Source organism: Emydura macquarii, unplaced genomic scaffold (assembly GCF_026122565.2).
Source record: "Emydura macquarii macquarii isolate MOO-44397 ecotype Brisbane River unplaced genomic scaffold, CSIRO-AGI_Emac_v2 contig_1451, whole genome shotgun sequence".
Classification (NCBI taxonomy): domain Eukaryota; kingdom Metazoa; phylum Chordata; order Testudines; family Chelidae; genus Emydura; species Emydura macquarii.
The window spans coordinates 19,399,388-19,513,438 of record NW_027131588.1 but is presented as its reverse complement, the minus strand read 5'-3'; the positions used below and the strand labels follow the sequence as shown (position 1 = coordinate 19,513,438).

Genomic DNA, 114,051 nt, shown 5'->3' with positions numbered 1-114,051 from the left:
TGAGACTCTTGTATTTAACTTTATGAATGTTAATGGAGTGTTGTGGGCTAGGGATTGTGTTTTACTCCATGTGGGAAGGGTTGTCACAGCTCCTCCAGAAACTGAAACCAGTGGTAGGTAATTACTGCAATCCTTGTGACTGCAAACAGCTCCAGAGAAATATCTCCCCTTGGAGTAGTTTGCATGTAGTTCAAGCCAGGTTTTCAAAGATGCAAGAGACTGAGAACAAACCTGAAGTATAAAAGCGCCAGCTTGAACTGACAGAGGGGCATTCTTTTGGATTCAACAAATAGACATGACCTTTTGTCCAAGAGAGGACGCCACCTTGGTGAAGGGTTGGAAAGGCTAGAACCTACCAGGATTGAAGGACAACTTCTGGGTACATTTAGTGGGGATTTAGACCATTGTATTGTTTTCTATATATATATGAGCCCTGCTTTGGAAGAGCTGTGCAATCACTGGTAAACCATTGCCATTGTCTCTGGAGAAAGAGTGAAATGACAGAGGGTGAATGCAAATCAGATGTCCATGGTATACTCACAGTGGGACACAGCAGAACTGTAGCCTAAATCTCTGATCAGGAGGGAGCGGGGTGAAGGTCCCTGCCCAGAGACAGGTGATGGCTGAGACCTTTGAGATGACCATGGAGGGGGTGAAAGGTGCAGTTACGCTGAAACTTACGTTGCTGCATTCCTGCTGGTTCAGCTATGAGTTCTGCTCAGGTCTCTAGAGTAGACTTTTGGTTTTAAATCCTTCATCCTATATTTTGCTGTTTGCTCTGACCTTGCCTAACTAGCAAATTGAAGCTGGTCTGTCTGTTCCCTAGCTAGCCTGAATTGGCACTGCAGGTCAAACAGTGCCCCTTGACTAATTGTCATTAGAAGAGCCACTTCAGCACAGCCTGCAACAGCAGACTGCACTAGCTGCAGAGGCTCAGTAGTGCTAGAAGTATAGAATAACAGTTGGTGGTTCATTGATTTAGGCCTCATTGACTCTAAGAGGGGTCTGCGCAGTTACAAGGATCTCTTCACGTGGATGAACTTGTAGGAGTCAAGAGTATGCACGCACGCACATATGTATATAGTTTTCAAAGCAGCCACAAAATGCAATTGTGTTCCAGTGAAGGTATGGCTTAGAGTACATGCCTTTAGTGAGCAGTATGGGGACACTCTCTCCAGACTCTTTTGGGAAAATTAACTTTTTTATGAAATCAGCATCGCACAGACAGGAGTTGATTCATCTGACTTTACAATGTAATCCAAATCTCATGATTTTAGAATGATTTTAAATCCATCCTGCTTTTCCATGGAAAATTGTGCCTATTATTATTATTGTTGTTTCTAAAAGCAAGGTAGGAATAACCATAAACTTAAAAAGGAGAATTTTCAGTCACATTTTCTCTCAGTTACAGAGGAGAGATGAAGTAGATTGGAATAACTGGATCAATAGTGCATATATAGTTAGGCTCGGCAGGATTTGATTTTTCATGTGTTATATCATTTTGATGGCTAACATTGATGTTTATTTTTAAGAACTCTTTTATTTTTATCTAAATTTTCAGTTGCAGGAATTTATGGGGTGGATGGGTCAGACAAAGGGAGGTCAGATGCTGCAATTCAAAAAGATAAAGCTTTATAACTGTTACAACACAAATTGTCAACATCACATGTCAGAATATACAAAGTAAATATCCTTAAACCAAACTGTAGTAACTTCTCAAGCAACATTTTTCTTTCTTTGCTTATCTGTAAACTTTGATTATTGATGGAAGTATTTTTTTCTTTGGTTTGTGCCTGTACAGCAACTGTTTATTTAAATTACCAATAAACAGCTAATCCTTCCAAACCCATGTATGGTACATGTTGCCTCATAAAATACACCATGGCCCTGCAGTTCAGAGGGGAAGTGCATTCCCACTGAAGTGAGTAGGCGCCGAGGATGCCTAGCACCTTTGGAAATCAGCCTTATATATCTTCTTCACAATGCGGTGTTGGCAACCGGTGCGTTTGGGTGTTGAGATTTTCCCAGGTCTCCCCTTTGCTGAAGTCAAGCCATCTACCTGGGAACCTCACCTGTCACTGGGAAATAAAAGTGTCCTTGCATGGAAAGGCTGGGAAACAGGAAGCCAGCGGGCCCTGGAGCTTCAGCCGCCAGGAAGTAACTTTTTAATCACTTAAAAAAAAAAAAAAAGTCATTTTAAAGTGCACCTGGTGACATTTGGGGGCCTGATTTTTGGAATATGGGGGGTTGGCACTATTGAGATGGGGGGGGGAGCTCAGGTAGACACACAAACAGGAGACAGACAGACAGATGCATTCCCCCTCCCATACTGACAGTCCCCTCCCCCACTGCCTGTGTGTGCACACGCTCTATGGGAGAGGCTCCCGAGGGACTGGAGGACCAGCCTCTCCGACCGGAAGGGGGCCGAGCCCTTTCCGCAGCGGACAGCCGTGCAGACGCTCTATCTCCCTGCCGGGCGGCGGAAGTGACCGCAGTGCCCCGCCAATCCTGGCCCGGGCTGGCACGCTGACCCGGCGCTCGGCGCCCGCCGCACTTTGCGGGCTCGGCGGGTTGCTGCTGCTGCTGCTGAGCGGCGCAGGCCCCGCCCCTTTCTCCTCAGCCGCCGCGGCCGGGAAGGGAGGGGGAGGGGAAGAGGGAGGATGAGGAGCGGGGGGCGGCGCTGCCGAGGGACTCGAGCCGCAGCCGCGCTCGACTGACTGACTGACCGACCGACCCGCCCGCTGCCCTGGGGCGGGGGATCGCGGCGGTTGGATGCCCGGTGCCTAGCGGGGACCCTCGGCCCGGCTCCCCCCCGGGAGAGAGAGACCCGCGCCCGCCATGGGATGCTGCAGCTCGGCCGCGCACGTGAGCAGACCCGCCGCTTCCCCCCCCTCGCCCCCCAATACAGGGCCCCCCGCTTCCCCCACACTGCGCCCCCTGGGACCCGGCGCCCCCTCCTTCCTTCCCCCCCCGGCCGCATGGGGCTCCCCCAACCCCTCCCCCCACGGGCTGCGGGGCGCCCCCCTCCCCCGCACGCGCCCCCCCCATCCCCTCCCCCGCGTATTGCCGGGCGCCCCCATTCCCTGTCGGGGACCCCGCGCGCCCCACCGCATCCTGCGCCCCCTCTCCTTTCGGGCACCCAGGCGCCCCTCCCCCCCCGCCACACGGCGCCCCCCATTTCCTCACCCCTGGGACCTAGCCCCCCCTCCCCCCAGCACCCCTTCCCGCACGGGGCCCCCCATCTCCCCGGGCGCCGTCTCCCTCCTGGCGTCCCCTCTTGCCAGCCGGCTCTCTGGCGCCCTGGCTGGGAGGAAGGCAGGGACTGGGGGGGACCCAACTTCCTGGCTGTAGGAGTGGAGCAGCTCAGAGTAACTTCTCCTCTTCCCCTTCCCAGGGCCAGGCTCTCCTCTGGGCACAGCTGCCCTGAGCCCGGCTGGCCCCGCTGGGCCTGGAGTGGCCGGCCAGCCGGTTCCCCAGCAGCGAGGGGACGGGCTCCAGTCATGTTGACTGGCCAGGTTGTCTCCCCATAGCCTGGCTCATCCCTCCAGCTCCTTCCCCCGCATTGCCCAGGTCGGCCTTTGTTGCCCTGCCCTGGCTGCCTGGTTCTTCCTCCCCAGGGGGTGGTGGTGCCAGTTTCTAGATAGGAGCCACAGTCATAGCTCCACCCAATGCTCCAGTTTGCAGCTCCGTCTCCCATTTTCACATTCCCTTTGCACAGAATGCTCAGTGTGATCACAGGCTCCCAGGGTAGGAATATAGCTAAGCCCTACCCTGCGTAAACCCTGGGGCCAAACTAGAGCCCTGCTTTTCCGTGGCCCTGCAACACTTCCCGCTTTATCATAATGTTATCTTCAACATTTAAACCAAGTCGTCATAAATGTAAATTGCTTTTGGTGATTTCATCTGTCTGAAATCGATAGTCACAACAGGGGATTGTGTTTGTCTCTGAATATCCATTTCTACTGTCCCTAATGACTCATCAGTGGTATGAACTGAATGTTTGTGTCCTGACACATTCAGACAGCTTTACTCTAAATCACTGCAAGACCTTTCCAGTTGCACTAGGCTTCCCCTTTTCCAGATTGGTTTCATAACTATTTCACAGGCTCTCTTTAGCATTTCTCTTTCAGTCTGTGTACTTGGCATCGTTATTGCCCTGCTCTGTTCAGAATCAAAAAGGTTATCTCTGTGTAACCTTGGAGACCTTTCATTAAGCAGGAGTAGAGAATAAGTAATTGTTTCATGCTTGGTACAGTTACAGGTTTGCACTACTTGGGTTTAAATTTTCCAGTTGGAGCTGTATTTGTCATTCAGGGTTCAGGAGGCTATTAATACTATTCTGTTGAATCTCAACTGGGTTTCCTTATGGTTGGCAAGGTGTGTGGTAAATGAGCTTTGTGTATCCCTTTTATATTCTTAAAATCTCAAGAACAGTTAACTCTCAAATTCCTTAACCATGGTCTTGGTGGATCTCTTCAGAAAATCCAAAAGATAAAGTCTCTGAATATTTTAGCAGCTGCTGTTTTACTTGACTTATTGGTTGTTGGGTAGGATACTGGAACTTCAGTGGAGCCTGAGCCTGTCTTCCGTCTTGTATGGTGCTTCTGTCACCCTGCATCATTACTTAGTGAGGGTCTTTGTTTCTTCTCTTGCCTTTTCTGCTGCTTCTATAAAATCACTCCTGCATTTCTGTTCCATCTCCTTGTTTGAGCAACTCCCCTTCCTACTCCATGTTGCTGTCATCTACTGCCCCTTGACTCTTACCCAGCCAGCTTTCTCTCAGATTTGACATGTGACTCCTTTTTCCTCTCTGCACACTCTCCCACCCTCATTCTTGGTGACTTCAGTTTCTGTGTTGATGTCTTATCATTGGCTTCATTAACTTCACAACTCCTGGCCTTCACTCATTTGATCTTCAGCTGTGGATCAGATCATCCATTCAGTAGAAAAGATGGTCACTTGGCACTGACTTCACCAGCTCTCTCTTCATCGCTGATCTCTCAATATCTAAGTTCCCTCTTTCTGATTGCTATCTCTTTTCTCTCTTTTATTCATCTCTTTTAATGTAGCCCAATTGCTCCCTGCTCCTCAGGCTTCTCCTGAGGCTGATGTGACCTCTGTCTCTTTCGAGATGTCCATGCTCTCCCTCCAGCCTTGATTTGTCTCTTCCACCATTGTTTTCCTCTGTCCCTGTTTCTATGCAGATACATTTCTGAAGAAAGTTCCTCGGCCACTTGGACTTAATTCATTGCAGTGTTTCTTCTTCTTCTTCAGCTCTGCCATCTTTCTGGTCAAACTACAATACATTTCTGCACCTTTTTTTAATATACAGTCTTTGACTGTCCTTAAATGCTCCTATCTACATGCCATATCCCTCTCCATACTGGAATTTTCTGACTTCAAAGACTAAATTGATAAAACCCATCATGATTTCGCTTGTCACCTTAATTTTACCTTTCTCTATTAAACACCCCTTCCTGCTTGTGTCCTGTCTGCTTTCTTCATCTCCTGCTCACCCATCTGCCTCAGTATTCCAAATCTCTTAACCTTCTTATCCCCTGCATTCTTTCCTTCAGCCCACTGCTGTCCTCTGTTTCTTTTCCCTCTCAATACAGTTATGCTCTGATTGCCTCCATCTTCAAAGCTAACCATCAACCTCTGCCTACCTCACCAGCCACCCAGGGTCCTCCCCATTTCAAACTCATTGAATGTGCAGTTTACAACTGTTGCCTTGAGTTTTTTCCTTTATCTCCATTCTCGATTCTTCCAATCTAGCTTCCATTCTCTCCACTGAAACTGCTAAAGACCTCTTCCTGGCCAAGTGTCAAAGCTTTTACTCCATCTCTACTCTCTTTGATAATATCAAAAGCAGCAGAGGTCAGTCATCCCGAACACCTTGATGTCTTATTCTCATTGGAATTCTGCATAACTGTCCTGTGACTATTCTCTTCAGCTTTCTCCTATCTCTCTGATTCTTCTTTTTCTTCTCTTCTCCACCGCTTTCTGTGGAGGTACTTCTGGGATCCTTCCTCTTCATTTTTTTTACTTTACAGCTTGTTTTATCTCCTTCCATCTAATCCCGCACTACAGCATGCATCTCTGATATGGCTCCTTTGATGTCTCACCATCCATTTAAGTTTAACATAACTAGTACCAAGCTCCTTCTTTTCTCTCTCTCCTTCTCAAATACCCCAATCTGTCACTGAGGAAAACACCACCATCCTCCCTATCACTCTAGACTTTAATTTAGGAGTAATTTTTTTACTCTTCCTTCCACACTTAAGCCATATGCAGGGTCTTGTGGCTTCTTCCACCACTATATTTCTCTGATCTGTTCTTTGATTTTTATTCCGTCAGCTAAATACCTCATTTAGGCCCTCATCATTGCCTGACTTCATTACTGCAATGTTCTCCTCTCTGGTCTTGACACCCACATCACCCCTCTTCAATTTGTACAGAACATTGTTGCTAACATAGCCTTCCTTGCCTTTTGTTTAGACCACATCATCCCTCCACTGGCTCTCCATCCACCTGAAATTTGAAATGGTCAGCGAAGTCTTTGCATAATTGCTCTGCCTTTGTTTCACTTCCCATCAGCCCATCTTCTTTGCTGCCCCATGAATGCCAACTTCATTTGACCATTTATCAGCTTCTCATACAAATGTACCTATGCTGTCTCCTCTGCTTACCTATCTTCTAAAGACCATCTTCAGTTATGATGCTTATGGGGCAGTAGCTAACTTACAACTGACAAGTATGAGATGTAAAGAGGAATAATTGGTATAGCTTTTATATTTACAGAAAACCTCTTATGTTATGCCATGGCCCATCCCACCTTGACCACTATACTAATTTTTACCATTTATTTATTTGTCTGTAGCATGTGAGCTCTTCAGGGCATGGCTTCTTTCTTGCTTGGAAAGTACCTAACATACTGTGAGTGCTATGTGAAACTTTAACAAAGCCACTGGCCAGACTTGTGATTTTGATTGTATTTATTTATTTGGTGGGCACTATGGAGTGGGGAGGCTTGTGAGAAAGAGAGGCTTGTCTGCGGGGAAAAAACACTTCATTATAGTTGTGAAAAATAGCTCTATGTTCAGACTATGTGAAACTGTAGCAGATTTGTGTAGCTTTCACTGAGGTAGTAGTTGTGCCATAACAATTTCTGCTATTCTCTCTTGGTGTGGTCTTGGGCTTTCTTGGATAAACCCCAAGTTTAAGCTTAAGGAAAACTTGGATTTTGCATTGTTTTATTATGAAGTTCTTTGCCTTAATAATGGAGAAAACCAGAATTTGCCGTTGAGCCTGCAGCATCCTTTTTTGACTCTCTGGTGTTGGAGAAACCACGTGATTTCTTTCTGCAGTTCAATAGTTTTGTTTGTTATATAGACTAAATTGTTGACATAATTCTTTCTTGTAAACTGGCTGACCAGAACTATGGGAAGTATGTTTTCCCACAATCTTGGGACAGGCTGGAAATGTACTTTTTTCCTCACATCTTTCCAGGGCATTAACTTTGACTAAGATTTGTGTGAGAAGGGCTTGGAATCTTTCAGGCAGTAGAATGCACGAGTGGGATAAACAAAGCACATCTTATTTTATACACTTTTAGTTAAATTCTTTAATCTGTAAAGCCCAAGGCCACATTACTATAAAGGCTGCATCCCCCACAACTCTCACATTCAAGATGTTTCAAAATAAAATGCTTGGAGCTAATCTGAAAGCAATTTTGTTTTGATAGTCATGTTGAGGAAAACTTCAAATTTTATCTTATCTCTGGATATATGGATGACCTGTTACTTACCAGATAGAATGCTGCATATGGAGTTACTCTATTCAACCTTGACCTTAGTTATCACTCAACAGTGAGATATTGTGCAGTTATACTTGTCTGAATTGTTAAGAATATTACAGCAAGTTTATTAGTGTTGTGTTCCATTGATCTTTCTTTTATCAATTTGCCAGTTTATAAGTAAACATAGAATTGGTTCATCTTAACATACTAACTACAGAAAACTACTTAACCTAATGCAATAATTAATATTGCGAATTTAAATGCACATGGACCAGAAAATGAAAAAGCTAAAATTCATATTATAGTGTTAACTTGTCCATGGTGTATATACTGACTGTTAAAGTATACATTTAACAGCCTAACAGGTAATTAAAAATATTACCTACTTACACTGTGTCTGAATTATTGTTAATCTTCTTTCCTTGCTTTCTGTTTAGTATATGGACCTTACAATTGATGAGCTGTGCCAGCAAATAACAGGACCCTTCCTTGGGTAGGATTCAGTGTGAAGGCATAATGGTTACACACACAGCACAATACAATACTGAACTAGTGGTGGAGTATAGTTGTAGCTGCAATGCATTGCTGAATGATGGATTTGAAGCATTTGTGTGTGTTTAGTTCTAAGATTTCAGATTTAAGTAATTTGTATATAGTTTCCTCTTTTGAGACAAAAGGGGGGAGTGATCCTTTAAGTGTGGCACTGGGGTTGTATAGCTGGCGTCTGGAACTCAGCAAATTTTATATTCAGCCGCTTAATACTTAAAACAAATAATGATCTATGGCACTGTAATTACACTTTTTGTGGGTGTGCGTTTTAACTACCCAGCGTATGTGGTCTTGAAAAATTATGCCCATTAGCCAGTGGTAAGTAAGCTTTCCCTCATGAGTGTGGGCACCTAACCCATAACATTCTGTGCAATGTAGGTTTTGAGTAAAATAAATTGTCTATAGCCTTCCAAACATAAAGCAATGCAGTTATGTGCTCCAGAGTCTGCAAACCACACAGCTACAGTGCCTTTGCTGCTGCTGCTCATTTCCTCAGCAGCAGAACAAAATTCACAACTATTTTTACTGTGATTGAGTAAGCTAGGGTAACAGTGATGGCAAAAAAAACTATGCAGTGATGAATCTTCAAATCCGAGTCTATAGATTCAGTCTCTCAGAGTTCTCTTTATGGCACTAAAAATAGCTGTGTAGATGTTTGGGCTTGAGATGGAGCTCAGACCCACCCTCACTCCCCATGCTTCACAGCCCAAGCTCCATCTCGAGCCCAAACATCCACGCGTCTATTTTTAGCACCACGATTTGAGTCGGAGTCTGTAGGGCTCGGCTCTGAGACTTGCTGTGTTGATGTACCCAGTGAAACTGTCAGCAGTCAGTTCTGTGCACGTGCTTGAGAAAGCTATAAACAGCAGCAGAGGTTGGCACTACTTCTTGGGGGACGGGGACTCAAATGGATACTGAGAAATCAGTAGAGTAGCAGACTCTCTTCATAGTAGCAGTAGTCTCGCTTTCAACAGATAGAGGGGAAATGGTGCTTGAAACATAGGCCTTTTGTACACTAGAAAGTTTTGTCGATGCAAGTTACAGCAGTGATTAAAAAAAAGCGCTGTAATTACAATGCTTGTGCCTCTCCACACAGCACTCGTATCGCCGAAGTGATTGGTTGGTGCCATAGCATTGACAGTCAGAGCAGTGCACTGTAGGCAGCTATTCCACGGTGCAACTTGCCACCTTGTGCCCCTAGGAACTGTGGGAAGGCAGTGCATCATGGGTGCAGGCTCAATCTCCCATGATGCAGTGATTTCCGTCCCATTATTCCATGAGTTTCTGACTGCCTTTTGCAGCATTTTTCAATGGCCCCAGTTTCCTGAGTGCCCACCATCTCTATTTGAAAGGATGGATCCTGCACTGCTCTCCACTGTTGTTGTCAGTGTTCTGAACACATCTTGGCTGGTCATGCAGTATTTTGTGAGCTCCCAATGGGAACAGGAATCCAAGGTGCTTGACCTGCTGTGTGCCATGCAAACAAACGATGCTGCATTACTGTACACAGTGCACCGCTACTTTTGGGCACGTGAAACAAGCACTGACTGGTGGGATCTCATCATATGCAGGTTTGGGATGATGAGCAGTGGCTGGAGAATTTTCGAATATGCAAAGCCACCTTCATGGAACTCTGTGCGGCGCTTGCCTCTGCCCTGTGGCGCAAGGATACCAGAATAAGAGCTGCCCTCTTGGTGTAGAAGCACGTGGTGATCACCGTTTGGAAGCTGGCAACTCCAGACTGCTACTGGTTGGCTGCTAATCAGTTTGGAGTTGGGAAGTCAACCGCTGGAATTGTTTTACCGCAAGTGTGCAGAGCCATTAATCTAATTCTGTTACAAAGGATTGAGAGTCTTGGAAATGTGTGTGAAATAGTGGATGGCTTTGCAGCGATGGATTCCCTAGCTGTGACGGGATGATAGATGGCGCATATATCCAAATTTTGGCCTCGGATCATCTTGCAATGGAATATATCAATAGAAAGGAGTATTTCTTTACAGTACTGCAAGTGCTTGTGGATTGCCGTGGGCATTTCACGGACATCAATATGGGTTGGTCAGGGAAGGTGCATGACGCATGCATCTTCAAGAACACTGGCCTATACAGGAAGCTGAGAACATGAACTTTCTTTCCAGTCCAAAAGATTCCAATGGGGGATATTGAAATGCCCATAATGACCCTGGGAGACCCAACCTACCCCTACCCCTAACTGCCATGGCTCATGAAACCTTATACAGGCAACCTGGATAGCAGTAAGGAGCGCTTCAATAATAGGTTGAGCAGGTGCCAAATGACTGTTTTGAATATGCGTTTGGCAGATTAAAAGCTCGCTGGTGATGTGTTTATGGTAGGTTAGACCTAAATGAGGAAAATATTCCCATGGTTATAGCCACCTGCTGTGTGCTCCATAATATTTGTGAAGAAAAGTTTCCCCCTGGGTGGAGCACAGAGGCGGATTACTTTGTGGCTGAATATGAACAACCAGATGTTAGGGCTATTAGAGGGGCATTTTTGTAAACAGCATTGTGCCATGCTGTGACTGCTATCCAGCTTGAACTATGTATCAATGTGAGGTGCAACCACCCTGTGCAAGAGACAAATAAAGATTGCTTACTCTTCAAACATTGTCTTTATTAAATAACAATTTTTCACAATACACACAAAAAGCTGGGCTGGAGGGGAGAAAGCAGTGAGGGACAGCTTGAGCTATGACAGCTAGATGTAAGTCCAGCTGTTGTTCTGGAAGCTATCTGAGGAGTGGAGTGAAATGGGTACCAAGATGGGCTGGGAGTTTGGTAGGAATGTGCAGGTGGAATTTGGGGAGGGCATGGAAAGTAGTTCTGTATTGACTGCCAGGAGGAGTGAGCATGCATGAATTCAATCTGCAGCGTTGTGTGACTTTAGCAGCTCCATTTGTGCTGCATGGCTTTTATCATGCGCTTATGACCTGCTATCACTCACTCCTGGTTTTCCCTCCTCTCCTGCCTATCAATTTTCTGATTTTTGGACACTGTGTGTCTCCATGCCCTTTTTTTCTGCCTCAGAGGACTGGAGGAGTTCTTGGAACATCTCCTCTTTGCTTCTCCGTGGTGGTTTTCTTATCAGGCGCTCGGCAGGTGTGGAGGTGTTTCCCTTCAAGGACACATCTGTAGAAGCACAATAAACAATGAATAGAAGCAATATTGTGAATGCATTATTGTAAAATACACCTCTTTCTCACTGTCCCCTGGCAAGCGCACAGCTCAATGATCAACCAAGGTGTGGTGAGTTGTACCTGGGGGGAGGGGGCACTCAAGCTGGGGAAAAGGTTCTGGGCAGTTGTTTGGGTTATTGATGCAGGTAGATAGGGACAAGATTTCCAATTGCGCCACCATTTTCCAGAGGCAGGGGCCTAGAAGCTCATATCTCACTCCTGAGAGTAAGCAGGGATGCTAGGGTGTGTCTCCTACATGCAAGCAGCTTCAAACTGGGTCCCTATGCTGCTCGCTTGTGTGCCACTTTAGTCCCTGCACAAGTGATTGCTGATTGTATGGGAAGTTTCCTACAACAGGACAAGAAACAAAGCAGCTCTGCCGAGGAATCACCGACAGAAGATTGATGAGTACCTCCAGGAAAGGTTCCTAGAGATCTCTCTGGAGGATTCCCTTGAAATCTTGGTGTGCCTTAACACACTTTTTCGCCACACTGCCTAGCTAAACGAGAATGGGAAGCACATGCAAGCACAGCTGCTCTTGCAAAGGACAGCTGTACCTCATGTAACCAAGCAGCATCAACTCAAAAAAATTATTTACCTGAGCTCCCCTCTCCTGCATGCTAGAGCTAGAGGGCTGGAACTGGCTCGACCCTCCGGGATTGAGAAGAGGTCCTGACTCCCTATGTCAGCAAATGACCTAGTCCCCGGCTCCGCATTGTCCTCAATTCAACCTCGTCCATGACTTCTCTGGGATTGAGTCTGGTGTCCACTATCTCTGGGCTCACGGAGATATCCACAGGTCTCTTGGTAGTGGAGGTGAGGTTGCCACTGAGGATGGCTTCCAGCTCCTTATACAAGTGGCAGGTTTTGGCTGTTCACCAGAGTGACGGTTTGACTCCCTAACCTTTTGGTGCCCCTGCCGCAGATCCTTGATTTTTGCATGGCACTGCAGTGTATCCCATTCATAGCACTTCTCTGCCATTAAATGAGAAATTTGACCGTATATGTCAAAGTTCCTTCAGCTGGAGTGGAGCTGGAACTGCACAGCTTCCTCTTCCCAAATACTGATGAAATCCAGAAGCTCTGGTGTGCTCCAAGTGGGAGAGCGTTTGGTGCATTGATCCACCATGGTCAGCTGGAAAGATGAGATGTGAGCTCTCCATGCCGACCAAGTGGAAGTGGAATTTCAAAAATTCCCGGGACTTTAAAGAGGAAGGGGTGGATGGCTGCAGGGCAGTGGAGTTCAAACTGATAGCCAGAGTGGTCAGGATGGGCATTGTGGGACACTTCCTGGAGGCCATTTATCATGACACAACCTAGCACGGTGTCTACACTGATGCTTTGTTGCTAAAATTTTGGCACAAAAAGCTCTATGCCTCTTGTCAAGGTAGTTTTATTTTGTCTCAAAATCAGAGGAGTTGGATCGGCGGGGTGGGGGTTGCAGTATGTACACCACCACTGTTTTGGCACAAAGGACTGACTTTTGTCAACAGAAGTCTCTAGTGTAGAGCAGGCCTTAGCCTCTGACTTGTTAGGTGTCTGATAAAAGATGGTGCCTCCAAGCAAGGTCCAGAGACAGTACCTTGCTAGAAATTCCAGTGTTGTTTCTCTTCTTAGACAATAGGTAATATTGGCTGGCCTTATCACCTGGGCACTCTGCTTCCTTTCCTCCTCTGTCTACTTCTGGTTAGTGAGTGTCCGGTAATTTTTTTGCCCAAGCCCTGCTGCATGCAGTTATACAACTAACATAAGTAACTTTTTAGTTCTGAATGCAAAAGAAAGTATTTAATTAACTACGTTTAATGTTTTTTCTTAATAGTGAACATTTCTCATGTTCTCATTGAGGTCTAGCACTATGTGAGGTTACAGCATTTAAACCATTTTTTAATAACTTGAATTATTTGTATCAGAAATCTGTACAGTGTCAAAACTATTTTTATTTTAACTACTTCAGCCTTTGAATTACCTGAGGAGGTTTTCTTAAAACATCAAAACACAACCTTTGGGCTGAGACCAGATGTGGAATGTTTTATCCTCAAAGGAGAATTTTGATGGAAATTATGGAAATGAGAAAAGAACATCTTGCAGCCGTAACCAGGAAGGTTGGAATAAAAACCTATAATATGCTGTCCCCAACCTAGCTTGTGTGTAATAAACATTGGTGTCAACTTGAGGTTTTAAACTTAGTGGTGCCTCAGTTCTTGTGCTGTCCCCTATCAGTGCCTACTTTGTTTGCCCTTTATGAAAAGAGGACAAGCTTATTTCAGTGAGTCATGGTGTGGTGACGATGCCAGCTATCTTTCTACTTTTATTCCTTTCTTCTGAGGGAGTCTCCTCACTTACTGTAGCTACATTTGTATTTTGCCCTTTTGGCTAATTGTACACTTGCAATTAAATGCATTTTAGTGGTTACTTTTTTGACTGATCTAATAATCTTTTGCAAGCTAACTCGAGTGCAACTGGACATCGCACATCTTTTCTTCTTTGATTTTTTTCCCTTTTGGAGAAGGTCATGGAAAAAGCTATCATTCTTTCCAATCTCTGCTCCTGAAAGCTAATTTTTACGAAGTGTGCTGCCAAATATCCTTTGCCTATTGAGCAAAAATCTTTATTCTGACTTACCAGTTCATGGATAGTACTTGGAAAAGTTTAGTTGTACTGGCTTTCCATACACTGTAGGGAACAATTCTATATCGGCGAAGAAATGAAAATATGATCATCTCATCCATTTTTAATATCCCTGGTTTTATGAAGCAATTCCATTCCATTGCACTTGATGTCATTGTATCAAACCTCAAACCTGGGAGTCTTCCAGAGAGCCAACCTGAATTTTTAACAGAACTTTTCAGGTTGCCTGGAAAGAAGCATAATGGAGCAAAAAAGATTTGTGGTCCATTATGCTCTTAACTCCTTTGTTTTTGAAGACGATCTTTAAAATAATTTTTATAGATTTCAATATGGGAAAGAGGCAAACATAGTTTCATCAGATAATACCCTATTTAGCACTAGAGTTGGAGATTAATGCTTTATATTATTTGGAAGCTGGGATTCCAAGCTGCTTTCAGTATGGTAATTTCTAGTTGTAGCTCTTCTAAGGATAATACCTGCTAAAATGAGGGACAGGGGTGTGTGAGCTAACGTGCTATTCAGAATGAAATGATATTAAGGGCTGATGACTTGCTGAATGCCGTGTCGCACTGATAACTAAAGAAGTCCAGCTTTCCAATAGCTCTGGTGTTCTGAGATCTTGCAATTTTTAAAACTGTAACTGATCCTGTGGTCTTAAGAGAGGGGCAGTTCCAAAAAATAACTTCCTCCTCTTGAGGCAGCAGGCTGGCTGATCTATGAACCAGCACTTGATATTTTCCCCTCCCCATGAATCAAGCAGCACCCTGTTTGTGTAAATTCTTCTTACTTCAATTGCTTGCAGTCCTCAAGCACTGCCATCTTATTTCTAGATTAATGCTTTTTTTAGTTATAGGGCAAAAACTTTGGACCTGTAAACAAGTAAATATTATTCATAGTGTACAGAGAAATGCAAATTAGTAGCGTAACCCCCCCACCCACACACTTCCACCCTATATCCCTGCTACAGGAAATGTGCAAAATTGTGACTTCTTTTGGTGTGTTTTTTGCAATGTTGTTTTCTGTCAGTTAGATGTTGGTATTCATACAAGGCTTTTTCCTTCTCCACCGAGCTTGTCTCCCTGCTTCATTATGCAATGATATGGAACAATGCACATGGCTAAGGCAAGCAGGATTTGGTTCATGGTGTTAAATTTCTGATAATACTTTCATTTCCAGGACAACATTTGTCTTACCACGTGCATATATAAGATTACAACTTCACAGCAAGATCAACCAGGTGGAGAAACTGGTGTTTGCCTGTGAGGGAAAGAGCTGTTCTGAAATAATTGCAAAAAGCAGTGTAGAAAGAAAAGGAAAAAAAAAAAAAAAAAGCTTTCCAGTTGCTTTTGTGTAGGTTTCCAAGATTGGATTTATTTATATTTAAGAGAGATGGGTGAACTTTCTAAAGAATTTGGTTTATAAATTGTTTACTGGTTGGGGGGAAAACACAGGATAGTGTTTAGTGTTGGATGTATAGTCTTGCTATGGCTGCATGTTGCCGTATCAAGATTAAGCCAATAAAAACAGATTTAAAAAAAAAATCTAAGAAATGAGATTATCCCAAAATTGTGTTGGAAATAATAGAAAACGCAGTAACTGTAGGCTTTTCCTTAGAATGCTGCTATCAACGCTCCATAAAACTCCATAGACCTGTCCCCATATCTTTTTGTGCTGCTAGAAACGTGAAATGGCTTGTTCTTTTCACTGTTGTTCTTCTCACTATGTTGAACTTCAAAGTCCACTCATAAATCGTCAGATTTTATTAAATGCAATTTCCTGTTGATAAACCAGTTTGAGCGAAGGACGCTCTTTAAGAGATTACTTAGCAAATTGCCATAAGTGTCTATGGTGGATGGCAAGATCATTATTTTTCACAGCAGTACTGTGCAGGTCATGAGGTCTTGCAATAGCTCTTGTGTTTTGTGTCCTTAAGTTCTAACCTTAGAATTTTTCATCCTCTTACAGCTTCTTTCTGTTTGAGCAAGCTACTCATCAGAGTTTAGGGGAGTGCCTAGGAGGAGTGGTAGCTTTCTTGGTGGAATTGTCCTGAGATCTCTAATTTGATGGTTTTGTTCTGCTCTTTTCCCTCATTCTAATTTCACATTTTGACATAGCTAAAAATAAATTAATTGAAAGTAACTTGCAGATAAATGTTAAAGGCATAATCTAATATTGTCATAATGAAACTTCAAGATATTCTATTATTTGGGACTTGTGATTTCAGAGCTACATGGAATTCAAGGAAGCAGATTGTATTTACTGTTAATTATATAAAAATGTGTATGAAATAATTTATATTATTCCGGCTAGAGAGAAAACTACTCTGAAATAGGGTGTTCTTTCTCTGGTGTGAATAGCTTTGTAATAGGTCAGAGTTTTGTAATACTGTACAATCAGAGAAGGCTGCTGCTTCCCTTCCTACTAGAAGTGTTGAGTTGTGTGAACATGCAGAACAGATGCACATATGCAGTAGAGAAAGTCTTACAGAAGAAGTGGAAGAGTATGGTTACCTAGAGGGTATTTCTACACTTCAATAAAGCACCGCAGAGCCTGGCCTCCTCCTGAGCTGGAACGTCTACATTACAACTTTATAGCTGCGCAGCCCAAGTCAGCTAACCTGGCCTAGCCAGGGATGTCTTATTGCAGTGTAGACATACCCCTAATTACTCTTCCAGACTGGCTTTGTCTTCTGAGGTATTTATTGCCTCAGGATGTGAAAGCCGTTCTAGTAAACAGCCTACCTAGGGGAAGGAGATTCTGTGCTCAAATAGTAAGGACCCTATAATAGTAAGAATAACTTGTAAAAAAGCTCATGAGAATTCTTTGCTAATCTGCAGACTCAGCAAAGTTACAACAAACACTTAATGATATTTCTTAGTAATGACTTTTGATTAAAAAAAACATTTAACATCTTATTCACATAGTAAAAGTTACTTTTTAACCTCTTGAAATAATCGACCACAGGTAATGTAATATTGTAAGGAAGTAATGTAGTAGTTTTGGGTGGAGGTGATAGGACAGGTAATATTTATTCATCATTGCAATGTGATGGAATATCTTCGTAAATTGGGGGTGTGGTGAGTCAGGGGGGCAGCATGGAGTGTAGTCTGAGGCCAGGTCTACACTAAAAACTCTTGCCGATATGTCAGTTAGGGGTACTTTTTTAACAATGGTTTTCATACTGGCAAAAGTCCTAGTGTAGATGCAGTTATGCCAGCTTGTTGTTGTTGTTTTTGGTTTTTGTTCAGGAAACCAGTGTAAGCTGTATCAGCTGAAGAACATTTTTGCTAGTAGAAATTGTGTTCACGCTTGGTGGGTTGTCTGCCAGTATAGCTATACTGGCAAACCTTTTCTAGTGTAGCCTGGACCCAAGAGGCTCTAGAAGCCAGTAACCTCCTTAGTTCTGATCTCAGCTTTGACAGCCACTGTGTGGCCTAGGGGAAACCAGTGTAATTGGTCTTCCAGTCTATAAACTTGGACTAATATTTCACACCTTTGTGATATAGGTAGGTATCAGGAGGTTTAATTGGTGCATGTTTGTATAGTGCTTTAAAAATATAAAGTATTATATAAATTCAAGGTATTACTACAGTAAATATTAAAGGAACTAAGGGTTGATTGGGTCACAAACTGTGATAGGCTTTCACCATTTCAGGCCTTTGCTTTGAGCACTGAAATCTTAAATCCTCACACTGAATGCAGTGTATTCATACACTTAAAGTTTACTTGAGATGCTCCTTTTCCCTTTAGCCTTTTCCACATAAATGTGTGTGGGTTTTTTTGGGAGTGATTCATGGGATCTTCAGGATTATGTATGGTCCTAGAGTAATTGTAGTCTTGCCCACCCAATGCTCTTACCCTCTAACTCCGCCCCCGCCCCCCCCCCCCCCCAAAAAAAAAAAAAAAGTTATTGGAGAAAATCTTTATAATGGATTTATCAAGGAGAGGCTCTCTGAAAGATAATGGATATGACTTTTTAAAATTGTTCTCTATATTTACATGGTAGCAACAACTTTTGTAATATCTTAATCAAGTTTTGAGTGAAAATTGGCTAATGTTTAGTGAAAACATGTAGCAAATTGTTCTGTCTTAAACCTACATTCTGAAGGTTTGCATGCTTTGTTTCTTTCATTGCCTAACAGGTCTCCTGTGTGTGTGTGTAGACAGGTATTCTGCTAGTACAGTATTCTGTTGTCTCATGCAGTAATTATGGGTTCATGTATTGTTTATGGGTATGAAGCAGACCTTATCCAATGTTACTCCCAATTGCACTCTTGGTTATTGGGGAACACTATTTTTATCTCTTGTGATCAAGGCATACCTCCAGATGCATAATCTTAATGTTTTTTTTTTCCTGCAACCTAATATTCATAATGCAAGGAGAGAAACTGGCTACTACTGTTGCTGTTACAAAGAATCTGAACTATTGAGATCTAGAATCAGTACATCAGCCTCCTATTCTATTTGGAGTAGTGAGGAAAATTCATGCTCACCTGTGGAAGAAGACCCTTTACTGCTGCTAACTTTCCCTTATTAAAAAGAGGATGTATGAAGACTAGAGGTTAAATAGATGCAGAGATGGCAATGTCTCGTGAAATGGATTGTCATGCCTTATGGTTGGTTGTGCTGCACAACCCCTACATAGTTCCACAATGTAAAATTGTGCTTGTAAGGGTGATTTTTTGATAGACATGTAAAATATTACTGGGTTTTTTTTATAATGGCCATGCATCAAGAAAAAAGATGGGCTAGTAGATTTTATTTTTGTGTGCCTGATCTGGTAAATGTTACACAAGTTATTAAACATCTAGTAAGCCATAACATTGCTTTAAAAATGATCTATATGAAACATTGATGCACACTTTAAAAGTTAAATGTTTGTCAAATGTATGTCAAGCAGAGGTGTGTTTTTTTTTTTTTTTATTATTATTTAAGTGAGTATATGAGAGCTTATATTTAACTGATACTTGTCTGGAGTATTGGAGTGGTGTTGGTAAGGGCTCTCCACACATGCTTAGCCCATTTCTGGGTTGGATAGAATCCTTTTCCAAGGGGTGAGCACACTTCCTGCTCCAGAAGATGGAGCCCCCATGGCACACTGCTAAAAAGAAAGAGGTAGCAGGGCTCTTCCTCCCCCCACCCTCCCCTTCCCCAATGCAATCTGGCTTTCATCCACCCAGAAACAAACAGACAAAAAAAAAATCACCTTTATGGTGGCAATCAGGCTTCATCATGTCTGTCCCATTTCTCACACACTCCTCCCCAAGCAGACTGGAGTAGTAGCACTGGAACTGTCTCTGCAATCTTGATAAGATGTCACTTCATCAGTTAAATCTGTTTGAATTTGGACATTTTCTTTAGAACCATAAGGGCTTGACTTTGAAAATTTAGATCCTGCAGAATTTGATGGCAGTCAACCAGGAAAAATTCTTACGCCCGCCCCCCTGAGCAAGTAGAGTTTTCAAGCCCTGCCTGTCAGCACTGTCCACATCGTGGCTGTCTGTATCTCTGTCCTATAGATAAATAGCTGTGCTGTTATCCCTGCCTGGAGCTGCAAATACAGTACGAAGACTGTCCCAAGTGTGGTCATTCCCATTTACTCTCCTGAATTTAGTCACACTTCCCCATGCTTTGAAGCAAGCTGCTGGATCAAGGTCACAGAACAATAGCTGTTTTAACGTGGATGGACTTAGGTAAACTTGATTCCTAAGTTGAGGTTTTGTAAATAATGTAAGTAATGTCCCCAAAGACTTCATAAACCACTTGCAGAAGAAACTACCTTTTATTAAATGAATAATAATTTCTTGCAGTATTTGCAGTCCAGACTTTGCGGCACCTTGTTAATATAGGAGGAACAAAGTGGTACAGACATAAGTGAAATTTTCGTTCATTTTTATTGTCCACCCTGAGAATGCCCAGAAAAAACAAGCCTAAGTGGTTAAATCATTTTTTAAATTCTTCCTGTTCTAATACCTAAGTTACTAGCACCTTAAATTAGGGGAATCTATTTAAGTATTAATTTAACTTAACCATGTCCCTTTGAAAACAATGAAGCTAGATCACTAAAGTTGTTTGTAGTCATGGTTGCTGTTAACAAACATTAAAGCTCTCATTTGAATAGCATAGTGGGAATAGAGTATATACTAGATATGTCATCATCCATGGAGTGTAAGAAGGATTTTAGTATCAGGTCATAGATCTTAGGTCTTTCCCCATGTTGGTAGATTGTCCATTTTTTTGGCAGTCAGAGTTCAGATGTTCATGTTGTTCAGTATGTCGGTCATTTGGCTTCTTAAATGACAAGGCTGAATTTAAATGTTTCCCTCTAGTTTGCTATCAGATTAATTTGTTAGAATGGAAACACTTTAAATTTGACATGCAGTACAAAATGAGATGAGTATATATGCACCTCTTCATATAGAATCAATCTCAAACAGGAAATTATGTACGGGACAGAACCAGATTCTGAATTCAACATTTGGATATAAATGCATAAAGGGTGGATGAGGGGGATGGGAGGGAGATCCTGGTAAGTTTTTATTGGTATTTGTGGATGTTTTCCATGTTTAAAATGTTTGTTACTCCTGAATTATTTACATAATATTGTTGAAATTGGTTTTGATTCTAGAAATTTAGGTTCTAATTTCAATCTAAATGAAGATTTCACTTATTCTACAAATGTAAAAGGAATGATGAGAACATCATGGTTATAGTATCTATTAGCAAATAGTTACAATGTTATAGTACTGTCAAAGTCTAGCAGGGAAGAGGAATGAGTGGTGTCACAGATGGCTGAAGAGGTCACATCACTAATGGGTGGAATCAATTGTTGGATGTTGAAAAGGGCATGATGGGAATTGTGAACTGTTAAGGTTCCTGAGTTTGCTAGAATCTGGAAACTTCTAGAATACAGGCAGGGCACCTAATCCTTATAGTAGTTTGCATATTCTTTCTTTTCGGTCTTCAATATTGAATTCATGAGGTACCTGTTTCTCTTTCTAAATGTGATGAAAATCAAAGCTGCACCTCCGTTGCTGCAAACAAGTATGGATGTCCAGCTGGTATTTAAACTCAATATGGCAGAAACAAAGTGCTTAATCTTTTCATCCAAGATCTCCGCCTCCCTCCTGTCTGTCACTGTGATCAGTATTCACCATCCTCCCTGTTGGTCAGGCCCAGAAACCTCAGTGTTGTCTTTGACTCTGTTCTCTTTCTAGACACACCTATCCAGGCAGCATCAGAATCTTGCTGCTGCTTCATACATAACATTTCTGTGATCTGGCCTTCCACATTTTGGAAACTCTCATCCAGGGCCTCATCAATTCGTGTCTCAAATATTACAACTTCCTCCTCTCTGAGAAATGCAATCTCTGCCCCAATTATTTCTGTTCCAAACACTGCTGCAAAGCAAATGTGAAAAGACTAGATTCTAGCTTCTGAGGAATCCAAATCAGTCAGCTGTAATTGAGACATTGGTCCTTGCTTACATTCCACCAGCGATACCAACCTGCATTGCTTATTTGTCAGATTTTCTAACCAGCACTTTCACTCTCTCCCATGTCTCCCTTTATTCATGAGAGAAGCCAACTGTAAAAAATCTGCAAAGTCACAATGTTGTCCTTCAGATCTCGCCTCTGTCAGTTTGCGTACAAAACACTTGACAATGTCTGAACAGTTGGTGTGCTGTGACAATTGCATGTCATGCTGTTTTAATCATCTCCATCTTAGTCCATTTCATATTTATCTGTTTTTTATGGTCTTACGCTTGAATTGTAAGATCTTTGGGGCATGGGCAGTCTCTGTTACATTTGGATAGTGCCTGGAACAGTAGGGCTAGGGGTTGAAGACGTTACTGCAATAGAAATAAATAATAAAACTTGAACAGGATGTTAACAAATGAGGGTGGCAACTTATCAATGTAGCACAAAAAATAAACAATTTAAAGAAATAATTCATTGGTCCCTCCTGGCTTTGGAAACTTTGGGATCATCTAGTTTGACCTCCTGTATAACATAGAACTTCCCCAAATAATTCCTAGAGCAGATCTTTTAGAAAAACATCCAATCTTGATTTAAAAATTGTCAGTGATGGAAAATCCACCACAACCCTTAGTAAATTCTTCCAAGGGTAAATTACTCTCACCGTTACAAATTTATGCCATATTTCCAGTCTGAATTTGCCTGGCTTCAACTTCCAGCCATTGGATTGTGTTATACCTTTTTCTGCTAGATTGACAAGCCCATTATTAAATATTTATTCCTCGTGTAGGTCCTTGCAGACTGTAATCAAGTCACCCCTTAACCTTCTCTTTGTTAAGCTAGATAGATTGAGCTCCTTGAATTTATCAGTATAAGGCATGTTTTCTAATCCTTTAAATACTCTAGTGGCTCTTCTCCAAATCGTCTCCAATTTCTCAACATCTTCTTGTGTTGTGGACAGCAGAACTGGACAAAGTATTCAAGTGGTGATCACACCAGTGCTAAATACAGAAGTAAAATAACCCCTCCTACGCAAAATATGTATATGTAAATATGCAATACATATTATACAATATGTTTATACATATTATACAATATATACAAAATATGTATGTATATAAAATATCCTGATTATGTATCCCAGGATCACATTAGCTCTTTTTGCCACAGCATGATATATGGAGCTCATGTTAAACTAATTATCCACCACCACACCCAAATCTTTTTCGGAGTCACTGCTCCCCAGGATAGAATCCCCCATTCTCTAAGGATGGCCTGCATTCTTTCTTCCTAGATGTCTGTTTATTGTTAGCCATACAAAAATTGTTATTTGCTTGTGTACAGTTTACCAGATAATCCAGATAGCTGTGGGTGAGTGTATTTTGCTAGGGCGGAGTGTTTGTATGAGAGATTTTAGCGGCAGGAGAAAACAACCAGACAAATATTTGAGCACAGATTTTATTAAAGCCAAACCTAAAGCAACATGACAGATTAATTTTTTTATTGGAATAAAAGGATTATAAATTAGCACAAATATTACATAGGAGCCAGAGCACTATTACCCAAGCAGCGGCGACCCCAAGAAATACACATTTTACTATGGCAAAGACCGGGCACTTTATGTTAGACTAAAGGGAAGTGCCCGCAAGCACTATTATTTTTATTTGGACAGCAACAACATTTAGCGATTGCGAGAGAGAGAAGCAGACCTGCCAGGAGCACACCTACTGCAATGATTACCTGTAGGCCCATAAGCAATCTGGCCTCGACAGTTAAGCACTTATTAGCAATGTTGAGAGTAGGAAGAAGAAGAATAGTATTTGCTAGAGAGCCAACATACAGCAGACCATGCTATTAAGAAAGCACAAATGGTACCCACTACCAAAGTTGCATGAGGCCCTAGCTGTATAGCAATGACTGGTCGCAGAGGTTCAGGGCCATTCCTTATGGGAGAAGGATTCCTTAGGCATCCTAAGCGGGGAAGAGGGCGCTTACCTGCACGAAGGCGAGGAGACCCATTATTTGCCTTGCAAAACGAGTGGCGACCAGGGAGCCGACCTATTCGAGGCATTTGACAGCGCCTTATTGGATCCATGGAGAGTCTCTTAGGGTGGTGTCCAGTGTTTTTTTTTTTATATACCCCTCACTTCCTGCTCTTTACTATGGACAATAACTGATGTATATTTTAATTCACTTGGGGATTGGGCCTTAATTTTGTTTTTTATTAGTTTATTGGTTGTTAGTTAGGGGCTTTTTGCAATAAGGTGACGTTAGTTGTTTATTACTAAAACTACCACTTTTATTGCTGAACTTTTTAATTTTATTGCTGAATTTAATACTTTTTTGCTAAAGCGGCTAATTTTTTTACTTTAAGGTTAGTTGATTTTTATATTTATTTTAAGGGTATTTTTAGACCTGGAGCTGGGTTTTTTTATTTTAGGGGCTTTTTAGGCAAGTCTGGCCCTTGAGAGGCCTAACTCTTGCTAATAAGCCTGCTGCTAGCATCTAGGGCCTAGCTTTCACCATGCTACGCTGACCCCGCGTTACAATAATTTTGCGCGCCCTAACAGTGAGTGACCTCTCCTCTTCACTATTTACTACCCCTTTCATTTTTGTGTCATCTACAAACTTTGTCAGTGGTGATTTTGTTTTCAGGTCAGTAAACAGCGTGGGTCCAAAACCCAGTCCCTGTGGGACTACAGTGGAAACACACCTGCTTGATCACTGTTCCCGGTTTACAATTACATTTTGAGATCTATTAGTTAGCCAGTTTTTAATCCATTTATTGTATGCCATGTTAATTTTATATCATTCTAGTTTTTTAATCAAACTGTCATGCGGTACCAAGTCAAATAGCTTTTGGACATCTAAGTATATTACCTCAACACTATCACCTTTATTAGCCAAATGTTGATTTGTGTTAATTACGTTACCTTCCTTTAATTCTTTATAAATGGAGTTCTGCATCACCCATTCCTGTATCTTTCCCAGGATCAATGTCAGATTGAGAGGCCTATAGTTACCTGGCTTATCTCGTTTACTCTTTTTTTTAAAAATTGGCACTATGCTGTGCACCGGATGGACCTAAACTTGCAGGTCCACTACTTGATTCTGCGCGTGGGGGAGAATACAAGGAAACATTTAAGTGAGAACATAAAAACCAAACAAATATTGATGCTTGACACACAAGCAAGAGTGTATGATAACTACAAGCATCTGTACAAAGAAAACTATTCCTATTTTGAGTTCTGAGGTATGACAGGGCAGCTATCTGATGTTCTAGACACCTTTGCTGTGAATTAAAAGAACAGTTAATCAAATAGCAAACCCAGCAGCTAATCCACCAGCAGTCCTCAACAAAACTCCCATCTTTCTTAGAAATTGGCTTTTATCAAACTTCTCCCTCCCAAAGATCCCAAGACTGTCAAAATAGGGTGCCTTCTTTTAGGGACCTATGTGTCTAGGTACGGTTTTAAATAAGGGTATATCTGCATCTTGCCAGGTCCTAGAGCCTAAGCTTCAGCAAGAGCCTGAATGTCCACACTGTAATTATACAGCCCCTTAGCCTGAGCCGTGAGAGCCCGAGTTAACTGGCGTGGACCAGAGGTGGGTTTTTAGTTGCAGCGTAGGCATATCCTAAGTGGCCTGACTTTCAAAATTATTGAGCATCCAGCGGCTCCCATTTAAGTCACAGGGAGCTGCTGGGAGTGCTTAGTGCTTCTGAAAATTGGGCCACTTGGGGTATGTCTACATAACGGCTAAATACCCATGACTGATCCTTGCCAGCTGTCTTAGGCTTGCGGGGCTTGGGCTGAGGGGCTCTTTCATTGCTGTGTAGACTTCCGTGCTCGGACTGGAGCCCAGGCTCTGGGACCCTGCCACTTCGCAGGTGTCAATATGGACATAGGAGCTTCACTTTTAGCACCCCCTTTAAAAAAAAATAAAAAAGTCTTTGCTTGAGTAAATAAGCCTTTTGTGCCCTGAAACTCAACACCCCGGGCTATTTTGAACTGAGGTGGAGAGAAGGTTCCAAAGCTGTGGGTTTCTCTTGGAGAATGCTCTATTTCCTGTTCTCTCCCTTTAATTGAGGGAGTTACCACTCCTGACCATAACTGTATGTTTGCAATGTTGTTGTAGCTGTCTTGGTCCCACACTATTAGAGAAACAGGGTGGGTGAGGTAATATCTTTTATTGAACTGACTTCTGTTTGTGAGAGAGACAAGTTTTTGAGCTTACATAGAGCTCTTCAAGTTACAAGCTTTGTTTAGTGTCAATACCTTCTATAAACTAGCAGAACAAAAATGACAACCCATTTTAACAAAAAAAACTCTTACACTGGGGCAAATGATGAGGAAAAATACCAGTTTTTGCCTACATTGTCTGTCTGCTTCTTGCATCATCAAATGCTGAAGGCATTTTAATACATGTATAGGAAAGGCTGAAATCAGTAGAAATGCTGATTGAGGACTGCAGGCAAAGCCTGTCAGCTGCAATTTTGATGGTGCTTCAATTATGATAGAGGCAAAAAGTGGAGGCCTACTGCAGAAGAAACACAATCACAACATTGTATTAGAGTTTGTGATGGCCATAAATTAAATATTTGGGATGTTTGAGCATATGTTAGCTAAGGCTAGTAAGTATTTGCATAGTGTAGGACACACTTCAAGATATATGCATGATCTGAATGTGTACCTTATCTTCTTCTTGATATTTTGCAGGAGTTGAGAATCAAGTAATTGTCCAAAGGATCACTGTCACATGCATTGAGTGTTGTATGTGGATTGTTATGAGAGTCTTCCTTGATGCTTTGCTTTGTGGAGCTGTAAACCTGATTTAGCACAATTCAGGAGCTAAGTAAAGATGGAAACAGACTTAATTCATTCATGTAACCTTTTAGACACCTGTTAAATTCATGGCTTTCAGATTTCCTTTTAGAGACAAAGTGGGTGAGATAATCTTTTGTTGGTCAGACTGGGAAACATACTTAGAATGTCACAGCTAAATACAAGGTGAAACAATAGTTTAGCATACGTAGTTAACACATATTTCAAGGGACCATTCAAGATGAAGTGGCCCTTTAACACCCCCGAGTCATGGGGGGGTAAAAAGGGGGAAACAACTGAGGCGGTGGGGGTTGTGAGTGGGTTATAGATCATTGCAATAAGCAATTAATCCATTGTCTTTTTCCAGTCCATGATTTTGTGTCTAGCAGAATTATGAATTTAAGCTTCTAGGCTTGCTTTTTGAAAGTGTTGTACAGGTTTCTTTTTGGGGAGGAGGACTGATAGGTCAGATGCAGAATGAAAGCGCTTTCCCACAGGTGATGTGCTGTTTTGTGTTTTATTTTCTTCTGTGAGTTCATTCAAGAGCATAGTGATTGTCTGGATTCACCCGCATAGTTGTTCTGGAGACATTTAGTTCACTGGATGAGGTACACCACATGTTGTGATAGGCATGTGTAAGACCCATGGATGTTGATAGGTGTGTTATGAGGGATGTTGATTTATGTCTGCAGGTTTTGTATATGTTGTTCTAGCAGGGTCTGGTGCTGTCCTCTGACTTAGCAAATAAAATGGATTACCTATGGTAACTGTGACTAGTTCCAAATCCTTGTCAACGCCCTTCCAAAGTACTCCATTGGCTTTTTTAAAAATCCTATTACAAGATTTCCTTTGCAGGTGGTACACACAGAAGTATCGGCTACCTAGTCATCAGGACTGCTCACTCCGAAGATGTGGCAGCAAATGAAAATTCATCAGCTTCTTATAGTTCTGTAAATACTACCTGTAAATAAAAATATTGTGAGATTTAGCAAAGCCGGGATACTTAGAGAGCTTTAAAGATATTGAGCATGCCGTTACATGAACTTAACATAATAGAATTTGTGCAAATATGATCTTACCGCAGATGTATTTTTAAGTGCAAAGGTTGCCTCATCTGAAGCCAGTTGGGTTGCATGTGTGTAGCTGAGGGCATCATTTGGCCTGCAAGCACCTCTTTTAGTGGTGATAATGAGCAAGATAAAAACCTGTGGCTGGCCCAAGACCCTGGCCCAAGACCCTACACTACAATTAAACAGCCATGTAGTCAGCTGGCATGGGCCAGCTTTTAATTGCAGTGTAGACATACCTCCAGAACCCAGAGTGAATTTGTGTGGTTGGTAGTTAGGTTTGGTCTACACTGAAAGTTATATCTGCATAGCTATGTGTCAGGGATGTGAAAAAAAACAAAATAACACAGCCCTGACTGACATAGCTATGCGAATATACCCCCCAGTAAAGACGCAGTTATGTTGACAGCAGAGTGCTTCCGTCTATGTAGCTAACGTTCGGGGAGGTACTGTTCCTACACCAACGGAAAAACCCCTTCTGACACTATGTGGACACTTCAGAGCCATGCCAGCATAGCTATGCCGGAAGAGAGAGAGATGTAGATATACCCTTAGAAAATGCAACTTAGGTGCAAACAGAGCAGACTTTATAGAGAAGTCAATGACACAGCTAATGTCATAATGATACTGTTTTTTGGGTGAAGTCATTTTTTAGGGGCAGAACCACAAAGTGCTTGAAAGACTGACTTGCCCCATGTTCTACTGCTATGGTTGGTATCAGCAGAGGCACTTGTGCTGGAGTCCATTCAGGACAAAAAGAGGAGCTGTTTGCAAAGCGTTTTTCCATTATAGGCCCTCAGCTTTGCATTCTACTCTCTCCCACCTCCCTGCTATGAAAAACGAAATCTAATGACCTTCAGAGTATGCTGTAGGGACCATTTTCAGTTTACTCAGGCCTTTGATGGGAGAGGGGCACAACGGAAGCTGTTTTGCGGGGGGAGGGAGAGTGTTGATGGGATTTTTTTTTATTGAGGTTGGTAGGTGATGGTGGTTTGGAGATATGTAGCAGCTGTTGGCTTTAGTCTTGCTGATTGTTTGTTTAAATTTTGGCAGAGGCACCTAGAGCTGAGGGTAGGTAATTTTGTGTACATTGTTATAAATTGAATTAAATAATACGTAAGCAAAGTACCGTAGAGCGTTTAAGTTGCCATCCGGAAGTGGCAAGAATCTCTTTCAAGCAGTTGACTTTTACCCAGCTAAACACCATCATGGGCTTGTTCTATGAACACTTAAAGATCTTGGGGGAGATTTCTGACCCTTAAAACTTCCTTTTTATTGGCAGTCTATTTGGCCATGATATTGGGAACTTGGTCATTATTCACAAATTGCTACATGGCTTTTTAATCAGGTCAGACTTACTGCAGTAATTCAGCCTGTTTCCTGTATTCTCCAGTGTATTTCATCTGTCCATTTGGGTGGGGAAGTCTCTCCTCATTCTTTCCAATCCCACAGAATAAGAGAAACTTAGTGCTCAGTGGGAAGATGGCTTTGCATATCTGAATAAAACTCCAGAAACTAGAAGGCCCATTTTATTATTTTGGGGTTCCCCAGCCTGCTTTTTAAGACTTCGTGTCATAGGGAGTAATGTTGTATGAAGAAAGATTGTAATGTTTGGAGTAAAGAGGTTCATGGTTGAGTCCACAAGAGCAGCCTCTGATGTGAGCAGTCCCATGCTGTAGGATGTCCTTTATAAGGTACCCTTCTGGTTTCTGGGCTGAAGTTGAATGCCAAATGCTGCAGTTCCCGGAGTCTGGGTCTGCTGGAGTTCATTCCTGGAAACATAAATTTTTTCAAGGCCCCTCTATGCCAGCTCAGACTGAGTGGGGTCACCCAGCCAAGCTTCTCTCATGGAGGCAGTGATTCCCCAAGAACTGTCCTTTTATTTTCCTGTCAACAGCCACTGATTAGAGGACTCACCCACACCCTGGGCAAATATGGAACGGCTGTAAAAATATTAACGGATACCATTGTAATGAAACGTCATTTCAAACTGGAAGTGCAATTTGAATATAGAGGACAAGGAAGATGCAGTTTTTCACTTACATTGTATCTAATTTGTAGTTTTTATATAACTTTATTCGTAAAGGGTATTTGTGTTTGCGAATCAAGCTAAAGCTGAGTCATGAATACCAAAAACTATCTTACTAACACATTTGTAGCTAGTAGTACAACAGCCACATACTATAGACTTTCCGCTTTTGATCAGTCTGTGAAAGTAGATGCTACAGATGGCAAATGCTCCGTGCTGGCATTTCAGTTGCCTGTTCTTATTTCTCATCTGACTCTACAATGGACTCCAGAACCTATAATGAAAATTTAAGGTTTGGGAAGTTCCCCTTCCTATACAAGAGGTTGGAATCTTTGTTAATCACTTCTTTTTATCCCAGTTTGTGCTCTCCCATAAAGGCATAGAAGGCTGTTGTAGCCCTCCTCTGGACTATAGTCTGTGTTCTGTGGTCAGTGCCCTTACTGAGTAGAACAATAGCTGTCAGAAAGATCCTTTTAAATGCCTAAACCTTTGGTAGGGAGATGTAACAAGTTCCTGAACAAGATGTAACAAGTTGAAAGAACTTTTTTGTCTCTGCAACTTGATTTTTTTTTTAAATGAGGTATTTTTTTCAACCTTAGATTTAAATCAAAATTTTGATCAGTGAAAAAAATTCTTTTATTATACTTACTTTTGCTTTCTAGTCAATATGCATCCTTCCTCCAGCTATCCTGCCATCTTGGAAAGGTAGTTTAAAAAACTCTTCATTTAAAAAAAAATATAATGAGGCAGTATAAATAGAACAGACTTCATCAAATGTATGCTTGTGGGCAGTAAGGTAGCCATTTTTATAGTGCTGTCTTTTATCCATTGAGTTATTTCTGTCATCTGAAACAGCAGTAGAGTCTCTCTGCTTTCTTGAGAATTTTAATTTAATTCCAGACTCCTTCCTTCTAGTACGTTGATACTAATTGCCTGAATTGCAGAACTCCACAGCTGCCTTTTCTAAGCAGATAAAACTGTTCCTTAGATAGCTACATATTACATTCTTTCTGTCTGTACTATGCTGTTAATCCTACCATGGAGGTGTTTAAAACCGACAAGTTTGTGAAAAGCTTACCCTTTTATCCTTCTTGGAAAGCAGATTATGGTACGTACAGTAGTTGTGGAAGGGTGTAGTAACTAGTATTGTTGATCCCATAAGTGATCTTGCTTATTTCCCCTCTTCTGCTACAGCCAGAAATATGAATAAATAAAATGTGTTCTGAATTCAGCATTGCTCTTATCCACACCCTTTGCAGTTTCTTATCCCAGTTTCCTTTGGACACATTACCTTGACAGGCTGTTAAATGATTCCACTAGCCTCACTGTAGTTAAGGGGAAAAAATTATATATATATTGTACATTTTACAGTATATATGAAGTAACTTACATATTCAAAAAAAAAAAAAAAAAAAAAAAACTCAGAGGAAGTTTAGTGCCCTAAAAACTACTTTTTGAAGCATTTGGTTATTAGCAGAACATATTTTATTGAACTGACTTTATAACCATTGTCTTTATTCCTTTTTTTCACCCAAGAGCTCCAAAAGAGAATGGAAGCCACTGGAGGATCGCAGCTGCACAGACATACCATGGCTGTTACTGTTCATCCTCTTTTGTATTGGAATGGTGAGTAAAATGAGACCGATTCTAAATGTTACACAGCCACAGACAGTTTTCTTTCATTGGGAAGAAATCAGATTACAAATTTGGTAACTTCAGTCAATGTCAATCATATTTTAGCATGGGAAGTATCCGTTACAGAACAAGAACTTGCTTGATTTTGATGCATTTTGGAAGGCAATATCACTAGATCTGATACTTTCACAGGGTCTCATAATTTGTTATGGACTCTATCACTTACCCCAGAATTGTGTGCCTCAGAATCTAAGCTACATTTAAAACAAGCTTCTAGTCCTCATGGTTGTGCAGATAACCTTTTTAAAAAATGGCCAAGTGTAGAACGATATCATCCTAAGCCTATAGACGTCTTGAAACAATAGTTTTGAGCAAGGGGAACTGCTCTTATCCTAATCTCAGTAAGCTGTTAGCTCTGAAACATAAAAATGGCAATGTAAACCTCAAAATTGTTACTATCCCTGCTGATGACTTTAGCAAAACTCATACGGTTATTCCACAGTCCCTACGTTCTTCCCATGGTGCTTCAGGAGCCAGTGCCTCACTGTGTCTTACCTAGATGCCAAAAACTTGGCTTCCTCCTGACAGTTGCTGTGATGCAGTTACACGTTGTCAAATTACAAAAAAAATAATTGCAATATACTGAAAATTCGATGTCTTGTTTTTAGCCCTCTTTTGTATTGAATTATGCAGGATTGCTTATGTTATTCTAGGTCCAACCGCCAAGTAGAGAATGAATGTCATGTTTTCACATCCCTAGTTTGTGAGATGATGCCCTCTGCAAATCTATCTCAAATTCTTATTAGCTTTATTTTACAACCATAGTTGTACTGCAAGCTCATAGCTAACTTTCTCTTCACTTAGCAACCTTCTGGTATTTTTGCTTTTTGTAGTCCGTTGACAAGTTTGATTTTTAACTCCAGGGTGTATAACTGACCATGTTTAATACAAAAATGCCCTGTGTATTTATTTGGGGTATTGGACCATGCAAATTAAAAACACATAGTTGCATCTTTGAAAATTAGGTTCCAAATTGTTACGTTTCACTGTTTGCTATTACCTGGTCTGTTGTCGGCAGTGTCCTATTAATACAACTCCATAAACACCTGAAACTGCAAATTTGTCCTTTTTTGTATGGTATGCTATTCTAAAGTTTCCTTGTCACACCAATACAATGTGCAGAACAATGGTCCATGTTATGTTATGCATTAGCACTATCTTGGGGAGTTGCAGATAAGTTCAGGGGTTCACATCCACCTTCCATCACTTTGTGGCTAGATGAAGTAGAATCCTAAAATAGATCGGAGGAGGATCCTGAAACTTCTCTGCTATAATGTAGGGTTACAGTGTGGAAAAGGTTAAAAACCTGTGCATTATCCTGTGTAACATTATATTTCTTAAAAAGAACTAGAGCTTTTACATGAATAGTGATGGAAAGTAAGGGCTGCAAATCAGCTTAATTATTACTAGTGACACCCTTTCACTCCTTTCCTTTGACTCGTCCAATGTTAAGTCCTTAAATAAGATAATTCACTACCATGAAAAAGACAGTGACCTGCTCTTCCTTTGGAATTTCTCTCTAATCAACTTGTCTCCTTCAGAATTGCTCCCTCCTTAGCACTGCACTCTCTCCCTCCTAAGGCTTTAAAGTAGTGGTCAGCAACCTGCAGCCCAAGGGCCGCATGTCAGGCTTCTGAGTGCAGCCCACGAGACATTTTGTTAGAAGTTGCTCGCACGCAGGAAAGAATCATACAGGAAGCGCAGTGTTTTGACAATTTGTCACATTTTTTGGCAGTTGAGTATTTTTGTAATTTTTATGTTATATTATTGTAATATTAAGTAATTTTGTAATTAATATGAGTTACATAATCTACTGGTAATTTTGAATGTATGAATGAATAAGCATTTTCTATAACTCGTTATGAAATATTTGGCCTGTATTAAATGTATTTAAGCTTATTCGTTGAGTCATGGTTGGTGCACATGCCCAATTTCAATCTTGCAGTCCACTGAGATAAGAGGGCCACTCATGTGGCCCACTCACTAGCCTAGGTTGCCTGTCGCTGCTTTAAAGCCATCAGTGTTGGATTTCTCCACCCCCTCCTTCCAGTAGCCTTTTTCTTCTTAGTTGATTCTGTTGTCCTCTTGTAACTCCAGATTCTCTTTTGCATTTATTTCCTTTGCTCCCTCCTTGCCACTTACACATTCTCCCAGCAATCACAAACAGTGGTTCCCCCCTTTATCTTCTTCCTCTGGCATCACCCATTTTTTTCCGCCCAGGATCTTGCCAGGTTAATTAATTGTAAAAAAATAATTGATGCTTTCAGGTGTGACTTTCTTACCCTGGCCTCTCTGCATTCCTCTCCAGTGGAAATTCCTCTTCACCTTCTATAACCAATTTAAGCTCTTTGAAAGTTAGGCTATAGCCCAGTGTGACCTGGGACCTCCTCTAAGGCCCTTTTCCCCCTTTGCTCCACCCAAGCTGCTCCTTTTGTGTGCTTCCGCTGTTATTTCTGTTTCTTTTCCTCTTCCATTTGTCCCCTGCACCTGAAATGTCTTTCCTGGCCTGGTCTGCCGTGCCTCCCCTTCTACTTAAAATGCATTTATTCCAAATAGGCCTTTCCACCCTAGTCCTTCCCTCAGAAGTATTAACAAGATGTTTGGAAAATCTTACGAACAAAAATACCCAAGCTATCTGGAAACTACTGATATGCATGCCAAACCTCACTAGTCTTGCTGCATTTGTTGCTCTCCTTCCCTGCCTTCCCCCGCCCCTGTCCTGGCCTTTACAATTGTGTGCTGTCTGCCTAGATTGTGAGCGGTTCACTTCAGGAATCTTGTTTTATGCCTGTCTTGTAAAGCACTAGCACATTGTTGACCCTGTTCAATTAATAAATCATTTTTAGAGCATCTGAATCCTATTTTTAATTAGTGTTTTGCGTTTAAATTCACGTCTGTTGTTCCCCACAGTGGTTCTTTCTCAATTGACTTAGACTTTTCCCTTCTAAATGGAAAGAATTTCAAAGAAGGATGCAAAAAATTGGACTACTCTGCTCTGAAATAAATGAATTACAACTGACTCTTCGCTCATGACCACCTCCAAGGAGAGCATTGTTAAATTTGCCATTGAAACCTTTTATCTGTTTTTTCCAGGGTTTTATTTGTGGCTTTTCAATAGCTACTGGAGCAGCTGCGAGATTGGTTTCAGGATATGACAGTTATGGAAATATATGTGGACAGAAGAATGTAAAAGTGGATGGAATAGGCAATAGTGGTTTAGACCTCACACAAAAGAAGTGAGTATATGCCTTTTCCAAACTAGTGGATGATGAAATCAGAGATTCTGTTTTCATTTGGAAGTAAATTACAATAACCTGATTGGGAAAAAAAAAATATTCTGACTCTCTCTTAGTTAATTGTTTAATTTTTCCTGTCTAGTGCTTGCCTGAATTTCTCTTGCGTAGCAAATAAAACCTTCTCTAACAACCAGTAGCCTGCATTTGTGGATTGTGGAATTTATAATATGCATATAAATGAGGTAAACTGGAGTATCGCTTTCTTCTTGGCAACTCATTACATAGTTTGATTGTTGTGTTCAGCCGTTTAGTAAAGTTGATCATTTGGCTTTATAGACTGACTAACATTTTCAAATGTTCCAGGGCTGAATGATGAAAGCCAAGACTGCAAAATTAGATTGATAGGTTTTTTTGTTTTTGTTTTTAAGTTGAGTATATAAAGTGGAGTCCTAAGAAGAAGTACCTAGGAATGACTGATTATGTATTGCAAGATGAGAAACCCGATTAAAGTAGGCCACCTTACAGATGCTTTGAAGGAACAGTGAATGTTGCTAACAACCACTTGGAGATGGATGTTACAGAGGTCTGGATTGAAAGGCCCATGAGGGAAAGCCATGGAGTTGGTTTAGTTCTGATCTTCATTTTCTGTGCCTGATTCTCTGCTTGCCAGCTAACACTTAAAACCCATCTGAACAATTCAGAGGATTTTAGAAAGTAAAATATCCCTTTACCTTGTAAATCAACACTACTACACTGTATTGAGACTATAGGCAATGAAGTTTGAAATAAGACCACAGCAAAGGATAATGAAAAATTAAAAGACCTTATTGTTAACTTCTGGAATAGTCTTGGCTCACCTGTCTCCAGACTAACAAGCCACTCAAATGGAGATTATTTTATAAGGACGCTTCCCTGAAGGTTAGATTATTTGGAGATTGTATTGGAATTTTCTTGGCAACTTCATTTGGAAGAGTAATTTAATGTGAATGGTTAGGAAATGCAATCATTTTTTCTGAAGTCATCAGAATCAGTTAAATAAAATCCAATGACAATCAAACAATTTGTTTATGTAAATCTGTAAAAGTTATAGGACTAGTTTGGTGCTTGGGTATCAAATGCCATTAATCCTTGGAAAACAAAGCATAAACACTTGCCATTTATTTAATGGAATAAGGACATCTTTCAGATTGTTTTGTGGTGTAAAAATTGCATAGTTTATTTCGGGAATTGAGCAGTACTATAGAATTGAATTTAATATTGTTGTAAACTGTCCTATTTCTGATGGGGAGGAACATAAAATAATTAACTCAGAACTGTTTAAAACTGTGATTTGATCCTTTCTGATGTTACTTTTAAACTTCCAATGGTATGAGCACCATCTTGGACTGAAAAGTCTAAAGAATGGGCTTACTCTCCAGCCCAGGTGATAATTCAAAATTCATAAACTTCCTAATAATTGGTCTCCAATTCCTTTTTGTTAGGCTGGTAATGATCCTATTAAATCATTTCACAAGCAGTCTGTCCTATTTAAAAAGTAGGTGAGAGTGGTGTGTGGCTGCATTGGACCACTCTCACTGTTTAATTAATCAGATCTTTTGTAAATCCGAGAGCATTCTATCAGCTGTCACACGGAAGAGTACTTCATTGTATTACCTTTTCACAAAATACAAAGGGACATCTAATTATGCTGAAAGGCAGCAAATTAAAAATGATAAAAGGAAATACCATTTTTAACATATATTCTCTCACTATATATGGAACTCATTGCCACAAGATATAACTGAAGCCAAGGATTCAGTAAGGGTTCAGAAAAGGATTACTTTGTATGGCTAATGAGAACTGTGATGTGTCCCCCTTGCAATCTGGACTGGTGTTTAGCTGTCACCCCAATTCTTCACTCTTGGGCCCCGACTTACCCTGCTTTGCTGTGTGAACCACCCACGCCCGGGTCAGCCCGCACCCAGCCTCCTACATGTAATTGGTCCCTCACCTAGTGAGGGAGCGCTCTGGTCAGCCACTCATGGGATAGACCCCCAGCAAATACTCCCAGTCTCAGAAGCAACCTGGGAACTTCAGTCTTGCAGGGTTCAGTGCTGCACCCTGCAAGCTCATTTACACTTGTCGGTCAGTTTGTCAAAGAAATTGATATGTACCAGCTCTGTCACTTTCATTGAGATCTCTGCACACACTCAATCCACTTGCACTGTTTTAGATAAAACAAACAAGTTTATTGACTACAACAAGATTTTAAGTGGATCTAAGTCAGATTAATAAATATAAATCAAAAGATTAATAAATGAGTCAAGAAGTTAATCATGATTAACTAAAAGATTAATAAATGAGTCAAGGAGTTAATCATGATTAACTAAAAGATAACTCGCATTTTAACCTAAGACTAATATTTGAGTCTGTATTTAGTTTACCACACAGGCTAGTTGCGATGCCTCTTACAACCAACAACGCCTCCTCCCTCCCCCCTATGGGTAGATTCTCAGTCTTTAGTGTTGCTCAGAAGATGGATTCCAGGGGAGAGCCCAAGACAAAGAGGCCTCAGCTTTTAACAAGTTTCCCCAACACTCCCTGGGGTCAGGTGATCGGCCCTGTCCGGCAATGAGCATGATTTCTTCCACTTCAGCCAAAGTGCTCACAGGTGCTTAGGCCAGTCCATTGTTCCTGTATGCATGCCTCTGCTGGGCGTGGAAACACAGCTTTGTGTTCTTATTCAAGCCATGTGAGAGACACATTTGGGGATATGACACAGCAGAGTTTCGTATCTGTACATATGTATGACATTGCAGGAAACATGCTACCATAACAATAATGTTCAGTATGCCACGAACATTCCAAAAACACCATACATGACATACTTTGCATTAGACAATACATGGTTATGCTGAAACGGTGAACATGAATGATACACAAATCACACCAGCGTGTCACAAGAACATCCAATTATGTCACATAGTTAAGAAAAATGAACGGATATAAATCCTTATTTTTTTAAGGCATAAGTCCACTACTACCTGTCTGGGGATAAGAAGAAACTTTCCTTATGGCTAGATTATTCCATATCTGTCCATTATGGAGTTTCTTCCACAATCCTCTGAAACACATAGTACTGTCCAGCATTCTAGACTAGGTAGAGCACTAGCCCGATCCCATATGGCAATTCCTGTATAGCAAGTGATTTTTTCCCCTCTTTTTTCATTGTCTTGAAATTGTTTCAAAAAGGGCTCCATCTGCTCCGCAGTTGTTTCCATCAGACTGAGTTCTTGTAGTATCTGATTTACAATACACGGGGCTACTTCAAATGCTCACATAACTGTATAGTAATGCTTTTTAGACAGTCTGGAGAAAATAAGCTTTTTTTTTTTCTTACCGTATCCATCATGAACTAAGTCTTGCTGTAAACTTCCAGAGGATCCCTGAAGATATTTCCATTTGCCTTCTCTTGTAGAGTAATTTTATCTTCAGCCCCCAATCAAAAGCAGAAATGTTAAATTATCTGTAAAATAGCATTATCTCTTCCTGCTAAATCATGGCAACATGTAGGGAATGTAATGAGGAAGTGAAATTGACACCATGTGGGGACGTTTGAGCTACAACTTTGGGGAGAGGAGAGGTTTCTCTGCCTAGAATGATTAGCTGAGTGTACACATCAGATGCTGAAAGTGTATCATGACTGTAGCTTTTTCACAACCACGATCTTTGCAACAAAAATTGATTTAGCCTTTTGTTTTTTACAAAAAGAACATAGCATAGTTTCAATAGGCTGCGGTGTGGGTGTCAAACCCCTGGAGTGCAGTGAAGACCTGCCAAACCAGTTCCAGACCAATCAGCCTATTTTCAAGAGGTTGTTTTGTTTGCGTTTTAGAGCTTTGCCAGGATTACGGGGTTAAAAATTATCTTGATGTGCTAGAGTAATTATGTAAACAAAATTATGAACACATTGACAAGGTACAAGTTGTTCGAATGCCAGTCCTACCTGGTATTTGACCTGCGCCATCTTGCTACTTGGGCAGAATGAAGATACTGTATATCCTTGCTCAAAAAGTACAAGAAGAAATACCCTGCTTCAGATGATTGTCAGCCAGGGTCTTTCAAATCCCAGCAAGTTCTCTTGATCCCCCAAAAGCAAAGATTTGAATTAATGTTTTTAATCTTTTGTCTTTACTTGGTGTGTGCAGGTAGCAAGAAGACAAAGGGAAAGTTTGAGCGTACATGTAGAGAAATTCTATATGCCCTGCACAGAATTTGTGTGAATTGGGTGAACATTTAATTCATCTCTCCATTATTACGATGAGATGCTTGTCAATTGCAGTGAACCATGGTTCTGCGCAGTGCTCATTTAAATGTCTAGAGGTGTCTTGAGGGATGACAGGAAATCAATGAAACCTACAAATTTAGGAACATACAAAATGCTCCAATCCAAGACAGACTTGTATATTGTGATAGCTTGCTGCACTTCTAAAGGTTAACTGTTTGTGGTTTTAAAATAGAAGAACACAGGGTATTTGGAATACAAGCCAATACCTTTGCCTCTACTCACTTTTATGTTTAGTTTCTGCTAACTCTTTTTCACTGTTACTGTAACAGGCATGGATGGGGTAACTGGCCATTTGCCCAGTAAGTCTATTGGTCATGTGAGGGGATTGTTGATTCTCTTTCCATTTCTTTGTTTGTGTGACTTCATCTTAATTTAAAAACATACATCTCCCTAATAGCTCAGATTTTTTTCTTTTTTTGGAAAAAGTAGACATTAAAATACCAGCCCTGTGCCCTCCCCCCTCCAAAAAAAAATCAGTGTTACCATAATGTAAACTTAAAAGCAATAATATTCAAAGATGAAAAGAGCCATGCTTGAAACATTTTCTTTTCCTGTTTTAGATTTTAAATGTGTACATTTAAGATTATTAAATGTATACCACAAGATGTTCACTTTGGCAGTTAACTTCGCTGTGAATTTGAACTTTCAGATCCTGACTTCTGAACATTTTAAACCTGTAGCTTTGATGTTGCCATTTACCTTTAATTTTTTTAATTTCACTCATAGATGTAGGCGTAGGCACTACTGATGAAGAGTATAAAATTCCAGGTAGTTACTAGGAATGGCCAAAAACTGGGCATGTCCAAAATTACATCAATTTGATCAAGTATTTTTGCCTCCATAAGTAATTCTCCTCCCTCTTTTCATATATCAGAAGTTATTTTTTTCCATTGGTCTCAAAAAAATTATTTTGGATCATGAAAACGCTTTACAAGGATCTTGTAATTTCATTAATCCAATATGTTGTCTGATTTAAAGTATAGTTACAGTGGTACCAATTAAAAAATGTTAACACTTACCTAGTATGTATAGGTTTGTTGTGGTAAGATTAAATATTTTCCTATTCCTGCCGTGTAATCTTGAAGTGAGTTGAAATAGCCACATTAAGATAAATAATGACCTTTACATTTGCATGGCTGATTTAAATTACTTTCTAGTCAACAAACTAGTGTACTTTGGATTACTTGTATCCTTCATGTTTGGAACCATAATTTCACAGTTCTTTAGACCGAGCTGAAATGGGTTCTTTAGTGACTCTTCATGGATCTTCATCAATGCCAAAAGTCCCTGGGTACTTTAGTTTTCCTCTGACATCTTTCACTTAGCCCTTCCCACTCTTCAAAGAAGCCTCTCCCCAGAAAAGGAAAAGCCATGAGGAAAAGAAAATTCAAAGCAGTTTTGTGCTCAGAGTCAGCTAGCTGCCATAAGTGGTCACTTAAATAATTAGAAGAAGAGGGTGAACTTTCCCAATCTCCACTGAGAACAGTCAGTTGAATTCAGGCCATCTTTTATAGGACGGTGTTCACTGACCTGATTCTACTGAGCCATTAAAAATAACAAGCCCTTTCTCCCAACTCCCTCTAGCTCAAGACCTCCATGTTATGAAGCATAAAAGAGCAAAACAGTGTTTCTAATAGAAGAATCTCTTGTGATGGTTCAGTGTAAAGAGGAAGACATCTATCAAGAGCCACTCAAAGCTATAACACGCTTAAAGGGCTAAGTTGGTTGGTGAAGTTCTTGTGCCTGAGAACTGACATCTTCTTTCTTCATCTCAGCCAAGATTGCTCCTGGACACAGGAAAACTGGTCACAGGGGACGGAGAAGGGTTTCCAAAGGATTCTGTGGACTAGGAGACAGTGCTCTTTTTAAAGGGGCTTCAAATCTTTCCCCTTACATATAGGAAACCATAATCTTCATAATATCAGCACATAGAGTCCTCTCGGTCACCCTACTCCATGTTTCTCCCAAGAGCCAAGCGTTTCTTCAAGAGTTCAGATAGGAGTTCTAAGCAGCACTGATCCATTAAATTAACTCTGGCTTTCCTGTACAAGAGCCTGTGAAATACTAGTTTCTGGTCTGTATCCCTATTCTGCAACAACCTAGCCTGCCAACAATGTGTATCGAAGTCTAGTACATGCCTCCATGAACAACATATTCAATCCATCTCTTTGGGATTAAATATTTGGTTGCATCACCCAAAAAAGCACATAAACAACTGAGTAAAATCATTCCTAACCAGTCTCGTCCAGGAACACAAAGAAGGAGCTTCAACTGTTTTGTCACAATTGCAAGTTCCAGTAATATCAGAATCGCCAGTCATTTCACTCCACTAGGACTAGAAAATTCTTATTATGAAACACCAGTCAGAGAGGCAACCCTTGAATAAGTTGCTCTTCTGGACGCAGGTCCTGTTGGTGCATGAACTGGGATCCCTCTTAGAGGAAGACTGAAGAAGTATTTTACTTCAGATAGGTTTCCTACAGAGGTCAAAGAGCCCCCCAGTCTCAGGAACCCCAGAAGTGACAGTGCTGGGGACAGCATAGTGTATTTCTGTAGCTTTTCTAACTCCAGAGTCAACTTTTCTACCTTAAGGGGCTGATCCTGTGAGGTGCTGAGCATGACTCACTGAACTCACTGGGAATAGCAACTTGCAAGAAACATTCAGTAACTCTCAAAAAGCATGATTTTAGGTTGCAGACACCATCAGAGCTTCTAATTTCATTTTGAAGCCGCATTGAAAACTTTGCCTGTCAAATGTACTCTAAACCAAGGAGTACTTTAGTGTTTAGGTTATATGTATTTAGTGATATATTAACAGAACACGCCTGTCAGGAATATAGATGACACTATAAAGCTATACTATACCTGTAAATTATAGGACCAAGATCAGAATTACAGGATTTGCCTCATAAAATAATCTGTGTAATTTTTCCTTTCCATTGAAATTGTTCTTCCCTGCTTGAGTTCTTGCTATTAGTAAACGAAGAGAAGTGGACTGTCTCTTCTACCTTGCTCTTGCCAAAGGATTCCTGATTCAGTTGTGCTGGCTTTGTATCGTCATGGAACAGGATCTGAGTTAAAGCTATTCCCCTCTGGGGTTAAGACTAGGATTACCATCTGTCTTGTATACTTCTAGTATTTTTAATATTAGTATCTTCAATTTTAGATACTCAGTGTGATTTAAATAGTGGAGATTGTGCTTTTGCTGAGAGAAATGGGCGAATCGGAGGCTCAATATACTTTTGAAAACAGCTGCTGGATAGAATGTGAAGTTCACATTTTCCAGTTGTCTGTCCCTAATGTTCATACAGTATTGGATGTATATAGTGTGCGGGGGAGACAATTGAAAAAATGATCCAAGGATTGGAGGATAATACTTAATATCTACTTACTTGGAGACTGAAAGCACTACAGTCTCACTAGGAAAAAGAACATTCAGAGGAGAACATGAGCAGTTTAGAAATACATTCAGAGTTAAAATAAATGACAGGAATTGATTGAGTTTCAGAACATAGGATGTGATGCTTGGAACTGAGAAATTGAGGCTAAATAGTAATAACTTTTGTACATTGAAATTGGATAATAGAACCCACTACCGTGAGTGAGGCACCATTGCTGCATATTGTCAAAAAGATGTGAGATAATCCAGGAACAGTAGAGTCCCTAAATCCAGAGGGTCAGATTGTATGACAGATATTTTCTGTCCCCACTATCTGACTCTGTGAATTAGACATAGCCTGTTCTGATTATTTAACGGCAAGCATACACTTGGACGTTTTTGCATTCCCCATAGAGGTCTATTATTAGTAATGTAGTTTCACAAGTATTACCTAAGAAATGTAGTGTAAAACTTACTGAGGATTTAGGTTTTTTTCTTCACTTTTACTGTGCTGGCAAGGAAGTACTATTTGTCAAAATAATAATAATAATAATCTTAAGGAACCAAAACCACTAAAACTGTTTAAATGGTCTGTAATGCTATTTTTGCTAGTGCACTTGGCTGAGAATCATTTCAACTGTTGGATCAACTGAAAAATATTTTTGCTAGCGTACTTCATCATGTATCTGTTACAAAATCATTTGTAGCTTTCTCAAAGAGTACTTACTATAAGATGAAAAAAATCTCTTCTAATCTCAGAAAGCCTATTTCATCAATGTTTGTAATAGAAATAGTACACGTTCTTTATGTTTTGAATGAATGAGACCAGATTCAGAGTTAGGTTTTGCGATAAGACATATATAGGAAGGAGATGTTTGCTAGGAAGTTGATAGACAATGCACATTTCATAACTTTGCGTGATTTTTAAATCAAGTTGGAATTTATGGAAATTTGTGAAAAGGAATCAATTTAAAATAGTGCACTTATACAATAGATAGATTTACCTGAAATAGCTCAGCATTTTTATGCTTCTAAATAATTCCAAAATGATCTATTCAATATTATGGACTAGTGGTGTGAAAAATCAATTTAAAACAAAAAGCTTGATATATTTGAGTTGCGTACATTTATTAAAACATCTGGAGCTTTCATTTCTCTGCATTTTATTTCTTTTTGTAGTACACATACAATCTTTCTGTTTTTTTTCACTTTGTGTTTCAGGAAAAAAGACTGGAGTCTTCAAGTTAAGTCTCAAACAAAAGTTAATGTTCACAGCTTGCTTATAACTCTGGAAACTTGTTTATAATAGAAAGTGGCGAACCTGTACAAACAATTGCCACTTTAATGTACTGAAGTCTGATAAAATGTATTAGGCTGCTCATTGCACAATATATCAAGCATCCATACAGTGCATATATTCAACCCCTAATAGTTTCTTTCTGTATGTACTTATCCCATGTTGATGTTGTCCAAAAATAAGGAACCATGAAAGTATCGTTATGGTTGATATTATTTGTTGATGTCTTGGTAGAATTTTTTGGCTAAAAACAAATTTTAGTTTGTCCTGCCAATATAAATAATTCAGCTGTTCATTTGTTTTTCATTTTGTAGGTATGTGTTCTTTTTGGATCCATGCAATGTAGACCTGGTACATCGGAAGATCAAGTCCATCGCCCTGTGTGTAGCAGCTTGCCCAAGGAAAGAGCTAAAAACTTTGGCTGATGTTCAGAAATTTGCAGAAAATAATGGTATGAGAAAAGCACACCGTTTTTCTTCCGGAGCCAAATATATTTATTTAGCATTCATAGATGTAAGAAACATAAAAGTGCCTTAGACTTCTTAGTAGAACTAAAAATGAATTGACAAAATGTGGGAAATACCAATGGGAATAGTCTCTAGTATTTTTATAAAACTAAATCTAACAGTAGCCATTTGTCCTTGCCCTGTTATCTACACGATTTCCTTTTTAAAGTTCATTTTCTTAAAGCAGGACAAAAAGGAAGACCTAGTGGGAACTTGAGCACAGGGGTTTTACATTTTATAGTCCTGTGCCCCTGCATTCTGGAAGTTCCCTCAAGCTGCTGCTCCAGGTAGCCTTCCTACTCTGTTGAGACATTCTAGCATGTATTGTATTGGTGAGATGAGTACTGCTATTGAACTGCAATGGAGCATGGAGTCTGCCAATGAGAGTGGGAAATAATCGTGTTTTCATTCGATTCTGCAGTGCAATTCCCAATTTTTCAGCATTCTCATTGTATTTTGTATAAGGTAAGTATAAAGGAAACTATACTAATGAATGAAACTGACTCAAATTTCCCCCCCAGGATCTATACTGTTTTGTTATCCATGGTGATACAATATCACCATCTTAAGGCATGCTGGAATATTATAACAGAGTTAAATGTCTGTGATAGGTGACTGACTTTGCAAGGGGAGGAAGCCAAATGTAAATATTTGGCAAAAATGCCTTCTAATTATTTTGTCATTGAGCTGCGTTACTGTGGTTTGGTTTGTGTATTTTTTTTCTTAAAACCTTGGCATTTTGATCTCTCTTGCATTTCATAACAAGAAACGTTTCTGCTCATTAGCTGATACTGACAGTGTTACTATTTTGAGCACAGAGGAGATAATTGTTTGCCAGGAGCCCCTTTTGATGAAGGCAAGGAGGTGTTGACTTCCATTAACTCTTCAGTTTCAAGTATCTGAGGGTGGCTTTATTTTATCCTATTAATTTTGGTTACCTCTGTCTGATTTTTGTCTTACCTGATGTACAGTGGCCTTCTAGTGCAGCTAAACTGAAGGATTCAGTAGGAGAATTTCTTCATCAGAGTCTCTTGAAATATTTAAACGTGGCCACTTAAACCTAGTGTCTTTCTCTTGTCTGCATATGAGTAGTGTTATTTTTCTGTTTGTCTGACTTATGCTAGGAAATCAAAATTCCTTTATTCTGTGATAACTACAGTATATTCAGCATAACTCTCTTTGTTGAACTGAGCCAAAGGTGACATGCTTTGCTAAAATGTACTGCATCTTGTGCTGAAGCTGATCCAGGCTAATCGAAACTCCTTGTGTAAAAAACAAGAGCTTGTGAAATGTTTTTAAAATGGCATTAAATGGAATTGTCTTGGTTCTTGTAAACTTAGACCAGGGTATCTGAAGTCTAGCACTTACAGCAGGGAAGTGTCAGCCAGAAGTGCTCAAGGGCTCTCATCCTTATTTTCTAATCCATATTTGCTCTGTGTGACCTTGGGCCAGTCATTTAGGTTTGAGGTAAACCGATTAGAATGTTAATAATGCAGAACTTCAAATCAAGTAGATTCTGAATCTAAACAGCGCTTCAGTGCTGTAGATAAATTAACAAAAAAATGTATGTAACCAGAGTACAAAATCACGGATCAGCATTATGCAAGATTGTGAGAATACTTTTATGCTTAGAAATCTTGCCATCCCCTGATCGTACTTCTGTTTAAAACTATATCAATTGTTTAGAATCTAAAGCTTGATTCACTTAAACTTGTTAGACACTTCCTGCCTGCATGCTAAACGTTATGATGCTGTTATGATACAGCTCCATAGTTAAGGTTAAGGCAGATGCAACCTTTTTCTTGGGTATGCAGAATAGTGGACCCTTGCCAAAATTATGGCATCCACTGAATACAGGATGATATTTCTGAGAATTTGAATGTAGCTAGCCTGAGTTGAAATTAATTCAGAATGGGGCCTTTAAGAAATTTAGTGTTTGGCGTCAGACCTTGTAATGTCTCAGACGACCTTCATAATGGAATAACACATTCTTCAAACTGTCTGTGTTGCTCAGACGCCATTGAAATCTTGTGCACTGGCTACATCTGAATAACTGGATTGTAATTAAGCTAAATTAATGACTGTTGTATATAGTTAGGGTTGTATAATATTCCCAAACAAGAACTAGATTAAGGTGGAGTAAGGGTGCAAATACGTATATGTACATTAACAAAAAAAAACATTACAGGGATATTGTAACTATCCCAAAACCAACTCTGAATTTCCTATGGTTCTAACTTTTCCAGGTTAAATTTAAAACCCAAACACACTAACGTATGAAAAAGCACAGTCAAAGGACCTACATAACCTTAACTCTGCCCTGTGGTGACTCCATGCAGTAAGTGTGCAGTTATCATGGATGTATGTAGTGCTTTGTGAGGTCAGACTGAATTTAAATGATTTTTAAAGACAATTAAATTCTTTTTATTTTCTTCCTCATCATGTCCTATAGTGTGTATTTACTACCACTTACCAAAGAGTGCCTTCACATATGCATGTGTTATGAAAACTTGGATCAAAATTTCTAAAATTAGCCATATGCATCTAAACAAGTAGCCTGATTTTTCAAAAGTGCTGAGCATGTGGTAGCTAGCATTGACCTTGGTAGGAACTGCTGGGTGTTCAGCACTTAAAATTAGGCCACTAATGATTAAATGTGGATTTAAGAGCCTAGAATTAGACTCCTATTTTTGAACATCTTGGCCTGGATCTCACTTGTAGAGATCTGTAGCCAAGCCAATCCAGCAGGGGGTCCAGATGGATTCCAAGCCTGGGCTGTTACTGAAGTAAAAGTCTAAAGGAAAAAAGTCTTCTACAGAGGCTGACCTGAATGAAAATAGCAAAGGAAATCAAGCTGATTAGGTCACGTTCAGGCATCTTTTCTGAGTTATAGTCAGCTTGCTGGCTGAGGGTTTCGCAGATTTGAGTACAAGCCAAGTGCTACCACACACTGTATTACACCAGTAGGTTGAAAATTGAACTAAACTGAGAACTGACATTGAATTAGTCGTCTTACAGATTTGGGTTCAAAAGGCCTAATCTGCTGACTCCATAGAGATTTCTTTAAGATCGGTAAGAAAGTAAAGTGCACATAGCTATTGTGAAGAACTGGGAAGCAGTTATAGGTAGAGGAAACTGTTGCCTCAGTGGTCTTGAGTCTGAGGAATAATGGCCTCTTTATCTATATGCATAATAATCAAAGCACTGCTTTGAAGCACATCACTGGTACCCGCCTTAAAAACAGATTTTGTGTGTGTAGGAGATAATGTGGGGTGAGCTGAACATTTTCTCCATGTTTTGTGGAAATGTGCAAAGGTTAGATAATGTTGATTTTCGCTCCTGAAAACTGTTAAGGAAATCACAGCCAGGGAATTATTATTGAAGCTCCTGGCTCTGCTGTTAGGCTTCCTAGTTAAAGGCATATTGCCAAGGTTTCTGCCAGACCCCATCTAGCCTAAAGCCATTTGAATATAAATACAATTTTGAATGGCTGTAATAGATACAACTGATGTTTCAGTTTATGGTTGAGTAGTACTGCATGCAGGTCTTGGGGGCACTCCTCCACAGTAGCCTAGAACTGTCTGCATCTGTCAGTGCTGTCTTGTACATTTAGATGGAAAACAGAAACAAGTCTTTTAAAAAAAAAAAACCCACAAAAATCATAAAACATGTTTGCGTTTTGCTTCTGGGGGCGGGGTCTATAACCAGTGAACCTTTCTTCCAGGATTGTGCTTGCATCAGTGACTCTGTATTACAAATAAAGTAAACTAAAAAGCCACACTCATTTTTAAGCTTCATTAGAAATCCGTGGGATTGAGGGAGGTGGGAAGCGAGAGAATTGCTGTGTACCAAAGGGAAAGGAAATCCGTAATGTTTGGTTTTCGAGCTTCTGTGCTACTGATAAAGAATGGAGAACAGAAAAGACAAAAGGACTTGGGCAGCATTGTTTGGTTTTTAAAATAAAGGATTACAGCTGACCATAAAAACCATCTTTAAGGCTTCTCTGACTCTCTGTATGATAGATAAATATTTCTTAATCTCATTTTTGAATTCCAGTTAGTTGCTGTGGCAACCATGATTGGATATCTCAGCTATTCCTTCTTTGTAGTCTTAAAGATATTTATCTATCTAGAGACCTTTATGAGGATGTAAATAATGTCTTGTTCATTGGAACACTCTTGCAGGCTCTAGAGAATACTTTCTTCGTTAGTTTGAATCCCAGAACTATTTAATAGAGAGCTTTAATTTCTCCCTTCCTGTGATGCTCCCTCTTCACTGAGACAATTAGGAGTTCAGAAAACTCAGTATATCCAAGTGCCTATTCTCCCTCCCTTTAAAAGTGTATTTAATGTTTCTGTAAGATGCCAAGTGGCAGCCCTAGAGAAAGAAGTCAACTGCATATCAGGCATCTGGTCCAACATGTCTTTATCCCATGCTTGTCCTCTATAGGAGTAATTTCTCTTATTCACATGATAGTCTTATCACTGCCTTATAAACCTGTTTCCTTTATACAACTGGTGTTGGACCAGATGGGAGAGGAGTCCAGTAATAAGGTACAGAAACTTTCACTTCCAGGTCATTGGTGTGAATTTGGTCCAGGTTAGTGGTACTCAAAAGGAACTAACATCAATTCAGGGGCCTATGTGAACTGATGAATGGTGCATACATGTGAACATCACAGACCTCACCATCACAAATGGTACTCCTTACTGGCAACAGTAAATAGCAGTGGAAGGTATCTTACCATGCCAAATAAACTCTCATGCAAGTTTCTCATTTGGTGGATTCTGGGGCAAATTCCACAGCCACAACTTGCTGCAGAACTATGCTCCAGTAACTGTGGTTTTTTGTTTTGTTTTGGTTTTTTTTTAAGTAATATTACTAGCGTTTGTATATATAGAGCAGGGAACTAATCCAGTTTTTCTTAATCAGCTGTTGACTCTGTAACCTAATGTTAATGTAAATGGCATCCTGGTTAACTTTTACTGCTGTTCATTTTAGTAGACACATCCACTAGGCTTAGCTGTGCACGTGAGTATGGCGCAAATGTGGGGGTGTGGAAGGTGGTAGCTGTTAATGACTGCTGGGATGATTAAATGAATTAAACCCTGCCCAAAATTTACAAGAGCCTCCAGTCCTGCCCATCCTGGGTATCAAAAGCCCAGGATGCCATTGTCCAGCTGTTAATACTTTCAGCTTCCCTCCAACAACCAGTTTAGTGCAGACTTGCCAAGTATCATCCATCTTGCAATTTACTCTTGCAGTTGCCAGATCTGTTGTGTTTTTGATGGGGGACCAATTCTCCCACAAAATATCCTGTAGTCAAGGGAGTGGGCACTGAGCTGCTAGTCCAGAGACAATCAGATGTAATCCAGTTCTTCTACTGACTTACTGTTATCAGTTATAAGCATACAGAAATATTATCAACCAACGTCTCATACACCTATCTTACAGGCAACTGTCATTCATTTGTTTTACAGAAGAGTGACTCAGAGAGTGCACTCTCTCTCTTCAGAGAGAGCTAGGAATAGGAACCCCGCTCTCCAATATGACAGACATAAATTTTTTCCACACTACCTTTCAGAAAAACTGGGCCAAATTACTTTATTATGAAACCCATGCTATCAGTGTCGTTCTGTCTCCCTCTCAAGAAAAAAACATACATGGAAGATTAAGAATCTGCTACTTCCACCATGCTCATGGTTATGGCCCTTTAGTTCAAATGGTAGAGGCTCAGGGTTTTAGATCTAGAGGTCCCAGATTCAGTTCTTGCAGACAACGCAAACAGGGATATCCTTACACTCTGCTAGACTGTCTATATTGTTTCCAGAGCCAGGAGCAATGCAGAAATGCTGATATACTCAACAATTTAGTATTGTCTCACGGATAGTTATATAACTCATCAACGAAGTCTGTTGTGGTCCTTCATGTGAATAACAGCCTGATTTTCCCCCCGCTGGGTTTGCTCCTATAACTGACAGTGGCATTATACTTTGTCAATAGAAAAAGGAAAGATATTATTTGAATTTAGCAGAAAAATAAATGCCCTAAGGAATACTATACTGAAACATAATCACTAAAGGAATCTTCATGTCTTAAATCACCTCAGTCGCTTGTGGAACATTCAGTTTGTTGCAACATCACAGAAGGCAGATGGTCATGTCATATAATTTAGGTTCAGCTTCCTCCAAAGTTTACAAGGTCTGCAATATTTTCCATTCTTCACTTCAGTGGGGCTTTTCAACACAGTGTGTTCTTGTACTCACGCTTTTCCAGCACCTTTATGCAATTCATGTTAATTGTGGCAGCATTTTTAAGAGTACAAAGGTTAATAGCTGCTTAGTACCTGAATTGTCAAATCCTAAGCAAAACAGAAGGCCAGATTTCAAAGGAAATAATGTTTGGTTTCCAAATCATAGAGTTCAAAGCTGGATTTCTCAATTTTTCTGGGCGTGGGCCACAGTAAAAGAGAGAGCTTCTCTCCTGCAACATCTTCCCTCCTCTGCTCATGGCCATATACTACCCTTCTGGTGGCTGGACCAGCTATTGATGTGGAAAGGTAATATTAGGAAAGTAGCTTAAAAATAAATGATATAACTTCAGAATGCAATTTAGCAGCTGGAAGCGAGGTGCAAAGACAACACTGTGACCAGTAATCTCTGTGGACCACTAGCAGGTACCCTGGATCACAGCATAAGAGCTATTTTCCTAGGCTCACAGTAAGTACAGCTTTTGAGTCCATCCTCTACAAGATGCAGTTTGTTGGCACTCTCCTGATTCCATCTCCAAATGTAGCATGCCCACTGGTATAGCAAATAATGGATTTGCTGCCTCATTCCCTTGATTATTTTTCAATTGGATATTTGGATTCCAGCAAGAATGTCCCTGAACCATTTAGAATGAATGGTGTTTCTGGTCAATTTGTTACTCCAAGTAAGGCCGATTAGACAGAGAGAACTCTTATCTCTTGCAGAGTTGGAAGCTCAAACAGTGACTAAATCCCCCAAATGTTCAGAAAACTGCCACCAGACCAGTGTACTCATATACAGTCTTTACCAAACCAGGATAGCTGCTTGTGGGACTGGGGAGGGGAAGGCAGAAAGAATCCTCTCTCTTTTCTTCCTCCTCCCACAAGCCACAAAGTGTACAGCCACTGTTGGAATCCTCTGACTGGTAGTTCATCTGATGTGTTCCCATCTTGAAAGGACTAGTGTTTAGCAGTGCATCTGGTTTCCCTGGCTCCACTTCCACTCCTCCTTAGCCCAACATGTTTGTGAGCAGCGATATGGAGAGAGGTCCTGCAGAGCTGAGTTCATGTGCAAGGGGTTCAGCTCACCCTGGCTGTGCTCACTAAATCTACCATCCCCATCTTCTGCCCTAAGAGCTCAAGGCCATTGAAGGCAGGGCGTTCTGCAGCCCAGGGAAGGGGACATGATTTGGTCCTTTAGATGTGAGAACGAGGGGTTGAGCCTTCTGTTACATACAAACATCTTACAGATCATCGCTAAAAATGAGAAACAGTGGAGAACAAAATTATTAGACTTCTAGGCTTGCATCACAAATCAGTAAATGATTCTCCTTCTTCCCTTCTCCGGTCCTTGTGTCCTGCCTTGGCATCCGTTAAAGATTCCTGATATCTGAACTGAAAAAATGTTTCTCCTTGTATTCCCAAGATGTGCTGGGCATACAGATGGCCCCTTTTCCTACTGCTAACCTTTTCTGGGATGTTTTGGACTGTTCACGCTCGCATTTAATCCTGAGTTTTGCATATTTCAGTAAAGATGTTCAGATTAGATAGCTTTGCACTACTATAGAGCCTTTCATCCAGAGAGCTCCAAGAGCATTGCAAATAAGTTTGCAACACCCCTGCTAGGTAGGCAAGTATATTATAGCCACTTTGCAAATAGTAAACTGAGGCACTAACGCTTTATCTAAATGGCAGAACTGGAACTAGAACTCAGGACTCCTGATGCTTGATTACCTTTTTCAGCCAGTCCTTGCTTTAACAATCTGCTAACTAAAGAGTTTTCCTCTTCCTGAAAAATATAAACCATACAATTCATATACAACTGAGGCTTTTGAGACTGTTGGGACACTTTGCACTGGTACTCTCAGGCTGTGCCCATTCTCTATACAAATAGAGGATTCCTGTCTGCAGAGGTAGCAATCTGACACCTTTCACCAACATTAAATCCAATAAAACAAGATGTTTAAAAATTATAACACATTCAGGACCATGCAAATGAGCACTGGACTGTCCTGCTAACAAACTTAAGCCTTGTCTGTGCCTGACAAAAGGGGGATATGTTTGTTAACCCAAATGCATAATTGGTCTGTGGTATTCTCTGCTACAAGATACTTATGAGGCCAGGAATTTAGCAGAATTAAAAAAAAAATTAGGCATTTATATGGATAGTGAAAACATCCATGGTTTCATATATCGGATAAAAGTATAAGAGATGTAAGCCCTTATGCACTGGGGCATAAGCCAACCATATATAAATGGGGCTTGGGAACAAACTTCCCTCTAGCAGCAGGTCACCACATTACAGGGTTTCTTGCACCTTTCTCTGAAGCATCTGTACTGCAGGATTCTATAGTAGACAGACCACTGCCTTGTTCTGGTATGGCGATTCCTGTGTTCCCTGAAACCACTGGTTCCGATGTTTTCCTATCATAGCCATAGGCAAATGGGAGGAAATGCTGCTATGTCATGCAGCACCATTAGGTCCAGTTGATACTGGCGCAGCAGTTTTAAAAACTGTGCTTAAGAACGGTTTGAACTTGGTTGTAGTCAACCTGGTCTCCAATATGGTTTAACTGACCAGTGCAAGGAGAGGGATTCACCTTTGTTAGATCAGCTGGGCATCTATAGTGTTTGGCAGTAGAAACATATGAGAGCACTTCTTCGGACAGGTCTTCAATTAGCTCTTTCTTTACCCTCCCTAGTTCTTCCTCTCTTTGCTCTCTGTGAAGCATGTGGATAGTAATGTGTGTACAGTGAAATTGACGTCTACCAATAAAAATCTGATCCTTCCATGCCTAATCATGGATGTTGTCTCTATGCAATTGTAATGCCTTAAGAATGATTGAGAAACAGCTGGGGGGAGGGGGAGGGAATAATTTCAAGGAGTCTAGCAATTTGTGTCCTCCTTCCTTTGAAAAATGGACTGTGAATTTAGCCTCTTTCTCTTGGATGATCAAATGATGACCCAACTGTGGATGTAAGGTGCCAATCTAATACAACATAAGATGGGCTTGATTCAACATTCCATTACAAAACATTTACTCTCTAGAGGTCTGTTGTAACTCTGAACTCAGTGGAATTTTAGTGGTGTGAAACTAATGTAATGGAGTGGAGAATCAGGACCATTTTCTATTTTAAGATGATTTGCTGAGAACAGTAATATTAGCTTTTTGATCTTGTAACATTTTTTTTTCTTTCAACAGGATCCAATTTATGTAGCTATGAACTACAGTCATCTGAGTACACTACAAATTCTCTGCTTTGTCCTAAGCTCCCTGTTCCAGAGAGGTAAGTTTAACTGCTTCTTGTCTAATTGTTTGTTCATTTGTTTGAAAAAGGTTTCATAAAAACCTAACAAAGAATAAATTAGGTCGCTCTGTAACACACCTATGTTTGTTTTTAGCATGTTAATTCTGTTGGTACAAAGGTCATCTTTAAAGAGATACTGTCAACGTAACACTTTAAAAAAAAATCTATTGTGTTACTAACGTTGCTAAAACTGGAATATTTAAAAATGCTATTTGATGTTATGTACTTGGTGCTGTGCAATGTGCTGCAAATCAGCTTGCTTGCCACTCTTAGAGCTGGTTGCATTTTAGCGGTGCTATTTGTACACAAAGTATGAAGTGCTTTGGGGTAAAAGGTGGCATATGCACAGAAAGTATTATGTTTGTCATTTATGGTATTTGCTTCTTGCACTTTACTCAGCCAGGTAAACTTGAGGAGTCTGTTTCATTTTCTAGTTCTCTGTTGTGTCTAAGTTTCCAGCACTAGAATGCTTAAATGGCAGAAAGAAGGATGGGGTGGGAGATCCAAGTATGTGAAGGCACTCCTTAGAGCAAATTATTGCTCTAGTTTTAATGCTCAAAATTTCAGCCTAGGGCTGCCTTGGCTGTTTTTGGTTAAGTATGTGATAGGGATTGTAACAAAGAGGATGCTGCTGGCATTGGGAGCCCAGCTGTATGTTTGAAGATTAGAGTGCTGCATAGAAGTAAAGGGACAGTCAGCATTTCAGATATACAGCCAGTTTTTAGTTGTTCCGCAATGTGATTATTTTAGGGCTCAGTCCTGCAAACATTTCTGTGAAGAGCCCCACTGTCTTTAACCAGATTTCTACAAGGGTGTCTGCAGCTTTTGGGCTTCTGTGTTTTCAGCTGAAATTGAAGGGGCTTGCCCCAGCAAACACTTGGGACCAGCCATAGTTCTTACTTCATAAACAAGCCTGGTCTGATTATATCTGTTCAAGATCAGGCCATACACTCTCTGCATAGACATGTACATTTTCCTGTAAAGGAAAAACAAAAAAGTCCTGGAAAGGATATAGCGTATTCATTTTAGTTCTAGGACCTGCAGTTTTAAATGTCTTTTGCTTACCTAGGTAACGTACGCAGTTTTTTAAAGTGGTGGCTATGATGAGCCGCAACTAGAAGGCCGACAATAACATACTTCCTCTGAATTTCTTTTGAACTGCACATCAGTAGTCTCTGCAACAGACCCAGGCATAGACGCTGCACTATCTAACTAACTAACTAAATAATTCCAGAGTTAATTTGCATATTCAAATTGCTTGTCAGTTTTAATTTTTGCCAGAATTTTATGTACTTTTCTTCCTAAACATTCCCATATCATTCAGTTGGATTGAATTTTGCTTAATAAGCAAGCAAATAGAACGGAGTGTCATGTCACTTTATAATACCGTGCAAATTCCTGGCAAAAATGCTTTTTTAAAATACTCTGAAGGAGCTGTTATGTCAGTGGAGGGTTTCTCCATTTTATTCTACAGTTATAAGTTAAAATAAAAACAAAAATTAAATTTTAAAGTTTCCAAAAGTTTGACTTAAGCCCCCAAAGAAAATGAAAGGAAAATACCCAATAGTTTGCCTTTGACTCACATCGTTGTGTTTCAAGATTATGCTAGTGCAGTTATTGGAGTGAGCAAGTGCATTTGGAGAAGAAATGAAGTGGTCTGAAGAGTGGAGAAATAATATAATCTGCAGGAAGAAGGATGCTGGGGAGTAAAACTCCCTGATGTTCCCTTCTGGGAAGCAGATCCTCAGCTGGTGTAAATTATATCACTCCATTGAAGTCAGTGGCGCTATGGCAACTTATATCAGCTCAGGACTGTCCCCTGAAGTTTCCCAGTTTCAGTTAGGAGGTCAGGTATTCCTCATGTCCTGTGGAGAACCACACAGATCTTGGGGGACTCTGACATTTCAGCGTTGGAACTCTGTCCTCACTTGCTCTGGCTTCCTCACAGCACTGCCAGAGATAACCACCTCCTCTAGCAGCACTTCCTGGAACCTCTCCCCCATGCGAGAGAGTAGTTTCATTTCATGAAGGTGGTTTTGGAGCAGGGGACTCTAGAGAAACCTAGCCAGTTTTCCCCTTCCTTCCTGCCTCTGCCTATTCCAACTCTGCATAGCCCTGGCAGAGGAGCTTCCGTGGGATTGGGAGAGAAAAGGAGAACATGACATAGCAGCAGAATGGTCCATTCTGTTGGCACAGGCCCCTCCCTGTACATGAGTAGGCATATATGAGTTATGGGGACCCTAAGGACCTGTTTTGAGGCCCACTTGATAGATAGCTACTATTCTTAGCTCTGTATTCATTCCTTTGTCCTTGTCCAATTAAACTGGGTCCTTATTATAATTTCAGTGCAACTGTCAGATTTGTGCTTTTTTTAAATTTATTTATCATCATCCTCTACTAGGCAGATCCTGCTGATGTTGATCCTGCTGATTAAGCAGCAGATTATTCTTGGAATCTTATAATTTCATTTAAGTCTGTAATGTCCCAAGGTGTAATCAAGGGGCCTTATAAATAGCAGAGGTCGATGTGACTAGATTTATTATTTCATTTTTATTAAATAAGACACATCACATCACATGCTCATTGAGGCAGAACCAATGAAATAGAAGCAGGTCTGTGCTGGATTGTCAAAAGTCTCATTTATTCAAGAAAGGTTGTAGTAACTACTGCCCTCCTTTTTTTATTAATTATAACAGTTTGTATTTAACTATTACACATAAAGGGCAGGTAACTTAAATGTACAGTGTAGTTGCCACAAGAAGGGTATTAAGAGGTTAATATAGGAACGCTGTGTGATAAAGGCAGAAAGTATATATTTCTCCTCCAGGACATATTGCTTTTAATATCTTCTTTCAGAATGTTTATTTTCTCAGCAAGATGTGAAAAATTTTCATGTATTTTGCATGTTTCAAGATTAAAAACATCTTTGGCAGAATCATCACACTATTTTTCAGTGTAAGCCTGTGAAATTTTGTCGTCTTTCTTAAAATTGAAGCACATGCATGAATTAAAAGTGCAAAGCCCTCCAATTTCAAGTCTTTCAAATTTCATTGCATAATTCTGTGCAGACCTGCAATACACTAATACACTTCAAAACTAGCTCCGTGTTCTAAAAAGGCTGAGGGAATATATAGGCTGCTTTCTAGATGGGGAGGTCATTACTGTGGGTTTCATTTGATTTTTAACAGCTCTGACTAAATGTATAGCTATTCTGCTTAACTGCTGTCTTTACCACTCACTGAAAGCAAAGTATCACCAAAAGCGTCTGCAAACGCATTTATTTAGATCAGCACAGTTAACTGAAATCCTTATAATTTAGAACTGTCTATCAGTTTCACAAAAGCGTGAGAATTTGTTGTTTAGTTATGAGGGTGATCATAAAATCCTCCCAATTCTGTACTGAATAATTAGATAATTGTGTTTTTAGCATGTTATTTCTCCCCCTTCCCCAAATAATAATGCATAGAGGTGATATTCTTAAAGCAGATGATTCTAACCCTATACACTAAGTGAGGGTTAGAATTTTGATAAGGCTCACAATTAAAAAAAGAGGTGTCTGGAACAGGAAATCTGTGGCTTCAAAACCACTACTAAAATGGAGAATCCCAAAGGGATAGCGTGCACTGGTGTTTCAGTCTATTGAAATCTTGCAAGTAAGACAGTAGGAACTGATGGGGAGGAAGGAAAGATACTAGAGGCTAAAAGAGAGATCAGTTTAGTGTAAAAATATTTTATTAATTAGATTCAATTACAAGCAAGAGGATAGTGCTCTACAAAAAAGTGACTTAAATGTAATGGAAAAAAAAATTAAAAAATAAAATAGACAACCTTGATAGACTTGACGTGGTGAGGGGACAAAAAGATGCAGCTCCCCAGTGGGCAGCATTGGGAAAATAAAATCTTACATTTCTCATTTTAAAGTCTTACATTTCTGCTCTCCTGTATCATCTGCTGGTGGACTGCACACCTATGTTTGTTTACTGGGGTGAGAAGTATAATGCAAAATGTCAGTATCCCTTGAGAGAGATTCTAATATCATTGAAGTTAAAGGGGAGAATGAAACAATTACAGGCCCCTTCACTGCATTTGTTATAAAGCAGTTAAATATGTATTTAGCGAAGTATTAATGTAAGTAATCACTGTAATTTTCATCTCCTGTGACCAGAATGAGCCTAACACAGGGAAAGAATAAGATATTTTTATCATGACTGCTTGGCAACAGTTATAAATGGTGACATGTTTTAGACTAATGTGTATTTTTGCAACTATAGTACAGTCATTCTTGGATTATTTTTTGCTACAAAAGTGGCTCAGTATTCCATTCTAAAATCAGTGAAGGCCGTTGTTTGAGCTGGTGTACCACATGGCACTTAACTGACAGATGTTTAAGGTGAAATAAGAAAATGTTCTTTGGAGAGGCAGAGGGTAATATCCTATTAGAATATGCATGCTACCTTCTTTATAGAAATACTTGTAAAAATTGCATCATTCCTCATTGTGGTCATTGTCATTATAGCAGCACCTCTGCATTAAACTCACAACTCTTTGTTATGATGTTATGAGGGTGGAGAGTATTGCATCAATTCACCTTTCATTTGTGTGTTGATGTGGCATTTATATTAAGTAGGAGTAATTTTTTTTCTGATTTTTTTTTTCTTGTGTCACCAGTGCACCTATTCCATTCTTCCATCGCTGTGCTCCTGTGAACATTTCCTGCTATGCCAAGTTTGCAGAGGCCCTGATCACCTTTGTCAGTGACAGTAGTGTCTTACACAGGCTGATTAGTGGAGTTATGACCAGCAAAGAGATTATAATGGGACTTTGCTTGTTATCACTAGGTAATGGTTTTTCTCATTATTAGCTGTTTCATAGTACTGCGATAGGAGACTGTGAACATCCTCTAGCCACAATATGAACCTAAAACATATACAATAATACACCCTCAGGAAACTGTTCAAAATGCTTTTTAACTCAGTAGCCAAATAACTGCTTCAAAGAAGTACACGCACAACCTCAGTTTTTCCTCTTCTCCCCTTATTTAAGATAAAGTGTGGGGTGGGGGGTTGGACATTGTTCAGTGCTCTTGCAACAGCTGTTTAAGTCATCCAGAAGCGGCTGTACTTCATAATGCTCATCTGGCCCGTCCACTTCCTCCTCCACCTCCTAAAAATGAGAGCAATGCATTGCATTATGCTTTCATAAGCCGGGGAGCTAGGCTTCTTTGTGTGTGCAGGGCCCAAGCATAATTTTTTCAGGCCCAGTACAAACTCATAACATGGGCCCCCTCCCACACACATACCACAATCTCTCATCCCATACATACAATCTCATGAGCCATGAAACATTTTTTTCCTCCTGGTAATGGGGGTTGCAGCCTGGGCCCCTCAGGGCCTCTGGGTGCCCTTAAAGTGTACCCTTTTTTCCCCCATGTCGGGGCCCTGTGTGTATGTGTCTTAGCTATTTGGGCTGGATTTTCAAAGGAGTACAAGGGAGTTCGGTGCAGTTGGGCACCTAACTCCCTTTGGCTCCTTTGAAACTCTTAACCTTGTTTTTAGGAGTGTAAACGTTGTTGCAAATGTGTTATGAAAAGTTGGGAAATTCCCAATTCTGGGCCTTAGATTTCTCATTGGTCATGGATATCATACCAAAGTGAAGTGATTGTGTTTAAACAGACCCTATAAATGAAGGTGAAATTGTATATATCCAAATTTATTACATTTCTGATCAGCTGACTTGCTTGTGATTCTTAGTGTGAGATCCTTAACCTCTTAAAAAACCCAATCCCTGCTGTTACAGCCATCTGTCAAAAGAGTATGTCATTAAAGGAAAGTACAACTCTGAAATGATGACTGACTGCATGGTGCCACAGAGTCTGTAGCAGAAAGAAAGGGCTGTGTTATACCAGTCTGTCTCTGCAGTAGAGTGCTGTATCTTGACTGGAAAAAAATAAAACACAAAATCACTTCCTGGAACTAGCTGCAAAGAAACCCACAGAACTATTTCTTCCATTGCACTCAATGGTAATGATAATGGACCTGTAATAATTTCATCTAAAAGTTAAAAAAAAAAATAATTAAGAATTTGCAAACTTAGTAGCTCTATTAGCAGCACTATAGTTGGTTTAGTGCTAGATTTTACTTTACATATTTATTGCAAAATTTTATATGAAATTAATTTGGTCACTTAAGTTAAAGGAGCATAAAAATGTGATTGCTTTCAGATCACATTTTGTGCTCCTGTAATTTAAAAAAAAAAATTAAACCAGACTGTTAAATTTAGTTCACAAAGCAGATCCCAGTGCCTTTCACTTCAAAATATAACCAGTACACACACACTGCATGTTAGTTTAGAGTGATAATGTGATGAGGATTTTTAGCATGCTCAGCCTATTTGGCAGGGCAACTAATGTGATGCCCGTGCTCGCTCCCTGCAAGGGAAGTAGCTTGCCTGTTATAGGCAAACTCCGAAAACAGATGCAGAAATATTTATGTACCAGTCCAAACAAATGAACTTTTAAGTGGCATGTTACATCTGATGCCATAATGCCAATTGCACAAAAAAACCCACCTGAGATGAGCTTTGAAATGGGGGGGGAAAGTTATTAGATGAGGAAATATGAAAATTGCAAGTAAAAGATTATTGCAGAATCAATAAAACTCAGTAAAGTACCCAATTTGAATAATAAAAATAAAACACAAAGCAGTATTTTTTCCTTGTAACAAACATGGCATCTTAAAATATATACACATCATATTATCTGCACTGGTTTACCATGTGTGTTTGCATGCAATTTCTCCTCTGCTGCTCAGAGTTGTGCAGTGTTTTCCCAACTCATGGTATTAAACTCACAGTTCTGTCATGTCCTGTTTGTTCTGTCATTGTCTGAATACATCTGTGTGTGGGTATATTATGTTTTGTATATAGTGTATTATGTAAATGCACACATGCTCTTTTTATTTAGCAAAAGCAGGAGTTGTAAAGGCTACTTGACTGACTTTCTGTATTTCTGTAGTGAACCATAGGAAAAGAATTTCTTTTTTTAAAAAAGATTCTGTTAATATGCTGTTAGCTTAGTGTAGTGAGAGAAACTGAACTTTCTTCCCCTCGCTCATGAAAAGTCTACCTTCGTAGGGTGTTCCTCTTTGAAATAATTACTCTGCTTATTTTATTTATCTCTTCTGTAGTGCTGTCCATGATTTTGATGGTGATAATCAGGTACATTTCAAGAGTGCTTGTTTGGATCTTAACAATTCTCGTCATTTTGGGATCGCTTGGTAAGTCTTGATCGTTTCCTTGTTTTTGAGAGCCAAGTTCTGATTCCCTCCCCAACCCCAAGGGTCGTCAGCATCCTACTCAGAGCCACTTCTTATTTTTGCTTTACATTGACCTGTCTCGAGGTTCCATGGGGAAACTGATATCTTTCTGGCTGAGTAGGACTGAACTAGGTTCAGTCATTGCTGCTCCTTTCCTAGCCACACGATTTCTGCACCTCCTGCTTGGTGGATGAGTGTGCACACAGCCCATGACAGCCTGGAGAGTGAGAGACCGGAACCTATCCAGAATCCCTATGTAGCAGTATAGAGCCCCATGGGGCAGAGCAGCCCCATTAACATTTAGGATAGGTTCTCAGGGTGCCTGAGCTCCGCTCAGTGCACTTAAGCAGAGGGGAACATGTCTGGTTTCCATCACTTTGCCTCCTCTCCTTGTATACCTCCTCCAATCCTGGGGACTGCTGGGTGGGGCTAATTAGGCCCAAGAGCAAGTAATAGCAGCCTGAAGATACGGGATGACTTAATCAGGCACACCGGCATTGCGATGCCAGAGATTCCTCTACGCAATGTGAATTCCCAGATGTCCCATTAGGGCTGCTTTCCAGCAGCTTTGGTCTACCACATTAACTTTAACTTTGGTGAAACTGAAGTTTTATATTGTTGACCTTCAATAATACAGCCAAAATATTGGGTGAGGGAGGGAAAGGTTAAACTATGTGACCACCGTGATTTAAGGTCCCTTGACCTGCCAGAGCTAGAAGAATTTCAGTGTGCCAGTAAAAATACTTTCAAGATGACTTAGCTCTTCTGAACTGTGCCCACTGATAACCTTAATTACATTCTGAAAAACAGCATCGAGTGCAAAGACTTTAAAAGTTGTGTTTTGTGAGACACGCTGCTCTGTTTGCGTTAGCGCATCGTTTGTGAAAGCTCCATATGCTCAGTGACAAATCTGGCATTTCCCGAGTCCTAGACCTGTCTTTTGAAATGAACAGATCCACCAGCTAAGGTTTTTGCACTGTAGATAGGCACACTGCAGCTGATTCACAAACGTTGAGGCAAGCGAGAGGGGAATTGGAGAGAGAGAAGAAATATCAAAAGAAAAAAATTAATTATTTGGAGGTGTAGAATCCCAGATCTAAGGAAAGGTTATGTCTTAGGTTCTAGCTATTTTTCCAACTGTGAAATCCTGGCCCTATTAAAGTCAATGGGAGTTTTGCCACTGACTTTAGTAGGGCTGGGATTTTCCCCAGGGAGTTGAATTAATGGGAGATACTTCCCTCTCTTCTCCTTAGCCTTTTATTTTTGTTTTTCATTTTCCCCGTCTCAGGCGAGGTGAGCTGGCTTTCCCTATCACTGCTGCACTTCTAGTGCATGCATCAGCTCTTCTTGAGGCAGGGAAACCTATCTGTGATTATTTGAGGTGTTGTTTCCGGTACTATGGATTTTTCTCCCTTTCCTCTCTCTGTCTCCTGGTTGTTTCCTTTCCTCTTCCCTGGGGGCACTTCTCTCTGAAGTGTTTACCCTTTCATTTATTCCCCTTTCTTTGCTCTTGTTTCCCTATGTCCTCTGTGGGACTCCCTCATTCAGTTCTTCCATGCTAATTTCCCATACACATCCTACCACATCATCTTCTGCTCCTGTCCTTCCTTACCTCCTTTCTGCTACTCTGTTGCCTGTCATATGGGAGAGGTATCTGTCCTTACCATGCCTCCCCTGACTAGTGGCTTCACCCTGTCCTTTGGAAAACTCATAAAATGGGGAGTACTGATCCAAGGTGCTGCAAAATTTTCAGATGGACCTACCATAATCGGAGCAGTGCTTTCTTGAGTAGCAGACAAGTGGGAAGCCAGAGCACTCTGCCTTCAAAATCTTTCAGAGTAGCACCAGCCTACTTGGATATTTTTTATCAGTGTAGATTATGCTGTGCTGTGTTTGGCTTATTCCCTTCTTTGTGAGTCTGTTATGTAGAGAAGAATATAGTATTTGTCCTGTCTTTAATTCAAAACATAGGAGGCACTGGAGTACTGTGGTGGCTCTATGCTAAGCAAAGAAAGTTTGTCAATGAAACTCTTACTGCTGATCAGCTTCAAGTAGCCAAAGACAATCTTCAGGCCCTCCTGGTCTATGCCATTTCAGCTACTGTCTTCACGGTAAGTGCTTTGTAAAATTGTATTCCCTTTTTCTGTCATTCTCGCCGTGTTCTTTGACTTTTAAATGCAGGTTTTGTAGTGTGTGCATGACAGATTGAACATGCTTCAAAAACGATATCCCTCTCTCTCTCTGCTTGTTGCTGCACTTTCTACCATTAGGTATTGTTCTGGTAGACCTACTCTTCTGATGTCAGGGGACAGTGTATTGTAGGGCCTGAACCCAAGCTAGTCTTGCGTCACTCGGAAGTCAACTGGGACTTCTGTGCACAGAGCAGCTTCAGGATTGGACCCTTAATCTGTATGTTCACTTGCTCTTGGGTACTGTTTGTCAGATAAATCAAACACACAACACTGAGATGATGCCTTATCATTTCGTTTTAGTCATTAATCCACAATACAGGCATCAAACTTATCTGACAAGTTCTCCAGGTTCTGTTTCAAAATATAGGGAAAATTCTGCCCTTGTCTACACCTGTGCATTCCCATTAATTTCACTGAGTTGCACAACACAACTGAGTGATAGAATTTGGTCTATAGTCTCATCAGTCTGAGTGTCAGTTCAAAGAACTAATTTAAAAGATAGCAGGAGTCACCAAAAATGTTTGTATTGATAAATCAATCTCTTAAGTATTTCATGTAGGATTAAGTTGTGTAAGATTATGGATTGGTTTTAGCCAAATGGTGTTGGAAGTGTGATTAGTTTGTTCTACTTGAAGATCCTGTGTTGCTTACTGCACCCGATGGTCTGCTTTTCATCACCTAAAATGTCAGTTGAAAACTTCTCTCCCCAGGTTATCTTGTTCTTGATAATGTTAATTATGCGCAAGCGAGTAGCTCTCACCATTGCCTTGTTCCACGTGGCTGGCAAGGTCTTCATTCACCTGCCACTGCTAGTCTTCCAGCCCTTTTGGACTTTCTTTGCGCTCATCCTGTTTTGGATCTATTGGATCATGGTCCTGCTTTTCCTTGGCACTGCAGGTATGTGGGCACATTGTTTCTTTTAAATAAACTTTGGTACTTTCTTATATGGACTTCAGATGTAGTTAAAATTTGAAGATGAAAAAATTGCTGTGCTCCTGTATATACCTGCTTTAGTTACTTTGAATGAGCACGGAGAGTACTTTAGTACTGAAAGAGATTACTGTGTGTTCTTATGTACATCTGTATTCGTCATCAGGTGTTAGGATACTCATTGTTTGGTGCCCTGGGAATGGCTTTCTGCCACTATTTTGCCCCCCTTTGATGTGAGGAAGAGCAGCTGCAGGGATGTTGTAACATATGCAAGCAGTAATCTCCAAGGGACTGTCATGCTATCTGGGAACTGCTTGAACACAGTATGGTCTGGTTATGGCATACTCCATATACAACAAGGGACCTAGAAAAGGAAGGTGGAGAGTTTACTGTGCCAGTTTTATGCCACTCAGAGATTTCCCCCTGCTAGGGAAAACTTAGCTATCCCTTTAGGGCAGCTTTCAAATAGTGTATCATTTTTGACTGTCTCATTGATTTGTAGAGTTACAGAAATTAAATGCAAAAAAGCATGTCAATAAATCCAGTAAAAAAAAATAAACTTTAAAAGTCAGGAAATGTACAACTTCAATCTGATTTTATCTTCAAAAATTAAACTCAGCACATCCTTTGAAATAATGTCATGCCATTTACAACCATTATTTAAAGTGGTCAGAAGTGTTATTTCTGTTCCCTGCTGTGTTTAGAGGGTATTTTGACTGGACCCGAGAGCAGCACCACCAGTCGCGCTCAGGTCTGTCCCTGGTCCTTCTTCCATTTTTTCTGTGTGTACAACCAGCCGCCTACTGCTTGCAATCTATTCATTTTCAGCTCTGCTGCAGCTGTTATCAGTAAACAATCTCTGGCAGGGCCTGGTGCATCGTCAGCAGCCTGACAAAGTGCAGTCAAATACACAAAGTAAACTAACAGAATGACAGAGGAAAAGTATTTCTGTAATCTTTGTTACGTTGATCTTAGGGGTTACCTGTAACAATCGCATGCAGATAAATGTAATTTTCAAGTTGATGGTATCCTTTTAAGGTTCCTGCAGAAATATCAATATAGCCACTTTGCATATATGTTGAATGTTATGGCATCAGTTAACAAAAATACAAGGAATAGAAAATACTACCTACATGCAATGTGACTGTGCTGATGTTACTGTTGAGGCTATAACTTTGCATTTCTTGACTTTTTTATATATTTCCTATGACATTGACATTATATTAACCGTTTTTTGCATTTAATTTTCCTTCTTTTCATTGTAGAGGAAAGGGTTAAGTCCTGTAAGGACTTTAAGGCAGCACAATCACTTTAGCCACTACTTAAATTGATAAATGCATATTTATATATGGATGTATGTATGCACAGAGCATCACTCAAAATGCACACAGTAGCCAATTTTCTGTTGTTTGTGACTTGAATAGCCAGTCAGATTTTTCAGACATGGGGCTGGTCTACACTAGACAATTAGATCCACCCAGCTACGTTCCTCAGGGTGTGAAAAACCCTCACGCCTGAGTGACATGGTTAAGCCACCCTAAGACCATGTGTTACCTTCCGTGCCTCTCAGGGAAGGTAGATTTACTACTGCAATCGGAGAATTTCTCCTGTATTTACACTCAAGTGCTACAACTGTGCTGCTGTAGCATTTTAAGTGTAGAAATAGCCTTAGTAGTGAACATACTCCTCAGTAATGAGGCCTGTTTACACACACAGTTTCAAGATAAAGGCCTGGAGGTCCACCTGAGCCCCATAGACGTTTCCGGGGCTCAGTAGAGGTAAAAGGATAGAGGAATTTGTAGGATTGGAGCCTGAAAGTTTAACTGATTTTAGTTAGTTCTATACAAAACTGTGGCAATAACTTTTCAAAATGGGAAAAGTATATTTTTCAGAAAGTCATAAGCACATGGGGGGGAGGTTGTTACTGGAACACCCAAATGCTTTAAGACAGTGATTTTAGTAATATAGTATATACAATATGCTAATTTAAAAAATATAAAATATAGTAATTTTAACACTTATTAGATCATATAATTATTTCAGTCTGACTACGAAAAACAAATGTGATTATTGACCCTGTTTTTAGCAAGGTTAAAGCTCATAAAATTTGTTGGTTCTTGGTTTTGTTGTTTTACTGTTAGTTTATTTTTAATTGTATGAGAAGTGATGTTTATCTGGGGAACAGTGAGTCACAATATTTTTCTTGCACCTGAAAATGGCTGAGATCCTAATTCTGCATTTTGACTTCTGTTGGGTAGATCCCCTGCCTCCACATGGACCCACTTGCATCATCAGGGCCAAAGTTTGGGCTTTAATAATAAAAAGCTTTGATCAGTTTTAATTGTTTGTAACCTCAGCCCTGATCCAGCAAAGAGTACTGCATGTGCCTAATTTTATGCATTGATGTCAGTGGGATGAAGTGTTTTCTATATTGAAGTTAAGCAAATGTTTAAGTCTTTGCAGAAACAAATCCATACAAACTGTGTATCTGTATTTCTCAACTACTAGAAGCCAAAATGTACAACATTTCTAAAAATGAGTCAAAAGAAACTTTTTTCCAAATACTAATTCACTAGAATAAAATTATTTTGGTAGTGTTGTTCGTCTTCCAAGATTTATATAAATCTGAAACCGTTTACAAAAAGTTGAGATCTAGTGCAAACCTAAGTGAAACACTAATGGTTTTCAGATTGGATCTTTTTATGCACTGGTTATGTCAATTATTGGTATTTTCCTGGATCTCTTTTGCTGTTCATATCATTTTGATGGGTGAGAAATTTTGATGGGTGGGGCAAATTCAGAATGACTTAGTCAAGTTTCCTTCCATTACGTTTTGGTATAAGAAATCATTCTGCTCCCCCCCCCCCCCCCCAATTGTCACATGGCTAATAATTTTTTTTAAAAGTTGTTGGATGTTGAGTGTGCTCTGGTGAGTTTTTTAAAATCCTTCCTCTGCACAGTCGTTAACAATAATATTTCTGTGGGCTGACCCAGCAACATTATCTCCATTATCAACTGTCCATTTAAACTGAGGTTAGTGCTTGATTAGGAGACAGAGCTGCCACTCAATAAGTGATTGAGAATTATTAGCTTAACTACAAATGGTTCCTTCTTTCCAAGTTGATATTGTAAATGCTATCTGCCTCCTTTCCCTGATTTGTTCCTAGGTAGCCCTGTCCCAAACGAACAAGGTTTCGTGGAATTCCGGGTTTTGGGCCCTCTGCAATACATGTGGTGGTACCATGTGGTAGGGCTGATCTGGATCAGTGAATTTATTCTTGCGTGTCAACAGATGACTGTAGCAGGGGCTGTCGTGACATACTATTTCACGAGGTAAGAACTTCTTAAACAGCTTTTTCTTAAGAGACCTAGTAACTGAATCATCAAAAATAACCAGGGCCCAAGCTTGTGGTGAAATAAGCAGAAGCGTTCTGCCTGGAAGCTGAAAAGCAAAAGTAAATTCCTTAAAATAAATAGTGTGTTTAGCTGGTTATGTGCTACTTTAAAGATGTTAAGCACTGCAGTCTTGTTTGCCCCTATGTCCCAATTACACAGTGAAGACCTAGATGATTCATTTTTTAAAAAAAGTAAAAAGCACCTTGACATTAATCTCTTTTCAGTTTTAAAGTGGATAAAGCTCCATTTAAGTTAAAGATAATTGGCACTAATTGCCTGGGATCACTTAGTTGAAAAATACTGCCCTTTAATTATTTTCACCCATTCATTTGTCTGTTTCCCAAGATTACAGAAATTCCCATTACAGCCATCACTCTCATCTGAATTCAGGCAAGACTATATACTAATGTTCAAGTGAAGCAAAATGTATTTATTAAATCTCCATGTACCATCACCATGCATGAGTCCTAATTTGTAAATCATGCTATACCTTATATCAGCTAATGTACTTAGAATCATAGAATATTAGAGTTGGAAGGGACTTCAGGAGGTCATCTAGTCCAACCCCTGCTCAAAGCAGGACTAACCTCAGCCATATCAACCCAGCCAGGGCTTTGTCAAGCTTCAGCTTAAAAAGCTCTAAAGATGGAGATTCCCCCACCTCCCCAGATAACCCATTCCAGTGCTTCACCACCCTCCTAGTGAAAAACATTTTCCTAATATCCAACCTACACCTCCCCCACTGCAACTTGAGACCATTGCTCCTTGTTCTGTCATCTGCTACCATTGAGAACAACCTAGCTCCATCCTCCCTGGAACCCACTTTCAGGTAGTTAAAGGCTGCTATCAATTCCCCCGCCCCCCCCCCCCAATACTTCTCTTTTGCACACTAAACAAACCTAGTTCCTCAGCCTCTCCTCATAAGTCTTGTGCTCCAGCCCCATAATCATTTTTGTTGCCCTCCGCTGGACTCTCTCCAACTTGTCCACATCCTTTTTGTAGCGGGGGGGCCAAAACTGGACACAGTACTCCAAATGCGGCCTAACGAATGCCGAATAGAGGAGAATAATCACTTCCCTCAATCTGCTGGCAATGCTCCCACTAATGCAGCCCAATATGCTATTAGCCTTCTTGGCAACCAGGGCACACTGCTGACTCATATCCAGCTTCTTATCCACTGTAACTCCTAGGTCCTTTTCTGCAGAACTGCTGCCTAGCTCGTCGGTCCCCAGTCTGTAGCTGTGCGTGGGATTCTTCCATCCTAAGTGCAGGACTCTGCACTTGTCCTTGTTGAGCCTCATCAGATTTCTTTTGGCCCAATCCTCAAATTTGTCTGTATCCTATCCCTGCCCTCCAGCATATCTACCACTCCCCACAGCTTAGTGTCATCTGCAAACTTGCTGAGGGTGCAATCCACCCCATCCTCCAGATCATTAATGAAGATGTTGAACAAAACCGGCTCCAGGACCGACCCCTGGGGCACTCCGCTTGTGACAGGCTGCCAGATAGACATGGAGCCATTGATCACTACCCGATGATCTATCCAGCTCTCTATCCATTTTATACTATATTCATCCAACCTATACTACTTTAACTTGCTGATAAGAATACTGTGGGAGACTGTATCAAAAGCTTTGCTAAACTCAAGGTATATCATATCCACCACTTTCCCCACATCCACAACCCAGCAACCATTCATTTCATTGATATCCCTGCTGTGCTGTTTTTACAAATGTACAGTTTTTGAAAACTAAACATTACTAGGAAATGCACAGTAGTCAGGAGTAGTCTTGCACCAGCATGGGGATGGGCTAGATGATTTAACAGGTCTTTTGCATATCCAACACCTGTAAATTTATTAACTCTATTTTACCTGAAGGTAAATGATTTTGCTCTTACCTGCTCTCTATCCATCATCCCTTAATGGGAATTTTGAGTTATTAAATATCCATTTCCCTCTATACTTCACTTCCTTGCATTTTAAAATGTGGTTCTAGTCTGAAAAGTGACTGTGTGAAAATGGTAATAATGGGGTTCCATGTTGTTGTCAATGATTTCTAGAGCAAATGTACTTAATTTACATACAGAAAGATTTTTTAACTGCCAGTCCTGTGCTCTCACTCCAGGCTTTGAAAGCCAAGATGGGCTCTTTGTATCTCATGTAATGCTACCAGTTACAAGTAGGCTTGGCATAATTCAATTTTTTATTATTATTTTGATAGATAATATCAATGTTCATCGTTAAGCATTTTTTCAGTCCTTATTAATTTAAATTTTCACAGTGGAGGGGAATTATGGGGAAGGATCAGAATTATTTAATGACAGCAGACATTGAGAATCAGAAAGTTAAAGCTTTACAACGGTTAAAAGACAAGTTATCAACATCCCATGTCAAAATAGACAAAGCAAATATCCTTAAATCAAACTCTCTAAGTTTTCAAGCAGCATTTTTCTTACTCTGCCTATCTGTAAATTTCTATTATGGATGGCATCATCTTTTTGTCTGTGTGCGCATGTGGGGAAATTTATATTTATCTACATTAACAGGTAAAAATGTAACGCTTCTAAGCCGAGGCAGAAGGTTCTGCTGGCCAGATTAGGCCCTCAGTTACACCGGTGCAAGCCAATTGCCTCCTTCCGTTTGCACAGGTGTAACTGGTTAGAACTAGGTAAACTATTTTGCAAGAAGACGTAGAATCCAGCTCTCTGAAAACTGACTCCACAATGCTAACAGGAGCAAAAAGTTGTAAAACATTTTTCTCATGGAAGTCAGCATGACTCAGTACATGCAGGGAGCAAGTCTGTGGAATTAGAAGATGCTGCTTCTTTATACTTTTCAAGAGAAACCACCCTTAAGGATAGGTTTCCCTAAATTCAGGGGAAGCATTTTATTATTGGAACACTGGCAGTTTGTTAACATTAATCCTTTTATCATTGAGTTTATTTTCTTAAATCTTGTCATGCACTCTTTCACTAAATGCTGAATGGAGATGCTTTAGAGAGGGAAATAGTGATGGCTTGCTTTAGAGGAAACAAATATGAATTATAAGAATAAATTTTTAAAAAGTGGCATCAGAAGACTTTAAATGTGCATTCTGTTCTTCTTATAAATACATCCCTATTTATCTTTATAAAGAAATACTTTGTTACAGCACCTTGCTTTGTTTTAATACTTAATACTTGGTTCCCTGGGTATGTGGATGGGTATATTCGGAAATACAAAGGGTCTGAAAACAGCTTTTGTGTAATGAATGTGAATCTGCATTTTCCAATATATAAAATAGGGAAAATCCTAACACAATCTTGAGGGGGAAGGGAGAAAGACTTGCTACTGTTTTTCTCTCTTTTTGAAAGTGTTTGAATTAGACATTCATAAAAATTGTAGAACTTAAAAAATGTATTGGTTAGATGTAACTATAGTGTGGGCAGGTATCCCCTCACAGCTCCACTGATAACCCATCCTTTTCCTATTACATTAGAGCTAATACTCTTATGGACCTTGCTTTAACAGTGTCCACTGAAGACTAGAGTGAAACCCCAAATTGCTTTTCACCTATAAACTCGCTCAGAATTCGTCTGTAGTTGATTTGTCTGACATTGTCCATATTGATGATATTACTTTATTTTATTTCTCTGATTTTTCATAGGGAGAAAAGGAATCTGCCGTTTACTCCTATTCTAGCATCAGTAAATCGCCTTGTTTGTTACCACTTAGGAACAGTGGCAAAAGGTTCTTTCATTATCACGTTAGTGAAGATCCCACGAATGATCCTTATGTATATTCATTCCCAACTCAAAGGAAAAGTAAGGGAATCCTACTTCTTATTAAAATAGTTGGCTCCAAATGCTTAAAATACGACCTTAAATTTTGATCCAAGAAGTATGTGTGTGTTCATGAAATTTAAGGGCTGACTTCTGTATATTCTAACCTATAATGTATAGCCCATGCATTTACATTTAATGGTCTTTAGTGTTCTTCGTCCTTTGGGGTGTTTTTGAATGTACTTTTTTTTTCCCCCCCTGTTGCCATGCTAGGAAAATGCCTGTGCTCGATGTATGCTGAAAGCTTGCATCTGCTGCCTTTGGTGTCTAGAAAAGTGCCTGACTTACTTAAATCAGGTAAGATTTTAAATATTTTGACTTTTTGTATAGAGGCTGACAATTTATGTGATTGAGGAAGGCTAGTCTTAAACCAGAAGATGGAGTAATTTCTTCCTAAGGTTGACACGTTAAATTATACTTTGGAACTTGATTGAACCTATGTACTTCAGTCATGTCCCCATTACTGAAATTAAAGTACATTGTGATCTCACTGAGACTCATTACGTTAGTTCTCATTACAGCGCCTGGGTGAAAAATTGTCCAAATTCCTCTTTCTGGAAAAGACATTTTGTCCTCTAAAAATGAGTAATCATGTCTGAGTAATCCAGCGTTCTAGTTTAATGGTTGAATACCACCCCAGGCTCTCTCTCTCTCTCCCCAGGCGCATTTAAGTTTGAAGGTGTATTGATGGTAACGCAGTGCGAAGCTTTTCTCCTTTTTAATACTTCAGCATCACGGATTTGAGAAAATGCAATTTTTTAAGTCACCATCTTTCTTAAGGCGAGGTCTGCACAGCAGGTGGGAGGTGTAATTCCCATCTCGAGTCGATGTACACACACTAGCTCTGCTTGAGATAGAATGCTAAAAATAGCAGCGTAGCTACAGCAGCTTGGGCTGGTGCCAGAGTCCAGCCATGTCTGGGATTCTTGGTATGTGCTCGGGCAGCTAGCCCGTGGTGCCATCACAACCACACCATTATTTCTAGCATCCTAATGTGAGCAGAGCTATCATGTACATCTACCTGAGCTGAGAATTGCACCTCCCAGCTTCAGAGTAACATTAGCTAAAGAAGGAGATTGTGATGGGTTGTCTAGTCCTATCTGTTTCCTTGTGGGAGAGTTGTGCTGTAGTCTGTTAATATATTTTTCTTCTTTACTGTTGTTCGTTTGAGACAATATTTCATATAATGGAGCTCCTTCATCTTTGATTTCACAAACCTACATATTTGTGAACCAAGCTACCTTTTGTAAGTGAGCTCATTCTCCTTTAGGGTCAGATTAAAGTCATACAGAGCATTCCTTGTAGAGGCCACAAGATGCATTTTTGGAAGCTACCTTATTTTCAAAGCTTGGTTTCCAAAGTTGTGATGGAACTACCAGACAGAGCATTACAGCATACTGTAAAGTATCACTGGATGAAGCTCTAACCTGGGCATAGTCCTGTCCTGTCCTCACTAGCCCTTGTTTTTGAATAGTCTTAATGAAGATCATTAGTGATGTGTGTAATTCTTGGAAATTATCTTTGTTACCCTCGACTTATCTATTCAGTGATGCTGGACAGAATTAGAAATGTTTTCTGTTCCAACATCTTGGAAGTAATGTCCCTGACACATGACCCTCAAACTACTGTATGTCCTAATTTTTTTTTTGTCCAGCTGCTTAACTTGCTAGTAATGTCGTTGTTTTCCTCCTACTCCTGCAGAGAGATTCCAAATTATTTTTCTATTAGCATTTTGGTGTAAAACTGATAAAAATATGGAAAGAATAAGCAAGGCAGGTAGAAAAATGGCTATTGGCCGTGACATTTTTCTCTGTCTATTGATCCAGCCACTGCCCTGGGGCAGGTGCTGAGAGGGAGGGAAGCTTGGTTTAGCAGCATCAAGCTGAGCACTGACTGGCTCCACAGCCAGCACAAATCCTTGCGTGCCTTTTTTTTGTTTATGAAGCCAGCGGGGAACACTGATGGGATTTTTCATTACACAGTTCCTTTTCTCCATAACTCTGGGATGGAGCTGATTCTCTTGAAAGTGAATGTCATGTTCCTGTGTCCTCCTTATGTCTTGATTAGATTTGTACTTTTTATAGATCTCTTATAAAATCCAGTGTCACATTGTGCTTTCTGTTGTCAAAGGGGATGGGAGGAGAAAATCTTGTTGCCGTAGCAGGTGATTTCTTGGCAGGGCCTCCCCAAGATAGATGTTGAACAAGAGCTGTTGTAGGGAATGTTGAAGGTGAGGGGGCACAGGACCTGTGACTAAGTCTTCATTTTGCTTTTTTCCCAGAATGCATATACAGCCACAGCAATCAACAGCACCAACTTCTGCACCTCAGCAAAGGATGCCTTTGTCATTCTTGTGGAGAATGCTCTGCGTGTGGCTACCATAAACACAGTGGGAGACTTCGTGCTGTTCCTGGGAAAGGTATGCCTACGGCGTACTGTCGCAGACCTGGAACAACTCTGCTTGCTGCCAGAAACCTTCCTTTTGTTTGCACGCCACCGACAGTGTGTCTTCAAGCTCGTTTCCCCACTGCCTACTGCTATGACCCTTCCCACCTTGCTGCTTCATATCAGGAACATGATTTAGAGGGAATTGAGCAGGAAAAGGAAGTGCAAAAGAATCTGTGTATGGTGGTGGATAAGGCTGGTCAGAAAGTGCGTGTTTTAGGGCTTCAGCTGAAAATTCCAACTTTTTGTTAACAAAATATTCCACCTTTCAGTTACTTTGGCAACTGAAAGCTGAAAAAAGTTTGGCCAGAAGTTTTTGGTTTTCCAATGAAAACTCTGGAATTTAAGGAAAGCAGATGCTTCCCCCAACAATTGGTTTAATCAAAAACATAGTTTTCCTTCAGAAAGAAGTTGATATATTTTTGACCAGCCCTCATGGTAGGAGTGGAATGGAGGTGGCAGAGATCTTGTATTGGTGGTTTGAAGTCACCAGTTGTGGGGAATAAAGAGGGAGGAATTGATACCAAGTATATTCCAAGGTAAAAAGATTACTAAGAACTGTTGTTGCACTCAATGTTTTATTTCTTTATGTGAAACCAGAACCCAGTAAGTTTACTGTTACACGTGGGCTGACTTTTTGTGGCCTTATTTACTAAACTACTAAATATTAGTCCAATTGTATTAACTGTAGCCCCAGAGGTACCTGTCAGCAGTGGGGGCCCTACATGGAATGAACTGTCTATCTTCTGCACCTTCCTCTCTTTGTATTAAGTCAGATGACAGTGAGCTGAACTTTAAATGTGGTTTTCTAATCCAGTAAATAAACAAATCAATAGAGTGTGATGGGAATGAGCACATAATGAAGATACAGGTGCCTTGGGGGTATTGAAGTGCACAGTGCAGTTCTCTGGAGTCGTCTGACGTGCCAGGAAATGTCTCCATGAAAAAATGGCTTTCAGAGAACTGGAAAAACTGAAGTATGGCAGCAATGCTTAAATAAGCAGTGCAGATTGCCAAACAATAGTGTCAACTCAGTGTTGCTGCCTGGCCAACCAAGCTGTTCTTTCAGCCTATATAGTATCTGAATAATACAGTGGAAATGGACAAAAACATTGCAGTGTTTGATTTTTTTAAATGCAGAGGTATGGTATATTGTTCATAAAAACTACAGTAACACCTCGTAAGATGGATCTTGGGGCTATGCATACTGATCTTTGGGAAACCACTGAAAGGTGTCTAGAAATGCCTTATACTGTTAAAATTGGAGTTTGAAATAAGGCTTCATTTACAGTGGGGACCTAATACAAAAGGTCATTCTTAGCAGCCTTCCTGGTACAAACATGAGGAAGGGCTGGAACAAGCTGAAGGGATATTTTGACTTAGTGTGTGTCTGCAAGCAATTTTTATAAATGACCCATGATCTGAGGAGTTTATCATCGGAATAAACCAACACAATAGAGTACGGTTCTATCTTTCTGTAACAATGGGTGAGTGGCAGCTTTATATTTACTAATGCGAATTAGCTTTTGGGGCTTTAAAGAGATGGTATTTTCTGTGCAGGTGCATCATTGAAAATTTCTCTGGCTGAATCAAGGGCCATGCGGGGTTTTGGTAGCATTTAGTGTCTGGTGGTGAAGTCAGTGCCACTGCAGGATCCAGTTCTCCTATACTTGGGAGAATAAAATACGTGAAAAATAATCCAAGGGGTTCTGCAATCACTGTTGTCTTTTTGTTTTCTTTGCTTCAGGTCCTGATAGTTTGCAGCACAGGTTTGGCAGGGGTTATGTTGCTGAACTACCAGCGGGATTACACAGTGTGGGTGCTGCCTCTCATCATTGTCTGCCTCTTTGCTTTCCTGGTTGCTCACTGCTTCCTGTCAATTTATGAAATGGTCGTGGATGTCCTCTTCTTATGTTTTGCCATTGATACAAAATACAATGATGGAAGCCCTGGTAGAGAATTCTACATGGATAAAATTCTCATGGTAAGTTAGTTTTCCTCCCATCTCCCTTGAGTCTAAGGAACTACTATCTATAAATGCTTTAGTGCAAGCTTTCTGATGCCATTGAGTACAGAAAACACAGGGTCAGCCTCTTTTAGAAACCTTTCTCTTGGTTACAGAGAAAAGGATGATGAACATCAGTAGTGCCAGGTTGGGGTTTCTTATCCAGACAGACAGACCAGCCTTGGCTCAGACAGTGTCTCTCCTATTCCTCAAATATCTGATTTTACAGCCCCTCCCTGGAGTATTTATCTGAGCCCAAGTTGATATTAGCATCTTATGTGACAAGGACAAAGTAGGCCCTGTCACAGTTAGTTTCTTAATTTGTATGTTCCTTCTTCCCACACACATGTATACCTGATGTACTGGAAATGGGGAGGAAAAAATTCTCTTAAAGTCAACATTAGACTGAATTCAGTACTAAGTGACAACTTCCTTGATCCTGTTTCTCCACGGACTCTACATAGCAGCCATGTGGTATCCATTCCTCACTCCCCGTGAAATGTATTCTCATGAATATACTAGAGACAGACTCAAATCCAATTACTCTTAACATTCTGATTTCTGAATACGTGTTGGGAAGTGTCACAATTTTTAACTCTAAACTTCTGTTGTGTGGAGCCTTGGGATGTATAGCAAGTATACCGGGTGATCCCTTTGATATCAAATATAGAATAATTGAAAATACCTTACACTCAGGTAGCACATGTAATTCAGTAAGATCACTATATATAATCTAGCACATGTAATTCAGTGAGATCACTATATATAATCTAGCACATGTAATCTAGGAAGATCACACTGTGTGGATGTGCATGCATACAGAGAATCCATGTTCAGATTGCCCACAGAATTGTAAACAACAATGAATACGGTAGGTATCAAAGTACTAGCAGCATGGAATTTATAAAAGCTTCCTACATGATGCTTGCACCTTTACAATAGAAAGAAGTATTGACAAACTTATAGAACTATAGCATATCTGCTCATAGCTTTAATAGCAGGGTCTAACGCCTGGCTGCTTCCATTTAGATGTTATAATGAATGGGAAAGGCTGTGTCCATGAGAAGAAAAACTCACAAGATGAGACTGCTGATATGGAAAAGTTTTGAGACTTTGTGTTCTGAGAAATTAGGGAAAACTAGAAGGCGTTGCTAGAAGTAAAAACAATATCCCAGCATGTTTTTTCTGTTACAACAGCTTGATAGCGTTGTAACACTGCATACTACTTTCACAGGACAAATTATAATGGCTGGGATCTGTGTTTATTTTGTGCCAGGCATCAAAATATGGATGCCAGGGGTGAGTTGGGGAATGGTAAATGTGATAGTTTATACAGGCAGGGTCTGGTGGCTGTCTGTAAGGATCTTTTGATCCTACGTGGGAAGTCTGAGTGCCAAAGGGTTAAGAGACAGAGGGAGTATCTCTTGCTTTTATGTTCACTTCTTGGGGCAGAACAGAGAGGTTTTTTCTGTGACATTGTCAGGGAATTTTATGTGAGCCATAGATTTGTACATTCCCTGGCTGTCCTTCAGTATACAACCAGAGGAAGAAAGATTAAGCCACTTGACTTATTTTGCAGGAGTTTGTGGAGAACACTAGAAAATCAATGAAAGAAGCTGGCAGGGGAGGTGGAGCTGAAGGCAGAGAACTAAAGCCAATGGTAGGTGCAGATGAGGAGGTGGCCATCCTCCAAGAATTTCACTTTTACTTCCTCTCCCTCTCTGTCTTTACTGACTGCACTTCTTCAGGGGAAGTTTTTGTTCTTTGTATCACTCAAGATGTTCTGCTTTTTCTGTTTGTGAGCTTGCCTATCACCTGGATGGCAGAGTTTTTGTCACAGCTGAGACCATCTCCTGTAAAAGTAAGCTGAAAGGAACTGTATCTTATGAAATACAAATACAGTGGAAGAATCAATTGAATTAGGATCAGTATTGCAATAGTGCCCACAAAGTGCTGGGTGGTGCACAGAGAAGATAGTCATCTGACTTTGTAAGATCTGTGGGACAGGGAGTATAATGAATTACAAGAGTAGCCCAACTTAATCCTCCTTGCATTAGTGAACTAAATTCTTGAATTTGCATTCAGTATATAAGCCTGAAAGATGCTGTATCCTAAAGCAAGGGGGCCATGCACTTCAAATTATTTTAAACTGTGTCGAGGGATTGGATACAGTGATTCCTTTCAACCTGCTTACAATAACATTTCTCCCAGTTGTTTGATTTTATTGCTAACTATTTACGTTGCTGTCTCTTGCGCTGTCCATCTCCCATTGTCAGATATAGGCACAATGCATCACTTACGCTTCTGAATGCTTAAACGCTGCCGGTTTTCACTCGCACTCTGCCTATTTGAAAGGCATTGCATGTAATAAGGAACATCTGTAACTAATGCAGATAATGGAGTCATCCATCTTGCAGGGTGAGCTTGGGACTTGGAGAAGTGGGAGCTAGGCTTTCTGTGTATAAAAGATGGGAGGTCTGACTGAACTAGTTAGAGGTGATCCTGTGATACTGACACTAGAACAGTGTTTCCTATTATGTCAATATCTGCCATAGGATATAGTGGGGCTTCTGCTGATTCCTCCAACAGTAGGTAGTAACTCTCTCTTTAAATCATAAAACGTAATGAAACCCACATACATTTCCTTGTAGTAGAAAATTCCTTTTTGATATGGCATATATAAAAACATTCTGTGCCAGCACTTGGACCCAGACAGATTGAATTCCTGCTCAGAGATAGACACTGTAGCTAAATTATTTATATAATCAGTTCTAGCATATCAACTAGATTAGAAATAGTCTTTCATAATTATAGGTGCCAAGAGTTGGTTACTGTTGTTGTTTTCTTCAGAATTATGCAGAGCGACTCCCATGCCCAATTTCCACTTGGTCTAGTGACAATGGTTTGGCTCACTTATTGTGGCCTGTGAGGTTTAGTTCATGCTTCCCCTTGCACAATCTTCTGAAAGGCCAACATTTTAGCCATGGCTGATCTTTCCCCCTATGCTTATTTGTTTAAGCATATAAGTGCTGTTGTATTTCTAAATATAGAACAAGACAGTTTTCATCTGTCTGATCTGCCATTTTCTTCAAGGAGTAATTCCAGTTAAGTGAACATTAAAAGCTACTGCTGGGATTTGCAAATCTACCTAAGGGTATGAACATTAAAATGGTTGGGAATTAGGTGTCCGAATCCTCTAGGCAGCCTTGAAAGTCCTAACCTAAAGTTTTTTACTTAACTCCCCATTCAGAATACTGGTTTAGATCAATTAGTGACCTAATAATGTCCACCTTATACCTAGTGAACACTGCTGGTCTGAGATACTAAAGCACTTTCAGATTTGGTTGCTTAGAGCGTGGTTCCTCAACCATATTTGGGTACCTCCATAAGTAGCCCTTGTGAAAAGACAGGCTGAGCATCCACCCTGACACAGCCTTCAGAGGAAGCTACACCCTTGAAAGTCAGGCCTCTTGTTTAGGAACTTAACTTTAGGCACTCAAGTTTTAAAATTTATCTTTTAGTCCCTTCAATAGGATTGCTAGAGAGATGATGTGAGCGGAACACAGGAACTCCTACATTGTCTTTCCAGTTCTGATACTAACTTTGTTGCCTTGGGCAATCATAGGGCCATTATTTTCTGAAGTGGCTTCCAGTTTTTGAGTGCCCAATCTCAGCTGCAGGGAGTCCTGAAAATAAGGCTCTTGCTTTCTAAAATAGAAATTGAAAACTAATATGGATAACAAGAACATCTAGAGCTCCAATAGTTAATGGTGACATTTTGGAAAGGATCAAAAACCTCATGCGTCAGGGTTGAAGCCAAACTCAAACTATTATAGATTAGGATAAAACCCTCACGGGGGGGCAGATTATCACACATTTGCCTACTGTGAAGTTTGTTGAACATGTCTCTGAAGGCCACTGTTAGAGAGGGTACTAGACGAGATGGACGATAGTTCTGATCTAGCCCAGCATTTCCTTTGTTCCTAAAATTGAATACCCAAAAATTAAAGGTCACTTTTGGAGTTTGGACCTTCGCTACTTTGCATCATTCCCTCATTTATAAAGTAGAGGGATGTCTCGAGAGAGAGAGAGTGGAGAATTAGTTCAGAAATTTTAATGGCTACCTAGAATTACACTTTTTAATAATTTGAGTGGAAACATTCAGGAGTTCTCATTTCTGAAGAGACTGCCTAGGTTCAAGAACAAGGTTTTTCAAGCTTTACTATTTGCAGTGATCCTTTTGGATCAATTTCTTCCGTTGTCCTTTGACGTTTGTCTAAGATTGTACTGTATGACTTTGTTTTCTAGGCCTCTGGAGCAAGTTCATCTTGAAACTAGCCAGCCATTATGGAACCCATTGACATTCCAAAACAATATATATAAATAAGCAGCCAAAATCAGAAAAGGAACAGGGATTTAATATTTTTAATGATTATTTTTGTGAAACATGTACTCTTTTCATACGGGTGGCTTTTACAAGCAACTTTATCATTGTTCCTTTTTTTAATCATTGTGGTCATGGAAATGTTAAGATTCTTATCTGACTAAGAGATAATCTAGAGGAGGAATCAGTTATTTAAAAAAAAAAAACTTAAATCAAGGCAGTTGATTAAAGTATCAGATTTATCAGGTGTCCCTCAAAATTAAAATGTAACCAAGAATTATGTTTAAATCAGCTCATTTAGGATTTTACATTAAACTCAAATACATCAGTGACCTCTGGGGAAATGCTTCAGATTTAAAAAACAATTACAGTTTTTGGTCTTTTAAAAAAAGTTTCTATGAAAGTCATAATTATAATTCATTTGTAGTCAGTCATTTTACCCGCCAGCCCTAATGGGCCCAGAGGGGTTATACATTCAGTTTTCTTTATAAATTTCAGATATAAAAATAACCAACTCCTCAGGTATTTAGATGTTACGGGAGCCCCTGCATTTCTATGAAAGATAAACTAGAAAATGGGAAAGGATGAGTTTTATATGCAACTGTTTTCCATTTTACTTTATTTTTCCCTTTGAGTTCAGTAGCCTCCTTTGCACTTCAGCAATGCTCCTTTGAAGGGTATGGATTCTCCAAACGAGCTGTTGAACAAACTGATCATTAAAAGTCAGCCTTAGCCATACTCCTCATGATTCATTCATGACTAGATAGAAGGATGCTGGACGTTGGGAGAGAAACAAACTGTACAACTGTACAAAGAGTATTGTAAGTTGTTTTTATTTAACTCCAGAGAGATTTGGGAAGTGTAAATGTAAATGGCCATGCCTTGGCTGTTGTCTCATTCATATTTGTATGTACTGTAGCGGGTGGGTAAAACAGAAAAGGGCAGATGAACATTTCTGTGGAAATGACACTGCCGAGGTATCTAAAGTTATCCACTAACCGTAAGACAACTTGTTCATTTTTATTCCTGAGTGTTTAAAAATTTTCATTCCTGAAGCTTACCAGATATGAATGCTAATATTCCATTGTTCAGCTTATTGTAATGGTAAATGCTTAGTGTATTTGCTAAGAATTCATGATCTGTTCATGCTATATACTCCTTTTTGTTACAATTTTTTAAGAAAACTATTTTTGTTAATGTAAAGTTAATATTTCAGAGCAGAATTTTTAAACTTATTGCACTAAATACAAGCTCTGTAAGAATAAATAATGCCTCAATGGTTTGTTCACTCCATACAAGAAAATCTGAAAGAGAGCAGCTTTTCCAGCTTAGTTTTGCAAGTGGATTAAAGAGGGATGTGTGGAGAAGCATAGAATTAATGCTACCAGGGTTTTATCAGCAACTGTTCGCTTATGTGCTTCCTTTCAAAGGATCAGACCTTTAAACTCCTGCTGAAGGTAAAGGCACCCTGTATTTTTTTAATTAATGAGTGCTCTTAACAGTTCCAGTGGTAGCTAACTACATTGGTTTTGTTTCTATAAGTCATTTGATACTTATTTTTTCAGACTTCTTGCAATAAAAATCAGGATCAATAAAAGGATTTGCCCTTTTCATAACACAAAGCAAACGGTATGAATATAAATAAACTGTAGCTGTTTGTCGGGGAAAAAACTGGCTTAGGCTCTGATCCCGAAAACACTTATGCAGCTGATTAGCTTTATTCAAGGAAGTAGTTCCATTGACTTCAACAGGATTGCTCATGTAAGGAAAGTTATGCACCTGTGTAAGCATTAACTGGATCAGGGCTTTAGTCTGGGATTTTAATTGGAGCACTGGTTAGGTCTCCCAATGTAAATTACATACAACTGTCAGGATGTCTAGGAGACATTAGAGCAGCCTTTAATTTGTGCAAGGAAGGAGTTTCTACTGCATCAGTGGCCAGAAGTGCAATGGCTCAGCTACAGCTCCGGAGTTTGGACGCTCAAAATACTTGCATAGATCGGTGGGGTTTGGCAGCAAGATACGTACTGGCTCGGCAGGATCATAGAAGCCGGATGCCAAAGCTAAGAAGAGGATTTGTCATGTACCTCGCTGCTCCACAGACACTGCAGTTTACACCCGTTTCTGAAGACATCATTTGACGTGCTCAGACGGCAGCTGTGGATTCTGCTCACTAGGATGACCTACAGTCATTTCTGCCACGATAAGTTCTGCAATTTTGGGTTCTCTGCTCACTGGAAGCGGTGGGGGGATGGTGATCAGTTAACTTACAACTGGAACTGTAATCAGAAACAAATTTTGTATTTTTGTATAACTTGCCTGTGCGCCATTTTTATAACAGGGCCTGTTTTACAAATAAATTGGTTTTATTATCACAGCGTGTAGAAGTTATGGACAACACTTTTCTATGGATAGCTGTAATTTTCAAATTATATACCATTATAAAGTTCTTTAATTCAAGTGTACCATTCTTTAGTGTATGTACAGCACACATAGCTTTTCAGTTACAAAGTAAGGTCATGCCTTATTAAACTACCATAATTGCCCTGGCTGTTCAAATGCATTCCATTCCCATGCAGGCTTTCTAGTGGCACTTCAGTGTGTTGGAGCTCTTTGAAACTTCCTTTTGCAGTACATGACAAGCTGCACTCTTCCTTCATAATCCCTCTTTTGTGTGTGAAAAGAGGCCTCTAAAGAAAGTTGCTTGCAGAGCAAGTTTTAGACACTCGTAGCTTATCCTGATAATGAGGGTAGTAGGATTGTGATTTCTCCTGCAGTAAAATCTACACATGGCAGCTCAGACACTGGGTCCTGCCAGTGATAAAGGATTTAGACACTTCTTCCCATCTGGTTATCAAGGCTAGTGATGCTTTGTGGGAGGTTGCCCAGGCCATCCGACACTGGGCCACACTTACTGGTGACGCGGTGGCTGCGAAGGATACAGGTGCGGAAGCCATCTCCTTAGGATGCCCCCTGAAGCTTTAAAACTCTGCCTAAGCAAGAAGTGTTAGAGATCCACCCAGGTCAGCTTAGAATCATAGCATGGGTGAATGACATTGCCTTTGGAGGGTAGCATTTTATGCAACATACTCCTCATAGCTTTGGTCGCTTGGGCTTGAAAGACAAGGAGTGTCCCCCACTACATCTTAGGTGGAGGCTGAGCAATGTCCAGCCCCTCTTGCCTCTCCCTGTTCTTAGGGGACAATGTGCCAGCAGTAGGGAGAACACACTTAGTCACTTGTGGAAAAGCTCTCATTTCTATATTTCTCTTTCAGCAGAGGGGCACCAGGCAGCTGAGCGCCAGATCCCCTTTGCCCCACTGACCTCAGCATGTGCCAAGGTATCCTCGCCTCCCCAAGGCAGTGATTCAGGAGATCACCTGGACTGAATGGGTGATTAAGGTGCTTCCCCACCCCTTTGTTCTGAGCCATTTATCTCCTGTCCGAGACCATCCCCTCTTCCCCACAGCAGTTGCAGTCCTTGCACTCGCCGTGTCTGGGAGGACATACCGCCACCTCTGAGATCTCAGCGCGGCTCCACAACTAGCCTTGAAGTGTGTGAAGTGAACAACCCAAGATGCATTACCCTCCTCCCCCGCTCTTAGTTTGATTCCTGGGGTTGCATTCAACCCCGAGTGCGCCACTTGGCAGGGCTGTCTTTTATGCACAGTTTCCATTTGGCTCTGTAGCTCGAGATTCTTCTTGTTAAAGTGTGACCAAGAAGAGAGGCATCTAAGTGGGGCTCAGTGCAACCTGGAGAATTCAGTTATGGGCCCCATTAACTCAGCAGCTAATCTAGGGCTCCCCCAATAGTTTGTGTGTAACTCCCTCTGCTGGTGATAGCTTTCTTTTGAAAGAGCTTTCCCCACAATAAACAACTCCCTTGCTATCAGAGGCCCCCTTTTCTGCCATGCACAGTGGCTGTGGGTCTCCCAGTGTAGAATGGTAGAGAGCAAAGTCCCAGCTGAGACAAATGTTCTACCAACTGATCTGCCAGGACTTGCTTCTTTTTAATGTGCCCTCATGACATGCACTTTAATGGTTTGCTCTGAGCAGTTAAAATGTATTCTATGAATGTATGTTGTAGATTCAGCATAAAATGCATATAGCAGACTTTTGTATAGTATATAATCAGCAAACAGCGATCATTCTGTATTGTATTGAATAATAGTCATTTAAGAAGTACTGTGGACCAAATTTAAGAGTGGGTCCCTGTCTTGAAGCACCCAGTTTTGAAAATCTTGGCCTGTGATTATACAGTCACTATTTTCCTAAATCTAAGCATCAGTTTCATAAAGCGTTTGTTATTAATAGGCCCTGAGCTACATTATGACTGAACAAAGACTAGTTTTTTAATGCAACGGTCCCAAACCTAGCTGTAAAACCAGCGGCTTTGCTTGAACCATCGTGCGCACATTCATAACAAAGCCATCAGGTTAAGTCACATTCTTAACCTATTTGTTGACACTTACTGTTTATTATTGCCCAATGGGCAGAGACTAGTAAATCTGTGCTTTCTAGCACCTGGGTTCTCAAAGCTGCTTTCCTTTATGGGTAGATCGAGGTGGGGTCTCAACTTTTTTGCTGTAGTCTGCAGTGTGTTATGAAAAACATTGAGAACCATTGGTCTAGCACCGTGCTGCAAAGTTTAGCTTAAACATGGCGAGAGTATACCACCAAGCCAAAGCTATTTTCAGTGACCTCCTAAGATCATGAAAATACTCTTCAATTAACATCAAACTATTACTCAATTTATTTTTCAATGGATCTAGGCAGTTAGCATTCTCTTTAGAGAATGAAATAGCTTTTGAACAAAGGGGAAAACCTGCAAATTACAATGCTCTGCATATAGCTGTTCTCTATAGGAAATTTCAGTGGAATTAGAACAGAAGATTGTCTGGAATTTCCATAGAGAATCAGCCAAAATCTATAAAAATAGTCGGTAGAAATTCTATTAAAAAAACAAACTACCAAATACTATGGAATCAAAACCTTTTGTCTTAATGCTGAAATTGGTTCCAATTGATGTTGTTCGAATAAATCAAGCAGGATTTGATCCTTTGGTAGTTTCTGCAGACATATTGGACAGACCTTAACAAAGAACTAAGATGGCTGCAAGCATTTACAGCAGAACCACTAACAGGCGTGAAAACTCAACTGCAATGCTTTCAATAAACGCAGAGACTGCTTTGACCTCTGAAGTATTTGATGGAAGACAGAAGCAGATTAAATGGCGAGCAGCAGACAATTTAAAACTACTTTAAGGGTTCTCTATTTTCTCTGCAGCAGTTAAAGGAATCACTGTGACCCCTAGAACAGCATGCCTGAATCTCTTCTAGGGGGGTACACAAGATGAGACACTGGGTGTCTTAGCAGGTAAAATTGTGTTATGCCGAGATTTTCAGAAGAGTTTAGGAATGCACCTCCCATTGAAATTCAGAGGGAGTTGGACACCTCACTCTGTTAGCCTCTTGAAAGTTTTTGCTCGTTAATGCAAAAATACTTCTTACTATAATGTTGTTGTTGGGTAGATCTTTACCAGGAGAGTGTGAGCCCAGGTGTAAGTTGGGGGAACTACTCAGCAGAAAAAGACCACAGAGGCAATCAACAAGGTCTCTTCCCCTTGGAGTAATATTCATAACAAAGCAGTGCAAGTTAACATGAGCAGAATAAAAGGAAGCTTCCACCTGTCCTGCCCTGGAACATCTGTGTAAAGGGAGGGGGAAAGTTGAGCTGCCCTTCACACTTTGTTTGCTAGGAGCCAGCAAGTCCTCCTGTGCCTGTCACACCGGAGTTACTAAAAGGGTTGTCAACAGCTGAAGTCAAGGGGAGTTTCACCCCTGCATGTAACGTGAGCAGAAGTAGGCCCTTACTCCACCACCTTAGATAGATATGGGAAGAGACCTGTACAAGCCCAGCCACACCTGCTCTCTCCTCGGTGCATGGTACATTGTAAAACAAACCTGAGTGGCTCTTGTTTTACAAGAAGTGGTGTTTCCTTTCTGCCATTTTGAAGGAAGTTCTCTTTGTAGTGCATTCATTAGACTAAGGCTGTGGCTGAGTTACTGAAGTCCTCAAATCTCAATGTGAAGACTTCAGGTTAAAGGAAATCCACTCTTTACTCTAGTTCAGACAAAAGTGACCCATGCCGCAGAGGAAGGCCAAAACCCACCCAGGGTCTCTGCCAATCTGAGCTGGGGAACAATTCCTTCCCAACCCCAAATATGGCAATGAATTAGACTTAAAATGGCTCATCTGTTTTACAAGCTGGAAGCCCTAGAAAAAAGGAGATAGGAGGATGGATAGAAAAATGTAGATGCACCCTAGCGCAGTTATGTCCTGTCACAAGATGTTCCCTTCCTGCACCAAAAAGATGGGGAATCACTGGCTGGCAGGTGGGTTTTGCCGACATGCTCAGTGTCTAAAATGGGAGTCTAGCATCCCCCAACCACAACCCTTTGGCCACAATAAATGAGAGTCTACTTGTTCCAACAGGGCTGGAGGTAATGACCTTGATCTTCAGCAGGTGAGCAAGACATGACTGGTAGATGTTCAATTTTAGGGGCGAGTGAGGCAAGGAGAAAGGGGAGGCATTCTATAAAGTAATACTGCACTTACATTTTCTAAAACTCATTCTTACAGGGCCAGATCCGCCAGATCTGGTGTAAATGGTTGTAGCTCTAAAGACAATGGCATGAGAGTGATTTACAGCAACTGAGGATCTGGCCCACAGCACTGTGAGCTCCTGCACTCAACATGCAGGTTGCGTATGTTGCTCCCCAGACTTCCCCGGGCTTAAAACAAGCATGAATGTGGCCCAGGAGTAAAGAGTGATGGTAGAAAGTAAGTAGCTGGGAAGGGAAATTTCTCCAGAACAGAAGTGGATCAGAACCACATTTGGCCCAGATCCACAACTGAGCTACCTCCTTCCTCTCCAAAATACCCTCCAGGTTCTTCCCTCAAAGCCTGACTGGTGTATGCTATGCACCCTGGTTAACTTGGAGCTACAGAGCAGCCAGCCACTGCCTGTGCCACCTTCCCACCTTACATTGGAGGGGGCAGCCTGGACCCTGGGTGTCTTTAGGAATCCTACACTGGCAGCAGATGGCAGCCATCAGCTGAGCGTTCAGCTGCTTGCTGTCCACTAACTCTTTGGTGAGCACCCCCAATGGTGCAAGAGGCCTGCCCCTGCTATGCAAAGAAACTGGTTGGCCCTTGGAACAAAACAACCAATGGAATGTTACTACTTCTACAGGCCAGGAGGGCATTGACAAAGGGGGTCAGACTAGAATCCAAAGGATCTTTATAGTGGTGCAGAAAGCATATGCACAGTTTGGCAGTCCCATTATAATACCAATCATTGGGTCCTGGTTTTCCTCTGTTCCGGTCTTTTAGGCAATAAAGGAAGTGCAGCCTCTACTAGCAAATCGGCATCATTTTTGTTTTCTTTAGCTTGTATCGCTGATAGTAACTGTGTTTGACACTGAAAAGGCAGCAGTCAAAATCTGTTTGGAAATACTGGTTTGACAGACCAAACGTGGCTGACGTACTCACGGACGGCATTGTTACCGTCTTTACCACTGCTTCGTCCAGGTTCAGGCTTTTCATCCCGATCACACATACATCTAATAAAGGGATCAAACCCATGGAGTGCATTAGCAGTCAATGTTGAATCTTGCTGGTCAATTTACTAAGAAGTGCGCCTCTTTCCAATGGAATGCCACCGCCTTTTGGAATAAAACTAGTTAACGTGACGCTGTTTATTGTTGTCTGAGAACCTGAAATGTGTTGTAATGAAAATTGTAAATGGTGGAGGGAAGGGAAATTTACCGTACTGATCTAATCTTAGATTTTCTGTGTAAACTGACTGTGGCAGAATACTGATGCAAACTGTATTTTAGTCTAACAAATGTATAGAATTTTTTTTATGTATCAGAATAAAGTTTTATAGGAAAGTCTTTTTTCTTGTCTCCTCTGTTGGCTGCGAAGATGCTTTCCCTTGGAGGGCAGTTGAGTAGTGGAGCAGAGCTGTGCTTGATGGGCAAATTTTGACTCTCGATTAAACTTCCCCAGAGGGTGTGGTTAATAAAGAGGTTAGAACTACAACGTGGCCTATCCACATTTGGATTTTAAAACGTGTTACCTATCATGTTTTTTAAAAACACACATTTTTTCCTAGTGTAGGCAGGGGAAAAAGTATGTTCCGGTATCTGTCCAGTCCCCTCTGTATGAAATAACACATTTTTTTGCGAGCAGATATGCATAAGCATGTTACTTTAATACCCCCAGGTTTCAACAGGCATCTAGACCATACGCCTCACTGTAATATCTAATTACTATTCACAGTAGCACCCGGAGGTCTCAGAGGGTCAGCAGTCCATTGTGTTAGGTGCTACGCACGTACAAAGACATGATCCCCGCTCCAAAGCTCTTACAATCCAAGGCCCCAATTCTGCAGTGATTTACACGTGGGTTTAACTTGGAGGCTCATGGCACGTTTTTAAACTTTTTCAGGATCAAAGCCCAGGAGGACGAGTGACATAGCAAGCATGGGGGTGCAAAGAGGCAGTGTAACCCTGTGGATAGGAAACTGGACTGAGAGTCAGGAAACCTGGGTTCTCTACTGCAGCCTGCTGTGGACCTTGAGTGAGTCTGTGCCTCAGTTTTCCTATCTATAAAATAGATGTAATGTTACTTACCCACTGTCACATTCTGGGGTGCAGTAAATGTGACACCCACTTTAAGTTCTTGGAGCTCAGATGAAAGATGTTCTCTAACAGGTAACTTGTGAGATCGTATCTGAGCATCTCAGTACACCCTAGTTCAGTGGGCTCAGAGAGGTCCCCTCCTTTCTCCCTCACGATAGCTGTAAATTTCCTCTTTTCGTTACCGCCAGCTTCTTAATGGAATCTAACAAGCCATGCGGAACAGCGTTTCTTTTCCATATTATCTTTATTTACTGCAAATGCAATGCTTCAGAGGCTTTAATTTAATTTAACTGGGACCCGTTGCCATCTCAAACCTTGATGTGAAAGCCATTGTGAAGAATCACTGAATGCAATTAGGCAGCATAAAGGACTGATCAGCCAATCCGAAAGTTGGACTCTTGCATACAGATGGGGCCCCATGTGGTGGAACTAACGACCTCTAAATTAGTCCATTTTAAGTGGGAAATTCCATTTTAAAGTGACACTGTGGGACAAAACGTTCTCAGTTGTAATTGCGGGCGCGCATGAGCGCCGACAGTATACTGGGTGCTCCACAGACAGGTAGGACAACCCCTGCCTGGCCTCACGTTCCACACGATGTCGTCGGTTTTTACTCCGTGTCTCAGTATTTTGTCATGTCTGGGGCGATGCGATGCCCAAGCCACGGCGGGTTGGCTCCGCGTATCTCATTTACAGTTTCTCAGCAGTGACGCTGCTCCGCTTGGCTCCGTGGCGGTTACTGCACCACCCGTGTGCGCGCACACAAAGGTCACGCAGAACTTAGCTGGCGCCTGCTGCGCTTTGCGTGTATAAAGACGGCAGGACAAGGCCCTGAGCCCGTACAGGCTGCTTCCCCATCTGCCTCAACTCCCTCTGCAGCATCACTGCACAAAGCCCCCGGCGCTGCCCAGGGGAAGCAGCAGTGACTCCTGCTTGATTGTGAACCAAAAGGGCCTTGCAGCTCTGGAGAGAGGGGGAAAAGGGAAGGCGAAGACAAGGGGCCTGGGGAAATCTGGACTGGGAAATCTAATGGGGAGGAGGCTTGGAAGGGGAAAATGAGCAGGGAGGAGAGAGTTGGGGCTTGACATGGGTAAGCTTAGAGGGAAGCCTGTGCTGAATGTGCAGAGAGAATGGGAACCACAGGGTTAGCACTAGGAAGATGAAACCCAGGCAGGGAAATAGATGGGAGGGACATGAATTGTGTGGAAGGTTGTACAGATACCAGAAGTAGCGGGGAAGCTACTAGGTACAAGGAAGAGGGAAATGTGTTTGAGAAAGAATGAGAAATAAAGGGGTGGGGGGAACCGAGAGAGAGAACCAGAAAGAGCAAGAGTATGGAACAGAGAGAAGTGAAATGCAGAAGCAGGGAGGAGGGGAGAACAAGAAATGGAAAAGCACCAGCACACACACACAACTGCCTTATTCTGGAACACACCCAATTCCACAGCCAACATGCTCTGAGTGCGATAATCAGTATTCAACCTTGGGATACGCCCTCTGAAAAACAACCCGCATGGGCCCAGATCCAGCACTGACAAATCTAGACCACGTCGATGGCAGGCAAAAAGCTTACCCTGACGATTGACTGTACCAATAAGTGTATATTAATCGACCTTAACCTATCGAAAAACCCCACAGCAGACTAGCACCACGGAGGAAAACTGCTAAAAACTGATGCAGCATATATATCCTTATCTTCCACGGAACAACAAATCAGCCAGCTACTGCTTTGGGGGGGAGCGCCTCAGCTGCTGCGAAACAACATAGCTCCATTGATCGCGATTACTCTACACCAGCTGAAGATCTGGCCCTTCGACTCTAGCAATATCCAGGTTATGTTCAAGTCAATTTGTTGCCGAAACAAAAAGCTGTACCTCAGTTATACACTGACTCGGCTCCGTTGATTTTGAATGTACAGCCTCCAGGGAACTGGGCCAGTTGTAGTATTCAGGCTTTCGATTTATAATGAAGATTAGCTGGCGGTGAGGCAGTTTATGATTTAGAATTGCTAATTGCTCTTTTATCAGAAGCCAGCCAACACTAAGTGTACCAGGTGCCGTCCTGTGCAGTGCGACTTTCCTTTTATTGCTGTCAGCGGCTATTCTATTTGATACTCTTCAATTCCCATCTCATAGGCCCTTGTTTACCTTGCATGCAATAACATTGAAGAAAATCCAATGCTGGGACAGATTTTTGAGCCCAATAGTACAGATGCCCTAAATCAAGCATATGACAGAGTTGATTTATTCAGGCACCGGAGCTGACAATAGTCAGGCAGGAGACAAATAAGTGGGTGAGCAGGTATTTCACAGTAGAATGCCTTGGACACGAAACCACCGACCTGAAACATAGCCACAGGCCCAGAAATAATGACAAAAAGCCCTTCTGTTTAAATTACCTTTCTGACAGGTTTTAGACAGCAGGATTCCCACTTTAAATGCAAAGGCCTGGAGGAATAAAAATTCTGGGCAACAAAACATATTGGGTATTCCTGATGTCAGAGATGGAAATGGGTGGGATGGGTCAGGTCGCTTCTCTCAACATCTCAGACTCAAAGGTGGGTCCCAAGCTGTGCGCCAGCTTCAATCTAAAGGCCTCCCGATTAGAACAGGGGAGTCAGCAAGGATGGTCCTGCAGACGGGGCACTAGCCAGGAATTTGGGTTTTCGCTGCTCTGCCACAGACATTCTGTACAACCCTCGGCAAGTCACTTTGCCCCGGAGCCCAAAGGTGTTTAGGCACCTAACTCCATTGGAAGTTAGGTGCCCAAACACCTTTGAGGATGTGGACCTAAGTCTCTCTGTGCCTCAGTTTCCCAGCGCACAAAGAGATTGTGCAGATAAATGCATTAAAGATTGTGAGGCACTCCGGGACTACAGCAATGAGAGCCAGATAAATTAGAAAGCTAGATAGAGCAAAAGCTCTGTGTAAACTCAAAATGAGAAAAAGCCTCCCATTGACTTCAGTAGTCACTAGATCAGGCCCAGATTGGTTAATAACGCTAGAAAAAAGAAAAAAGCCGTTGACAACAGACCCATGATACTGGTTGCTGCTGATTCTGCGACACTGAATTTCACCAGGGATTTGTCTACAGTGAACAAGTGCTTTGTAAGTCTGAATTTAGTACAGAAAATTGTTCATGGTTTTTCTTTTGGTGGCACAATAATGCCTGGCTATTTTCAATCTTAGGGTAATTCATAAATTCCTGCCTTGTCTTGGAAGGTAAAACCATGGAGGTTTTTAAGAACAAGATAAAAACCTTTCAAGTATGGTAAGTATATTTAATCCTGCCTCAGCGCAGGGGGCTGGACTAGATGATCTCTTGAGGGCCCTTCCACCCCTACATTTCTATGACATCTATTTTGGAACTATACGTTTGTCTTTCCTTTGATGCCTTGGCAGGGTGCCAGCTACAACCCTGAGCAATACATGGACATTTAATGAGCTATTCTAGTGACTCAGATATTTGTAACTTTTAAGATCAGAGGTAGAGTTTTGGCTAGTTGACTTTTTTTTTTTTTTTTTAAGTCAGAAAATTGCTGAGTTGCTTTCAAGTTGAAGTCAGTGATTTAGCACTGCAGCCAGTTTCCATGCAATAATGTGTGTGCTCCAGATTTTGAAAGTTCCACGAAAAATTGAGGTGGTCAGCTCAAAAGAAGATTATACTAAGCGACGTAAAATTATACCTTCGTCAGAAACCAGAGGCTTTGGGGTATCCTGGCTGGTGCACAGATGAAGAAAAAACAAAACAAGTATGTTTATTATTTCTAGCAGACAGAAGGCATGCGTTTACACCATCACGAGAGCCTGTTGAACCCTGCTAAGCACCAGAATGCTAAACTATTTTTAAATTCTCTGTGGGGTAAATTCGGGCAAAGAGAAAACCTACCCAAAACCAGCATCGTGAGAGATCCTGACAAACTCTTTCAGAACCTGTTTCCCCCAATTACGAGGCTTCATCCTGTGAGTTTATCGATGATGAAACAGCGTGCGTGTCTTGGAAGCGTGCAAAAGACTGCTACTCAGTCTCCGGCAATACCAACATCTTCATAACCAGTTTCACCACCATTTATGCCTGCTTAGAACTATATAACTTGCTAGACAGGCTGCACGAGCGGTGCCTGTACCCAGGACACAGACTCAGTGATATCTGTGAAAAGGGAGGGTGACTGGAACTCCCTCCTCTAGGGAGTTATTTAGGGGACCTCACAAGTGAGATCCTGCCAGATCAAAACATCACAGAATTTGTGTCAACCGATCAGAAAATGTTCAAGTACAACCTGTCGAGAGGAAAGGCCTGTATGTAAGTCAAAGGGACTACCGTGGACATAGCAAACTGTGAAAAAATCAACTTTGCCAGTTTGAAAGATCTAGTCCTGGACTATAGCATGGACCTGGGAGAGAACACCACCCCCCCAAAAGAAGAAATAGAGGTGCCTGCAGCAGCCTTTTATCGTAAGGAACAAAAATCAGTGGAAAATAGAGACAAAGACACTTAAGAAAATACAGAAAGTCATTTACAACAAGAGGGTCCTCAGAGAGGAGTCTAAACCCCGGCCTTACCGCTTTTGAAAATGGATATGCGGTGGAAAAACCCCATTTTTGTAATTCTTGCGGGGCCTAGCAACTAAGGAAAAAGTTACTTGATAAAAAATGTGTTGGATAACGCCGAGCAAAAGTTGTCTGTTATGCCTGAGAACATTGTGTGGTGTTACAGTTGCTTGCAGCATCTGTATAAAGAACTGCTCGGTAAATATCCCTTTATCAATTTCGTGGAGAGGCTGCCCAATGCTTTTGATGATGACTGGTTGTTTCCTACCAATAAAGTAAATATGATTATCGTAGATGATCTGATGAACTCTGCTTGTGAAAGTGATGAAATTGAGAAAGCCTTTCCCAAGTACCACAGAACCTGAGCATTATATATATAGTTCAGAACGTATTTTGTCAAGGAAAAAAGAGTCACACGATTAACCTAAACACAAAGTATATGGTTCTGTTAAAAAAAAAACCAGGGATAAATTACAAATCACTACGCTCGCACGGCAAATGTACCACGGCAAGGTGCAATTCTTTCTAAAAGCTTTTGAGGATGCTACCGAAAGACCTTACGGCTGCCTCGTGGTGGATTTAAATGCTTCTACATCAGAGGCTTATAGACTAAGACCAGTCTTTTCCCTCCAGATTGGCCAGTGGTTTATAAAAGAAAAACAGCCGGGTATAAAAAGAGATGAATTATCAGCAGGTCCTTTTTAGCAGCTGGGATTGCTGACCGAAAACATGTCTAGCTGCATGAAAAGAAACCTAGTCCTTTTAAAATGTACTTAGCAAATTGTCCCCGCAGCAAAGGATGCTATATTTTGTTCAGTCTCTGACGATTTAGTAGCAGCCATCTCAGAAACAGCACGCAATACCTTAAAAGGAAACATACCTTTGATACAGAATCAAATGCATGTGCTGAAAAAAGAGACGCGCGTTTATAAAAACTGTAATAAAAGGGTCTCCCTTTAAAGGAAGAAACATCTAGTGAAGCAGTCCGGGGGGTTTATCAGACCTCTGTTAAGTTTTGCTCTCCCTCTGATAACGGGGCTTTTGATTAATCGATGAAGTATGCAGAAAAATGTACCTGGTGCCTAGCCTCCCGTTGGAGCAATGAAGGGCTCTCTCTCTGGCGGGGGAAAATATCAGAATGACTGCGACTCACTTACTGGACGCTGAAATGAAGTCCGTTCTTCAAAGGATTGACTTAGCCGAATACAAAAAGGCTAAACTATATGCCGCTGTGCTTCAAAAGTACCTAATGTACATAAAGCAGAGTGATTCGGATAAAGGGAAAATAAGTCAATTTTTACCAGAACAGGAACAGAGCGGGACTACCAAGCTCCAGAAACACCAAAGACCTCTGACTCGGTTGCCCTGTTTCTCCCACGCTTCCCCTTGGTCTTTCGCTTATAGTCGAACCTGTACGTCAAAGCCTTTCTTTTAAAGGGTTTTGGGGGACCCGTGCAATGCGGGTACAACACATTTCTCTTTCTCCTCCTCCTTGTAACGTACATCAGCCCCAATCCCTCCTGTGCTGATGGATTTCCCACCCGCTCCAGAACAGCACAGGAGACATGGTCTACCATGTCTCTAGCTATGTTTTGAGTGGTGGTTTTTACATGAGGGTTTAATAATCTCTAGTCCCCTCCTCAAAAGCAGTTCGGCTTTTCACAAGAGGCTAGGGGATATTCTGCCCATGCCAGCCCCGTATATCATGAGGGCCCCTTGGTTTCCACAAAAAGCATATCCAGCCTGGGCTTTGTAATAGTTGCTGTAGATGGTGGGTTCGCTGCAATTTTTTAGGGTCACCATATCATTTTGCTTTTTAGAAACCTCACTCTCTCTCCGGTAACGCAGGCACAGCTTGATGATCACCTTGCCGAAGCAAAATGAGACGTGTCTGTTCTGGTCTTTCTTTATTTCAATGGTGATGGTGTCAATGTGGCATTTACTGACCGGGACGTAATGCGGTTTATCAAAGGTGATGGTGACAAACTCATCGTTCCTTCCTCGGACGTGGATGCAGAGGAACTGAGAAGTCCCCGACAAACTGGTATTCCGTGATGTCTGTTAACAGATATAAGGAGTTGAAACCTCCTGTGATGTCTGCCGAGAAGGGGATTTTTTGGACACCGCTTTTGGTGTACAAACCCAGAATATTAGCTAGTTCCCCGCCAGTAGAAAATGTATCCGCAACATCGGTAGATTGAAGTCTAACTTTTCTACCCACAGGATCTTAGTTCATGACCACCTCAGGCGCTCCAGGGTGATGAGCCATGGTATTGTTCATATGACCCAGTAATTCGGGTATGGACGAGTAATAACCTCGTCGTAGGATGAAACTCCATTTCTTATCTCCAAAGGTGATTTTAAAAGAGGTGCCTTGATTGATACTGTTCCAGCTGTGTGGGTATTGTATTTCCACTAACCCCACCTCCTGGGAACCTGGGAGATCCAAGGGCTTAAGTAGCTGTATGGTAAAGGTTGAGCTGGTATTTTGGGGAAAAACCCCAGAGCTGGTGTTGCTGGGCAAGTGATGTAAAAGCCGCTGTCACTCATTTTTTCCCCTCTCTTTGCAGGAGTAATCATTTTCTTTTGTGTCTAAATGTCACAGAGTTGAGAAGCTTCCACGCAGCTGTTAAACTTATTGGGCCACCCCAACCATTTCACCAACAGCTGCTTTTTTCTCCTGTTCCTTTCTCTGCTAGAACTTCTTCAATCCTGTAAATCCTGTCCCGTTTGGGGTTTGCTTTTTGTAATTCTTTGGGCTAAAAAGATCCAGTAACTGTCTCCCCTTGTAATCTTTTAATTGGTATACAGGTCTCTGGTCCTTTGTTAAGGCTTCATCCACTATGAATATATCTTCGGTAAATGTTTGTTCATAACCTTTTTCAAAAGCTCCTTTGGTTTTAGATAGTCTCATGTGGTCGCCTTTTCTAAAAGGGACAACCTACGGTTTTATTTTAAAACAGTCTCCGTAAACTGTTTTGCACCTTCAAGAGAATTTGAGGGGTTACCCTCCTGGGGTCTGGTATATATAGTTCTGGGTTATGGTGAGGGTTAGGCCTAGACCCCTGTGCTACACCTATTCCAACTGGTACATGGTTCCCTTTTGGGACAGCCTAAGGGGCGTGAAACCCACTCCGACTGGTAGAGGGCAGTGGGAGTTTGTTCTAAGAGGGGTCACAAGGCCCTCTTCTGGGGGCGGGTCACTCCTCCCTTACACATGCCCTATTTGGTCAAATCCCCTCTCAGGCCCATCCTAAGGGTTTGAAACCCACCCCGGTTTGTAAAGGGTAGTGGGAGAAGGTCTCAGAGGGGTCACATGATGCAATTCCAGGCAGGTCACCCCACCTTGGAACCTGCCCCCCTCCCCCCCCCAATTGGTCAATCTCTCGGGGAAGTCCTGTGGGGATGAAACCCGTCCTGACTGATGGGAGGGGTGTTTGAATACTGAACAATCTCCAGCATTCACAGTTTTCTAAGCAGCTCGAATGAATAAGCCTTTGCAGATGTGACTGTAGGGGACATGAAAATGGCAATACTAAGCAAGACAACGGTATAAAAAGTTGATTAGAGTAGTTGTGGGAAATACAGTGATTAGGGTGGTGGAGAAAGGTGTTGATAGGACTGTTGCATGTCTTACCTTGCAAGAAGCCCTGCAACACCCAGGGCCAGTGCTGGAAAAAAAAGTGGAACTGATGACAAATGCATGCACAAATGTGTGTGCAAATTGAGCACACATTTATTGCAATAGTGAAGCTAATACCAAAGTTACATGTGCAATTGCTCAAGCAAGCTAAGTGCCCAGCTGTATGTGCCCAGTTTTGAAAAGCTAGCAGAGACGCTCGGGTATCAGTGACAAATAGTCGAATTCGTTTAGAAAAAACATCCTTCCCTTTTGCTGAGTGAAATGGTTAATTGTCCCGAAAAAATACCAGCTTCAGTCTCCATCCTGCCAGCTGTGTGCTGCCAATGTGTTTCAGCCTGAGGGCAAATCGAATGACAAGAGATATGCAGCGTTGTGTTTCTAGATCCTTGCAGCTTCGTCTATTTTCATTCCCTTGCTTCCGTAAGCACAACGGGCAATGATAAAAAAAAAAAAACTTGGGGAAACATTCTAATGAAATAGCCGATTAGCCAGCCACTGCATTGCGACTGGGGCGTGAAATAAATACGCCTTTGGCTAGCAAGGGCAATTGAGAAATAAAACTGGTGCTACAATGAAGTACCATTCTGAAAAGGTTTCTGAAATATAGAGCCTGGCGCCAGTGCAGAATCACAGAAACAGCATTATGAACCAAATTCACGGTTCCTAAAATACAGACCATATGTTCACTTCACATTTAAAACAAGCTAGAAATTCATTTTCCTTATGGATGATCGAAGTGAAGGAAATGGATGTGCGTATAAAGAAGGAATGTTGTGATCTAAACTACATTAGCCGGGGCATGTCTCAATGTAGCACCAATTCACAAGGCACTCATAGACACTAGTAGTCCCCTTGGTTTCACTGGTGTGAATTTAACATTATGCACATGCTTACGATCGCTACTGGCTCATGACCTTTGTGCAGAGAAATTCAGAGGTAATAGGTACACACTAGTTTTTGCATCCACAGCAGTTGCACCTGTATTTATTTATGCAAGTGTTTCTATAGCCCTGTTAATGTAGCATCTGGCTGCCACACATCATTAACACCGCAATTTATGCACCCGATGGTCAGCTGTCTCCTCCTTCCTTTACTCAGGCAAAACTCCCACTGAAGTAACTGAGATGAATGGGAATTTTGTCTGCAGCGTCACGCTCCACATGACCTAGACAAACCACCCGTGTCAATTATCGTTTTCAGGGGGTTGTAAAATAAAAATGTGTAGCTTTAAACATTTGCTTGGGGGAAGAATAAGAGTAGGGTTTGGCCAGTTTTAGGTTAGATGATCCTGCAGTGAATCAGAGTAAACAACAACAAATTGTTGTGGAGTGTTACACAGACTCTCTGCGCTGGGAGGGATAAACCCCACATTGGCAGTGAGAGGGTTAAAGGGAGCTGGGGAGCCCAATTAGTCCATTCTGTGGCACCTGGAGGGGAGACAGGTCATGAAGGATTAAACCCAGCAGGGGAGGATCAGATTGGCTGGTTCCTAAAGAAAGGCATGCAGGGCCATAAAAAGGAGACAGAGAGAGTTGCAAGAGAGAGGTTCTTCTTCGAGTGATTGCTCACGTCCATTCCATTAGAGGTGAGTGCATGCTGCCGTGCCCGGTTCCCGGAACTTTTTTCCCCTTAGCAGACCCCATAGGGCCGGCTCTGGTGCCCCCTGGAGTCCCGCGCGCATGCCGCAGTATATGAGGCACTGCCGGCCCTACGCCCCCTCAGTCCCTTCTTTCCTTGACTGTTGCTGGAACTAGCCTAGCTCTCTGCAAGTGCCATTCCCCTTGTCTGAACTCTTTGTTATTCGAAGTATTTTAGTTAGTGTTAAGTAGTGTTAAGTGTAGTTAGATAGGAAGTCCCTGAGGGACTTAGGGTGGCCGGGCTATGCCCCAGCCACCTGGGTTTAAGCCGGGTGCCTCCTGCGGGAAGGCTTTCCCGCTCAGCGACCCCCCACGATTGGTGCCTTAAGTGCCTGGGGAAGAGCACAGGAAGGATAAATGTAAGATCTGCAGGGCTTTTAAATCGACTCGGCACTGAGCAACGTCCCCGGTGCCAAAGAAGAAGAGGCAGCACGCAGAGCACAGACGCTCCCCTGCGCCATTGGCAGGGTTGAGTGCGGAGATGCACCGGCCACGGTCTGTCGAGTCCTCTCCGGTGCCTGCAACTCCGAGCAGGGAGCCTCCCCCGACTCCTGGGAGTGGAAGAGTGCCCCTGCCGACACCGTCAACACCGGAGGCATTTCAGGTGGCAAGAGCCTTGTTGGCCTAGCCCACGTCACCTCCGCACCCCCCTCCGCTGAGGGAGAAGGGGCCGGTGTCCCGGGGCAAGCCCACATTGGGTCCCCCTGAAGGGCGGTGGAGATCCCCGGTATGGGGAGGAAGATCTCCCGCCGGACGGCCACTGGGGGTAGAGCAAGAACGCTCCCCCAGCAGTCGCTCCAGGTCGGAGTCGTCAAGCCGGTCTGCTTCAACTCAGGATGCGGAGTCTTCCTCTCGGCGCCGACGTCGGTCCCTGGCACCGGAGGCAGTGCAGGCCAAGAGGCGGCACTGTTCGAGGTCCACCAGGCGACGCGCTGACAGTTCCGGCTCCACATCCACGGCACCGAGTTCGCCCACACCGAGGCGGCACAGAACCCGATCACCGTCGGAGGATTCAGCACCGAGGGGCTGCCCCACACCGAGGCAGCGCGGAACCTTTGACCTGACTCAAATCTGAATGACTGTGACCAGATGGATAGATACGGATTTTCAAAGTTATTACATTAAACCTGATGTCAAAAGAATATTAAGGTTGCAAAGTCAACTGCTCAAGTTAGGCAGTGCCAGAATTAAAGTTGCCTGTATCACCTTCTGCCCCATGTGCATTGCCACACAGTCTTTAATTACATGTTCACATGCTAATTATTTTCCCCCCACAGGATCGCTTCCTGGAACTGAAATGAGAAACTACAGGGAAAATCCTTCTCATGCCCTGCAGCCCTGAGCTGAACCACGTTCAGGACAGTTGGCATGTAGGAGACGGGTAGGTGGAGCATCTTGATGCACATGGAACAGTTGGAGACTAGTTGCCAGATTCTCCTAAGACTTCACTGTGCATGTGCAAATGGCATTTTTCAGAGGCATTTCATTCTGCCGGACTTGGGTAGACTTACACAGAGGTAGCAAGTGGCAACCTTATGGCCCCATGGTGATTCATCCTGTCAGATTTCAATTCCTTGCTCTGAAGCATGGAGGCTTTGGAGTTTCTCAGGACAATGGTTGTAAGAATTTAACATGGCCAAAATAATGTACTTTTCCCTCATCCTGGAAACAGTTGAACCATTTTTCCAAAACTTTCCAAAATCATCCTGAGGTAGACACCTGGCATGAAATATAGCTGCCTGCATGGCATAACAGGCTGGCAGGTTATGGACAGCTGAGAGTAGGGTCTGATCATGGAATGTGCTAGATACATTTTTACTGAAGTTTCTTTTGTCAAAAAGTGCAGATTTGGGTTAGCCAAGACACTTAGTCCATGTCGAATTTGCTGAATTGTTTTGGAGGACTCCCCCCCCCCCCCCCCCAAAAAAAATCCCACTAAATTTCAATAGAGTCAAAAGTTTTGTTTTGAAAATGTCAAAACAAACTGTTTTAACTTTTCATTTCAAAATGGCTTTCAAAATTTTGTTGTTTTAGTTTTAAAAGCAAAAGTTTGAAATCAAAAGTATTTCAGGTGAAAGAAAACGTGTCGTTCAACCCAAAACAATTTTTTCTGACTTTTTTTTAAGTTGCTAGAAAACCAAAAAAATCAATATTAGCCCAGCTCTAGTGTTACACAAACTTAACTACAAGAGTCACTGCTAACTTTGCCTATCATATAATGAACTGAGTGAAATTTGCCCCCTATTCAAAGAGGCAGGTCAAGGCCTATGCACAAAATCTCATAATTAAGTGAATTAAAAAAATCAAATAAAACAAGAAAATAAACTAGCTCATTAATGGGAGTAATGTGAAATAGTGTCCCCAACTGAAAAGCCTCCATATTACTCTTTATTTTCACCAAGTTTTTGTAATAACTAGGAGTTAGGAATCTCTTAAATGCCGGGTCTCCTGAGCTGGAATTCCATTTCAGTGGGCTTGTCCAGTTTGCACCAGCACAAACCGTCTTCAATAGCAATTCAGCCCTTCTCAGCAATGGTTCCATCTCCTAGCACAAGACAGGGCTTTAGATACCAGCCAGGGAGGACTGAGTGCTGATAGCTGAGCCTGATATAGTGCCCCCTGATTTGCAAATAGCCATGGGGACTTGAAGCAACTAAGACCGGACGAAAATGCCTTTTCCGATGCTTCTCAAATGATCCATTCAGTTCTGCAGACACTAACTCTTCTTTTTTGTAATTAAGTATCTAACTCTTACCACCATGGAGATAACTTTCCAAACATTAACATGTTAGCTCCTAGACGCATAACAGCTATTAAGTGAGGACACCCTAACAACAGCCGTGTTTTCTGCTGACCCAGTTACAACTGGTTTACAGCTTTAATATACTTTGGACCTAACTAGTTTACCATAGCCAGTCTAAAGCCTTTGACTTTATGCAGCGTTTTAACATGATCACAAGGACATGGTTGGGTCCCATCTACACTAGTACATTGGCTGTACTTCTGGAGTAGAGGTGGCCTTATTGCGTCTGAACCAACATGGCTCTAGGGGAAGAGTCAATAGCTTCCATTTATCACAATCTGTGTAGACTCTGAGGCCCAGTGATGTATGTTTAAGGCCCTGATCCTGCAAATCATTGTGCATGGTTGGAAACCCCGATGGAGCTTCACTGACTCCAGTAGGAATTAGGCAGATCCCCCATGTTGAGTTAACAGCAGAATCAGGACCTCAAAGCCAATAGTGTTTGTTTCGTTGCAGGTTACTTTAAGACATCCAGTGAACAGGGTTTTCTAGTGCAGTTAGATCTCGTTAGAGCTATTAGGGCACCTGATTCAGCCTTCCTGGCATTGCAAGATTGTTCCCTACCGTACCTCTCAATGCTTAGTCCAGCCTAGTTTTGAAACTCCCCTGAGAGCATCATCAGGAAGCTTCCTGATACTTTTCCACTCTTACTTTTCCTTTCAAAAGGGAATTCCTCCTCTTTATTTCTAGTTACATGCCAGGTGCTAAGCAAACCACTGGGAAAAGGAGAGTGGAATAGCAGCCACCACTAGAGGAGTCCTGGAGAGTAGCTACCATTAGTGTTTCCGATTCCACCCTGCTGGGCGTGTTACCACAGCCCTGACAGTTAAATAAATTAACTCTAAATGCACAGGAGACTAGCTCCCAGCACAGGTGTATCACAGCACCACGGCTGGCGGCAGAGTGCCCTGAAAAGAGCAAAAACTTCCCGGAACACACGCTGCGGTTGGGTGTGAGTGACGTTGTGGTCCCGCTTTGCCAGCACTGCTTCAAAACCACCTGTGCTATTGATACCATTGTTTCAGCACCCTCTCCATCGTTTTAAAGCCGTGCGTGGGACCTGAGTGATCCAGCTTGGCAAATCTGGTTCATTGCAGTGTCATCTTTAGCCCCGAACATCAAGATTTTGTTTCCAGTTTGTTACAATCGACTTTATACTCTTTAAACTTTTTTTTTACAAGAGCTGGACAACTGCTGCTTCAGCAATTTCCTGTGCTGTATATCCCTGACGTCATGAACTGTCTTCTATTCCCCCCTCCCAGTTTAAAAAGGTCTGACTGTCAATATTTGTTTCCCACTGCCTATGGTCCAGACGCCTGACCTGATCTCCAGGCCAGATGTGCCAGGGCCTATGAGAGCGGCGATCAATGTTACCAGATAAGAAGCTCGTCTTTGACTGGCTTAGCCCAAAATCAGGTGATAATGCACCACTGCCCCTGCAACAGGTTTGCTGGGACATGACCTGGCCTCTGTTTCTGTCCTTGCCTGTGTCTCTTAGCTTATCAAAATGCAGCATCCCCTCTGCTTACCTTAATTACCATGCCAAAGGTTGTTTTGCTCCCAGATGTGGCAAGAAGTATGATATATATATATAAAAGTTAAGGGCTTGATCCTTCAACTTTTGATCCTTCAACTTTTGACCTCTGAATCAGGCATTTGTGTGATTTCTCAGGCCCCAAGGGCAGTTTCCAAAATCCTGTTTAAGGGGTACAGAGTAGGGAAGGAGCAGACACATGGTTTCCAGTTAGGAAGGCTGCAAAGACAAGTCTTGAGACCCAGCATTGTGCACTGACATTTACATATGAAGAATATTTTATTTTCCTGGTGGAAAACTGCATTTCTTTCATGACACTTTGTTGGGTCGCGTGGTAAAGAGAAGCCTCAGGGGCCAGTGTGTGACCTGCCATGATGAAAAATCACAGGCTCTTAAATTTGCCACTATTAGACAGATGTCCTCAAAGACACGATGAGCTGATAAGGACCATGTATGCAGAAGAAGCTGTTACTGCAGTGATCTCACAGCACCCTCTGCTGGACTGTCCCCAAAGAAATTTGGAGGCAGGAAGCGACACTAATGATTTCTGGTGAGTAGGAATGAATGAGATAGTAAAACAACTGGGAGAACAAAAGCATCATTGTAACTGAGGAGAGAACCAAAGGAACATACTAATAATTAAAGTTCAGATTACAGTGCAATAGGATTGCACTCCTTTATCACAGTGATGGGCATAGTTTGAATTCTGGGATAATTGGATAACCATTAAAATTGTCCGTTGTACATTTGCAAAATTAGCTAGTCTCCACAAGTTTGTTCATTTGCCCTGTACCAAGCTATTTCTATTGTTTAGAGTTCCATTTTCCTTATCGTTTAAAGTACGGGGAATGTGGTAGAATTATGCCAAGGAATGTGTATTTCCCCTCCCCCCATAAGAAATGTGTACTCCCTTCGATAATATTACTATCACAACTGTAATATTACTACTCACAACTGATGGGTGTGAGTGGCTGTCACGAAGGCATTGATCTCCAGAGCTGATGGAACTGGTGTTCTCTATGTCGTCTACTCAGTCTCCAGAAGGGTGCGATTAACAAATGCCATCTTGTATTTGCTACATCTTGACTTTGCTACAGGTGAACCTTGATTTTAATGACAGTCTAAGGGGACACTCCCTCCCCCCCCAAAACATGACATCGACTTGGAGAGTTGTAGGCTCAGCTGGGAGACACAGTTGCCTACAATTAGACAGAGACACCATTTTGGATAAAGTGTGAGTATTTGTATTTCATGATTGTGACCCAAATAGGGTTGGCCGTGTGTAAGCTGCGCTGCCCCAGGAGCAGACCCAACCAAACCGTGACTCAGATTCACAATTCCTCCCTAGCTGCCCCTCTGCTCAGGGGAGCACGTGACTTCACCACTTTCCATGGAGCAGCTTTTTCTTCCATGTGCCCCAGTTGGTTATTCTGGAGAGGAGGTGGAAACAAGCTTCCTCATTCTCTTCCCGCCCTTTGGCTCATAGTCGAAAGACACGTGTGAGCATTTCCTGCCCTCCTCACAGGGGCTGGAGTCAAAACTCGAGCAGGGGAGCAAGGGGGAACTTTATTTCCCCATGCAGCTGAATAAAGGCGGTGACACTCTCGTCCTCCCTGAGGGACATCACGCGGTACAGAGGGTTAGCACAAAGCCTCTTTGCCACCTACGCCTTGTTTCGAGCACCTGGATCTTGGGAACAAATGAATAGGTGAATACAACTGCAGCGGCTGGAGGCCCTATTACAACAGTTACAGTAGTCCCGGCAGAGGTAAAAACCATGTTGCTTTCTCAGATATTCAGTACAATACTTGGGACAGTGGCTCTTCAGTAAGAGTTTTCAAATTTCAGACAATAGCTCAAGCCCTGAAGTCCACCACGGTGGCAGGGTTATCAATAGCTTGGGCGTCGCTAAATTGCCGGAGGTTACGCAGTCATTTTTCATCTCATCTCCAGTCTCTGATAGACGTCTCAGATAAACTCCCTCTGGCTCTGGTTGACTACATTTGAGGCTGCATTGAGCTGTGCAAAATTCCAGCTGTCTTGTGCTAGGTTGAAGGGACAGCCCTCTGAGCTCTGGAAGAGATGGGTTTCAAACATCTCCCCAGATTGCCAGCCTTCTGTGCACTCAGCTAGCTAGCAGACTGAGTGGTTGGTGCTGCAAGCAATGAATGCCTGGGCTTCGTTAGCAGCAAGACAGCGAGTTCCTTGAGTGATGAGGTATATAAACCTACAGGCAAGGCACAGCAAGAGAGAGGGGGCTATTGCAAAGATGAAAACCAGTCACGTTGTAATATTTGTACTGCAGACTTCCCTGGATAGATCCACCCTTTGGATCAATCATCATCTGATGTAAATCAGTGTGGCTTAATGGAGCTTCATCTATTTACACCAGCCAAGGATCTGGCCCTTTTTCTCACTCAGCTGTGTCTGTAGGAAGCTTGTAGTATTTATTTTTGTTGGGCATTAAAAGGGTAGAACATTGTTATTTATGATACAGAAATCTGGAATGGCTAGGCAAACAGGGCACTATGGTTTGCTGTTCCAAGCCTTCTCTGAGGGCCAGAATAATTCTTTCACGACCATCAACTGCGCTCTAACAAGAATATGCCCCAGTTAGCCTACCAAATGTCTGCCTGTGCTATGAATCCCATGTCCAGTCACCAGTCTCCATAGCACACACGTGACGACTGCGTTCCCAGTAAGTCTTCAGGCCCCAGCACATAACTCAGTAAGTTAGGTACTGTTGTTTGCTGAATTAAATAGAGGGCACATAAGAAGTTTTGAAGTTACAACACTTCCTACTCTGCAGACCTGTACAGACACTGCCATCTGCTGAGCTTTTACAAGAATATGTTTCACTAAAGTACAGCCACCCTCACCAATTGAAGGGAATGGGCTCAGGTAAGCAAGGCCTTGAAAGTCTTTATTGTTATATTTTAAAGACTATGACATGATTCAATAGATCAGTTGCAGATAAAATAGCTCCCAACGTGCACAATGCAAATAAATATTGATTCTCACCTTTTGAAGAGGGCAACAAAACGGCACCAGAACAGGATTAGAGTGTCTTGAGCCTATTAAGTGGATAATCCTCATTAAGAAATGGTGTTAGGAAAGCCTGCATTCTGATTGGTTCCATAGCCTTGTATCCCGGCTCAACACCGTCAATCTGCCACAACCAATTTGTTCACCGAAGTGAGTCAAATAAGAGCAGTGTCCCATCAGCAGCAACTGGGCATTGAAGATGCAGTGTTCTGTTTGTGACATGCTTAGAGATCTTTGGCCAAAGAGATATAGATGTGCCGATCGCTATTTTTTATTAATAGTGACTTTGTAATAGTCCTTGATTTCTAATCAGTGGAAAACACAACCATGTATACAATGCATTTTTTTTTTAAATCAAATGTCTGTGGTTTTTAAAAAACAATAGAGATTACTAACCATGGTCTCTGTTTTGCAAGCAGCTCCATGCTGGCAAATCTCTGCATAGATGTCTGCTTGCCCAGGATTAGGGCCCATGTTTGCGCTGATCTCTTCTTACCTGCTCCTCTCCCATTGTCTATTTAAATGTAATTTATAAGCTTTATAAATTTATTACAAAAATCCTTCCAAGAGGCCTTTGCTTCTCTGAGGCATGGCTTTTCTCCCTTCTCTTCTCTCTGCTCTGCTTTCCCCTGTTTTTCTCTCTCTTCCCCTGTTTGTGTCTCTTCTCCCCTTCTTTTCTTGTCTTTCTGCTCCTGGCTGTGGGGCTTTTCAAAAAGCTGTTTTAAAATGAGAAGTGACTCCTGGGATACCTGGCTCAAGGCCAAGCCTTCACTGTCGGGAAAAGTAGATTCAGAAGTACTTTTTTCAGCATAGGTCAGCTTGTCCCAATATGAACTTCTCAGTTTAAAAGGACTAGTGTTAGGTTTAAAAATCTGATTGATTTTCAGAGTAGTTGAGTGGACACAGAGACAGTGGACTGGATTTCAAGATCTCAGCCTGTATCTTGAGAACGAGAATTCTTTAGCTATATTAGTAGCACACACACCCCCCACTTTGGAATATTGAAGTTTTTTGTTGTTTGTGTCACTTTCTAGTCAATTTCCTTCTGAGTCTTACACAGTAGGAGGCATGTTTGTATGTTTAAAAATTGTTTTCTCTAAGTTTAAGCGAGTCCTTTTAATTGCCAATGAGATTTAGACTCATTTTCAATTTTTTCAATTGAAAACGAGACTTAGGTGCCTAAATCAGTTAGAGGTTGCACCGCTGAGCACAGCAATGCCTAAATACTTTTAAAAACATATGCCCCACTGTACATCCCAATATAGGAGTAAATTCCACAGCATTTTCAGTATTGTAGATGGCTATTTTTTGTGTCCCTCATTTTGGGTCTTTGTTACACATTGCATCCTGCATTTGGGACTGGCAAGTTGGGAGTTACACCCCAAAGAGTTTACAAATTTAGTATATGATGAAAGACAAGTGGATACAACAAAGAGAAAGGGAGGACAAGATAATAGTGAAATAATCCCATTAACTAATTTCCTATAATAAGCAGTAGTCACAGCACCCTCAGTGCTTAGTCAAGTGTTTTGTAGTTGTCACAGCAGAAGTGGTAATGAAATCTAACATTGTGTGAGCAGTTCTATCACAAACTCTCAGATCACCTAGAAAAATCTCTGGATAGCTTTACAGATGACCTGAGAAAACCTCACCTTGCCTTTTCTCAAGCAGCATGCTGGGAGGAGGTAGATTAATTTAAGACTAATCAAAAGGCTTTTCTAGAAGTTCCCCTTTCCTTCGCTCTCCTTCCACTAGGAGATTTGGGCACCATGTATACTACACAACCTAATGTGTATAACATATCTCATACTTAAAGTAAGTGGCTAATATTGTCATAAAACAGCTCAGTCCTGCCTGTGTGCGTGGAGCCAGTCTGTTATTTTAAAACCATGTAAATGAACAGCATTCTAGCCCTGGTCTTTGTTAAATAAACCAGACTAAAACGGTGTGCAATAAGCCACACACCTTACCAAGTCTCATGTTCCACCCGCACTAGGAAGGGGTGGGCCGATCTATGTTTTTTTCTGTTGCCAGGCTCAGTGGTGTTCCCTACTCAGTCAGGTGTAGCAGATGTACCTCTCCAACATCCAGAAACATTCCTGGCACTATTTCCCACTAGTCCATGGATGGTCGGCTGCTCTGGTGTTTTTGACTCTGGGCGAAGAAAGAGCGCCAACAAAAAAAGCTGTTGATCAATAAGGCCTTGGCTAAACAGATGTAGCTATTTTGGTGCCAGTTTGTTTTAATTCACACACTTTTTTTGTTTTGGTGCAAGTCTGTGTGGCTACTCCCCTTTTGGAGCCAGGGTATCCTATTTCCACTGTGGTTAAGCTGACTATTTTTTTAATACATGACATCAAAATAAGACACTTTTATTTCAAAATGAAGATGGAGGCTTAGTGCGCAGCAAGCTGGGGTGTGAATGCAGAGCGAACCTACCACGCATTAACTGGCCATGCGGATCCTGCTACTGCACACTACGAGTTTCCTAGTGAGCAGAAGGTCAAAGCACACTAGGTAACTTCTAGTGCATGGCAGCAGGGTCCACACAGCCAGTTCATGTGTGGCAGGCTAGTGTACTCTACAGCCGCTGCGTACTAAGGCTTGGTCTACACTACATACTTACTTCAGTATAACCACATCGCTCAGGGGCGTGAAAAATCCACACCCCTGAGTGACGTAGTTACACCGACCTTAACCCCCTGTATGTCATGGCAGCTGCGCCATTGTAAATGTGTAGTGGAGACCTGCCCTTAATCTCTATAGAGACACGCCTTTAGTGCTCACACAAAGACGTGCACCGAAAGAACGAGATGTGTGGATTTAAGCAAGCCCTTTGGGGCAGGGCCTATCTTTTGTGTTTGTCCAGCACCTAGCACAATGGGGTCCTGGTTCATGATAAGGGCTCCTGGGCGCTACAATAATACAAGTAATTATAAAACAGATGTAATTATTTCAGTGCAAGTTTGCAGCGAAACCAGCTCTAACGCCTTTCACTTACTCACTCATGGGAGGTGGCTTTTGCCTAACCTGACTGCCACTTACCATGACTCATAGCTGAGATATGGAGGAGTCCAGTCCCTCCCTCTAGCCCAGGAAGAAGCTCTGAGACCCAGAGGAGCAGCTATCTGGTCTAGCTTCAGTAGGCTACTCTCTCAGTCAGGTACTCAGTACCAATCCTACCTAAACCCTAGCTACATTCATATGTAGAAGCCCAACAACTTGCTCTCCCCTTCTGAGGCTGAAGGAAAGGAGCTTTTATATCCTACTCTGCTTCCCCAAACCTACCGTGGCCCTTGCTTAAGCCCAGTCAGGTGCTTCCTTCTCAGTACCACACCACCCCGCATGCCTGGCTTTGAACTTAAGAGGCTGATAACTCGTAACAGTAGAACAGGTCTGACTGTGCCTATCAAGGACCCACACTCCCTCGTATAGTGGGGATTTCAGACAAAATTAGAGAATGAAAAATATGTATTAAGAAATAGCCCCGACACCAAACAATTTGAAAATCATTTCCTGTGTCCTTATCCCCTCTCATAATTTAGACTGATTATCCAAACCAGACTCCTTTATAAGACGTAATTCTAGGCAAATATTGATCTCTCTTTTTTCTTTCAATGTCCGCCTTTTTCAGATTTCTCATGTCATTCTATTCACATTTGAAATCAGCTTTGATAGTTACTATGGAGTTTTTCAAATTGTTCCTGGTGGTGAGAAAGAGAGAGCACACTTTTGCAGAAAATGGAAATGCGGGGGTTTTGATCCACATCCAGTGTATGCAACCTTAACATGTTATTACTGTTTCTGCTAAGAAGATCGGAACAGAGTTGTTGAAAGACTTTTCCTTCCTAGCCCTGTGTCTTTTTTTTAGGATTTGCAATTTGTCACCATGAAAAAGAGAATAGCCACAATCTTGGAAACGTGACATGGAAGTTTACCTGTCAGGTATTTATCTTTTAGATTTATAGTATGTATATGATGCCTATAAAAAGTTCTACAAGCTCTCTGTAAAGGTATGCAGTTAACTCCCCACAGAGAGCATAATTTTTAAGTGGGACAGCACAGGTGTCCGATGGGTTGTGCCAGAATTTAGACAAAGCATTCAGACTCTGAGTTAGGGACTGATCCAAAGCCTAATGAAATCAATGACTAGACTCCCTCTGCCTTCAATGGCCTTTGACCCAGGCTCTTTGGATCCCAAACTCATCCCCTTCCTGGGCTTTGGTTTTATTGGTAACTCATAAAAAATAAGGCAATATAAACTTTAACCTAAAGTTCCTGACTGAGCTTAGGTGTTGCCCTCCAGTGGTCTACTGTTGTAACTCCTTAATTTCCTCTGGCCCCAGCAAAAAGCAGATTTCATTTGTAAACTCCATGCTGACTTTTACTATTTGGTTTTATTCTAGTTGGGAAAAGGGAGATTGATAACTCTTGTTATCCGTGATTATGGGCACTATGGATCTACAAATTCAGAGTAACCGTTAAGAAGTTGTGCACAGGAGTGTAAGTACTGAATTTATTTTCAACCGGTAGCTGTATTATCAGTCTTTATTATAACTACAAGTTACATAGCTCTATCATGCTTTACCCCTAAAGATATAATGCGTAGGTGCAGTTTAAAATAAAACATCCTATTCTAAAAATGCATCATAATTAAGGAGATGAAATATCTCCCCATTTCTGAATGGAGCAACCACATGCTACCTGGCTGCAGTCAAGTCCGAAGATCACATGGAGTGAGAGAAAGCTGCATGTGCAGATTGCTCTTTGCATTACACAGGAAGCTGTTACAATCATAATTTGATTCTAAATCTGTTTCTGTTTCATGTTCCCAATAACGGGTTGTGTCCTCAGATGTAAATCAGTATAAAGTGAATTAGAATCATAGAAATCATTGAAGATGAGGGTTGGAAGGGAGCTCAGGAGGTCCAACGTCCTCATCTAGTCCAACCCCCTGCTCAAAGCAGGACCATCCCCAATTAAATCATCCCAGCCAGGCCTTTGTCAAGCTGGATCTTAAAAACCTCTAAGGATGGAGATTCCACCACCTCCCTAGGTAACCCATTCCAGTGCTTCACCACCCTCCTAGTGAAAAAGCTTTTCCTAATATCCAACCTAGACCTCCCCCCTGCAACTTGAAACCATTGCTCCTTGTTCTGTCATCTGCCATCACTGAGAACAGCCTAGCTCCATCCTCCCTGGAACCCCCTTTCAGATAGTTAAAGGCTGCTATCAAATCCCCCCTCATTCTTCTCTTCTGCAGGCTAAATAAGCCTACTTCCCTCAGCCTCTCCTCATAAGTCTTGTGCTCCAGCCCCCTAATCATTTTTGTTGCCCTCCACTGGACTCTTTCCAGTTTGTCCACATCCTTTTTGTAGTGGGGGCCCCAAAACAAGACACATTCCTTCAAATGAGGCTTCACCGTGCTGAACAGAGGGGAATAATCACTTCCCTCGATCTGCTGGCAATGCTCCTACTAATGCAGCCCAATATGCCGTTAGCCTTCTTGGCAATAAGGGCACACTGTTAACTCATATCCAGCTTCTCGTACACTGTAACCCTCAGGTCCTTTTCTCCTGAACTGCTGCCTAGCCAGTTGGTCCCCAGTCTTCAGATTTAAGAAGAGCTATTCTGATTTGCACCAGCTGAGGACCTGGCCCAGTGGCTTCAAGTGATTTCCAGGTTTTGGTCAAAACAGGGTTAATTTTTTTTCTGTGTGGGAGTGACAGATTGGCTTACAGAATTGGAGGGCATGTAACACTGAACCAATCAACTGAACTAATCACTGTACAATGGGACATCAGTGATAACACCTTTTCCCATTAGTGGCATGACGTGAACTTTTCTGTACAGCACAAAGGCTGAGAATTTAGAGAGTAGATTACAGCCAGGAATGCAGAAAGTTTCTGTGTTATGGAGTCAGTTCATAATGTAGGCGGCAACAGTCCTTTTTCTCTTTAATATGCACTATTTTATACTGGTATAACTGTTTACAGGCTGAATGTCCACATTCTGCAGTAAAACAATCTGGGACCCTTTGAATGAGAGTATTGTATGTTCACGGCTATTGCTGCAATAAAAGAAATCAAAAGAGTGTAGTCAAAGGCATGGATTCTTTGGAACTCATCACCCAAAGTGTGGTGTGATCAAACAGACCCTGGTTTAAAAATGTTCTTGCTCTCCTTTATATTTCAAATGAGGGTTACATGTTTTTTAAGGACTACAAAATTAAGTGGAAACAGATGGCTATGTAAACCATCATGAGCCACCTGAGTCAGCAATAAGAAAAGCTTTCACAAAGCATGAGTTGTCTCTAACACCTTTTTCATGTGTTTTGTTTTCATGTGCACAGGTTCTTTATATACACATAGGTTACATGAACATAAAGGGACTTATTTTCACAGTGTTTGCAGTATTGCTGTAGCTGTGTTAGTCCCAGAATATTAGGTGGGTGAGGTAGTATCTTTTATTGGACCAACTTCAGTTGCTGAAAGACACAAGCTGTTGAACTACACAGAGCTCTTCTTTAGGTCTCTTTATTTGTACAGTGACATGCACAATCACATGGCTAATTTGCATGCAAAATTACTGCTTTTGGATGGGCAAATAGTTAATTGTCTATTATCTAATTGTCCATTTGCTCACACTAATATTCTTCTTTGCACACACAGTCCTGGTAATTGTGTGTAACAGCTGTGTGTGTGATTTGGGGGGGAGAAACAAAACACAGACCCCTAGGATCAAACAACAAAACAGTTCCAGCCCTTGTGAGGCAGCATAGCCCACTAGATGAAGCATGAAGCTGGGACCTAAGAACATAAGAACGGCCATAGCGGGTCAGATCAATGGTCCATCTAGCCCAGTCTCATGTCTTCTGACAGTGGCCCGTGCCAGATGCTTCAGAAGACACAAACAGAACAAGGCAATTATTGAGTGATCCATCCCTGTCATCCAGTCCCAGCTTCTAGCAGTCAGAGCTTTAGGGACATCCAGAGCATGGGGCTGCTGCCCTGACCATCTTGGCTAACAGCCATCGATGGACCTATCCTCTGTGAACTTATCTCATTCTTTTCCGAACCCAGTGATACTTTTGGCCTTCACAACATCCTTTGGCAATGAGTTCCACAGGTTGACTTTGTGTTGTGTGAAGAAATATTTCCTTGTGTTTTTTTTAAACCTACTGCCTATTAATTTCATTGGGTGACCTCTGGTTCTTATGTTATGTGAAGGGGTAAATAACCCTTCCCTATTCACTTTCTCCACACCGCCCATGATTTTATAGCCTTCTATCATAACTCCCCTCAGTTGTCTCTTTTCCAGGATGAACAGTCCCAGTCTTTTTATTCTGTCCTCGTACAGAAGACCACACAAAAATGGAGGCAATCCAAAATCCAGAGTGGCCAACTCTTGAGATTTTCACTGCCAATCGTGGGCTATTTGCTACTTTTATTTTTCTTTGCTGCCCAGCTCCCATGTGCCTCTCAGTTTTCACTAAAAAGAAATGTATTTATTTTTTGGCCCTCGTGGATATGGAAACAAAGCTTAAAAACATGACCCAAATGTGCCCTACAAGCTCTGAAATCAGGAGGCAAATAAAAACAACCTAAAATCTTAAAGATTGTTTTTTTAAATCTCATGATTTTGGGGAGCCTGACTCATGATTTCTTAACTGCTTGGAGTTGGGGGTCATTGAAAATCATTGTTCAGGCCAGAACAAAAGTAGCTTCTGCCACTGAAGGGGTGGGCCATGGATACCACCCGTGCAGGTACAGAATCCACTGCTGGCCTTTGCCAGGTTAACAAGCCCTCTGCTTTTTCGTGTGGGAATAGGCTATTTTAGCCCAGCTATAGCTGGGTTTGTTACACATTGGGCAGACCATGCAGAGCTGGGATTTGAACCTGCGACTCCAGGGCACTGAGAGCGCCTCAGCCCGTTAGCGTGAGGAGCCCCCAGCCCCGCTCAGGTGTGTATCGCACCCACTGCGCAGGCGCCAATGCTGCTGCTCACACTTCGCTTCCCCTCCCACCGCGAAGTAGACGTTCCAAGTCACGTAAGAGCGAGAGAGGGGAAAGAGGCGGGGCGT

General features: G+C 41.4%; 1 protein-coding gene across 2 annotated transcripts; it reads left to right on the top strand.

The window, feature by feature from the left end:
- The first annotated feature begins 2,677 nt into the window (after nt 1-2,677).
- SLC44A1 (solute carrier family 44 member 1) lies at nt 2,678-88,005 on the top strand. 2 transcript variants are annotated; one of them, XR_010920769.1, is made up of 16 exons: nt 2,678-2,865; nt 31,102-31,191; nt 34,354-34,496; nt 43,814-43,950; nt 53,456-53,540; nt 58,230-58,399; nt 60,746-60,835; nt 62,846-62,985; nt 63,777-63,963; nt 67,164-67,329; nt 71,040-71,196; nt 71,428-71,511; nt 73,496-73,633; nt 75,407-75,643; nt 77,244-78,768; nt 79,973-88,005. XR_010920769.1 is itself a non-coding variant. In XM_067553288.1 (16 exons), exons 1-16 carry the CDS (start codon nt 2,839-2,841, stop codon nt 79,994-79,996), a joined length of 1,956 nt encoding a protein of 651 aa, XP_067409389.1. In that variant the 5' UTR covers nt 2,678-2,838; the 3' UTR covers nt 79,997-88,005. The 2 variants fall into 2 exon arrangements, 1 of the variants encoding a protein (XP_067409389.1); XM_067553288.1 differs by having other exon boundaries at nt 77,244-77,324.
- Nucleotides 88,006-114,051: the final 26,046 nt, after the last annotated feature.

Bases quoted from the DNA above. Each gene is read 5' to 3' on its own strand.
- SLC44A1 (XM_067553288.1), top strand. From the start codon at position 2,839: ATGGGATGCTGCAGCTCGGCCGCGCAC. The intron at 53,541-58,229 runs GTAAGTTTAACT...TTGTGTCACCAG, and splicing joins AAGCTCCCTGTTCCAGAGAG to TGCACCTATTCCATTCTTCC. The intron at 73,634-75,406 runs GTATGCCTACGG...TCTTTGCTTCAG, and splicing joins TCGTGCTGTTCCTGGGAAAG to GTCCTGATAGTTTGCAGCAC.